The sequence below is a fragment of the Spea bombifrons genome, chromosome 1 (genome assembly GCF_027358695.1).
Source record: "Spea bombifrons isolate aSpeBom1 chromosome 1, aSpeBom1.2.pri, whole genome shotgun sequence".
In the NCBI taxonomy this organism is placed as follows: domain Eukaryota; kingdom Metazoa; phylum Chordata; class Amphibia; order Anura; family Pelobatidae; genus Spea; species Spea bombifrons.
In genome coordinates this window covers 26,096,162-26,240,340 of record NC_071087.1, presented here as the reverse complement: position 1 = coordinate 26,240,340, position 144,179 = coordinate 26,096,162, and the positions used below count along the sequence as shown (strand labels likewise).

At 38.2% G+C, this 144,179-nt stretch overlaps 4 protein-coding genes across 6 annotated transcripts; all 4 read left to right on the top strand.

The window, feature by feature from the left end:
• The first annotated feature begins 13,781 nt into the window (after positions 1 to 13,781).
• On the top strand, positions 13,782 to 25,341 carry TLR3 (toll like receptor 3). 2 transcript variants are annotated; one of them, XM_053459167.1, is made up of 5 exons: positions 13,782 to 13,889; positions 16,972 to 17,422; positions 19,355 to 19,543; positions 22,194 to 24,046; positions 25,003 to 25,341. In XM_053459167.1, the coding sequence occupies exons 2-5, from the start codon at positions 16,979 to 16,981 to the stop codon at positions 25,229 to 25,231; spliced, it is 2,715 nt and encodes a 904-aa protein (XP_053315142.1). In that variant the 5' UTR covers positions 13,782 to 13,889; positions 16,972 to 16,978; the 3' UTR covers positions 25,232 to 25,341. The 2 variants fall into 2 exon arrangements, with proteins under 2 accessions (XP_053315142.1, XP_053315151.1); XM_053459176.1 differs by lacking the exon at positions 13,782 to 13,889 and having other exon boundaries at positions 17,063 to 17,199.
• Positions 25,342 to 31,628: 6,287 nt separating this feature from the next.
• Positions 31,629 to 78,868, top strand: FAM149A (family with sequence similarity 149 member A). The gene is made up of 14 exons (XM_053459187.1): positions 31,629 to 32,600; positions 55,399 to 55,509; positions 56,097 to 56,229; positions 59,178 to 59,320; positions 60,217 to 60,342; positions 60,468 to 60,641; positions 61,137 to 61,324; positions 61,740 to 61,888; positions 62,214 to 62,308; positions 62,859 to 63,083; positions 64,480 to 64,600; positions 68,678 to 68,806; positions 68,918 to 68,996; positions 78,282 to 78,868. Exons 1-14 carry the CDS (start codon positions 31,990 to 31,992, stop codon positions 78,350 to 78,352), a joined length of 2,355 nt encoding a protein of 784 aa, XP_053315162.1. The 5' UTR covers positions 31,629 to 31,989; the 3' UTR covers positions 78,353 to 78,868.
• A 3,751-nt stretch (positions 78,869 to 82,619) lies between these two features.
• On the top strand, positions 82,620 to 102,625 carry LOC128483039 (cytochrome P450 4V2). Its single transcript, XM_053459080.1, has 11 exons — positions 82,620 to 82,906; positions 87,730 to 87,842; positions 92,734 to 92,819; positions 93,650 to 93,840; positions 94,566 to 94,635; positions 95,129 to 95,255; positions 96,476 to 96,661; positions 97,955 to 98,057; positions 99,806 to 99,940; positions 100,149 to 100,328; positions 101,632 to 102,625. Exons 1-11 carry the CDS (start codon positions 82,711 to 82,713, stop codon positions 101,787 to 101,789), a joined length of 1,545 nt encoding a protein of 514 aa, XP_053315055.1. The 5' UTR covers positions 82,620 to 82,710; the 3' UTR covers positions 101,790 to 102,625.
• Positions 102,626 to 106,054: 3,429 nt separating this feature from the next.
• KLKB1 (kallikrein B1) lies at positions 106,055 to 119,978 on the top strand. 2 transcript variants are annotated; one of them, XM_053455199.1, is made up of 16 exons: positions 106,055 to 106,252; positions 106,505 to 106,566; positions 108,280 to 108,469; positions 109,150 to 109,256; positions 109,819 to 109,978; positions 110,491 to 110,600; positions 110,727 to 110,886; positions 111,437 to 111,546; positions 111,804 to 111,957; positions 112,128 to 112,240; positions 112,464 to 112,644; positions 117,552 to 117,727; positions 118,008 to 118,103; positions 118,595 to 118,734; positions 119,195 to 119,349; positions 119,807 to 119,978. In XM_053455199.1, the coding sequence occupies exons 2-16, from the start codon at positions 106,506 to 106,508 to the stop codon at positions 119,814 to 119,816; spliced, it is 1,923 nt and encodes a 640-aa protein (XP_053311174.1). In that variant the 5' UTR covers positions 106,055 to 106,252; position 106,505; the 3' UTR covers positions 119,817 to 119,978. The 2 variants fall into 2 exon arrangements, with proteins under 2 accessions (XP_053311174.1, XP_053311182.1); XM_053455207.1 differs by having other exon boundaries at positions 106,056 to 106,252; positions 108,310 to 108,469.
• The last annotated feature ends 24,201 nt before the right edge of the window (positions 119,979 to 144,179 follow it).

Sequence of the window (144,179 nt, the reverse complement as noted above, 5' to 3'; positions counted from 1 at the left end):
CTTTTGTTGGCTACTGTCAACCTAACGTGTACTTTTGTTTGTTATGGACTATCCCATTCTGACTTGTGGGTTGTGGGTTTTTTGGCACACTGGTGGAAAGTGAATATTGTTTAATTAACTTGTTAAGTTACTTATGTCTACTTTAGAAGATGAAGATTGTCAGGCAATTCCATTGCTCTTGTATGCACTGTTATTGATTGGTATATTGGAATGTTAGTCACTTCTATAATTTAGGTCGTTTATGTCACAATTTTCTTTGAGGGTCCCAGGGTACCGCAAGTTTGTGGGTGTTTAATGTGACACACTGGGGTTTCTTACTCTTCTGCTCCAGCTGATGCCAAGGTATGACACCAAGTCCCATCCAGTAAGCATCTACACCTCCGGTATCCTGGCCTGGCTTTTTCATGATTATGCTACTCACTGGTAGCCTGGTTTAACTTGTTCTGGATTACATTGCTCTTCATAACCCTGACTTGGTCTGTCCCTACTCACACTGATACCCGTATTCACCAATTTACCTCCCAGATTGTGTTATCAGCAAACTGAGTAGAAACTGTTTAGAATAAATGCTAATTTTATTCACTTCAGTCTACAAAGATTTTCAGTGAGGTCCACACTTTTTATTGACCAAATTGTTGCCAAGATTATTGCTATTATAATTTGTCAGAGTCTATAGCATGGACCTGGAAACCCAGAGATTTGTGCCCATCTTTGTGAACGCCAAAGCTCAGACATTGCTGGTAACATTTTAAATACTGGTTTTAAGAAAAAGCTATTCAAAAGAAAAAGCTATTCAAAAGAAAGTCACCAGATAACGATGATTTGTCTTATCAGTTCTTCATATGTCTATTTTTTTCTTTATGTTTTCTGTAAAGTTGGACCATGTAATCTTGAAGCCATAGCGTAAATAACGCACCTCTTTGCTGCTAAAAGAGTTATGTAAGGGACGTGCTCATTGGACTAAAACGGTAATGTCCTTTTCATATATTTCCATGAAATGGCAGCATTTCAGCAGCACTGGAATATAGTACAATTTCTTATTAGCTTTATAAACAGAGAGCTTTTAGTGTGAGGTAAAACTGTGGTGAAGAATTACAAAGTGATTTGAGAAATCACCCATTTAGGCCACACACAGTGGTACAAAGAGATGCTATTGTACTGTTTAAAAAAAAAACCAGTAGTCCTTGAGGAATAAGCTCCAGCTTTACCGACTCAAAGAAGTCTTATTTTGTTGAAAATAAAGAAACACAACTATTCCCACATTCTTTGGTCCTTGTTAATATTTAGTGTAGATAAACGGATCAAGGGGAAGCAGTGTACTTCTGTATATATATAAAAACTTTTTGAGCAGCATTTTGACATTTGTTTCTAAATGTGTCCAGAAATACCAAGAGTACATGTAAAGATGTATTAAAATACTTATTCACTACAATTACTAAAATCATGGGGAAAATTATACAGCTATAATTCTCCTTAACTGACCTTCTCCTAAGGTTTTAGCAGCTGTGCGATAAAACTACTAACCAAATCTCATTAGCTTACATGGAGTTTGATACATATTTGAAACACTAATGAGACCTTGGTTCATTATGATAGCACTGGAAAAATCCACAGTATTGTAGGAACTAGACATGTGCAAATGGGCCAAAAAGAATTCGAACAAATCCAAATCAAATTCAGTTCACTTTTAGCCCATTCATTTTCAGACAACAAATTACGTTCCTTGTCAATTCGGTTCAGGTGAAAATTGGGGGGTATTTTTAATTAGGAAAAAAATGTGCTGCTTGGTGCCCATATTCACTCATTCATGCTCACACTCTCATTCTTGTTCACTCACACTCTCTAAATGCTTTCCTACCTTCTCTGCTTACCATGGGGGACAGAAAGTCGCTAAAAGCACCGTCATTTTAGCGGAAGCTCCCTCCACGGTATGAACACAGTGATTCGGACGAAAGGTAGAAGAGAAAAGATAAAAGAGAGAAAATGAAAGAGAAGATATAAGATGCGGAAGCAGTAGTAGAAGATATCAGAGAAGAAACATTTAGAGAGTGTGAGAGAGCGAACAAGAATGAGAGTGTGTGAGAGTATTGTATGTGTGAGAGAGTGTAAGGGTCCATGAGTTATGGACAAAAAATCTGAGCTTCTTGCTTCGTTTTCACCTGCTTCGTGGGTGGTCTGGCCTTGTTTTCGTGGCTACGTACGAACCACTAAATTTGCCAAAATCTGATAAATTTGCAATTCGTAGGAATCTTAATGCACAAGTTTAGTCGGAACCCTCTTGAAAAATATACTAACTTATGCAGCTCATTTATTGTGCTGTATAATAATTTGCTTAAATGTTATGCTCAGCGTGTCAAAGCAGAATTTCTGAGTGGAGATTAATGTATACCAAGAGAAGAAAGGCCACCAAAGTGGAGTTTTTCACCCTCCAACCAGTCCCCCCTCATGGTAAGCCCTTGGGTTTAAACTCAATTTAAATCAGAGATTTTTGGATTTGTTTAAAAAAAAGTGTAATTTCTTTAATGCATGCTTCTTATTCTGAAGCCTGATGGTCCCCATGAAAAATATCAAAATAATGCTTAATCCATTTTTTACTCAGAAGGTTAATTAGAAAAGTGATTTAATAAAAATAAAATCAGAAAGTCAAAGTTGTACTTTTTATTTTAGGTGTCTTCTTGTTTCATTTCTTTTACTTTATTTCTTACTTTGATTTATTCTTATTAGGCATCTATACACTGCCAAGGCAAAGAATGACATGCCCAGAGCTCACACTTTGTCTGAACCAATAACGAGTGGAAAGCTGCCAGTGTTTGTCCTTGTACAGACATATGTCTGTGAATATGACTACATTTTTGGTTCTGGAGTATAAAATATATGTGTTTATATTTGTAATATTAATCCTTTAAAAATATATCTGCATTTATTTCCTTTACATATAAACACCTGAGTTTACCTTTGATCTACTGTTATACCAAGGTGTTAAATGAGCATACCTTGGAACTCTCAGGGTTTGGTCCTGAGTCTCAGGGTTTTTGCCTCAATCTAAAGGTGAAGGGCCAGATTCTCAGGTTCACAAAGCCTAGAGCTGACTCCTTATTCTACTCTGCTGTGATTGTTTATAAGACTCCCAGTTGGTACTAGTATGTTATGGTTGACATCCCTGCTTGAATTCAGGTGACTTAAATATGTGTATCTTTAAATATGACAAGGGAAGGTTTTCTTGAGGACCCTTATTAGAGCCATTTAGTTGGAGAATCACTGCATGAAATCGTCACAATGGGCTCATTTAGAAAGTTCCCAGATATGTACATGAGATATATGTTTTTTAGTGTAGATGGTTACGAACATATCTCGGTTAATAAGGAGTGGGGCAGGCCCGGACTGGCCATCGGGCACACCGGGCATTTGCCGCATTGACTTAGGGGCTGATGGAGCTGCAGCTCCTGGCCCCTACCCTACCTACCGGGTCCGCCACTCTAAGGGGCCGGGAAATCCCCACCAAGGCCGGCCTTACGGGTCTGCGGCCGCACAGGGTATAAATTAAAACATCGGGTTTTTTTTTACTTTATTTAACATCCTCCATGTTAAATAAAGTTTTTTTTTAACTTTATTTAACATGGAGGATGTTAAATAAAGTTGAAAAAAAACCCCGATGTTTTAATTTAAACCCTGTGCGGCCGCAGACCCCTAAGGCCGGCCCTGGTGGGGGCTTCCCGGCCCCTTAGAGCAGGACCGGCCTTTGGGGTGTGCGACCGCACAGGGCGTCACACTCTAGGGGGCGTCACACTCTAGGGGGCGGGGGGCGGTCCGCACCGGGTGCCGCTCATCAGGGGGTGCCACCTTGCGGCACCCGGCACCCCTCCAGAGACGGACAGTAATGTCAGCCGCTGGAGGAGCAGGTTCGCAAGGGAGCGGTATCGGAGGTCTTTAACAGACCTCCGGTTCCCTTGAGTGATTTTAAGCCGGGTTCAACCCGGCTTAAAATCACTCAAGGGAGCCGGAGGTCTGTTAAAGACCTCCGATACCGCTCCCTTGTGATCTGCACGGCAACAGCTGCTGTGCGCCGGGATCTGACAACAAACCCCGGCGCACAGCAGCTGTTGCCCTCTGAACCGGAAGAAGACAGAGAAGACAGAAGAACTGAAGAAGAGGAGCGAAGAGGAGGAAAAGGAGCTGTAAGGAGAAAAGAGGAAAGGCAGGAAAATATTCAGTGAGAGTGGATTAGTATATATGTGTGGATTGGTATATATGTGTGGATTGGTGTATGTGTGGATTGGTGTATGTGTGGATTGGTATATATGTGTGGATTGGTGTATGTGTGGATTGGTATATATGTGTGGATTGGTATATATGTGTGGATTGGTATACGTGTGGATTGGTATACGTGTGGATTGGTATACGTGTGGATTGGCATACGTGTGGATTGGCATACGTGTGGATTGGTATACGTGTGGATTGGTATACGTGTGGATTGGTATGTGTGTGGATTGGTATGTGTGTGGATTGGTATGTGTGTGGATTGGTATACGTGTGGATTGGTATATATGTGTGGATTGGTATATATGTGTGGATTGGTATAGGTGTGGATTGGTATATATGTGTGGATTGGTAAGTGTGTGAGAGTGATGGGTGTTATGCTGCACCATTTCCAATGTCTTTTTCATGATCTAATTATGCTCTAAAAGTACATCATAACTCCCATCACTCTATACTGTTCCATACAGTGGCAGAGCTGGGAGGCAGAGGCCTTGCACCCCCACCGCAGGACTCCTGAAAGGTAAGTGAACTTCAAAGAGGGAGAGGGTAGATAGTTAGGAGGGGGTAGATAGGGAAAAGGGCGTGAGACGGGGGAAAGAGGGTAGATAGGGAGAAGGGAGTGAGAAGGGGTAGATAGGGGAGAAGGGAGTGAGAAGGGGTAGATGGGCAGAAGGGAGTGAGAAGGGGTAGATAGGGCAATCATACTCCTATCATGCCAAGTCTGCGAGTACATCCTGGAATCTGGGTATGCCTGGGCATGATAGGAATGTGATTGCTGTTAACAATCATATATATATACATATAATATTGTTTTTTAATTGTTTTGTCCTATTTTGGTGTGTTACTTACTTTAAATAAAAGTGTTAGATTTTTTTATGGTGTGGGGAGGTCATATTCGGTTTCGGACAGGTAAATGCTGCATTTTCGGTTTCAGTCCAGAATTCGTTTCGGTGCATCCCTACTACTAAGCCAGACAATGAAGTGGTAGGCCTACACCACATCAATGTTTGGCGTAGTATATAGTGATTGGTGTTATGCTGCACTATTGTCAATGTCTGGCTCAATGTATAGTGATAGGGATTACGCTGTACCACTGTCAATGTGTGCCTCAGAATATAGTGATAGGTGTTATGCTGTACCACCGTCATTGTCTGCCTCAGTATATAGTGGTAGGTGTTATGCTGTACCACCGTCAATTTCTGCCTCAGTATATAGTGATAAGTATTATGCTGTACCACCGTCAATGTCTGCCTCAGTATATAACGATAACAGTGAGAAGAGGCAGAGGTGGTAGATAGTGATACAGATATAGATAGTGAGAAAGGGGAGTTTTGTTACAAGTTTTTATTCCTTTCTTTTTTTGGGATGGGGGGCACCAGAGGAGTAGTCCGCACAGGGAGCCAGAACACCTAAGGCCGGCTCTGCCTTAGAGTGGCGGACCCGGTTGCAGTTGCGGCGGGCTTAAGGGGCTCTGCCTTAATGCGGCCATATTTTAAGGTACTAGCCTGGAGCTGCAGCTCCATCAGCCCCTAAGTCAATCCTGCCCTGCCACAGGCGCGGTGGCAGTTGCTGCTTCCTCTGGCAACAAGGTAAGTAGGGTGAGGGAGGGGGCTGCAGTGAGAAGGGGCAGAGGGGGGTTAGGTAGTGAGAAAGGGGGAGAGGGGATAGATAGAGGCGGTACATATTGATAAGTGGGGAAGGGGGTTACATAGTGAAAAGGGGGAACATAGTGAGAAGGGGCAGATAAGATGATGAGAGGGGGTAGTGTGAATGCGTATGAGAATGAATGAATAAATGTGTGGATGAATTGTGTGAATGCGTATGACAATTAATGAATTCATGTGTGGATGAATTGCTTGAATGATTTGTGAGACTGCATTAATGAATGTGTTAATGATTTGTGTGAATGATTAAATGCAAAGATGGTACATGAAGGATGGGCTTTAACAATAAATAAATAAATAAATAAATATGGGCTGCTCAGGCTTAAATGCCCGGGCCTATTTTTTGTCCCAGTCCGGGCCTGGAGTGGGGTGCCTATTTTCGCTTATAACCAAATCATGTGACATGAAAACATTTTAGTTGATAAAATTCTCTGTTTAAGTGCACCTGTCATTGTAAAATGACAAAGCGTCATTTTGTAAGGGTAACATTTCACCTATATATATTGTGCTAGCCAGTTGCCAAGGAAATGTATAGGATGAAGGGTATCTTAAATGTTAACCCTCATTATCTCTAGGTTGGCACCAGCATAATGATAAAAAACTACAAATCTGGTGGACAGTTGGACTGCCCACACATACATGCGCATTGTAGAGCACATATTATTGGATACATTCTTACATTCTACCTCAGTAGAGATGATAAGTAGAGTTGGACTAGTCATGTCCTCCTTAATGCACATTTTGCATTTTATTAAAAAACAAATAACAAAGTCTTCATAGGAACCAATGTATATATATAAAAACATTTTAAATTAAACCAAAATATAACTTAAATTCCAGCCAGGCTTTTACCATGACAACTGAGTGCTTCTTTTTCTGTCTGATTAAAATAAATATAAAAAATAGATTATGTTTCCTGGCAAGATTCACCTCAACATCTACTCAGTAGGAACATGCATGCTTTAAAAAAAATTTATAATAATAATAATAGTAATAATAATATATATATATATACTGTATATTTATTTGGTATTAGCAGGTATTTAAGGTTTATAGTATACTATAGAGAAGATACAAAAATACAGACATTATGAATGCAGTACAAAAGAAATGAATACATTAGAAAAGAAGGCCCCAGTCCTGAACTGTCTGTAATATAAGTAATAGTTATTAATGCAAATACATATCTTATATTTACGTAAAACTTCAATAAGAATTTCAAGCATTAGTTCTGAGAGTACCATATGGATCTTACTTAAGTACTACAGAATCATAGATCTGACAGTAGTAGTTAAAACATTTTATACTAAATACAGAGAGTTAAGTAATTCAAAGTAAATTACAAAATGTATGTCAAACACAAATTTTAAATTGAATTTTTTTGAATTTTTTTTCCGTAATTTAAACCTTTGCCCAATACAAGCTTTTAAAGGTACTCATTAACAAATAGTTTTTGTTTAAGGTTTGGCAGTATGTGTGAACCCAGAAAACCACAAATATCAACCTCTACATTTTCCAAAGGCACATTCCTGAAATAGAACATTCCTACACAGTCGGGTGTAAATGGTACTTTTTTATATTAATTAGATTGGCTTGTTATTGCTGGAAGCATTTAATGAAGGCAATAATTATATTGTTTATTTAATTTGCTTGTAACTGACAGAATTAATGGGACTGTAATATTAGATAAACATCAGATAATATATTTTCTTTTAACAGTGGCAAACCATATTATTTTTTATTTCTGGAGTTATCACCCTGTACTTTTACTTATTCAGTATTTTGTCTTTTTTTTATTTTGTCTTTTTGTCTGATGTTGATGGTAGCCTTGAGTTAAACGTAATCTACAGTATGCTAAGACATACAACTGTGAGCCACCAGTGAATATGTAGTCTAATGCAGTGTATTTATTCTGACCTATGGCTGTAGGCCCAGAGTAAAGCCCCTCTGCCATAAAACATTGGGGTGATTGCCCTATTGGGTTATCAGGCTCCCCAGTGGGCTGCTGCTCAATGGGCCAGTTAGGCAGATCACAGACCTCCCTTTATAAAAATATGGAGGTCTATGCCTAGCCAACATACCTTCCATATTATTTATTATAATTCTTATTACAGAAAGGCAGACAGAAAGGCAGACAGAAAGGCAGACGTGGAAGTAAGTTACAGGGGAAACTTGAGTACTGTTATCGGACAGTCCTAACGATCTGCCTAGCCAAAATACCCTTCTGGTAAGAGCATGCCAAACATATGTTAGATTCATGAATGTTTGTTAAGTCTCAGACATCATACCTAATTTAATTAAATTAGACTAGTTTACACTAGATCAAACCCACTGGAACATTATACTTGACATTAACTAAAAGTAAACTAGAGCCCTTCGCCCTTGGTGTTTATTCATGAAAAGATGCCAAGAACATCTCACTTGTAAGAATTGGCGATGGTCAATACCAGCTTGGTGTAATTTGTACCTGATTTTTTGAAGGAGTTCTTTTAACATCTCAGCTGAATGTATGGAATGTCAGCTAGTTTAAGTCATAGGAAATTAAATGACACTAAGTTGTACATATTAGCATTAGCCAATCCTTCTGATGTTTGATGAAACAAAACATGTTGAAAATAGATGTTATTTACTCTTGTGAGTTTTCTACTTTATAATAAAATCATAATAGGGACCATTTTATGAGATATTTCAGGTTTGAGTAAACCTGAAATATGGAAAACCATCTTCAAGCTAAGATTAATTTACGTTGATAAATATGTATCACCATACAGTATACAAATTAGGTTTCAAGGTGCCTCCAAAATATTATACTTTTATTAATAATATCAATCTTGTGCATTTTTGGGATCTTTGGAAATATGGAAAACCAACAGATTGTTACTGTAGAAGAAGGGGAGAATGCTAATCTCTATCCCAGAAGGTTGCGTTCTACATCTAGACTTTGCATAATCAGCTCTAATTCTAAGCAGATGGGTATAGCTGGATATATTATAAGATTAATAAAAACACTAGACTGCACCATTTCCTAATCCACTTAAGACGGCATTATGTTTTTTCTTTAATTTAACTAAAGTGGCTATGCTGAAGCAGGTTAATTTTTATGATGTGTCTTCCATGTGTGAAGCCTGGATTCTTAATACAGAAGTATTGCTGAAATCCAATTCTACAATATTCTTTTTTCGATTGAGGAAAACACAATTTTTGTCTAGTGGAATCTAGAAGTAACATATCAAGTTGAAAAATGCCCAAATTGAGTTTAATGGGTATTGGGTATTTGAAAATATTTAATTAATTACATTTTTACAATATAGAAATAATGTTGGGTGAAATTTGTATTTCTTTTGCCGCTCTATAAACAATAAAAATAACTAAGAACGAAGGTACGTGCAAAGAATGCATATTAAAATACTTGCCGATAACTTTAATATGTATTCTTCATTGGTAGGGCTTTATGGGGCTTTGGAGGGTCTTCCTTTAACTCTTCAATCCCAGCAACTTTCAGAAGGGCTGGGATGGCCCTGCATGGATATATCTGATTTTCCCCCTCAGATTTAAGGATATATTACACATACTGTATGCATTGTATCAGAGAAAGCAGCTAGTTATTGATCATAAATAGTTAAGTCTGACCTAAAAATGCTTCATTGCAGTTTATCAAAAAGGTGCTGTTTAGTATAAAACTAAAGGGCACTGGCTGGTTTTGTAGCCATACCAATAGAAAAGTATTCTTATTAGTATCCATGTTTGTTTTATGTGTTAACTGAAGAAAAACAAAAGCCTAAAAGAGTAAATGTTTCATGAAAGGGGAAGCACCTTTATTAGACCCTCCTGCACTCATAGTGATGATTCCACAGACAGACAGGCATTTTAACATTTATTAGGCAATATGTTTAAGGATAGTGGATAGAATAGACTTATCAGGATATTTTCACATCTAACATAATAGGCAAAAAGTAAGCAACCTAAAACAAGTTGAAATTCTTAAAAACAATAAAATTATTTCCCTAAAAGTATTAAAATGGAAATGTTACATACAGGTAATGGAATACATTGTACAGTATGTGCTTTAATGCTACATACGTAATAGCAGCAGGGGCTTTCTATCAGTAACACAATAACATTTTAATACAAGTGTTTTGATACAATCTGGTAAGTTACACTACCAGTTCAATTTACATGAAAATCAATTTACGGCCAACCACGACAACCTAGAATTGGATAAAATTATTGGCACTACTAATCTGAAAATATTTCGTTATAACATATTTTCTGTATGTTGTTTTATTCACATTTTTTACATACTGGCTAAATATGTTATAGTTTTGGAAAGTTTTGGAAAGTCTTCTTTGTTTCCTTGTTTAGGTTTGAGATAAATCCAAAGATTTGTAATAGTTGGTATTTGAAATAGTCTAGTCTAGTTTTTTTATGAGCCTGCCCTGCCATCTAGTGTTTTATTTTAAAATTACAAATAGTTTATCGATGTACTTTCCCGCCACATTGCATGATCATATTTCCCAGCTAACTACATAATTTGCCAGAATCAGCTGGGACAGACGTAGTATTTTGTTATATTAAGAAATACAAAAGTGAGTTGAGGAAACAATTTTACAAATGTACAAAACATTTCGATGCCCTCAGCCTCAGATAATTCTACAGAATTTTTTCAGGCTTGATCTATGGGTCAGTGAAATTTGAAAACTTATTAGAAACAGTTATTTTTATTCACATTTGCAAAAAGTGTCTTTGTGTCATTTGTGATGGGGAAGAATCATTATTATTACAAATATTTTGCAGCCGCGGTTTTCTGTCTTCTCCAGATATTCTGTTGTTTAAAATAAAGCCCACTCACTCTTCCCTCAGGGTTTGCCATGTTAATGAAGTACAGACTTTCATGTATCACTGAAAGGTATAAAAATAAGCAGTTTCATTGCTGATTATTATGCATGTATCTTGACTTGGTTGATAAACTATATAGGTGGAAAATGAAAAGTCACTGCAGCTATTTCTAGAATAGCAATAGAGACACTATATATATATATATATATATATATATATATATATATATATACACAAGGTGTATTTTTGGATGATGTAAATATTTTGCAAGCCTTCAGTGCCCTTTCTTTAACCCCTTGATGACAATTGCCAATCCGGGCACGTCGCGGAAAATCAAGGACTTAACGACAAATGACGTGCCAGGACCGGCACGTCTTTAAACGGGTGCAGAAAGCGATCTATTTTCGCTTTCTGCACCAAAACGACGTTGCTGTAATGCCTCGACCTCGAGGCATTCAGCAACGCCATGATCGGCACAAAGGGGCCATCTTTGGCCCCTCCCCGGGGCGTCAACACATATTGTTGCTGAACACATATTGGGGTGTTTTGTGATAGTGACATATACGAGAACCTTTTAATTCATACCTGAAGTAAAATGTGTGTGGAAAAACAAATGCAAAATAAGTGCTTGGAAAGGGTTAAAATACTAGCATTTGGAATACCCTGGGCTGTCTAGTTTTCAAAAATATATGACTTGATGGGGTAAATTGCATTGGCCGGCTTCAAATATACCCGAAATGGCACATGAGGGGAAGAATTACCAGATTCGGAAAAAATGGCTTTGAAATAGCAAAACGCTACCTGTACTTATTGCCCCATAATGGGTAGAAAAAAGCAAAAAAACATAAAAACATTGGGTATTTCTAAACTCAGGACAAATAGTAGAATCTATTTAGCAGGTTTTTTCATTACCTTTTATAGATGAGTAAAAGATTTTTCAACTAAAAGTTAGAAACAGTCATTTTTTTCTAAATTTTTCACCATATTTTATACTTTTTTTTAATAGTAAATAATACGATACAATCAAAACAATGTCATCTAAAGAAAGCCCTTCTTGTCCTGAAAAAAACAATATCTAATGTGTGTGGGTTCAGTAAACGGGAAAGAAGAAAATTACAGCTAAACACGAGCAGCGCAAAAATGTTAAAAAGGCCATTGTCACGAAGGGTACAAAAAGTAAAATCAGCCTTTGTCACGAAGGGGTTAAAAATGATCATGTATACTCAGCCTGGATTTTATGTATTTGAATTTGCATGTCCTCAAATTGTTTTGTGGAAAGCACTTAATCTGTTGCACACATTGAATATGTTGAGTGCATTCCAAATTAATATGATTAATGAGCATAATGAAGTTATACCATTAGGGTGCAAGGCATACACAAGAAGGTGCTTTGCGTTGATCACTTTTGTTTACAAGGCACTTTTAATAATAATTTTCCTTCAGAAGGTGCATTTATACATCACCAGGGAATATGGGATGCTCTCGACCCTAATGGACAACCTTACTTCATTCCAGCGACAATGATTTCATTGTACAAATGTTCTTTCAAAAACCCTGTGGTTCCCCAGTGAAGGAATTTAAAGTATGTTAGACTCCACTGTGAATATTGACAATGCTTCAGGAATGGATACTACATGTTATTCCTTGTAACGAGTCTACTTCTGGAGAAATGAACAACAATTAGCCAAAATAAACATTTCCTATGTTTATATAATTTTTTCAAAAATTTTATATTTTACACTCATTTTTAACAAGCAAATAACTTGTGGTATGTTTAACCAAGCGGGCCATTCTCTTTATCCGTTAAAAACAATATAATATATATTTTCTTGAAGTAAGCAATAAAAGGTATCCGGAACTGCCAAGTGGTGCACTGCACAGTAAATAAAATAGTAGAAATACGTTTTGGTAAAAATGTTAAATTTAAATGTGACTTTTTATCTCACATACTTTTACATTAATGCTGACAAAATTAGAAAAGGCACAAAATAAAGGTGTGTAAGGTAGATGGACCTTAGGACTGCTATAATCCAAAGTCTAAAATACATCTGCTAAAGATGTTATTGGAGAAAATGTGTTCCTGTATATACAGATGACAGGGTCACACAGTGGCACCTGGTGGGTAGTTCCACTGGGGGTTCACATGCAGCTGTTCCCTCTCCACGAACACACAGAATATTGCGCACTAACGGCATTGACACGCTGATTTCGGCACACACCCACCCACTTCAGATTGGTGAGTTCTCTTGCTATTTTATTATAAATATGTGTTTGTTTTATTTCAAATGTATGTCCTGATGAAAGTCAGCAATGAGTGAAACGTCGACTTGACTTTGTTTGAATAAAGAACAGTAGTATTTTCATTCATATGGATCGGTAGGGGGGCTACTGGGGTTGAGGCCCTAAATCTCAACTTCATTGCCCCGAATGGAGACTCTGGGGCTAAAGCATACTTTGACCCCAGAGTCTCTATTAGGGGCTATGGGCTGACTGGGGAGATCATAGATCTCCCTCTAAATGGATCCAAAGAGAGAGCTCAGACAAAGAGAAATGGAAGGGATCGTGAGAAAGGGGCGGATGAAGAGGAAACCTAAGACCACTGTGGGTGCAATTCCTGTGGGTGCAATCTGGGTGCTGGGGCAAGTCCATATGTACATATTATATAGTTAAAAGTGGGTGTCTAAAGCAGATAGACTTGGTTGCATATTTCACAGAGGTTGCTGGAAATTAAGAAATCCGAATGTTGTTCATTTTTAAATGTTTTGGAAATATTTGTGTGTGTATTCGGTATCTGTGCAGTGTGCACAGCGACCACTCCCAAAGCACACTCTGCTGCCATCCATTGTGCTACGGGCACTAGCCGTGGATCTTTTGGAGGCCTATCAACACCCCTGCATATGGATGTAAGCCATGGCATTAAACTATTTCCCCACAGCTGTCGCTATAGGTGGCTGTGTATCATACAGAACGCAGCCAGCTCGGGCACACATGGAGGGAAAGCCCCTCCCATTTTAGGAGGGGTGACTCACGTACATTCTATCTACAGCTCATAACACGGCTTGTGGTTATGACCTCGTTTTAAAACATACAGAAACAACAAGAAATATCGCCCTTGAAAACCCAGAGTGATCTGTAAGTTTTAGAACAATGTTGCCTGATTTAAAGTTTATGATCTGGGAAGCAATGGTCTTGCTTTGGGTAGAAAACGCCAATGTTTTTTCTTATGTATCGGAGATTAGGCATGCAATGGGTGTTAATTTTGCATTGCAGTCACGGCTTTGTCAGCCTGACATGTAAGTTTTAATGTTATTCTTAACACTTTAACTGCCAGAGTTTATTTTGATTACTTTTAGGCTAGCTGCACTGTGAACCTGGATAAGATGTGCTTGAAATGAATGCATGTAGGTATAGTAGTGTAGGTTAAAATTATCAGGAAAGACGAAGGGAACTCAATATGTTGGAGGAAAAAACAGAAGGGAGGTTTATTTCAAATAAGAAAAAATGTTAGAACAAAAGATTATATTCTTATACTAGCGGGTCATAGTCTGATATGCAATCGAAGAGAATTTTCCTTTATGTGATAGATAAATGGTACAGCTTCCCAGCAGAAGTGGTAAAGACCAAGGACTAATTACAGTCGTTACATCAAGGAAAATGGGTAGACTAGATCGGCCAAATTACAGCAAAAGGGTAATTTGGGTATTTTTAGGTATTTGTTTTTGCAAATTGCGGTCCTTATTTTGTGAATTAGAATACCAAATGCTGAGATATTTTGGGCATTCTCTGTTTTGTTGATTTACAATGGCTAGTATTGTTTTTGCAGATCAGCAGAGGTCTGTGTGTTTGCAGAACAGATTCCCGTTGCAGATCCCACATGGCCACCTTTCCATGCTCTTAAGCTGAGAACAGCAAGGTGGCTCTTTGGGTATAGTGGGCCAGTGGTTCCGGTCTCTGAACACACCACCCCCAGACCCATCCCAATTTGAACACTGCTTACAATTTATGCAGTGTAACGTGCAATTCATATTTTCAAGGGAAAGACAAAACTAGAATTGGCAGACAGAAACAAACTGATACATTAGGTAACCCTTACGAAAAAATTACAGTGAAGTACAAATGCAGTAAAAGTGCAATAAATGTGCAGTAATACTGCAGTAAAAGCAGGGCCGGCCTTTGGGGTGTGCGACCTGTGCGACCGCACAGGGCGCCACACTCCAGGGGGCGCCGCCGCGGGGTCCGACGCCGCCGCAGCGCGGTCCGACGCCACTGCCGCCGCGGGGTCCGCCGCAGCGCGGTCCGACGCCCCTGCCGCCGCGGGGTCCGCTGCCGCCAGTATGGGGGCACCCGGCACCCCTCCAGAGACGGACAGTAATGTCCGCCGCTGGAGGAGCAGGCTCGCAAGGGAGCAGTATCGGAGGTCTTTAACAGACCTCCGATACCGCTCCCTTGTGATCCCCGCGGCAACAGCTGCTGTGCGCCGGGGTTTGCTGTCAGATCCCGGCGCACAGCACTGAAGCCGCGCCCACCGGTCTCCGTGCCCTCTGACCCGGAAGAAGAGAAGACAGAAGAACTAAGAAGAAGAGCGAAGGCAAAGAAACTGAAAGAGGAAAGGTAGGAAAGCATAGAGTGACAGTGAGAGTGGATTGGTGTATATGTGTGGATTAGTATATATGTGTGGTTTGGTATATATGTGTGTGGTTTGGTATATATGTGTGGTTTGGTGTATATGTGTGGATTGGTGTATATGTGTGGATTGGTGTATATGTGTGGATTGGTATATATGTGTGGATTGGTGTATATGTGTGGATTGGTATGCGTGTGGATTGGTATATATGTGTGGATTGGTGTATACGTGTGTGGATTGGTATGCGTGTGGATTGGTGTATATGTGTGGATTGGTGTATATGTGTGGATTGGTATATGTGTGGATTAGTGTATATGTGTGGATTGGTGTATATGTGTGGATTGGTATATGTGTGGATTGGTGTATGTGTGGATTGGTGTATATGTGTGGAGTGGATTGGTGTATATGTGTGGATTGGTGTATATGTGTGGATTGGTGTATGTGTGTGGATTGGTGTATATGTGTGGAGTGGATTGGTGTATATGTGTGGATTGGTGTATGTGTGTGGATTGGTGTATGTGTGTGTGGATTGGTATATATGTGTGGATTGGTGTATATGTGTGGATTGGTGTATGTGTGTGGATTGGTAAGGGTGTGAGAGTGATGGGTGTTATGCTGTACCATTTCCAATGTATTTTTCATTATATAATTATGCTCTAAAGTACATCATAACTCCCATCACTCTATACTGTTCCATACAGTGGCAGAGCTGGGAGGCAGAGGCCTTGCACCCTCACCGCAGGACTTCTGAAAGTTAAGTGAACTTCAAAGAGGGAGAGGGTAGATAGTTAGGAGGGAGTAGATAGGGAGAATGGAGTGAGACGGGGTACATAGGGCAATCATACTCCTATCATGCCAAGTAGTCTACGAGTACATCCTGGAATCTGCGGGCATGATAAGAATGTGATTGCTGTTAATCATATATATATATATATATATAAATATTGTTATTTAATTGTTTTGTAATGTGTTATGGTGTGTGTGTGGGGGGGTCATATTCGGTTTCGGCCAGGTAAATGCTGCACTTTTGGTTTCAGTCCAGAATTCGTTTCGGTGCATCCCTACTACTAAGCCAGACAATGAAGTGGTAGGCCTACACCACATCAATGTTTGGCGTAGTATATAGTGATTGGGGTTTTGTTACAAGTTTTGATTCCTTTCTTTTTTTGGGATGGGGGGGCGCCAGACGAGTAGTCCGCACAGGGCGCCAGAACACCTAAGGCCGGCTCTGAGTAAAAGTGCAGTATTGCAGTTTTTTCATGTCCAAAAAACTGCAGTATTACTTCAGAAAAACTGCAGTAATTTTTTGTAAGGGGAGGGCCCGGCTCGCATGCTTACCCTCTCCTTCCATCTCTCTCTCTTTGTTCTACCCATTGATGAAACATTGACCGGTGTTACATTCCTCTTTGTGAAGGCAATAGTCAGTGGATTGCATTCTAGAAATAATTGGTAGGAATAATCTATGCTGTAAATATTGATACCCCATCTCTTCCCTACCAGCAGCCACTGCAGTGTTAACAGTGAATTAATGATTTGGTTGTAATTAAATTATTTTTTTTAAAAAAGCCTCATGATTTTTTTCCAATACAGACACATCATGGGGCGTGTACAACTGTTCCCAAAAAGTGCGTTTTACAGTGTCTTCACACTTTGTGTGTTGTCAGTCTTAGCTGAAAACCCGTGCAAGGTCACACAAGAAAAGGCTGACTGCAGCCACCTCAAACTGTCTGTAATACCCTCTGACCTTCCTTCTACCATCAAAGAGTTGGACCTTTCTCACAACCAGCTCAAGAAGCTGCCTGCTGCCAATCTCTCCAGGTATGATCAACTGGAGCATCTGGATGTTGGTTTTAATACCCTCCATATATTTGAACCAGAACTGTGTGAGAAGCTGCCTCTGCTAAGAACCTTAAACCTGCAACACAATGAGTTTTCTAAGATTTCAGAAAGATACTTTGTTTCATGTAAAAATCTACTTGAACTATATCTGAATTACAATGTGATAACTGCCATCACTGGAAACCCCTTTGAAAAACCAGAGGTAAGATGCTCTTATAAAATATTTTTTGCACTTGAATCTCATGTATTGCATAAATAAATGAAAATGGGTTTGTTGGTCAACATCTTTGTGGCCAGAGTAGAAGAACAGGAGGAGACTATTTTGGTTGTCTCGCTTAAGACAACAAAATAGTAGTGGATAATTATAAATGTTATTAAGGAGCCCATTGGAAAATACTGGTTGCGTAATGTCATTGAGTTGTTGGTTGTGAAGATCTGCAAAAGCTAGATTAAATTTCCCAGGCATCCTTCAGGTTGTGGTTCACCCGGGCTTATCATGGTCGTGGGAATTTAACTCATTCATTTTGAATCATCCACATTTAGAGAAAAGATAGGAGGATATTAAGGAAATACTTTAAAATAAAGACATTATGCCCTCTGTATTCTTGCTGAAGGTGAAAAGAAAACAATTCAGTATATAATCCTCTTGTTAGACCTACCTGTACTGGGATCAGAGTCCTTTTGTAGTGAAGTTGCTGCCCTGCAATACCTCCTGACAGAAGGTAGGACGAGGTCAAGGCAAACAGAAGATAAGCACTCAAATCAGAATCAGGGTCAAGAACGATCCAAACATGTGCTACTTCCTTAAATTGAGGGTATTTTCATGCATAACTCTAAACCTACTGTTTTTCAACCTATATGTCAGACATACACTATATGGACAAAAGTATTCTCCATCTGACCATTACACTAACAGAGACTTTTATGACATTGCATTTTAAATGCACAGACATTAATATTTAGATGCCCCCTTCCTTTGCAGCTATAACATCTTAAAAATCTTTACAAGATTTTGGAGAGTTTCTGTGGGAATTTTTACCCATTCATCCAGCAGAGCATTTGTGAGGTCAGGCAATGGTGTTGGATAAGGCCTGGCTCGCAATCTCCGTTCCAGTTCATCCCAAAGGTGTTCGATGGAGTTGAGGTCAGGGCTCTGTGCGGTCACACCAAACTCATCCAACCCTGTCTTTATGGACCATGTTTTGTGCACTGCGGCACAGTCATACTGGAATAGAAAATGACCAAAATGTCTTGATCTCTCCCAATTTAAACACCTATTACTAAGAACTTTGGGTCCTTTGGGAAAAAGCTACAATCCATCTTTTTAAACAGTTACTTATTATACCAAATAGGACTGGTTTGGGAAATAAAACCAAATCCCTGTTCATAGCACCATTTCCCTAGCCATATATTAAAATCTGTAAGTCACAGCATCTTATTGTTCTGTCTCCAAAACGTCAGTAAAACCTCTGAAAAATGAAACAGAAGATGTTACAGAGCTTTACCTAGTTCACTAAAAACACTTGTACATGATATATTATTCGTTCATAAATGTTTAAGATTCAGTTGAAAGAAAAAAAAGGTTTTGATAGCATGGTATCTAACCCCTCACCAGCTAGCTAGAATTTATAACCTTTCAACAAACTTTTGCCGTCATTAAAAAAAAAAAAGAAAGATGTCATGTCAGCATGGCATTTTGGGGCAGGAATACATTAACAAAGGTTTTAGTGGACTTGGGGCTGTATACTGTATGATAGATATTTGTGATGGTCACTGCCACATTTCAAACTTGCTGATTGGGAAAGGAGCCACAGCATATTGAATGCACCTCAAAAAGCACTGGTGAGACCTTAATTGGGGTATTGTGTACAGTACCGGAGACCATATCTCCAGAAGGATATAAATACTTTGGAGAAAGTGATATTCTTACTAGACATGGTGAACAGTTTGTTTCCATGTATATCCCGCTGCACAGCGGTCTATAGCATGGATATGGTTCCAGAACAACACAACCGCTATTAGTAGGGTTGTAGGGTTTGGGAAAAGACCATGCAGAATATGAAGGAGGATACAATGACAGCTCTGGTTTATTAAGTCTTTTGTTTTAACAAATAACTATATTTTTTTTCCACAGAATTTATCTATTCTGGACATGTCACACAACAAACTGACCTCTACCCATTTAGGTGACAGACAACTCCATAATCTAAAGGAACTTAAATTGTCTAGTAATAAGATTGTGGAACTCAAGAAGGAGGGTCTTGAATTTCTAGCGAACACCTCCCTCAAAAAGCTTGACCTGTCATCGAATCCCCTTAAAGCGGTAAGTGTTTATATGCTAGATCCTGAGCAGGGCCGGACTGGGACTGAAAAGCAGCCCTGGAAACATTTGGAGAGCAGCCCCATATAGTTTATCTCGCGATTGAGCTCTTATACCCACACGCACCCCTTACACCCGAGTCACACTATGTGCCATACAAATAACTATAAAACATTCTTTTTATCATATTATTTGTATTAAAATACCAGAAAGCAAAACTGTTAAAAGGCCCTAATAAATGAAATATATTACACATAATGGAATCAAAACATTTACTACTGCAAACATTTTTAGATTGAGACATTTTTTGTTTTTGTTTTTATTTCCTTTTATTTGCCAACCTGCCCCCCCCAGTTATGCACATCTGCCCCAGACTTGCCACTATGCCTACTTTTAACCACCTATATGCCCCTCTGCCTCCAGAAATGCCTTATACCCCCTATATGCCACTCTGCCATATAGGGGGTTAAAAGGCATATCACGCGAGTCGCTGTTGCCCAGAACCTGATGCAATCTTTCCCTTCCTCTAATAGGGTTACCAACAGCCCCTTCTACCCCCTTTTTATTTTCTTTTGCACAGAGCCCCATGTCAAGGAGCTTTCAATTACTTAAGTTAATAGAACCTGATTAAGTTAGTAGAATCTGATGTCTTTTCGTATTGCAGGGTATATCCAGAAAACAAACACAGATCAATTCTGGTGGAGTGCCAGACATCTGCCCCAGGCTTGCCACTCTGCCCCCTTTTAACTCCCTATATACCCCTCTGCCTCCAGAAATGCCTTATACCCCCTATATGCCACTCTGCCATATAGGGGGTTAAAAGGCATTTATAGAGGCAGAGTGGCATATAGGGGGTTAAAAGGCATTTATAGAGGCAGAGTGGCATATAGGGGGTTAAAAGGTATACCATGGGGCACTCCAGAAAAGCCTTATGCCCCCCATATGCCACTCTGCCTCCCTGATATGCCTTATACCCTCCTATATGCCACTCTGCCCCATGATATGCATTTTAACCTCATATATGCCACTTTGCCTCCAGAAATGCCTTGTAGCCCCTATATGCCACTCTGACTCCAGAAATGCCTTATACCCCTATATGCCACTCTGGCATTTAGGGGGTCAGAAGGCATATCATGGAACAGAGTGGCATATAGGGGTATAAGGCATTTCTGGAAGGAGAGTGACATATAAGGGGCATAAGGCATATCAGGGAGGCAGAGGGGCATATGGGGGGCATAAGGCTTTTATATAAAAAAAATATTATACAGTTTGTTAAAAAAAAAAAATGTTTATTTACCTTCTACTTCTTCCACAGGACATCCGGTGCTCCAGCAGTCTGAGTGTGAGGGGGCGGAGCTCTCACCCCTCACGCTCCTCCCATCACTATGCGGCCACTATGCGGCCATCAGATTAATGGAAATTTAATCGAAACGGCCGATGCGTGCTGACACCGCCGGCCGGAGCTACTTTAATTCTTTTTTTTTTTAAATTGAATATGCCGGATCGGCTTGCCATATAAAGTAAAATAAAAAAGTATTAAAGTAGCTCCGGCCGGCGGTGTCAGCACGCATCGGCCGTTTCGATTAAATTTCCATTAATCTGATGGCCGCATAGTGATTGGAGCAACATGAGGGGTGAAAGGTCCGTGCGAGGGGGCGGGGCTTTCACCCCTCACGCTGCTCCCATCAGCAGGCGGCCATCGCACACGGCCGCTGAGCGCTGATGCCGGCGGCCGGCGCTGCTTTAATACTTTAATAAAAAAAGAATTGAAGTAGCGCCGGCCGTTTAGATAAGATTTCGGGCAGTCGCCCGGCCTACGAATCTGCCGGCCCACCGGGAAATTTCCCGGTATCCCGGTGGGCCAGTCCGGCCCTGATCCTGAGTGCACTTGACACAAATGAAAGCAACCATCAAAATACATCATTTGATTCTTTCCATCCTTCATTAACCTCCAAACCTGAACTCACTGTGAACGATTCTATCATTATTCCTACACACTGTTGTCTTGGCATAACACTTCATTCTGCACTTTTTACACTCACCTACCAAAATATGTGCTCCAAGGCAGGTGGGCAAATTACTGGGTGGGTTTTCTAACCTACCTATAATCACCCTGAACCCCCTCCTATGCCAACCCAGCTCTCATACAACCCCTCCAGCCCCCACATTAATTAATTTACCCCTTTAGTGCCTTTGGTCACACTTGAACTGTCATGCAGCCCTTGCGTCTCCCCTAAGCTCAATCTTCAGTGCTTACTTTAATGAGTTTGCCTATGGCCAATATTGGAAGAACATAGTTGAGATTGCATGAGCTACCATCGAGGTATTCACATTATGTAGTTTCTGTACTTCTCTAGGCAAGTGTGTGATCTACTTGGTGATTAATCTAACCATGCTCATTGTTTTCTGTCCCAGCAGGTTGCATCCATGCAAAAAAGTACTACAGATCAAATATACTTAATGCATTCCTTAACTGTAATACTTACAAAAGGACACATTTGCATGGTGTGGTTCTTTTATGAGCATATAATACATTTTGTGGTTCTGATATTTTTCATATTTCCAACACTGATATGTCATAGTGAAACAAAATCATCCAATTTCTTTATTTATGTTGTAGTAACACTCAAAATCTCAAAACTTTCATTTTTAGGTAACTCCAGACTGTTTTAGAGCTCTATGGAGTCTTCATACTTTTGTAATGGCTAATACAACTCTTGGACCTACTCTCGTGGAGGACCTTTGTTCAGCATTAGGTGGCACAGGAATCCAGTTCATTTTATTAGCAAACGTACAACTGTTAAGAATACATAACAAAACTTTCAGTGGATTAGCAAACACGGATCTTGTATTGCTGGATATCTCTAAAAATGGCTTGATCGAGATAGAAAATGATTCGTTTGTTTATCTATCACACTTACAAAATCTAAATCTGGAATATAATCAAGTTAGTCAACTAAATCCCAACACATTTCGTGGCTTGACAGAAGTGAAGACTTTGAATTTAAAAAAGTTTTTTACTTCCAAAGTTACTTCCAAAGTATCAAAAATTAATGACCTATCATTCCACTGGCTGAAGAACCTTGAATATCTCAACATGGATGGCAACAAAATTTCCAGCCTTACAGAAAAAACCTTTAGTGGTCTTACGAGTCTGAAAACATTAAGTATGACAGAATGCTCCGCAAACTTACAGACCATTACAAATGCAACATTTTCCTCTCTTTCAATGTCACCTTTGCTTACGCTAAATCTGAGTAAAACTGGGATAGCAATATTGGAATATGGAGCATTTTCCTCCCTGGGAAGCCTACAGTTTCTTGATCTGGGTCTAAATAGAATTGACCAGGACATTATAGGTCATGAATTTTTAGGTCTTCACAGTATTGAACTGATATATCTTTCTTATAACAACCGCCTGACACTCACCAGCAATTCTTTTAATTTGGTTCCAAGTCTTAAGAAGTTAAACCTCAGAAAGACAAAACTAACCTTTAGAGACCTTGAACTTTCTCCATTTAGAGTTCTAGAAAATCTTACCCTTTTAGACATCAGCAACAATAACATCGCTAATATACAGGAAAACATATTTGAAGGTCTATCCAATCTTAGAATTCTCAATCTTCAGCACAACAACTTGGCTCGATTATGGAAGAAAGCTAATCCTGGAGGACCATTTATGTTCCTTAAAGGGTTACATAATTTGGAAATACTTAACTTGTTATCTAATGGCTTCGATGAAATTCCTGCTTCAGCTTTCCAAGGGCTGTCAAAATTAAGGATTTTGGGAATGGGAGAAAATAATGTATGCATTCTTCCTCCATCAATATTTGAAGATCAACTATCACTTTATGAATTAGATCTTCATAAAAATCTCATAACATCAGTTGAGAAAGTGCTGTTTGTGAATGTTTTAAAAAACCTTAAGATATTAAACATGGGTGGAAATCCTTTTGATTGCACTTGTGAGAGCATAGCTTGGTTTGCAAATTGGATTAATACAACCAATGCTACTATTCAGGGCTTGGACACTCAATACATTTGTAATACACCAAGCAGATACCATGGAATTCCTGTGAAATTCTTTGACAACTCCCCCTGTAAGGATAACGCACCATTTAAAACACTTTTTACACTTACTTTTACCCTGGTGGTTAGTTTCATATGTTTTGTATTTCTGATACAGTTCCAAGGGTGGAGAATACAATTTTACTGGAATGTTTCTGTGAACAGAATTCTTGGCTTCAAAGAAGTAGATTCTAGAGGAGAGAACTTTGCTTATGATGCCTACATTATTCATGCTGTAAAGGATATGTCATGGGTTGAAAGAAATTTAATTCCTCTCGAAGAAGAAGATGATGTGTGCCATTTTCAGTTCTGCTTTGAAGAAAGAGATTTTGAAGGTGGAACATCACAGCTTACAGCCGTCGTTAACAGCATAAACAATAGCAGAAAGATAATTTTTGTTATAACTCAACATTTTTTGAATGATAATTGGTGCAAGAGGTAAGCTTAATGGGCAAGAGTAAATGTTTCATAGGCAAATACAGAATAAGACACAGAAAAACATCTTTCTGGTACCACGCATGCTTATGTGAGGTTAAAAGAGTGTGTGAAAGTTCTGAGAAGATACAAGTATGAATACATTATTTTGTGTTGTGGCCTAGGGTGACTAAGTTGTTGGGAGGGCAACCACTTCTGTCACCAAATCGAGGGCAGATCAGGTTCAGGCCTCTCAGGGCAGCATCACTCAATTGCTGATCTTGCTCAAAGCCTGCATTGCATTGCTCTGTTTAAGAGGTTACTACATCCGAGACTAAGGTATTAATTCTGACTACGCAAAAAAATACAGAAAGGAATGCACACCCTAAAGAGGATATAACTTCAGAATGAAGTTCTGAAGTTGTTGAAATGATAGATATGTACATACACCAATGCAAGGAATCAGTGCATACCCAGCAAATACTATTTACCAATACCAATAAATATTGGGGATTCCGTCACACCAAATGGCCATGTATTGCTTAACTCACCTCTACGTCAAGGTACCCCAAGTAAGACACTTGTGTCATAGGTGTGTCATATATAACAGTTTATAACTGATCAGAGCATCAGAAGTAAGTAGCCAAGTTGAATGCAAATCATGCCCAGAAATAACCCTTTTGTTAGCTGTAGGGTAATTTAGATTTTTATAGGAATGTTGAATTTTCACTTGTAGCCATGCGATACAAAAGACGGGTTTTGATAAGCTGAAAGTCTTTGTTATCATGGTACCAGATACATTATCTCTTTTTTGTGTTGTTTTATGATCTTTTGGTTAAAAACAATAATGTGCTAAAGCACTTGGATAATGCTTCACCTGTAAGAGTTTTAAGATTCTAACCATTGTTAATTTTGTTTTAAAATTTATTTTTTTTAATTTCTAGGTGAACTTCTTAACCTTATACACTTTTGCTTGTCAGGTTCAAGATTCACCATGCTGTTCAGCAAGCCATAGAGCAAAGCCGGGACTCCATTATATTGATCTTCCTTGAGGATATTCCAGATTACAAATTGAATTACACCATACATCTAAGACGGGGAATGTTCAAATCTTCCTGCATCTTATACTGGCCAGCTCATAAAGAGCGGGTGGATGCTTTCCATCAAAAATTAAAAATTGCTCTGGGATCCTCCAATCTAGTAAAATAGCATTCATTGAATGCAATAAATTTGTACAAAACATGACTGTGCTTTCATATACATTTTTATTTTTTGTGTTTAAGTAGCAAAAATAAACAAGCAGCATATTTTAACATCGATATTACTGTTTATTCACTAACCTCATTCTACATTTTGAAGGAGTGAGTAGACCCTGTGTAATGCATATTATTTTTATTTATTGTTTTATATAGCACCATCATATTCCATAGCGCTGTACAATGGGTAGACAGGATATAACAAGTAGTGTATAACATATATAATACCGTGGATTTGGTTGGTGACAGAGTGCTATTGCTATTATGTCTTCTTTTCATCAACTCCTTGTTCCTTGGATTATTATCACCTTCTGGACACCAAAAACCTCTTTAAATGCTGATGTATCACGGTGCAGATGATTAATCATTGTACTTTACTATATTTACTGAATATCTTTGCTAATTTGCTTAATCCAATGCCAAATTATTGAAGTTGAAAGCTGTGTTTGGTTTCATGCGCCAAACTTAATTTTAGAGAACAGAAAAACGGAAGGAGAGTCCCAAACGAAAATTCACTAAACCACAAATTTTTTTCTCAAAGCAGTTAATGAATTTGAGCATAAAAACATCTGCATGGATTAAAGTCTACATAATCTAGATGCAATTACAGAAGGAAAATCATTTCTCGAAGCGGACCTTTTACCTTGCACAACCTCATTTATTACGAAATATTTCCTATTAAATAGTTGTTTTTTAATAACATCATTACATATGGGTCAGAAAACGGCTCTTCCATATAAGCACTTTAAATGGGTTACTTAACTGCCCTTCTCTTTCAGATGTACCTACCCCAGGATTAACTTTGTGCTTCCAAAGGTGTCACCTATACAACCCATTGTATTGCTTTCTCCTCCTTGCATCAACTTGTACCATCAATAGAACTTTATATTATGTCTGTGTTCAAAAGAAATGTTCAAACTTTTGTGTATTGTGTATGTTGCCCCCCCCCCCTATTTTGCAGCTATTGCAGCTTTTGCTCTTCTGAGAAGGCTTTCCACAAGGTTTTGGAGTGTGTCTGTGGGAACTTGTGCCCATTCAGCCATTTTTCGGACCATTTGTGGGATGTTTAATTTAAATATACTTGGAATAGTCATCTCAAAATAAATACATTAACACATACATTAATAATTACATCAATTACATTAAAAGTAAAGAATATTCGTAAAGAAGTACTTGCCCTATATCTATATATCACCAAAATCTAGTGCATTTTCATATAAATATATGAAGAATTGTTACAATTGTGTATAATAATGTATATAATAAATCAGTAATAACCATGTGCAGATGTCCTCTCGTATATACTGTCACAGTTTAACTATGCTTTCCTACTAATTGCTTATCACCAGCTCAGAATAGGCCTTCTGTCGTCAGCCTGCTTATGTATTTGATTACAGATAATCTGCGATGACACTGATAGGTTTTAATTACTGATGTCTTAATAGATGATGATTTTCCAATTAGTTTGATTGGATTAACCCATATGTGATACCCTCATATCATATTTCTTTTAGATCTTGGTGGTGTTATTTAGGGAAGGGGATCTGAGTTTAACACTTGGGATGCCAGGGAACTCTGAAAGGTTTAATAGTGAATTGTGTAAATGTATAAATAACACTAACTAAAACATCAGGGATGAGTCCTATTCAGGTGTGGGCTAACTAGAGGTCTCACCCTTTAAAAGAGGTGGAAACGGGATTGTCTATGTATTTTATTTAAGGTTGCTTAGCCAGATGCAGTATAACCGTCTTTTGTGCTTTAGATGCTCTCACTCGGTTAGTGTTACATACATAGTTACATAGTATGATTGAAGAAAAGACATTGAGTTCAACGTATCCCAGATAACCTTAATCCAAAACTGAATGCAAAACAAAAACCCTTTTAGGTATCTGACAACTTTGCCCAGAAGAGGGGAACTCATTTAAGACTCTATGGGCAGTCAGAATAATCTCTGGATAAACATTAGGTAGTACATTCCAGGGATGTTTTTATAGCATTGTTTGAAGTCATAGCTACAGTTATTTGAACAATGGTGGTACAACTAGTGGCATATTTACCTTTGGGGTTGTCCTTGTCCTGACCTAAGGCAGTGCCCCAAGTCCCCTCAACCTCCATGGTCAGCGTCTCCAGTACAACGGGCCCCTGGGCCTAGTCAGCCTAGGCCTGTATATATCACTGCCTACAACATCCCTCTAACACTAGGTGAAATGTCAATATCCAAGCTTTTGGTATAACTATATTGATTTACTTAAAATATCATTAGCTTACACCTTTACTTTTGCAACCAGTATAACTGTTTTGGCGAAATCTGCTTTAACATTACTGGATTATTTAACTTTAAGTTGCTGAGATCTGTTTGCAAAGATGGAAGAACCAGCATTTTAAACAATACACCACTGTTTCCTCTCCCCACGCTTACACTGAATATGTGGAAGATAAATGTAAAAGACACCCAGCACAAGTGGTAGAGGCTAATACAGTAAGGGAATTGAATTATGCATGGGATAGTCATAAAGCTATCCTGAATCTAAAACAAGACCAAAGGCTGCTTAAGGTCTGAGCCTTATATAGGTGAACTAGATGGGTAAAATGGTTTTAAATCTGCTGTCAAATTCTAGGTTTCTGTAAAGACTAAAAAGGGACGGAAGAGGGAATAATCATCCAGACTGTGCGAATAGGTAGTTAAGATGGCTGTTCCCAGTAACATATACATAAGGTTGTTTTTTAATATTTTGATCAAAAAGATCTAGGTGATTGTCTGTCGGATACCCTGCCGGGCTCTGTAGAGAACTGTTTTTGGAAGGAGGTATCTGCTCTCCCCTTTGAAAGTAAGAACCAGGCATAGTGAGCCCCTCACTGAGAGACCAACATATACCGTATTGGCTCGGATATAGGCCGCCCCCGTATATAGGCCGCACCCTAAAAGTTTGGTGCTTTTTTAAAGAAATTTTTTTTTCTTTAAAAAAGCACCAAAAAACATGCTGCCACTCTGTCCCCCCCGAGATATGCTGCCACTCCCCCCCGAGATATGCTGCCACTGTCCTCCCACCCCGAGATATGCTGCCACTCTCCTCCTTCTCCCCCCCGAGTTTTGCTGCCGCTCTGCCCCCCCCCCGACTTACCAGAGCAGACTCCCGGGTGTCTTGCGGGGCCGGCGGGGGACATCTACGCAATACGCGTATACAACTTCCGGTGCCGGCACTCAGCGGATGTGCCGGCACCGGAAGTTGTATACGCGTATTGCGTAGCTGTCCCCCGCCGGCCCCGCAAGACACCCGGGAGTCTGCTCTGGTAAGTTTTGGGGGCAGAGGTAAAATGCATCGTGCGGACGGTCACCGGCTGCGGCGATGCAGGTTAACAACCTCCGCTGCCGAGACATCTGCACAATGTGCTTTAACAATCTCCCTTGCCGGGACTCCCCCCATGGGAATTCCCGGCAAGGGAGATTGTTAAAGCACATCGTGCAGACGTGCCGGCAGCGGAGGCTGTTTACCTGCATCGCCGCAGCCGGTGACCGTCCGCACTTTGCGCTTAGACAACCTCCCGTGCCGGCACCCCCCCGTGGAAAGTGCTGGCAGGGGAGGCTGTCTGAGCGTATCGGAGAGTAGGATACGGGTCCCCTGCACCGCTGTGGGGGATCTGTATCCTAACCCTGCTGCCTGCCCGGCCGGGAAAAAATGCAGCCTATATTCGAGCCAATACGGTATATCGTTGCATGTAGTTAACCCCTTAAATGCTGGAGCACACAATGTCTAGGTACATTTTGTGTAGTTGGCCTAATCAATTTAGTACTGAAAAACTGTGTCTAACTTCTTAAATACTGAAGTGCAAACCTTTGTGAAAGCATAATGTAAATAAGGTGGCAAATGAATGAGTACAGGACACCATGTTTGTGATGCAGATGCAGGGAGGCTGTTACTGTTATGTTTTGTCCAAGACAGTTTTTCTTTGTTTGAATTTGGTAACCCCCCCCCCCCGTGTGGTAATGAAAGATGGCTTCTTGTTCAGGAAAAGTTTACTATGTAGTGAATAATGGGTGATTAATCTACAGTACACTACTTTGTCTATTTATTACCTAAACCTGGAAATGACACACAAGCTTCAAAATTAAATAAAAAATTATATCAAAGCCTATCAAACTACTTTATTAGCTAAAATACATGATTTTATGTATTGCTTTTTATAATGCATTTAGTATATCATTAAATTATATACTTTCTATCCTATTTTCTGTTTTGTCTCTCTTTTGGTAGGCTTGACTACAACATTTGCAAGTATTACATACAGTCGTGTGAAAAAAGAACACCTTCTATTCTATGGTTTTACATATCAAGACATAATAATAATCTGTTCCTTAGAAGGTCTAAAAATTAGGTAAATACAACCTCAGATGGAGAACAAAACATTATACGTCTGTATATGGTAAGCTCAATATTACTGGCTTTCAAGTATGTGGAAGCAGATAAAAGGAAGTGGGATATCTACGTTGCTTACTTTGGTATTTTAAGTTCCATTAGCAGAAGGGCAGTGGTTTTGGGTATGCATTTAAAGCTCATGACATAACTATCATTACACAATACTCAAACACCATCATACATAGAAGAGAAGAGAGAAATACAAAGTGTGGCCTAAAAAGTTCTACCAATGTTGCAGACTGTATAATGGGTAAGCAGGACGGAATAAATAGTGTATCACATAAGGATTTGAACTAACAGAAACAAAAGGTGATTAGATCCTTAGTCAAAAGAGCTTACAATCTAGTATTGCACTATATGAAGTTTATATAGTATTATCGCTTTGCTGCAATCCCTTGTAGGCTGTCCAGATTTACACCCTACCTGGCCATTTACAGAAATTATTATTCTATGCCTTTGGGGTTAAAAATAGAAAGGGCACAGGATGTAGTTGAATGAATAAAACCTATGTGGGACAGCACATGCTATTCAAACAAAGAGGTGGCAATAAGATTTAGCAAGATAAAACCCAGGAATGGTTATCTAAACATCCAGAAGGAATATGAAAGAACAACTCCTCTCAAAGCTGCTGCTCGTCATACACAATAAATAAAACTCCACTCATATTATGGTTTCTCCCTCAATAAAAATGTCATTGTTGAAGTAAGACTTTTTCGTAATAATGATATATAGAACATAATGCCTTAAACGTTTAATTTTGTCTCCCTGAATGTAAAATTGCAGAAAAAAATATACTGCGCATTGAGTATGTGTGGATAGTGAAGATTGACAGTAGCAAGTTTGCTTTTGGGTAAAGTTCTCCACGGGCTAGGTGTAACTGGGGTTTCCAGAGTCTGGCGTAGCTGGGTCTGGCTGGGAGGTTGAGGTAGTGGGTGATTAGGCTGGTCAGTCTGGACCAGCATAGTTCAGTTAGAGAGGGCTCCAATTGGGAGCTAGGTTTTCTTTTTATGATTTGGTTTTTGGGGTTTCAGCAGTTAAAAATAAAGATCTGTTTTTGTTACAAGCTGGTGTTTCCGAGACTGATTGCCTTAGAGGACTGTGCTTAGGACCCCTAAAAGTGACATGTATGGCCCTCCTGCTATAGGGTTTGTCACAATATATATATATATATATATATATATATATATATACACACACATATACATACACATATACATACAGGTTGAGTATCCCTTATCTGAAATGCTTGGGATCAGAAGTATTTCTGATAAGGGATAATTTTGTATAAGAAATCTGATGTGCTATATGTGTGTATAAATGCACACACATATATATATATATACTCTCTCTCTATATATATATATATATATACTGGTTATTGAATATACAATTGGTTATTTACTAATATTTAAATAATAACAAGAATAATACAAATTGTATAAACTGTGTATCACACTATATCAATAGCATTGTCCAAATACGCAAAAAATGTAAGGTGTAAAAATACTATAAAAAGAACACATAAATGCTACATTGTAAACGATGCTGGGAACCCTTATCATTTCGCCCTTTGCCAAGCCTTTGATGAATTACAGTGCAGAATGTTTTGCCAGTTGATGTTGCTGAGAGTCAGGGCTAGGAGAATGTCTGGTAGTCCCTCCCTCGGTATTAAGTGGTTGGATTTTTCTACTGTGTCAGTACAATGCTGTGAGTCTGTGACTTAATCTGTTTTCTTTCCCTGTCTCTCAGGGTGAAAGCTTTGCCTTTCAGGCCCTAGAGCTGGAATTGCCCAATAACCAGTCTCTCTTTTTTTGTTTATCTTAGCAACCACCCGCCCCTCTACTCCCACGTCTGCTGCTCCAAGCCACTGAATCAAGACATAAACAGACTGCTCTTTCACTCTAACAGGGGCAAACATATTACACCTTTTCCCTGACAAGCCTCCGTGTTTGCAATCTATGGATTTTGAAAGCCCATGGACATGCGCCATACATACCGAAGATAATAATTGCAAAATATCTAGGAGAAGCAGAGGCTGAACAGAACCCAACCCCCAAAAAACTGGCATTTATTTCTTATTTTTTTACAGATATTTCCACTTTTTCAGGTAACTCCAAAAGGCCTCGGTGAATAACATTAAACGACTACAGTTTTGCTGTGCGAAGTTAACCAGAACGCTTTCTTGCAGAATTGGTAAGAGATGCACACCTATTGGTACTATCCTAACAGTGCTGATTTATATTTGATTCAAAGATTTTTTGGTTTATACTCAGACTGATCACTTTACTGCCGGAACATGAAGGTTGCAGTTTTGGACTTGGGCACAATTTTTGCTAAGATTTTCAAATCTTCAGTATCCCCTATTAATCCTGTTCCAGCTCCTGGAAATTCTTTTTCTGGTCCAGTGTCTTCTACAGGACCCACAAATATACCAGTGGTCCATAAAACACCTTTTCTCCTACTTCCTGCCCCTCCATCTCCTTTGAACATTATTCATTCAGCCACTTCTTCAACTTCTTCCTTGCCACGGGTTTCCTCAGGGAAAAGTATAACTCATCTTGGTGGCCTTTCTGCACCCGGTAGCCCATCTCAATCTAGTAAACCCCAGGCTTCTAATTCGGCTGCCAATACACTTGAGACTCATTTTCAGCAGCCTTACGAGGAATCATGGACTGGTCCAGATTCTACAGCTGTAGCTCCAGTGCAACCTACCACAATTTTTGTACGACCAGCTCTGTCAAACACCAGCCTTATAATGCCTATTTTGCCACCTGGACATTCCACACGTTCACCAAGGCTTCTTCAGGATAGCTTAACATCTGGATGGAACACCAAGTCCATGCTTCTTACCCTTCCAGATATTGGAGAGGAAAGCACGGACTATGAAGATAGCCACCACAGCCAAGGGTAAGTTAGCCAATTCTGTGTGTCACTGTGCAATACACCATGTGTTATCCTGAAAATGTGCTCCAGGAGCAAAATGATCTCTCCATGCTTGGAAATGTCTGTCCACAACCTAAGATATGTTATGGCAGACCCTAAACAAATTTTACTTTAATGCTCTGAATACCTTAGAATATGTCGCTCTAGTCTCTGCCACAAAAAGCCATATTTAAAAAACATCCTCACATTTACTCACCTAGAAGGAAACGATTTGTAATGGCTTTCCCCTTTGTGGAATCCATATATGAAAAAACTAAACAATAAAATGATACTGAATGAAAGAGTTTCAGCAGGGACTTCTAATTCATGACTAATCTCTGCTCCATCCATTGTGAACCAATGTTTTAACTTCAAGTTAAAGTCTGAGGTCAATAAGGTAAAATACTGGACAATTACTACTACAACTAGCCAGTGGTTTAAAAGAGCAAAAAAAAAGCTTAATGAATATATAATTTATATTTATAATATAAATTATAAATATAAATTATAATATAAAATTAGATCCACCGTGTCATGTATGAGGCATTTTGGTTGCTGGTCACTAGGTTCCTATGTTTCTTAGGTTCCTACAGAGTTCAGCAGAAGTTGCCAAATTCAAAAAGGAAAAAATTGCCTCAACATAGGATTAGTAATAATCCTCAAACATCTTAAGCCAGTTTTGAACTCCTACATTTAAAACATTAACTACCCCAAAAAACATAGAATTTGATGGCGGATAAGAATCATTCGACCCATCTGGTTTTCCAGTTTTTCCTGATGTAATGACTCAGTCCTTGGCCTTGTCTTAGACTTAGCTTTATGAATATCCCATGCATGTTTAAATCTCCTTAATGTATTAAACTCTACCACTTCTGCTGGGAGGCTGTCCCATTCATCTATCACCTTCTCAGTAAAGTAAAACGTCCGCACACTTCATCTAAGCTTTTGACCCTCTACTGTTAGATTCCCTCCTATACTAAAACCTTTTAAGTATTTTTACACACACACATATAAAAGCTGCACTAAAGAGGTTAACTGCAAACAAATGCAGGTTTTGCACTATAGCACTGAAGAGGTTAACAACACGCTGAGGTTTTGCACTCCAACATCAGGTTAATCACACACAGTAACCGTCTGAAAAGGCAGAGAGGTTATTGCTTAGCTGTGCTGGCAACCTCAGGTACAATATATACATTTACTATGCTACATTGTATCGGGCCCGCTGGGATGGGAGGCTGGCCGCTCCTTGTGGACGGTTACACTGTGTCTGGCAGCAAGGAGCTATATGGCTTCCAGTCCCAAAAATGAGAACTGGCTGTTTGAAGACGTGAGCCAGTCATTTAAAAATGGTGGTTGGTCAAATGCTATGTTCAGCCCACTGACTGAATTGTTTATCCAGAGAAATTAGGGCTGCATGAATTCCCAGTATGTAGGATCCAACTCAAAAATGTAGGAGCCAGAAGCTGCTGCGCCACTGCTAAGGGAGGCCCATAATGTCCCATCACATGACCCGTTCTGAACTCCTGCGTCCCAGAAGCAGACAGGTAGGAAAAGCTGACTTTGTATAGAGTCTGCTGCTGGAAACGCTAATTCACTATCTATAGAGCCAGACTGCATCTCCAGCAGGTAAAACCTTAGGCTCCAGGATGCAATTCCTATTTATCATTGCGACCTTGCCCTGAGCTAGAATTATTACCTTCATTTGAGCTAGATGAATGCTACAGAGTAGCATGAAAAGCTGCTTGCCTTATTATTTATCATATCTGCATACATTCCAATATTTCAAAGGGACAGAGATGTACATTTTTGCTTTAGTGAGTGTGGTTAAATGCCACGCTAGAGAGTGGGGCTCTATCAATGCTTTTATGCTACATTTTAACCTATTGGAAGTTGTTTATGTAACTATTAGCACATGTAAAGGATCAATAATGAGTTTTATTTACATTTTGTGACACAATAGCCCCATGGAGATGTTTCTTGAAGATTTTATGCATGTATAATGTGTGAGTATGGGTCCCTAGGGGTGTACATTTGGAGAGCAGGTCGGGCCATCTCAACTATTGCAACAGAAGCTGGATATGCACAATAAAGTCCAAGATTTCATTGCTAAAGCCTAGCAATTGAGGAGACTGTTGCGGGATGAGGTAATTTGTCTGTGCTCCTAGGGCAAGGAGAGACCCTGAAGGGTAATTCCTGAGCCAAGTGTGTTTGGAAAGGTTTTTCCAAAGCCAGAGTTAACTGGGCCTGGTAGAAAGGATTAAGTTCTAGAGCATTAAGTCAGCCTGGGCCAGCAAAGTTGGGCTCAAATTAGGAGCTAGGCTTTTTATTACATGATTTTGTTTTATGGAGACTGGTTTTGTGCACTTGTAAAAAAAAAAAGTTACAGTTTGCTGGTCTTATTTCTCTGGATGACCATGCTTAAGATCCTTTGAAGTGACATTTATGGCCTTCAGCTAAGGGGTTTTGTCACAATAAGTTAACACCTAAACATATTTTGTTGTCTCTACACATCCCATTGTGACTACTAAGACTGCAGAGCACTCTACTACACTTATACCCACCAAACATATTGAGCTCCTAGAAGAGGGGGACATCAGAAGCGGTTAAAGAGACAGAGGGACATGGGCACCAAACAACGACTGTCCTTCCTAAATAGGGACACCTGCGATGTATGCCTCTGGCAGTCTTAACAATACTACTGGGCACCTGAGCATGTCCTTACACCATTATGCACATATGCAAATATACTAGAAGTGTGTGATTATGCGCTCCTTTGTTTATCACAAAAGCCCTTCATTTACCTATATGGTACTTTATGCACTGCTCTAATACACTTTTCCCTAGTTAGTCGTGCTTAGTAACCTGAAAAACAATGTTCAGCATTTACCAAAACATATTCTTGCTAATCTGCTTATAAAAATGCATCATGGAGGCCGCAGTTATTCGAATTAATTATATATTGTGTTGACACAATCACAAGCTTCAGGGAAAAGCTCTTCATTCTATTTTGTGGGAAAGTCATGAGCCTATGCAATTGGTCAAATCAGCAGTAGGTAACTTATCAAAGACTGAATGCAGAGTATTGGTACTGAGTTAGGTAGCTAAATATTTATTGCAATTATCATGCATTAGGGTAAGCTTTCTTTTCATCTTGAAGACAGAGATGTCTGACCCTCTTGTCTTATGTAACACTTCTAAAAATTGTATTATACAGGGCAGCAATCAAAGCCGTAGCTAGCTTCTTTTGCGACTAAGGCAAGAAGGGAAAATTGTGCCCCCCCTGCTATATATTTTAAAGGTTATTTATTTATACTACCCTTACACATGCCTACCCATACACATTGCCTTTACACACACCTGTCCATAAACACACATATACAAATACACTGCCCTTACAATCTGCCTTTACACACACCTGCCCATAAACACACACATACACTACCCTTACACACGAATGCCCATAGACACATATGCATTTCCCATATAAACACGCCTGCCCATACACACACATACACATACAATGCCCTTACACACGCTTGCCCACACACACATACACTACCCATGTACACACATACTGGCTGGCCCCTAACAGCACCCCTTTCTCCCCATCATGTACCCCCTTTCTCTACTACACCCCCCGTTTCTTACCTTTTTCCTCTTCCTTTATACTTTCTCTTCTTCCTCTACTTTTTATTTCTTGTCATGGAAGTGTAAGGTCTTTGTCTGTCACTTCAGACCTCTCCTTTGCCGCTCTGTGGCAGTGCACATCGCTATTGATGCTGAGCACCAGGATATGACATTATATCCCGGCGCTCGGCATCAAGTGCTGGTGCACAGTGATAGGGAGTACAGCAGCCTAGGTCTGACGTGACATACCTCACACTCCTTTAATGTTGTGCCGGTTATAGGTCCCTGATCTCCCCAATCTATGCCCCCCAACTGTCCTGCTTTGCGTGGGAACGCCCCGATTTTTCAAGATCGCATCCCTGATAGCATTCTCCAGTGTGTGGGACACAGGGGCCCAGCACTTACTGATAGCTAGTGACAAGTTTTCATCAGAAGGGAACATGACCACCTACGGCTGGGAAGAAGGTTTTAGAAGGTTACAGTGGAGATGGGTGAACCTTATTTGAAAATAGAAATCTCACACTGAGATGTTTAGGCTCCAAATCCAAACATAAATGTTTTATAAACTATGCCATTTTGCAGGAGCCAGGATCCCATAATATATGAATCCTTCTATATATGTGTCCTTCCAGCATATTATGGTGCTATAGTCTAGTATCACTTACCTCCACAACTACTTTTGTGCCATAGAAATAGAAAAGGTACGTTCTTAGGGAAAGGATCGCTATGCGATTTCCTGTTACACGCTTTGTAGAAAAACAAATGAGTAATGGCTCATAATATACTTTCACAGTAATTTGGTTCTAGTAAAAAGCTAATCAAATGCATGACCTTTTGATCTGAGCTTCACATACAATGAATTTGAAGAGTGAAATAGATATCATCTTGGGATACACTTAAGACCGGGCGAAGGCCAAGACAATGGCTTTCAATATTTAATTATTTTGCTTCTTCAAAATGGAAACAGCTAATTAAAAAAATGTTAAAGAAATGGTGTAGGTTTTCTTTCAGCTGTGTCAGATCGTATTGCTTCTTCAGTGTCTTTTACACATGGCATGTATTTTCGGTACAAATAAAATAACTAGTTTGCAGGCAACGTTAAAAAAAGAAAATTAGTACACACTAATGAGCTGGAAAATGTGACAATAGAACAAAAACAATGACAGCTGAATGTAGTGCTCTAAGGGTTTGTATTTCAAATCAAAATGCACCACAAGTTACAGGTGTATAGAGGGAAGAGCTGGCCCTGGGGGTAAGTGGGCAATTACTGCCCGCACTGGTCCAAAATTCGTCAGCTTGGACCAGCCCACACACAGAAGTGGGAACATGGCATGATAACGTAACATAATGTTAAGTGCCCTGCGGTAAAAAATAGGCTGTTTTTAAAAATAATTTTTTGGACTGCTCTGGGGCCAGGGGGCCGTTATGTGACCCCACGGTAAAAGCAAAGCTGCTGGCTAGAAGAAGTAAAGGGAGTTAGGGAACCAGTGAGAGAGTCCACTTGGCTTTACCTGTCTCCTGGGCCAGATGATACCTGCCACCTTTGGTGGTAAGGTGTAGGAAATGGTGGCATACCAGCTATACAATACTGTACAATACAGAAGAAGCAACGCACACCCTAAAAAAGCATTTAAATTAAGATTTTGGGGTGCTGAAATGAGAAATGTGTGCATACAACAAAGCAAGCAATCAGTGCACACCCAATAACTATTATTTGAAAATCAGCTGTACACTACCACAATTCTTATCCAGCCTAGCTTTCAACTAAAAGGTCAGACATAGCCATGATATTGAACAGGTACAGGCAGCAAGTAATACACTCCCAGGATTTTGACGTAGAATTTAGCTAATCACAAGATTCTGCACCACATAAAAGTAACCAGTTTAACAAGGCTGTTTTAGATAAGAAGCCCAAAGGTGCTGGCATACTAGTGTACTAGTGTGCCAGTGTATCGCACTGCAGAAAATGATGGCACTATATAATGTGGTACACCAGTGGCAAGAGATAATAACGCTAGAAGAGAGACACAAGTCATTGCAGGAATGAAGATGGCAGTTAGGAGAGTATTTTTAGGACAACGTAGAGTTGTTAGGGACTCTGTAGGCCAGGATTAAAAGTTTAAAATTCTGGAAGGTAGATGGAGCTAATTGAGTGGCTGACACAGAAGGGAAGCAGATGAAAACTGGTGTGGTAAAAGGTGGAATTGGGGAGACTAGTTAGTAGGTAGTTACAATACTCCAGACGGGATATCACAAGAGAATGGATTAGTATTTTGGCTTTTTGTTGTATTAGGAAAAGCTGGATTCAAGAGATGTCTCTTAGGTGAAGTGGGCAGGATCTAATGACTGAATAGATATGAGGGGTGAGCCGCTGGAATATTAGGGCTAGTTGGGGAGAACATAGATCTCTCTCTAACAGGCCCAAAACATATGAATAGTGAAGTGTGTTCATACAGATCTCCGTTTCCCTGCTTCCTCGCAAAGCATGCTGGTTATTGATCTGAGCACCGGGATATGATGTCATATCCTGGCACTCAGCACTGAAGCCATGTGTAGACCTTGCACTCCCACCAGAGTACCTGAAAAGGTATTTTATGAGGATAAAGACATATGTGTGTCTATGTGTGTATGTATGTATGAATATGTGTATACCATTTTATAATTGCCCCTACTTTTATCCCTGTTCCCTCATGTTCCCAAACTAAAATTGCTGGAGGCGCAACTGACTTAACATCTGACTGACAGGTAGCCCCACTAGACCGCAAAAATGTGATTTTTGGGGAACGCTCAGTACAGGGCTAACTTTGCACACTTTGCCCTCTATGTAGCTGGCACTCTAAAAGTTAAACAAGTCCAGAATGTTTTTCCACTGTTGTGAAGACCTAAAGTCTGGCATGAAGGGATTTGCTGGAGATAATTGCATAGTGATTACGGTAAAAATACATAGTAACATTGTTTTGTGCTCAAGCTTATCTCAAGTGAAGAATCAACTTGCATTTTTTATCCAGGTATAGTATAGCACCTAGGGACCTTTGAACTGCAAATGCAAGAACTCATTACCTTATCGCACAACAGGATACACCGGTGCTCCAGAAAGAATAGGGTAGAATGCAGTAAACTTTGCAGGTAGAACGTAGTAAGGTTTAGTGTGGTGTCTGCAAGAAATATGGGTGTTCTGATGTCATATTTACCTCACAATTTGGGCCTACACGGTGTCGCAAGAAATGTAAAACAACAGTAATATTGAAACATACATTACTTTAGAATATCCTTTACTTTGGAACAACATAACAATGAAAATGCAATTTGGACATGAATTATATAAAGGCTCTACTTAAAAATCGAAGGCATAGCATATCTTACACAATTAGTTTGAAATACCTGTCTTTGATTCCTGAGCACCGTTTGATCTTCCCACATGCTTGGTTTGTATTGTTCATGTAATACATAACATACTCTGAACTCTGCTGCATTATACTACTCTGCATGCGCTAGAGGACTGCATTGGGATGCAAAAACACTTGCGGGCGCGGGCAGTTTTTCGGTCGTTGCAGGCAGGAACCCGCAAGGCTGCATTTGCGTTGGTCCCTCACAGCGTCTCTTCTCTTGTTCCCGCCCAGGAACCCAGCTTTGTCACGTGAATTTACAATGATGTTTTTTAAATGTTATGCTGGTTTACAGTTCTCCAAGGAACTTCCTGGAAATTGCGGGGGGTAATTATTTGAATGACAATGCACAACATCTACAGGACCCTTTCTCTTTTGGGGGGCAGCAAAGGCTTTCATAAGGAGATAAAAAGTTTCCTACGTGGAAAAACTCAATAAGGATTGACAGTAAAAATCTGAATTCTTGCATTTACGGGTATCAGAGACGTTTCATACTATTATTAACGACACTTCCGAATAGTACAATTTAGAATACACTCGGGCTAAGCAACTCTTAGGGGCTCAATTATTGGAGTGAGCCTGAAAGCAATTAGATTACATAAAGAATACATTTTTGTAGCTGGGGTAATAGAGCCGTCATTGGATAAACGTAGACAGGGAAAACACAATATTTGTTATCTGCATTCCCCTGAGGGTACCACTATCTCAGGATCACAGGATATGGGGGAGATCTTCCACACTCCTTTTCAGGAATTGTATCAGGCTACCCCAGATGGTAGATTGGAGGAGATCGCTTTGTTACAGTTGGCCAGGTTGAGTAATTCCCAAAGAGATCATTTGAATGCCTCAATGAATGATACTTAAATAATCAATACCATGAAACAACTCGAGAATGAGAAGACATCGGGCCTAGATGGTTTTTAGGGGGAATTTTATTAAATACTCCGCCTGCATATAATTGGCACTTTGAGGGAATTATTTAATGGAATCTTCCTGGGGGGAGATCCTGGCAAACGCCTTGAGAGGGGTGAGAACAGTGCTTATTCCCAAAATAGGGAAATAGCCAACTATCCCAATCTCTTACAGACCAAGTACATTGTTAAATCGCGATATTTAGATTTTAACTGAAAGTATAGCGGACAGACTTCAACTAATCCTACCCCATATCCTATTTGTGGCTCAAATGGTCTTTGTTAAGGGGAGACCCTCTGTTGCAGGAGTATGGACAATGGTAGCTTCTATACTGCTCGCAAACTCTGTGCCTACATTGGGGCCCAATTTCTCCAGGTGTTTAGGAAAATATATGCAGATTCATTATAGAACATAAATGTTAATGTCCTGTACTCTGAAAGGGTCCCCTGTTATTTAATATCGCCCTCTGATTCAGATTCTGACACGAGTGAGTTTGAGGGGGTGATTGCGGGGGACAGGAGCATTAGGGTTTTTTTCCTGAAAGTGCTGGTCTGATAAAAATGAATAGTTTTCCCAGATGCTCCCAATCCTTACCAGTTTATTTGGTAAGGAAAAAGGGGTAGATTAAGCCTTTCTTGGCTACAACGATTTAAATCTTCTACAGGCCTTAATGTGTCTTTCCCAAGACTACAAAATAGCAGTGCTTATGAGATTAACTAGATAGGCAGAGGGGAATCTATACGGACGCATCATAGAACATAGAACGTGAATTTCATCTTATAGCTGCACTACACACCCCATTCTCCCAGATCCCGGACACTGTCTGTACCAATCCTCTCCTTATGATGATAATAAAAGCTTGGTGGTCAGGCTTTGCCTCTACCTCCAATAGCAACACACGCCATTATATGGTTAGACGGTAATATGTAGTAGATGGTATTTTACCCTGAGACAGTTACAGATATGTGGAATAGCTTTCCATCAAAAATGTAACCATTGTTTGGATATGCCTGAACATCCTGAATATAGGTAGTTTTAGGTATGAAGTTGTATAATAGGTTAAAAATATGGTCAACCAGATGGGCCAAAGTGCACATGGATGCCAGATCTAAAATCAAATTGAGATAGGGGTGTGATTTCATTTTTTCTGGCAGTAGAATGTCAGGAATTCCCCAAATTCTCTTTAAAATAATCACTAAATTATTTTCTTATTACTCATAAGGAAAATATATGAAAAAAACAACATACATTTGTACACCGTTATGTAAAGTAGCGCTGTCCAACTTCATTGGTGTGGAGGCCTGGATTTTGTTGGACCAACTAGCCAGGGGGACCAGGCCCACAAATACTAGCACACATACACACTTGCACTAGCACACTCGTACACTTAGACACACCCACACTAATGCACACACCAATGCACCCTAATACTTACACACTCGCACCTACAGATACACACTCACACCCACCACTGTAATGGACACTCACATGAATACTTACATGTCTTATGCCTATCCCTTGCATGTTTAAATCCCCCCATTGCATTAACCTTTATTGCTTCTGCAGGAAGGCTGTTCCACTTATTTACTACCCATTCACTGAACTAAAACTATGTTTTGTCACTGTCACTGTACATCACTCAATTACTACAATAGTTTTAGAAATTTTAGAATTGGGTTGTATGAGCCTGTTTAGAATATGTGAGATATAGATATCACTATTATGTACACCTTAGATCTTATTACTGACCATACATTCTGAGTTACATTCCTCAGTACAACGCCTCTTTGTAATGCCATAGTATGATGTTTGCCGAGTGTCTTGATGCAATCCTCCTATCAATAGGAAGAAGCCAAACAATCTTGTTAAACAAAGCTTTGATAAACAGTATTATCTCGTTCCCTTGGAGTGAATGTAACAAAAAAATTAATGATACCATTAGAACACTCATTTGATAATTCTGAATATGCTTAATAGTTTTACTACATCAGGTTTGGATTTCCTTGTTTGAAAATGTCATGTAATCTACATTTCTGTTGGTAGCAGAACATAGTAATTTGAGTTCATACATGTTTCTGGAACAGATTAAAGGGACGGTTTACTGTCACAGACAGTTCCACTAAAGAATAATGCATATTAACCACTTAACGACAAAGCTGATTTTTTTGTTTTTGTACGACAAAGGCTGTTTTAACATTTCGGTGGGGCTCATGTTTAGCTGCAATTTTCTTCTCATTCTCATTTATATTTGAAAAATGGTTTACTGGCAATAAGTACAAGTAGCGTTTTTCAAATCTGGTAATCCTGTCCCCATGTCCTCTTTGGGACTTCTTTGAAGCCCCTTCCAAAGATTATATGGTATAGTCATATGGATAGATCACACTTGTTGCATGCCTTGTTCATGAACTAGTGTGATGCTTGAGGCTCAATGCCATCCTGGCGAGTTGAATGTCATCAACTAGCAATTCCATTCATCTATAATCCAATAGAGCAGCACTTTTTTATGGCTTCTGTTTTTTTTTACTTTTAAAAGTATCTATTCCGAAAACCTTCTTCTTCTTAAAAACCCACATTTTCTATGCGACGCTTGCGGCAAGATTAATGTGCTTCAGTGGTCACATTTCAGTTTTTAGCTTTACTTGTATTCACCAGAAGCTATGCTACTTCAATGTCAGCAATTCAGTGTGAACTATTGTTTAAGGAAGCAGGTATAGCAGGTTTTATGTATCTGTTGCCTGTTGTACGCATATGTACTTCTATGAGTGTGTTCTGTCTGTATATATGTGTGTTTAGGGTGTGAACTTCCTTGTTAACTTGTGCATGAGACACTTCCCCTCATTTTTATACTTTTTTGTCTTGATGGTCGGAATCACCATGTTTAAACCATGTTTAGTGCTACCAACAAGCAAATAAATTGCATTCAAAATAATCCTTGTGATAAAAATCTGCCTGGTGGCAGTATGTATAATATGAGACCAAAACTATTAAACAGGAAAAAAATAAATACAATATCTTACAATAAATTATTTTAAAAACATATATTTTTAAGTGTAACATATGGGGATTATTTTAAAATTTTATTTTGAAAATGATGTTTATTGTATTATTATTATTGTGCATTCGTATTCAGGAGAACATGAAAACAAACACAAATGTTAACAAACAAACAAATATGGAGGCAGATAAACGCACACAAAGAATCTTCATTTCTTTGTGTTCGTCTGCGTGTTTACTAGACCATTAGTTAAGACAAAATCCCTAAATATCTCCTACAAGCCACTGCCTATCTTAAGTCTTCTGTAGTATATCAGAAGTTAATCTGTAGGATCGTGCCAGGATTTATAGGTCCGTTAAAGTCTGAGACAACTGCTCTGAGCAACCTGGCCTGGCAGGTACACCTCTGAGCAACTTGGCCTGCGGAGACCAATGGCTTTGACGCCACGATTTAAAGGTCCATAAGGTTGCCCTTTATTGGTTGATGCCAGACGAGTCCCCTGCCAGCGACCAACAGAGTCACTCTCATGGACCTTTAAATCCTGGCACGATCCTGTGGACTTCCGTTAGCCCTGCTATACTACGGAAGACTACTATTAGAAAGCTGCATGAAAATCAACAGAGAAACAAATACGGAGAACGTATATGAATATTCGCCAGAAATGGGCGTATATTTGTAGCATACGAAGATTTTTTTTTCCAAAGACAAACACAAGACTTCGCCCAAGTCTAATTATTATAATAGCCCGAATAGGAACCCAGCTACCAGCCATTTTAACAGTATTAAAATTATTTTATGTATAATGGAAAAAGGAAGTCTGATGTGCTGAATATATCTAGGCTGGTTGGTGTGCAAACTATTTAAAACATTGGTCATCGTGATTGATGCTGTTGTACCCTCACCTGTACAGTACACAGACAGACACGCTTGTCTATTTTTTATTCCTCCCCGGGCACTTCTCCTCGGGGATCTCCTGGAGAGGGATATGTTTGGTAATGCAGTGCGGCGACCTTATTTTACGTCTAGACACACACGTTACGGCTCCTCTCTGATATTCTGCTGAATTGCGATCATGCATTTGGTGACAACCTGGTGTGTAAATGAAACTGGAGGCATGACAGCTTGAAAGAGATTTATCCATAATTGTGCAGGTTGTCCAGAACTATCCTTGCTTGGTAGGATAAATTCAATAATTCAAAATCCTTTTTCAGAAAAATGTAAGTCAAAAAAATGTTCAAGTGGGGGGGCAAGTGCCCCGTCCCCGGCGGATGCCCATGTGCGTTACATTTGTTTATTATTGCCAGAGTGAGTAAGCTTTTTTATTAAGTTTCAATAAAAGAAACACGTTTTACATTGTGAGGGTATGGTTACTTTTGAATAATGATATACTTGAAGCTCTTTGTAACAATATGCAGAGGTTCCTCCTTGGATGTAGATCGCATGCTGTATCCAATATTTCTTTTATAGGATCTAAAGATCTAGAACATAAAGGTGAATTCATTTACAAGCTGTATTCAGAAATATTTTTTAAAAGACACAGAGCGGGGGCGGTAACATGTCCGGACAGAAATAAACTCCATTCCTCAATTCTATTAAAAAAATGTCATCAGCCCTGCCTGTCAAAAGTGAGAAATGTTATCCATGTGTACACGAGGCAACAGCGACATTCACTGTCTGTAAGGGAGAAGTGAATTATTTTGCAATTCCATAGGCTTATGAGTTGTGATAACATTCTCATCTTGCCTTATTAAATATACAGTATGAAGGGCCAACTCAGCCCCTCAGATCTCCCCTATGCTGGGATTTGTTGCATTGTAAGTTTGCATCTATGGAGCACATGAATTTCAGCATATAATACAAACTGACTTCTTGTTATTTGGGGGCAGGTGCGGCACACATTTCACTAACTAATAGCTTATTAATTAACAAACTGTTGTTCACTATGGTGTAAAATTGAAAATGTGCCTGTTTTTCATCTGGAAAAAATCATGATTTATTTTGACCCTAATCCCTGATAAATTGACATCAACAGGGGGCTTCCCATATTGTAAATAAGCTAATATTGAGTAAATATTGGGCAAATGTGAATATATGCCCCGTTTGATTACCTATAAATTCTGACCTTGACTCATGGGCATCATATATATATATATATATATATATATATATATATATATATATATATATATATAGATAGATAGATAGATAGATATATGTATATATATATATATATATATATATATATAGATATAGCTATCTATATATATATATATTTTATTTTTTCTGAAATATTCTAATTTTTAAAAAAGCAAAATAATAATTGTAACTTTTTAAAAAATATGTTAATAGTAAAATGCTACTCTGATTATATAAAAAGTACTCAGAGCTATATTGTATATATTATATAAGTAGGTAATAGCCAAACATTAAGTACTGATGTCATTATATTAATAAGGCAGTAGGCGAGATGTTTTGTGAACAAAAGCCGCACTTGGGAAGGTAATGGGCAATCTCTATAGAATTTTCTTCCTGTACAACACAACATTAGTGTAATAATATCTCCAGAGGCTTAGTGATAATCAGTGGCTATGCTTGGTAAGTTTCCCTTTCAAGGGAAATTTATAAAAACACAGCTTAGCTGTAACTGCTTAATAATAATTTTATATGAAAGATCCAAATATCACCAATTAACAAGAACATCATTGATACTTTTGCTTAATGTTGAAATATACCCCTTCACTCACTTTTTTTATTAATAAACTCAAGTGACGTATTTGCATTTTCATTGCAATTTTAAATTGCTAAAACTGAAATATATGCTTAATAAAAACTTTGTGCCTTTGCCTTAGTTTGTTTTTTAAATTATTTTTTCATGGTAACAAGAAATCCATCTTTAATAGAAGTTCTTTGACCTTGGTGGTTTATTCTATAATTGTAATACCAGCAGGTTTGATTTCACTCTGTATTTCCAATAATGTGCCTATAATGTCATGTAAAGACATGGTAATGTAAACAAAGTCCAAGGCAAGCTAATAGCAAGTAGGTTCCATGACTGTTCAGTTGGAAAATCAGAGTTAAATGAGGCATCCAGATAATTCATTCTCAAAAGACTGAGCTCAGCAGTGGCCTCTAGCGGTTATAATCTATGCCTTTAGAAGGCTCCATTAGGCAAAGAACCAAAACACAGGCTCTTGGAGCTAATATCACTAATATCAGGTCTGCTTCGGAAGGAAGGATCCACAGAATTGCACCTCTCACCTTCCAGCGGCTGCAGCAGATGATCATCCTGCCTCATGGGAGTTATTGCCCTACTTATGAGCATACCTGGGACATTTTAGGCTGCTACCCAGAGCCCTCCTTGCGCGATGCGGGTGGGAGGCCCAGTTGACGTTGTTTCCGCTGAGATTGTGGGAAACACGCCATTGTTGGAGTGGATATGGGTCGTGCCAGAAGACCGTTCCAGCAAACCGTTTCCTTGTAGTTACCCGGAGAAGTGGAGCTTTACCCAAAGTCTCAAGTTCAATATCCGGAGATTTCCTAGTTTTGCTTACATGTTGATATGGGTCAAAAGTAAAATTCTATCCAATTAGAAATACTGTAAAATTGCCACAATTTGTCTACAATTACAAAAACTCCAGTTGAAGCGCCGACTTCTGCTGAGCAACAACTGCTAATTTAAAGGAGCACATGTACGTATTATGGCTTTAGTGTAACTTTAATGTATGTTAGAGTCCACTCTGTATAGATTCCAAAGCATGTTAACTGCATCCAAATTGTAGCATGCACTAGGGACTTCTCCTAGGCCAATCTTTAACACTAGCCAGCATCACTCTGAGCTGGCCCAGTGCAAGTCCCATTACACTTAGAGTGTTTGAATGTGCAAAGAGAATAGAGATCCTTCAGGGTCCAACTTGGCATCCCCTGCTCTGAATCCACATACAGTTGCTTACAGATCGTATCAGCGAGAAAAGAGACCGGGGAAACCTGGTTTGGAGAACACCACCTTATAATACCAAGTATTTTTGCCTGGAAACGTCACGAAGTACTTACTGTGTACATCTCGTCATGCATCGCTTTGTTGATGTTAGAAAAATTGAGTTGCGATAACAAGGACGAGGAAAAATCAATGTTTTACGTATGCATCAGTCCTATTTCCCCTAAGGGCAGAACAGTGCATTACAGCAATTAAATTGTTCCAGAAATATTCTCTCATGAGACCATAAGAGTTATCGCTGACCATGTTCTAATTAAGGCTGGTGTAGCTTTTCAAGAAAGCCTGAAGTCCCAGCAACCTGCGGCTAGATGCTAATGTTGAGACGTAGTTCCGGTTTTAAATGTATGTGAATAATAGGCCACTGGTTTAGGACTGGCAATGAACAATAAGTAACACGGCACTAAATTTTACAAACAAGATAAAAGCCGTCAGCTTATTTGATATGTGCTGAACAACATCAGCTCTCTTGAGCGGACTTGCATACCCAACTAAAGTATATGTTATTGAGAAGTCCCAAGTTTCCCTGGAATTTAGGATCTTTAGGAAGTTGTCATTACTATTTCCATTTGCCAGGCCCAAATTTACATTGCAGAAACCCCTAGGTGGAAAGATGTATTGGAACCTCTATCATCCTAAAAAAAACTTTGTAGGTGGGGGCAGTAACAAACATGGAAAGCAATAGATAGGGCTATTGTTAAAGGGGTACTTCAGCCATCATATACACTTTAATGCATATGATACCCAAATGCCCCCCTTAAGTTAACACTTTTATACCCTTGCAAATGCATGGAGGGATTCAGCAGAAACCCCTACCAACTAGGCATAGGGCAGCAGCTACAGATGGGCAGAAGACCCTCTGCTAAATAACAGGCAGCCTGATCACCATTATTATCTGCATCTACTGTTTAAGATGTTCTGAGTCAGCTGTGTCTTTGACAGTGAGATGTACAATTCCAATAAAAGGTAACAAGGGCCACTCGTTATGTGTTACGTGTCTTCTAACTGTCGGATGTCCTCACTCTAAAGAACCAAGCGCAGCTGTCTCAAATAAACCTTGTGGAAATGTGACAGTGACATCTCGTCCAAAATTAAAGGTCAGGAAATAAAATTAATTGTCTGAAATTGTCAAAAATGAAATGAAAAATGTGTCTAAATCCATTTTGCTTGCAGTGTCTAGTCCAAAATCCCTCTGCCCCCTAATGTCCCTTTCCAGGAGTTCAGAAGATGCTGCAGCTCTAAAAGTCACAATAATGTGTATCGAAGCCACCGACAATTTGTTTATAAATTGAATTGTGTAAATAATTTGCCTAAAATAGAAAAAGAAAATCACATAAAAAGTCTTGGTAACGTAACATAATTACCCTCACCAGACATAAAGGTGTCCCCATCAGTCACCAAAAATGTTATTATATTATGTAGTGTTTCATATAGCGACATCATATTCCATAGCACTGTACAACCCTTAATGTAATAATGCCTATTAGGGTATTCATTTCAGATCAACCTGTGCACCGAATGTATCCTATCCTCACTATATATATATATTGCGAGATATAGATATATATATATATAGGGATATATATAGGGATATATATATAAATATATGTAGATGTGTATATCGAGTCGTCCCCCCCCCCGCTGCACACGCTGCATTCAATCCCCCCTCCCTCACATCTGCACCGGACTCGTGCCAGTTTCTGTAAGGGTGGGGCATCTATCGGAGAACGATTTCATTAACCGCATCGCCGCCGGAAACATTTACCTTTCCACCATATTCCCTGCTGACCAAAACGACGCCTTGTAGGCAGGCGACGCCTTTTGCAGAGCAGAGCCGGTGTGCAGCGGGTGCCTGCCTGTGATCACAGAGCTTCATGCGGTTCAGCACAATAAGGCTGGCGTGTTATGTGCCCCCCCATCAATGCCTACAGCTGCCATCACGTCATCATCATGCAGAATAACGCAATCCGTCGGGCGGCAGCGGCGGGGTTCTAAGCTGCAGCCGCTCACTGACCTTGTGATCATTGGGTGAGTGCGGACAGATGTTTTATCTGCAGGTGTGTTATCGGCGTGTTATCATCGTGACTGGTGCACTTAGGACTTTAGTGTAATGGTTGGTGATTTGTCGCTGTAATGCAGGGATCATCAGTATGACGGGGGCTCCATAACATGCCTGGAGCTTTATAGCTCTGTGTGTGGACTTTATTAGTGGGACTGTTTTAATATTTATAGTGCAATATGTCATCATCTTATCACTTGTCACAGCTTGGGGTTTTATAACCAGATATTTGTAACTCAATAGGGTTATGTTCTTATATTTCATAAGGCACTATTACATTTTTCTGTCTAATTATTATTATTATTATTATTATCTTTTATTTATAGCGCATCAACAATTTACACAACACTTCTTACTATAAATACATTCATGGGAATAAGAAAGCTAGAACTAAGACAAACCAATACATTAGTTAAAGAGGGCCCTGTACATCTAGAGGTTGAAGCTTTAGCTTCAGTTTACATGTTTTATGTGTTTGTATCATGTTATTATATAGGTTGTAACATGTAAAATATTTTACATATGTCTGCTAAATCATGTTTTGTGCTACTTTAAGTTACATATCATGTATTTTATCTAGGTGTAGTTAACAAACTGGTTAATTAATTTATTTCACATTGCATATGGTGAAGCTTATCATGCAAAAAGATGGCCCTGTATAATGGACAGTTAATGTGGAGAGATTGCTTCAATGTTAGTTTGGGGATTCGGGTATATATTATGGTGGTCAGCTCAGTACCTGTTGTAGGGAAAGAAAAAACTTGGGTTGGTGATCTGAAATGTTCAGATTATTTTTAGTCTCAAGGATCTATTCACTAAAGAGAGGTAGCATGAGATTTGTGGATTTAACACCCGCATTTTATTATTCATTATGGAGAGCCAATGCTGGCAGGTTCCTCCAGCTCAATGGATTGAACATGTCCTGCATACTGTATAATTGAATGGGTGAGGAAACTTTGGAGAAATCTCACTAGTTGAACAATGCATTATACAGGACCAGCTGTAATGTTCCTGCTACAGAAGCTCACTGGTCTGGGACCTTCATAATGTATAGCGGATAGTGGTATATGTTGGCTGTGAGCTTCTCTAGGCCTGAGTGAGGAGAGAATCCAAGCCACCCCTCATCAGTTACCTCAGTGGCTGCCATACTTTATGCTGAGTACTTGATTATGATGGCTGTATCTTAAGGCCATACAGTGCCATGTGAGTTTTCAATAGCTGTGTCGGCCAGGCACAGAGTCCTTAATAGCAGATATGGGATGGTTACAAGGGAGGTCTCAGATCTCCCCAACAAGCCCATGGAGCAGCAGTGTGCTGGGGAGCCTGATCACCCAATATGCATACCTGGGAACTTCTGAGCTCCAGCTACCCTGAGCTGTCCCTTGCGGGACACGGCCAGGACTGCCCACTGTTATCACCTGCGGTCCCAATGATGTTGGGGGCGTTCCCGCTGATGTTGGGGGCATTCCCGCTGATGACAATGGGCGTTCCTGCTGATATTGTGGAAGACACCCCCACTTAAATGAATGAGGGGAAATGCTCCTGCTACGCGGAGGATTCGGGTGTTGACCCAGAGAACCTGAGAAGCTGTGCTTCACCCAGAGTTCTCTAGGTACGCCAATAGGGCAATCTACCCATAGTTATGTTGCAGAAGGGCTTCCACCCACCTCCATCTACCACATTTTCCTATGCCAGAATAATCTCTTTAAGTGAAGTCAATGAGCTAAGAACCACATCTCTCCTGGAAACGCTCTTACCTGCTCTCCAGTTATTGAATAAAAACCCTGCATGTGACCTTCATAGAAGCATTTGAAATATTGTATGCAAGTTGGAAATTGTGTGAAGCATCATAACACTGCTAATGCATGTAAATCCTTGCATGTAAATCTTGCATTGGGCATTGAAGTTTTAGGTTATTTGAGAACCCACCCAAACAGCATGTAAAACTGAGATATTCAAGACTTTGGAAAAGAAACAAAAAAGGTTATTTGATGCCTGATTGAAATGATGTCAAGAAGGTGTGGTGAAAACAGCTGTTCAAAGAACTATATCAAGACACATATTCTTCATATGCGCTCATTAATCTTTAATCGCAATGGAATATTACATTTCATTCTTTACAGTGTCACTGAATACGACTTTAGTGTAAAAACCAAAGCAAAATATTTGGACAGCTTAAGCCCCTGCCAATTCTCACCTTTATTAATACTTGGATTTTCACACACCCTTACGGTAATAGCTTAATATTAAAATATATAATTAAAATATATCATTGCCTTAGTCCCCACTTCCACTTCATATCATCCACATAAATATTAAAATATATAATTATACTATATAATTTCCTCAGCCTCCCACCTTCACTTCATGCCATCCACGTAAATATAATATTAAAATATATAATTAAAATATATAATGATATATTTCAAAACATGGAGGGGGCTGCTGGAGTGCTGGGGTGAGGAAATTATATATATATATATATATATATATATATATATGTATATATATTGTAATATATTTATGTGGGGGAGGGTTGGGCTGAGGCAATTATACACTATATTGACCAAAGTATTGGGACACCTGACCATTACACCAACAGGGACTTTTATGATATCGGACTCTAAATACACAGATATTAATATGTAGTTGGTCCCCCTATACAGCTTCCATTTTTCTGGGAATGCTTTTCACAAGATTTTCTATGGGAATGTTTGGCCCATTTTTCCAGTAGTAAGAACAAACAAAGGCTCAGCACTGCTTTTTTGTTATTACGGGTCTTGGTGGAGCCAGGCTTGTGCACCTGTTAATTTTATGTGCTGCTGACTATTGTTACTATTGTTTCATTCATCCAGTAGAGCATTTGTGAGATCAGGCTCTGATGTTGGAGGAGAAGGCCTGTCTCGCAATCTCCATTCCAGTTCATCCCAAAGGTGTTGAATGGGGTTGAGGTCAGGGCTCCGTGCGGCCGGTCAAGTTCTTCTAAACCAAACTCATCCAACCATGTCTTTATGGACCTTCTTTTGTTCACTGGGGCAAAGGCTTTCCCCAAACTGTTCCCACAAAGTTGGAAGCATAGCGTTTTCCAAAATGTCTTGGTATGCTGAAGCATTAAGATTTCCCTTCACTGGAATTTACAGTTGGCACAATGCATTCTGGCAGGTAACGTTCTCCTGACATCCAAACCCAGACTGCCAAACAGAGGAATGTGTTCCACAGAACATGCTTCCAGTGTTCAGTGTTGGCGTGCTTTACACCACTCGACCTAAAGGTTGGCATTGACCTTGGTGATATGAGGCTTGCATGCTGCTGCTCAGCCATGGAAACTCATTCCATAAAGCTCCCGCCGCACAGCATTTGTGCTGATATTAATGCCAGTGGAAGTTTGAAACTCTTCAGCTATGGAATCAGCAGAGCACTGGCGACTCAGCACTCAGTAACCCTGCTCTGTGACTTTATGCGGTCTTCCGCTTTATGGCGAGTTGCTGCTGTTCCGAAATGCTTCCACTTTCCAATAATACCACTTACAGTTGGCTGTGGAATATTTAGCAGGGATGAAATTTTACGACCTGGCTTATTGCAAAGGTGGCCTTCTATCACAGTACCATGCCTGAATTGACTGAGCTCTTCGGAACGACCCATTTTTTTCAGAAATGTTTCTAAATGCAGGCTGCATGGCTAGGTTTTGATTTTATACACCTGTGGCAATGGGTTTGATTAAAACACCCGAATTCAATAATTCTGTCCCAACACTTTGTCCATATAGTGTATATTGTAATATATTTATGGAGGTAGAAACAAAACTGTAGGTGGGGAGAAGGCTAGGATGAGGTTATTATTTATTGTAATATATATTTGTGTTAGTGGGTTATGGTGGGGGTAGAAACTGTAAGTGGAGCAAAATGATGGTTGGATTATTTGAGTATAAAGTTAACTGGCCTTTGTAACACCTGTGGCTGGTAGACCGTGTGTTTATAATCGGACTTTGTCCCGCCTGTGGCTGATAGACTGTATGTTGATAACTGTCTGTGGTTTTACTAGTTGGGTTTTGCCACACAATGGGGGTTGTACATGAAGAGTAGATGTACAGTCAATATACAGTCGATTGTTCCACTTTTCTCTAGAATTTGCTCTTTATATAGAAAACCCTATGGCATTTATGGCTATGTTTATAAGTTAATTATCCAAATAAATGTATGGAATCACAATGAATCCCATGTTTATTTACAAACTAATATTGCACCTCAAGTACATTGCAGCAGAAGAGCTCAGTCATTCTGAAAACAACTGCCCCTATGAGTCAATCATTTAGTGGGACAGAAGAAGAAGAAAAAAAAACACATTCACCTGGTAACGTAATAATTTAGGTTGAAAAAAGATAGAAGTCCATCAAGTTCAACCTCTGTGTTGATCCACGAGGTGGCAGAAACCCTACATTGAAGCAAATTCACATTGTCTTTCAAAAAGGGGAAAAATCCTTCTTGACTCCAAAATCAGATTTCTCAATAAGCTATAACTAATCATGTGCTTACAGGTGATTTGTAATTTAGAGTAGATTTTTTTTGGGGGGGGGGCATTTTATTTAAAAGTGGTCTAATTCACAAAGTGCAATACCCAAGAGGAACATGGGATCTAGATTCTAGTGGATATGAAAGGTTTTAACCTCTAAATATTTCACATTGCTAAGTAGGTATGGTGCTGCAGCTAGAACACAAATACATAGATGCAAGAGTCCGAAAAAAATGTTGGTTACTGCTTGGTTCTTCCACATCTGGACCTTTACTTTCCTCCTTGCCAGCACATGGAAAAGTTCTGCTGAAAGAACACGATTTATTATATTGTGTAGGTGTACTGGACCTATGGATGTATGATACTACATGATGCGACAAAATGTGCTTCCATTTGATAAACTGCAGAGCTTGACAATTTCTAATAAAAGAAAACAGAGTCTCTAAAAGGTATTTCTAAAGAAAAGCTTTGGAACTCTCCGATAATTATCTGGCTGTTATGTTGTAGAAGGACTTTGTGCAGCACTGTTAATAATTTAATCACGTAAAGGGGTCACTGTAAAAGAAAACATTTTGTTAATCATTGAGCCATAATGGTCAGTTGTGCTGGCTTTAAGCAAACAGTTGTAATTTTGACCACTAGAGCAACGATTTAACCTTTTGTGCACCCTGCAAGAATCCAGAGAATGCACACCTGTCTGACCTGCCATAAACATTCTGCATGAGACCTTTCAATGCTGGACATTGTTTGGGTCTTAAATTTTATTTTTTTGTAAAGCTCTTAAAGTAAATCTGTCTCTTTTCTCAACCTTAAATTTTATAATTCAGAGCATTCAGTAAATCAGATTAAAATAAGCATTGTATATATATTGGAAACTATGTAAACATGTGGGGGAAACAGGCCAATCAAATGCTGGTTGTGCTGGTGGCTGACAGGGCTACATACCAATACCAAGGGTCAGGTCCTGTAGTATGTGGTCACCATCTTGATACGCGCAAGAGCCACGTGACCCATCTGGGAGCCTAATAGAACACTCTATGTCGCACCCGGAAAGAATAGGGTGCCAGATTCATGGTGGCGGCCCTGTAAAACCCTAGGTGCCAGGCGACCTGGCCCTTTGTTTCTTTTTTTTATTTTTTTTTTTTACATAACTCCTGCTGAAATCAATTGAATTATAGTAAATATATTTTCACAAACCAAATGGTTACAACATTTATTGCATTATTGAATTTCAGTGCTAACTTGCTTTGGAGCTTATTGTAAATGTTTTTAATGTGTTATGTTTTATTTTTGCTGTATTTTAGGAAGGGCATTTCTCGAGTCAACACTGATGCCTGCATTTCTGAAGATGATGGAGACCCTCTTCCTGCACATTTTACCAGACCGGTACAGGAAGCGATATGTAATTACACATGGTATGGCCTTTTGTCACACAGACCTTCAGTTAGGTTAATTTATAATGAAATATCCTATGGGATACATACGCCCCATCGCTTTGGGCCTATACCACCAACTTTTTTGAGATTTATTTTTTAATATTTATATTTGGGTTGGGGGCTTTAATTGTATTTTGGTACATTTTATGAGTTTCAGACAAAGGCATGCTTGTCAAGTCACTTAACCTTAGTCAAGTCACTTAACTAACATATTGACTTGAATAAACTCAATCGTGTTATTATGTATCCATATAGTTGCTCTTTATGTTCCTCATTTGGTAACACATGCAGTAGGGAATTTGATCCTCCTATGCATTCATGTTTGCCCTTGTTAATAATAATGAGAAATCAAAAGGATGTGTATACATACATACTTTATGAATTTTGAGTTGCTTTGCCATTGGTCATTGATTCCAGTTTACCACTCAGAATTATTAAAAATGCACAATTTATTTTACCAAATGTAGTAGAGAAAACAGGCCTTGTATTCAGATGATAATACGTACTTGATGAGTCTACATGAAAGATTTTAAGTATGTAGGATTAATGCTTCTTTGTATTTATAGTGAGTCCATCTCATCTCTATCATCTAGTGGACAAACCACTCCAACAGACCTAAACCAATCCTGGTCAGGAATTCAGAGCTATACCACGGGCCTGTCCACAGAAAGGAGTTCAGTATACTCCTGGAGAGATGATGTAAGTAATGCTTCTCCTTTACTGAGGAAGATTTACCAAGCAGAAAAGACTTGGAGAGTAGAGGACTGCATTGGGAGGCAGGTCCCGTGGGACCCGCCAAAAACCTTGCGGGTGCGGCCGGTCTTGCTGGTGCTGCGGGCGGGAGCGGGCGGTCAAGCACTGTACCTGTGGGTCCCGGTAATCCCGCGCAGTCCCGCAAGGCTGCCTTCTCGCTGCTCCCTTACAGTGTCTCCTCTCTTGCTCCGCACAGGAACAAAACGGAGTCACGTGATGTGACGTCACTTCCCGTGACTCTGCCTTGTTCCTGGGCGGAGCAAGAGAAGAGACGCTGTGAGGGAGCAGTGAGAAGGCAGCCTTGCGGAACTGCGCGGGAACTCTGCAGTTCAGGTAAGGAGGTAGGCGTGATTGGCCACAAATGTGGCGGGAGCGGGGCGGGATTTGCCACAAATGTGGCGGGAGCGGGCGGGAGTGGAACACCCACATTGCGGGAGCGGGCAAAAAATCAACAAGAGTGGGCGGGAGCGGGATTAAAAAAGCCTCCCAGCGCAGGGCTCTATTGGAGAGATTAATACTTATTGGAAAACTCCAGTGTTATTCTGTGACCTCTCATACAATGACTATATTGTTAAAGATAACTGAAGATACACGTATACCTCACACTTTTCACTGTTTCTCACACATTTCATTTTTATTTATGTACATTTAGAGCCAGCTGTGATTTCCATATTTTATGGTTCATCTTTTCCTAGTCCCTGTGTTTAATTTTTTTAATTCATTTAAAGTGGAGTAAAAGTGTTATGGCATTGGGCATAGTCTCATTGTGGTGGTCTGAGACAACACAGCCCTCTTGGAAGCTGCTGACACAGTGGCAACAGCCTAGACAGGAGGATGTGCGAACTTTGGAAGGGCAGCCATGTAGCAACACACGTGTGATGGACTTGACGTGTGTGGGCAGCAGAGGTGACTGTTATCCTTTTGCTAAAGTACAGCCCGATGGACCCCTGCGTCCATAACTAACATATGTATTTTCACACACACTTACCATACCTGGAGCCTGTCTGTGAGCTGATGTACTATTACTGTGGGGTCAGGCAAAGTTGCTTTACTTGACTCCACTATGCTCCTACCCAAATCAAACTGTCCCTGTCTGAATAATTAAGACCAGTCCACCCGTGGTAGGCAAGATTACTTAAAACAAACTTGTGCAGAATTTGGGTGGATGAATAGCACAGGAGAACAGGAGTCATACAGGCATAGACACACTCAGTCAGGAATGCCAGAGCCCTGTGCTGCATGAAGAGAGCAGAACTTAAGCCATGAAGTTTAGGGATAAAGAAACAAGAAGTACTCAGGGGATGGAGGACCTGTATATATCAGAAGTGGGTGACTCAGAACAGTTCATGGCCAGGTCAAGGCCCAAACCAGAATTTCAGTCCAAACTGAAGGATAGCAAGTCAGAGTCTAAAATAACTCTCCAGGAGTCCAGAGACAGGCATTTGTGTCCATGAACATGTGTTTTCAGTCATCTTCTGTGTGGATTTAGGTAATACCGTATTTGCTCGATTATAATACGACCCCGATTATAAGACGACCCCCCAAAATCAAAATATTAATTTAGGAAAAAAACAAAAAGCCTGAATATAAGACGACCCTATAGGATTATAGGTTATGCCACCAGTTATGCCACTCTGCCCCCAGAAATGCTTTATACCCCCCTATTTGCCACTCTGCCCCATGATATGCCTTATACCCCTATATGCCACTCTGGCATATAGGGGGTTAAAAGGCATATCATGGGGCTGAGTGGCATATAGGGGGTTAAAATGCATTTCTGGAGGTATATAGGCATATCATGGGGCTGAGTGGCATATAGGGGGTTAAAATGCATTTCTGGAGGTCCAGAAATGCATTTTAACCCCCTATATGCCACTCAGCCCCATGATATGCCTTTTAACCCAGCATGTACTGGCTGCCTTGGCTTGATAGGAGTGTGATTGCTGTTAGCAGTTTGATATATATATATATATATATATATATATCAAACTGCTAACAGCAATCACACTCCTATCAAGCCAAGGCAGCCAGTACATGCTGGAACCTGGGGATGATAGTAGTGGGATTACAGCCTCCCTATGCCATGCTACAACCCCCACCCCCCTTACACATCCATGCTATCACACACAAACACATTTAAATACTCATTCATTCCATTAATCACACATACTTCACACATTAAACACACATTAATCACACATACTTACCCAAAAACCCTCCCCCACCCCCTTACCTGAACTGCAGATCTCTCACTCGAAGACTTCTGCAGGGGACCGGCTGTAGAGCAACTTCTCTGGCCCCGCCCCCAGAGGAGGGAGGGGGAGATAGAGCTCTGTGAGGACGCTGCAAGCTTCCTGTCCTCCTGCTTCTAACAGAAGAGACGCTGCTCGCGACCGGTAAGCAGCATGGCCCCAGCAGACATTTTTTGGGGGGTCTGAGAAGACGACCCCGATTATAAGACGAGGGGTATTTTTCAGAGCATTTGCTCTGGAAAAAACCTCGTCTTATAATCGAGCAAATACGGTATTCTTTTTGAAAATATATCTGGTTGCTGAGTTAAATCCACTCATCCTCCTGCTTCAGAAGACCTGAGTTGTGATACTGTATGACTCTTGCATTGGCTATTCATCAACTGTATCAGTTCTTTTTTTTGCGGTTGAATTATAACGGTGTAACAATTTAAATACAGCAGTATATTTATATCAATTTTAATATGTCTTGAGTAGCTTCAAATTGTATAAATTATTTTATCACAATGTGCTACAAACAAAACTCATGATGGCAGGTGTATTGCCAGCCCCTGTAATCGGCAAGCGGGATAACAAAAACAGATTATTATCATCCTCACAGAGTTGTATTTAAACATGATAATTATTTTTCCTGTAACTCACTAGGAATTTGATAAAGCCAACACTCTAAGAGTGCATCAGTTATTCTGGGATGTGGATGAGATGATGTTTGAAGGCAATGTGACATCTCAAACCAAGAATCTACAAGCTGAATGCAAGGAGTGGACCAAACGATCTCTGCATCTAAGGTAACTCAGCCTGGACCAATCCTCTAAACTAGACCACTGTGGCGAAGACTGTACATTTCTGTGAGTCCACTGGCATCTAGAGGCAATTAAAAAAATTGATCAAGAAAGAAGCTGGATCTGCCTGTCCCACAAATCTGCCCTTTTTATGTAACAATGCACCATTTTTCTTGGTTTGCTTTTTAACAATTTTGTTTCTAACAGTGGTAAATATGAATATTAATAAAATTTGAGCATGAGCATTATTCACATATGTACAAACTACTTTTTGGGGCTATACCTTTTACAAATGTGTGAATCTTTTTACAAAATATATAAATAAAGGGTTACACACAAACAAATGAAAAACAAACAGGCAAACAAAAAACCCCCCATATGTTTAATGTTCAAAGACATGGGAAGCTCTCATGGAGCAGTAGGGAAGATTAACATATTAGGTAGTCTGAAAAAAGATTACTTGTATCATAGGGCATTAATGACAGATTATTGTAATTATTAATTACAGATGCGTAGGCAAATTTACAGGCAAATCATATCCTACAGTTAATTAGGTAAAAGTTCAAGGGTAATTTGTTTTGTTCCACTGAACTTAATTCTGCTGTGACAAAATAGTCCCTTAAATATCTCTAGCACACATACACTGATTAAAGAAGAAATAGCACAGTTTATTAATTCTAGTCATGTTTATGTGTTGAAAAGTTATGGTATCCAGAATTGGAAAATATTAACAATTCTTGCAAAATTCTTGCATTGTGTTTTTAGAGTACATAAATATTAATTAATTATGTGGACTGGTTTGATTGACAGGTTTCTGCAATCGGGTTCTTATTAGATAAAGTTTCTCATTTTGAAAATTCTGTCTAATTATATATATATATATTTTTATTTGCATCATTTAGAATATTAGGAAAACAACTTATTTTCCCCATGGATGATGGTTTCCAGCACTTTCAAAGTAGGACTCCTAGTTCTGTATACACAAGTTCTTTCCCTAGCCTGGTGGAGAGCAGCAGTGACCTGGGACAGTAAGTAATACACTATACATTCATGACTGTTATGTCTCTCTCTCTTAATAATTCTATCATGTTACTTTTATTACTTAAAAAAATAATAATAAAAAAACCCCTGTTTTGTTGCAATTCATTTTTAGGCTCTGCATTTCAGGATCAAAACTGGTTCCCACAGTATCTCCTTTACAAAAGGAGTATACTTACAGTGGAAGCTCCTTGACTTCTGACTCATCTGTATACTCATTCCTCGAGGAAGAGATCTATGATGTGGATGGTAACATTGAGGAGTACCTCGCTTATGACAGCAAAGACTAGTAAGACTTCTTGCTGTACTTTATCAGTCCACATTACCGTGTATAACATTATTAAAATGGAAATTATGCCTACATTATATGTTACTTATATGTTAAAACAATAGTTTCATGCATCTGCTTGTTTTCCCATTAACTTTACAAATGTGAGAGAAGGAAAGAGGAGAAATGCAAGAAAAGCATAATAAATCATTGAATATAGAAACAGGTTTAGTTTAGTCCAAGGAGGAGAATTTTTGGTTGAGGTGTTATGTGCAACAGTGATTTGTAGTAGTAGTAATAGCGTTATACTAGTAGTAGTAGAAAAACAATCATAGTTACTAACAAAATAAAAATGAAATAGAATGCTATTGTTACATATACTGTAAGAGCGAAAAACATCTGGTTCTTATCTCGTTTCACAATATACCGTACTTTATATATTTCGTTATTTTCTGTTATGTTATTTACAATGCTATGTTCTTAGCATAGTGAACTTGAATGTGCTTTACCCAATAGTGAGGATGAGGGCTTGGATCAAAAGAAAGCCCACCTTCATCGGAAGAGGAACAAACGTGGCATTCCTCCTGTCTCCCCTAATGCATGTATCAAAGACACAGTGGCTGCAGAGGTGTTTGATGATGCCTGGAGAAACATTGTGGAGTTGATGCAGGATGTGGTTCTTAGATCCTGGGAATCCGCCTCAGGTACATGTACAGAGAATAACTAGATGGATGTTTTGTGGTTAGTATTTTGTTGAGGAACAGGTTTTTTTTGGGAACAGGTCTATTCTATTCTAGATAACCACATAAAAACATACATATATATACTGCCGGGGCATATTATAGGTAAAGACTGTCTCTTTCTTTTTAGCATTCTGTAGAATGTTGTCTGAGTATTCAATTCCAGCACATATTGGGGACAGCAACATTTGTAAACCTGAAATAATATTATTCATCAGACAAATGCATATTTTGCAGTTACTGAGATGCTTTCATATCTGTTTTGTTGTGTTTGTTTTATAGTGTGAATATCCTGGATTTTGGGATAAAAATTATGATATACATTTTTTGCAGACAGAGAATTTAAATTCTCTTCATATTTATTTATATTTGGGTGCAGATGAAATTAAGCAAGGTGGAAAGTTACAGCCCTCCAGGAATGTTCAAATTCCAGTTCCAAGGATGGTTTCAGAAGTACCCAGTGTTCCTCCTTCTAGGGGCTCAGAAACCCGAAGCATGTCATTTGGCACATACGCTTTACCATCTCAGGTATCATAATTCTACATACCATATGTTAAAATTAAGCCCATAAAGGATCACTTAAAAAAAGTTATCCTTTTCTATAAGAGAATACTTAGTAGTATTTTTTAGATTGGAGTAAAACATTTTGCATAAATTAATCTTGTTTATTTACTAAAATTTAACTTTAGTTAACTTTAGTTTCAACTACCCAACTTCACTATGTATTACAAATGACAAACCATGGCAAGTTGAGGGGGTGAACTGGCCCTGTATAATGCATATTTTAATCAACTAGGCATCTTAAGAGTCATCATAGAATTAAATTTTTCTTCTTCTTTTTCACGTCTTACAGGGCAGCCGTAATTTCTACAGTGACTTGAATGGAGTAATGACCATTCAAGCAAAGCCGCTACAACATCGACACGGGGGTTTAGCTGAAAAGACACAGTATGTATTTTCTTTAGAAAATATTCTTATATACTAATATCGGCTTAAAATAGATCAAAGCTCTTCAATGCACTTCTATTAAGTCTCTTTTGGTGCTATACAGAAAGAAGTAATCGTTAAGGGGAAGACACATGTCTCTAAAGGTCTATGAACCATTTTTGCATGGGTTAGGAAGGGGGCAACTGATGAAATGGAGGCAGGATTATGTCCAGTAAAAAATGAATAAGGCAACTGAGCCCTCTCCTACATGTTCCCACCCTGATGTTTGATTTAATGTAGTGTCAACATCAGCTTCTTGTAGGGATTAGATCCTGAGCTTTGATGTCACATTCTGTATAATTACACTGATGGACAGGTTAATGCATCACCATAGAAGAGGTTATGGCTGTAGACTAGCAGTAAGCTTTGGCATGGGATGCATTTGTACCACATACCACTGCATACAACTTAGTGTGATAAGAAAGCATCCTTTTAGCTTGGTCCTAGTCAACAGTTAATTCTTCTAAATAGTAAAAAGTCATCACACTTTATGTTATTTTCATTTTCAAAGTGAACAAGAGGACAAAACTTTAAATGTTGTACCTAGCATCTTAACCTCTGCAAGGAACCGACTTGGCAGACTGACCGATAACAGTGTTCTCTCGGCCTCTCGGATGCTGCAAACGCCTTCTAGAAAGACGCCAACACAACGCAGACTGCCCTCACTTTCCTTGGATCCTTTGAGATCTAAAACACCAAATGTTTACAGCGATGAGGTCCTAAGGGGCACAAAACTGTGAGTATGTTCAAAAGTTACTACATTTTCCTCATATAATTTGTAGTTTAACTGATTCTGTTTCTCAAGCAATTTACCGTATTTGCTCGATTATAAGACGAGGTTTTTTCCAGAGCAAATGCTCTGAAAAATACCCCTCGTCTTATAATCGGGGTCGTCTTCTAATCAGACCCCAAAAAAATGCTGGCGCCATGCTGCTTACCGGTCGCGAGCAGCGTCTCTTCTGTTAGAAGCAGGGCAGGAAGCTTGCAGCGTCCTCACAGAACTCTATCTCCCCCCTCCCTCCTCTGAGGGCGGGGCCAGAGAAGTTGCTACAGCCGGTCCCCTGCAGAAGTCTGCGAGTGGGAGATCTGCAGTTCAGGTGAGGGGGTGGGGGAGGGTTTTTGAGTATGTGTGAAGTGTGTGTGATTAAGGGAATGAATGAGTATTTAAATGTTTGTGAATGAGTGTGAGTGTGTGTGTGATAGCATGGATGTGTAAGGGGGGTGGGGGTTGTAGCATGGCATATGGAGGCTGTAATCCCACTGCTATCATCCCCAGGTTCCAGCATGTACTGGCTGCCTTGGCTTGATAGGAGTGTGATTGCTGTTAGCAGTTTGATATATATATATATATCAAACTGCTAACAGCAATCACACTCCTATCAAGCCAAGGCAGCCAGTACATGCTGGGTTAAAAGGCATATCATGGGGCTGAGTGGCATATAGGGGGTTAAAATGCATTTCTGGACCTCCAGAAATGCATTTTAACCCCCTATATGCCACTCAGCCCCATGATATGCCTATATACCTCCAGAAATGCTTTATACCCCCCTATATGCCACTCAGCCCCATGATATGCCTTTTAACCCCCTATATGCCAGAGTGGCATACAGGGGTATAAGGCATATCATGGGGCAGAGTGGCAAATAGGGGGGTATAAAGCATTTCTGGGGGCAGAGTGGCATAACTGGGGGGGGCAGGTTGGCAAATAAAAGGAAATTTAAAAAATATATTTTTCTCAATCATAGCTTTTATTAAACATGAAAATAATTTACATTAATTAATATTTACTGGTAAAACTTTTTCCCTATAGGGTAGTCTTATATTCAGGCTTTTTGTTTTTTTCCTAAATTAATATTTTGATTTTGGGGGGTCGTCTTATAATCGGGGTCGTCTTATAATCGAGCAAATACGGTAAATGTACACTCTAAAAAGACACTCCTAAGATGTTCCCATTTAGCGATGGAGTTGGTGTAGGTTAGTACAGTAATTGGCCAGGACCGCTTGAGTTGTTTCAACTCATTAAATATATTGATGATAATTGTTATTAACAACAAAGACAACAGTAGTGTTTCAAAGGCTGCTTTTTATATTCTGTCATTTTCCTTGCCATGTAATTTGCAATTACTTTTCAGATACACTGGTTTGGAACGATTGTGCTCTCCATCCATACAAGCAAACAGAAATAAATTGCCACCAATTAACTCTGAAGCCGTTGAGCAACATCTGTCAGTGCCTGGATCACGTCATTCAGCTGTAAGATAATTTAATAATTAAGATAATATTTTATTAATGAAATGACCAAGTAATCCAATTCTATCAAACACAAGTTTATTTTCAGAAGAAATAACTGTACTAGTAGGGCTGCAACTAACGATTATTTTAATAATCGATTAGTTGGCCGATTATTTTTTCGATTAATCGATTAATCGGATAAAAAAAAACAATATGCAAATTTTTCGTTTATTTAAAATAATTTAATGAACTGGATGTTAAAAAACAACTTAAAATTTACATTAACATTCTTATTTTGTTATGATGTAATAAAAAACAATATTTTCAAAGTACAAGAACCCAAACACAATATTTATGAAACAAAATAACCCCAAACATTCTGAAAAGAGGTGGACTATTACTGTTCAAGAAACTTTGCCCCAGCCCTGGCACTTTGCACCCAGCACTTTGCCCCAGAACTTTGCACCCAGCACTTTGCACCCAGCACTTTGCCCCAGCCCTGGCACTTTGCACCCAGCAAGCACTTTGCACCCAGCACTCAGCACTTTGCACCCAGCCCTGGCACTTTGCACCCAGCACTTTGTACCCAGCACTCAGCACTTTGCACCCAGCACTTTGCCCCAGCCCTGGCACTTTGCACCCAGCACTTTGCCCCAGCCCTGGCACTTTGCACCCAGCAAGCACTTTGCACCCAGCACTCAGCACTTTGCACCCAGCCCTGGCACTTTGCAGCCAGCCCTGGCACTTTGCAGCCAGCCCTGGCACTTTGTACCCAGCACTGGCACTTTGCACCCAGCACTTTGCACTGTGCCCCTGCACCCAGTCTCCAACTCTGCCCTGCACCCAGCCCTGCCCCCACATTCTGCCCTGCCCCCACACTTACACTCTGCCCTGCACCCACTCTGCCCTGCACCCACACTCACACCCTGCCCTGCATCCCCACCCCCACTCTGCCCTGCACCCAGTCTCCCACTCTGCCCTGCACCCACACTCACACCCTGCATCCCCACCCCCACTCTGCCCTGCACCCAGTCTCCTGCCCTGCACCCCCCACCCCCACTCTTCCCTGCACCCCCCACCCCCACTCTTCCCTGCACCCCCACCCCCACTCTGCCCTGCACCCACACTCTGCATCCCCTGAAACCCCACCCCCACCCCACCGTGGACCCCCACCCCCGCGAATCGCTCTGTGCGAATGGAGCCACTCGCACAGAGCGAACCGCTCTGTGCGAATGGAGCCACTCGCACAGAGCGAACCGCTCTGTGCGAATGGAGCCACTCGCACAGAGCGAACCGCTCTGTGCGAATGGAGCCACTCGCACAGAGCGAACCGCTCTGTGCGAATGGAGCCACTCGCACAGAGCGAACCGCTCTGTGCGAATGGAGCCACTCGCACAGAGCGAACCGCTCTGTGCGAATGGAGCCACTCGCACAGAGCGAACCGCTCTGTGCGAATGGAGCCACTCGCACAGAGCGAACCGCTCTGTGCGAATGGAGCCACTCGCACAGAGCGAACCGCTCTGTGCGAATGGAGCCACTCGCACAGAGCGAACCGCTCTGTGCGAATGGAGCCACTCGCACAGAGCGAACCGCTCTGTGCGAGTGGCTCCATTCGCACAGAGCGATTCGCTCTGTGCGAGTGGCTCTGTGCGATCTGTGCACATAGACATGAAGAATACTTACCTCCGGAACGCGTCACATCCGTCACGTAGCTAGAAGGCGGAGACTGCAGAGCGTGTAGCAGAAGCGGGGAACGCTCGCGGAGGTAAGTAAAAGGAGCCGAGTGCTCCAACAACGAATCGATCACTCGATTAATCGATAACGGAAATCGTCGACAACGATTTCCGTTATCGATTATTATCGATTTTATCGATTCGTTGTTTCAGCCCTATGTACTAGATAAGAAAAATGCTTACAAGGAAAAGCGTTTAACCGGAGACAGGGTCATGGACGGCCAAGGCTCATTGGTGCACGCAGGAGGTGAAGGCTGGCCCGTGTGGCCAAATGCAACTCCAGCTACTGTAGCTGAAATAACTGAAAAAGTTAATGCTGGTTTTGATAGAAATGTGCAACACAGTGTATTACGTATGGAACCACTGCCAAAAGCACCTACAGTGGGCACATGAGCATAAGAATTAGACCGCGGTGCAATGGAAGAAGGTGGCCTGATCTAATAAATCACATTTTCTTTAATATCCAGATATATATCCATCCCGTTGACTTTGATGACATCATATTATAAATAGACATAGACATAGACACTGATATGTAGTTGGTCCCACCTATGTTTCTGTGGGAATTATTGCCCATTTGTTCAGTAGAGCATTTGTGAGGTCAGGCATTGATGTTGGATGAGAAGGCCTGGTTCGCAATCTCGGTTCCAGTTCATCCAAAGGTGTTCGATGGGTTTGAGGTCAGAACTCTGTTCGGCCCAGTCAAGTTTTTCCACTACAAACTCATCCAACCATGTCTTAATGGACCTTGCTTTGTGGACCACTATATGGAGAAAATTTTTGAGACACACCTCTTAATTATTGGAATCAGTGTCAGGGCTTGGGTAAGCAGGTCAGGTAGGAGCCCAGTTGCAGGGGATATCAGAGGCTCAGTTTGTACCCCACGATGCATCATTACTAAAAGGAAGGTACAGACCGGCAAAATGAACCAGCAGGCAGGATCTTAATAAGAGATGGTCTGTATTGAAGAAGCCAGCAAGTACAGCTGTAGACACGACCAAACAGGGCACAGGCACGAAAGCAGATGTATAGCCCCCTAGTCGGGCACAAGATAGTACTCGGATGCTGTAGCTGGACTGGCGGGCCCGCTCTCTGGAGCACGGCTGAAAGCCCTCAGACAAGGCTCTCAGCTGGGAGCCCTCAGACAGGACACTCGGCTGGAAGCCCTCAGACAGGGCACTCGGCTGGGAGCCCTCAGACAGGACACACAGCACTGGACACACGGCAGAGTACTGGACTCACGGCAGGGAGCCCTCAGACAGGACACACGTAGTCAGGCAGGCCCGGTCAGAACCATAAGGACCAAAACAATGCCAAATCAGAATCCATTAGGAGTGTCAGAACTAGCCAGATCAACACAGGCAATAGAAGAGCCAAATCAGGAACCAAGGAACAAAGTCAGAAGCAAGTCGGGTTAATCCAAATCAGAACACTGCTACCAGTAGAACATGACCAGATAAAGCACAATGCAATAAGCAGGTATTAATGGGCAGAGCTAACTTCCAGATAATGTGGCTCAGCTGTCCCAAATAATGAAACTGGTGCTCCTGAGATGAAAGGGTGGCCACTAGTGGCTGCAGGAAGGCATTACAAAGTAAAACATAGGCAGGGTGAAAACCTCACACCCAGCCCTTACGAAAAAATTACTGCAGTTTTTCTGAAGTAATACTGCAGTTTTTTGGACATGAAAAAACTGCAATACTGCACTTTTACTGCAGTATTACTGCACATTTACTGCAGTTTTACTGCATTTGTACTTTGCTGTACTGCAGTTTTACTGCAGTTATTTTTGTACCGAAGTACAAATGCAATAAAGCTGCAGTACATTGAAGTACAACTGTAGGTTTGCAATATAAAAAGTGCAGTAAATGTGCAGTAAAACTGCAGTACAGTGAAGTACAAATGCAGTAAAACTGCAGTAAATGTGCAGTATTGCAGTTTTTTCATGTCCAAAAAACTGCAGTATTACTTTAGAAAAACTGCAGTAACTTTTTCATAAGGGAAGGAAAATCGTAATGCTTCAGCGTATTAAACCATTTGGGACAATGCTATGCTTCCAACTTTGTGGGAACAGTATGGGGGAGACCCTTTCTATTCCAGCATGACTGTGCCCCAGTGCACAAAGCAACAAAAAATATTAAAAAAATATAATTTTTTCCAAGAAATATAACTTTTTATATGGTAAATTAAATGCTCTACTGGTTAAGTGGGCAAATATTCCCACAGAAACACTCCAAAATAGTGTGGAAAGCCTTCCAGAAGAGGGGAACTGCAAAGTGTGTGTGTGGGGGGCCATCATAATTATGTATTTAGAATGCAGAATAACAATCTTAAATAACAATAGTAATTTCCATCTCTCTCACAGCACAGGGGCCGATACTTGCATAGCCGGGTATCAAGTGCCGTCCCTGATACCACTGGGAGACGACCTTTGCGAGAGCGAACTGTAGTTGTAGAACAATTCTCAAGACCCAATACAACTCATACATTCAGAGTGAGTTACGTTTATCTGGGCTAATTTACAGATATTTGATCTATAAATTATTAGGCAAAGAAAAATATAAAATAAAGGACAGTAAATGTTTTTTGTTTTATTTTATTTTAGTCAGAAGCATCATACAGAAGGTCATTTACTCCTTTGGATTTTGCCAATAATACATGGACTGGTCAGACATTCCTAACAAGTAAGAAAAGATTTATTTTTGTTCTACAAAGGTTTTTACATTTTGGTAAAAGCACTTACGAAGCCTATTATAAAAGAGGTGATCTTAGACAATACCTTGTCAATACTTTGACAACAGATACACAGGCTAATTTGGTGGGGATGAGGCTTTTACTTCACAATTTTCTGGGGTTACCAATAGGAACCCTCTGGAATTATGCGATTCCACGTGAGGACTTAGAACACCTACAGTAACTAACTCTGCTAACTCTCTGGTGTGATTCTAATAACATTCCTGAACACCCTAATAAGACATCTCCTTAGAGTATCTGGGAAATGGGTGAGATGAGGGGCGTGACGCACGTGAGGACGTGACGCTACACGCGCCAGGAGGAGGAGGAGGATGGGATCCACGCGGCGATGCCGCGAGGCTGAGTTAACCTGAGGCAAGCTAAGTTGAGCCGGGGAATGTGCCTGCTCTCCACGGCCCCCACAGCAGTCGTGTTTACACCATTACTGCCGGGAATTCGCGGTATGTTATATTCGTCATACGATACTTACAGTATCTGCGGAGGTGCCGTGGGAGACTGTTTGGAGTTGTCCGCTGTGCTGTGTTTGGCCGCCGAGCCGTTACCTTGTAGCAGTTGTTATTCTGCTGTCAACGCTACCGAGACCCTGGCAGTATACATCTCGCGTGGTAGTGCTGGATTACGGTCTGCCTAAAAGCGGTTGCTAGTTGCCTAAAGTTGATTACAGTTCGGTAAAGAACTTAAATGCACTCAAAGGAGATATTTGACTACTGAATACTGAATCAAGACAGCAGAAGACATAGAAAAGAGCCTTATTAACCAAAGGAACCGGACGATAAACTCACGACAATCTTGATAAATCCTTTTTTTTTTTTTTTTTTTTTTTTTTTTTTCTTTTTTTTTTTTTTTTTAAACATACACTTATTGTGTTTTGGCTGCTGAGCCGTCGAGCCGCCGAGCAGTTATTGTGCAGAAACTGTTATTCTGCCGACGACGCTACCGTGACCTGGCAAGTATATACTTGTCGCTGCAGTGCTGGACTACGGTCTGTTCAAGAGCGGTCACTAGTCGGCAAAAGCCGGTTATAGCTTGGTAAAAAACTCAAATGAACTCAAATGAGATAACTGATAGCTGTATACTGATAGTTGAGACTCACTGAAGACGTAGGAAAGAGCTCGATTAACTAAATGAATGGGACAACAAATTCACGATAAACCTGAAAACCTGATTTTTTTTTTTTTTTTTTTTTTTTTTTTTCCTTAATTTCATTATATATATACAATTGGCTGTTAGTAGCATAAATTTTTAACTATGCCTCCCAAACAGCAGCCTATTAAAAATAGAGAAAAAGATAAGAAAGAATCCAAATCAAATAAAGGACCATCATCTTTTTTTTCTCCGAGACATACAAAGGAATCGCTGGAGTATTCACATGCTGAGTCATCGGCTTCAATGGAAGACACTCTGTCTAGTCCTATTAGACCGGAGGTTTCTTATGTAACACAAGAAATACTACGAAATGCTCTAGAAGATTTATTGAAAAATATAAAACAAGAAATTGCCTCCAGCTCTATAGAAATTAGGGAGGATATTGCGAATTTGACAACGAAAGCTAAATATCAACTTCTAGAAGATCAACAGAACCTAACTTCAACAATGCTTAAATCTTTAGAAAATAAGTATGATGATCTGCAAATTAAAATTTCAGAGCTGGAAGATCGTTCGCGTAGTTCCAACTTACGCTTTAGGAATATTTCAGAATCCTATACAATTGACAAACTACAAACATTTGTAGTAGAACTCATTCAGGATATGCAAATAGAAGAGCCATTGCCTCATAATTTAATAGATAAATGCCATCGCTTGAAGAAACCTAAAGATTTGCCGGACACCATTCCTAGAGACGTTATTGTTTCCTTTGCTTCGGTCCATTGGAAAGAGAATATTCTAAGAGCACGCAGACAAAAGATCTCTAAAGATAAAAAATTTTCAGAAATCCAAATATACGCGGATCTCTCTTTGGGAACCAGGAATTGGAGACGAACCTTTTTACAAGATTTAAAATATCTGCGTGGAAAAAGCATCAAATATATGTGGGCTTTTCCGCGAGCCCTAAGAGTGTATTGGAATAACTCCGCAGAGACTTTCATGAATGCAAATGCTCTAAATGATTGGATAAAACAGAAGAATATTTGATTGTGTTCTTCTCTCCCTTTTTTTTTTTTTTCTCTCTTCTCTCTTCTTTGTTTTCATAAGTTATATCCTAAATATTTGTGCTGCCTTGGATTTACATAGGCAAGCTCTATACTGAGATCAATCGTTAGGCGCCCAGTAGATTCTAAAATAAGATTGAACCTTATACAAGATTAACACTACACTCTATGAATATTCGATCTTTATTTTTTTTTTTTTTTTTTTTTTTTTTTTTTTTTGTGGAAGTTCACAGTAGATCTCTAATAATATGATTGTTTTTACAAGAACAACACGTTTACACGGCTGATCACTCTTGTTTTTTTTTTTTTTTTTCTTTTTTTTTTTTTTTTTTTTTTTCTTCTTTCACTACTGATTATTATAATCAGTTTGCACTAAATAATTTAATTAATATACATTTTTTATACAAAAGCGCTTTATGAAGTAGAATAATATCGGACAATATATGTAGTCCGCACAGTAATTTTTTTTTTTTCACTATAAATATTCTAATTTTACTTTAATTAACATATTTAACATAGATTTTATGCATAATCTATACACTTATGCACTTTATTTAAGAATTGATTGTTGTACATAGTACTCGTTATGACTCCTCTTAGGATATTGATGCAAACTTTCTATGCATACTTGTTAATTTTTTTTTGGGTCTGGTCAATCATAGATTTACGCCAATGTATTTTAAAGACTCTATATTTTTTATTGCATTTTCATTAAGATCTGAATCTATTTGAGATGTACTTTACAGATGAGATTTCTATTATATCAATCTCTCTATATTAATATTTGAATGTTTTATTCATGGTTATATTGAATGTATCGAGTCCAAGAATGTAAATTTGGAAAAGACCTGGGAGCTAACTAGTAATAATTAAGGGATAAAAATCCAATTCAATTTTAACCTTTATGGTACCGTTGTAAATTGTCATATTTGCTTTAAAAATTATCGACAATTTGAGGGTAAAGATTTCATCCAATATACATCTCTGATATCATATATATTTCACATTTTATTCTTTCTACATAATGTTTATTTTTTTTTTTTTTTTTTTTTTTTTTTTCCTTCACTGCTGATTATTATAATCAGTTTGCACAATAAATATAACAAATAATTTAATTAATATAAATTTTTTATATAAAAGCACTTTATGAAGTAGAATAATACTAGATAATATATGTAGTTCGCACAGTAATTCCTTTCACTATAAATATTTTAATTTTATTCTAAATAACATATTTAATATAGATTTTATGCATAATCTATACACTTAAGCACTTTATTTAAGAATTGATTGCTGCACATAGCACTCGTTATGACTCCTTTTAGGATATTGACGCAAACTTCCTATGCATACTTGTTAATTTTCTATGGGTCTGGTCAATCATAGATTTATGTCAATGTATTTTAAAGAATTTACTTTTTTTAGTGCATCTTCATTAAGACCTGAATCTATTTGAGAGGTACTTTACAGATGAGATCTCTATTATATTAATCTCTCTATACTAATATTTGAATGTTCTATTCATGGTCATATTGAATGTATTGAGTCCAAGAATGCAAATTCGGAAAAGACCTGGGAGCTAACTAGAAATAATTAAGGGATAAAAATTCAACTCAATTTTAACCTTTATGGTACTGTTGTAAATTGTGTCATATTTGCTTTAAAAATCATTGACAATCTGAGTGTAAAGATTCCACTCAATATACATCTTTGATATTCTATATATTTTATATATTGCCTTTTCTATATAATGTTACTATAATGTTATTTTTTTTTTTTTTTTTTTTTTTTTTTGTCATAACATATGATTTATCCACCGTTCTCAACGCCTGCCATTATTTCTAACAAGGTTTCCCATCTCTTCTCCTCCTTTCGGTTCATTTGAACCTAAGTATGTATCTTGATAATTTTGTTATCACCGGGATGCATTTGTTTAGTCTACTTATGTTATGTCGCACTTGCGGGTGCATTTTTGTCTCGCCTTTTTGCCCCTGCGATGGAGTATATTGGTTGAGTACTCTTTGTCAATTTGGTTTTTATGTATGTTCTAATATGATTTGTATTTTTGTAAATGTTTTTTATGGTTTGCGAGATGGAGCTGGGGCTTTAGGCGGAAAAACAGAGGGGCTATATAGATTTTGCAGGTGGGCTAGGGCCGTTGTGACAGACCAGAAAAGTCCTTTTCTCTATTATCATTTAAATGGGTCTTAAATGTGTATCGGTCAACACTCAAGGTCTAAACTCGCCTGAAAAACGTAGTAGAGTCTATTCGTGTCTAAAGAAAGAAAGGATTGACGTAGCGTTTTTTCAAGAAACGCACTGGAGGACTATTGATAAATTAAGATGGGGGGGGAGACTCTTTCCACATACCTTTCATGCTTCATTGCAAGATAAAAAAAAAAGAGGGGTAGCGATTTCCTTTTCAAATAATATTAGTATAGAAACAACATATATAGAAGAAGATGTAAATGCTTGTTACCTGATATGGGTGGGTACATTAAATAACATAAAATATACATTAGTTAATATTTATTTTCCTAATAAGGAGCCCCTTACACATCTTAAAATTATTTTGGATAAAGTTGAACAAATAAAAACAGGAATTCTTATTATTGCAGGGGATTTTAACTGCATATTAGACATAACAATGGATAAAGAAACTGGTAAGCATAAACAAATTAATAAAAATTTAAAAAAGAGAACTAATTCCTTTCGTAATATTATAGATAAAGCTAACCTTTATGATTTATGGAGAGTTAAGCATCCCTCACTAAGAGACTATTCTCATTATTCAAATGTACACAAGTCATTCTCTAGAATTGATATGGTCCTCGGTGACCTTAGAGCAATTAACCAAGTTGAACGGATTTTACTGAGGGAGAACATTTGGTCTGACCATAGTTTAATTTTTTTCGATCTTAAAGATATCTGGGGTCCAACTTCGTGTACGACATGGCGGTTGGATGATTCGCTTTTGTTTTCAGCAATAAATAGAGAACTTATTTCAAATATGACTAAAAATTTTTTTCAAGAAAACAAAGCAGGTCAAACATCCCAAGGGATACGATGGTGTACTTATAAGGCGGTCGCCAGGGGCTTCTTTATTAAGATCAAAAAAAATATGATAGCAAAACGGGAGAACTTGTTAAATGAGCTTTATGTGTCTTATTATAATTTGATGAAAGATTTTAAATCGGACCCTACACATATCTGTATAAAAGATATTGCAAGTCTTAGAGATAAAATAAACCAGAAAGAACTGGAAAAGACTAGATATTGCATGGAAAAATTAAAATTAAAATTTTATCATAAAAGCAATAGACCAGATAAATTAATGACAAATCTACTTAAAAAACAAAGGGCCAAAGAAAGAATTACGAAGATTGTAACACAAGGAAACATACGAATGTCTCCTGAAGATGTTGCAGAGGGGTTCAGATTATATTATAATTCATTATATAATATACCATCAGAAACTAATGAGTCAGAGGTAGAGACATATTTAAATTCGATAAATTTTCCAGCTTTAAATCAAGAACAGAGAGAAACATTACTTAAACCGCTGCAAAGGGAAGAACTAAGTTCACTAATTGATAAATTACAAAGAGCTAAAACACCTGGGCCGGATGGATTTACGAATCTGTTTTATAAGACCTTTAAAAAAGATATTATAGATCGAATGTTAGATATGTTTCATGAAATCACGATCACAGGCTCCTGTCCAAAAGAATTTTTACAGGCCAATATCCTACCAATATTAAAAAAAGATAAAAACTCTGAAGACATAAAAAATTACCGCCCCATATCATTAATAAATGTCGATACAAAATTATTTTCGTCACTACTTGCGGAACGATTAAAACCAATCTTGCAAACTCTGATCCATCCAGACCAGGTGGGTTTTGTGTCGGGCAGAGATTCGGCAAATAACATTAGATGTCTGGTGGATATATTGGACTATGTAGAAAAACATAGGTGCCCCCTTCTGTCCCTGTCATTAGATGCAGAGAAAGCATTTGACAGGGTCAGTTGGGGGTACCTTAAAGTAACTTTAAAACATTTCGGTCTTTCTGGTTGGATGTACACAGCTATTAATGCTTTATATTCTAATCCTAGCGCCCGGGTAGTGGGTTCTGGTTTTTGTTCTGACTGGTTCGACCTTCAGAATGGCACCCGTCAGGGGTGTCCACTATCCCCTATCCTATACATTCTGTCTCTTGAGCCCCTTGCTATTCAGATAAGAAATAATTATAAAATCAAGGGCATTGAGATAGGTAATAACATATATAAACTTCTTCTTTATGCGGACGATGTGATTATTTTTTTGTCTGATCCACTGTCCTCACTTCCCATCTTTCTTTCCGAAATAGAAAAATATAGTAAGGTTTCGAACTATAAGTTAAATATGAATAAGTCCATCGCGCAAGTTAAAAATATGAAACCCCATCACGTTTACAGACTTTCAATGAGTTACTCATTGAATACAAAGGCGAGTGATTTTGATTATTTAGGGATTTGTATTCCAGATAAATTGGAAGATCTAGTATCTAAAAATTATCTACGTACTTTAAAAACTTCTACTGAATTGATTAGAGAATGGCGGAAAACAGATCTCTCATGGTGGGGACGGGTCAACGCGTTAAAAGCCTACTTAACTCCGAAATGGACTTATTTGTTTCGGATGCTTCCTGCAAAAATCCCAAAGAATTGGCTGGAAATAATTCATACTTCTTTTATAAACTTTGTTTGGAAAGGGAAAATTCCTAGGATAAATTCTAAATTACTGGGTGCTAAACCCAAAAATAGGGGAATGGGATTCCCTTTGATCCAACAGATATATGATGCAAGCATTTTGTTACATATAACTAAAATATATCAACAGACCATTAAAAAAGAAAGATGGTATATAATAGAACAAAATGCCTTGGGAAACACTCATCTTAATAAATTAGTATGGTCTATAAAGGATAGAGACACATTAATTCAAATCCAAGGGAAAAACAGGGTTCTAGAGGGAATTATCCCAGAATGGTTACGTATTAAAAAAAGATTAGGTATTAAAGGGAAATTGATAGATTCATTAAGTATAGACGTGTTAGAAAAAACGATCGATAACATCTCTCTTGCTCAATGGACAGATGCTGGTATACAATCAATAGCTGAAATTATGATACAGGGACAACTGATTCCCTTTCCAGATCTAGTAGAAAAACTGAAACCTTTTTCTCCATCCATATTTAATTATTTAAGGATTAAACATTGTATCAATAAACATGTAGTTTGCACACAGAGTGAAATCCATAGGAGAATTACATCTATTTTTAGCCTTACTAAACCTATAAAATTATTATCAAAATGTATAGAACTGATGAGAGTAATTGAGGGAGACTTACCCACTATTTCGGTAAAAGAAAGATGGGAAAAAGATCTAAACATTATAATTTCAAATGACCAATGGTTAAATATGTATAAACAACTCCTTCCGAGAGTCCATGATCTCTCATTATTAGAGACTCATTATAAAGTCGTCAACAAATGGTATAGAGTCCCCACCAAGATTGCTCTTATGTTTACAACGTGTCCAAATACTTGTTGGCGTTGCGGGCAGGGGGAGGGAACTTACCTACATATTTGGTGGTCCTGCCCAATAGTGTTTAAATTTTGGGCAGACATTCTAGTTTTTTTGAAAACGGTTGACGATATAAATTTGCCGAATTCACCCTTATCTCTTTTATTACACCAAGGTTGGCCCTTATTGTCTCCGACTCAGTTAAACCTAACGATACACACATGCTTGGCAGTCAAGAAATGTATCGCTAGGGAATGGAAACAAGCTAGACATTTCGTTTGGTCTCATTTTGAGAAACAACTGCTGTATCAAATTACCATGGAAAGGGAAATTTCTCGAACTCTTTATATATCTTTAAAAAAATTCCGTTATTGGGATTTATGCTTTCAAAAAATCAATAGATCTCGATCTCAATTGGATTAGAAGTCCCTCTGAAGTTTCGGAAATATCTCGCCCTCGCCCCAGCTCCATCTCTTTGTTTAATATTTTGTGTATTTTTCTTTTTTTTTTTTTTTTATTTTTTTTCTTTTCTCTATGGTCTGCTGGTTACACAACTGAACGGGGATGACCAATTGATTGTCTGTCTCTTTATTTACAAATGCTTTCCCCTATTTAGCTTGGGATCCCGACAGACAGTATATATTATTGTCTATTTTTTTTTGTTTATCATAGAGATTGTTTTTTCGTGGTGTTCTATGTCATTTCTTCTATTTTCGTAAATAAAATAAAAAAAAAAAAAAAAAAAAAAAAAAAAAAAATAATAAGACATCAGATAGAAATTTCCTGCCTGGCCTGATAAAGGATGGCAAGAGTCTTAAACCAGTAGATTCAGCTGTGAAAGCGGTCAAGTAAATTTTAGTCCATGTGTGGCTCCCTATGTCTTCATTTACCTAAACACTTCAGCAGTGTTTATGGTTTACATCAGGCATGTCCAAACTTTTTTCGAAGCGTGCCAGATTTGAAGTGAACATGTGCGAGGGCCGACCATTTTGCCTGACATTCTTTGAACCATTAAAATTAAAAGCAAATTAACTATTTTATGCAAAGTTTATTGAAAACGGCATACTTTTCATTTTGTGACTTGGATGACAAATCTAAACGAGGTGTTAAATCACTCTGCCTTTAATATAAAAAATCCAGATCTATATTTGGGCAACTTATGTGGGGGGCCTTATCAGTCTGGAACGTGGGCCGCAATTGGCCCTCGGGCCGGACTTTGGACATGCCTGGTTTACATGGACCATAAGAAACTTTGCAGACGAATTTACAAAAATCTCCTTGAAGTTTTTTATAGGGCCACTCCTTTTGTGACATTACCATGCAGGCCAATACACTGATTCATTATTGTCCATTGTGTCAAAGTGGCACAATATAAGAGCTAGGAATATGTTTCCTAGAATAAAGATAATTTCAGAGATCATTACTGGACTACTGTTTGTCTTGCAGTGAAACAAATGGAACTTGTTATCCTTATTAAATTATCTTCTCTTTTTAAGGTTCACAGTATCAACCCAAGTCTCTCCAGAGGAACCCACCAAACGCAAGAAGAAAATTTCAAGTGCCATAATAAACAGACTTGGACAGTAATCCTTGTATTAGGCACATGGGACCTCAAGAGCACCCCCCCCAACAAGTATTTTCATGATAGCTTTACATTCAGTATGGTGCTTTTTAATATATGGAAAGGGGGCTCATTGAAACCAATTTCTTCAAATCCAGGCTACTGAGTTTATTTTGTATTTGCACCACAGGGTACCGGTATTTGGACATTGCAGGATTAGCCGGGCATTGTACACATTTTGATCTTCCATGAATTGTTCATAATATAAGATGTACATATGTTATGCAGGATTTTGCATAATATTAAAAAAATATATTTTTTTCCAAGAAATATAACTTTTTATATGGTAAATTAAATAGAGCTGGATTTCCGGTTTGGCAAATGAAGGGTTTGCGTATAGAGCCTGTTCCTTTGGGGCTTAATGCAGAAGAGCAATGGGTGTGGCTTAATTTTAATGCCACTTCCTACCTTTACTACAAAGATTCTTAGTGGCTGAGCCACTATGAGTAATCTTAAGGCCCAGCAAAATCAATAGACTGCCCTTCCCCAAGTTTGTAATAGGGCCATCTGGGCCTCAAAGCCTGCAAAGGCCCAGACATGGGAAGTTGGCCGCAAGAGCCCAGTTCTAGGTAGGGGCTACAAAGGCCCAGTCTCATATAGAGGGTTATGGGGTCTCAGTCCTGGGTAGAGAACCGTGAGGACCAATGAAAGATCAATGCTTGCCTGGGCTTCATACTTGGGTACTGGTTGTACCCTGCTGATGGCATCTCTTGTGTGAGGAAGTGCCAACTTTTTGCCTAATCTGTAAATCCAGGCCTAAAATGAAGCACTTTCTATCAAAACAATGTAATGTTTTCCAGAATATTAAACTAAGACAATTCGCCCACCTTCAACATGATTGCATATGGCCAGTAAATAACTTATACCAAAATGTTCTTGGATTCACATAGTAAGAACTACTGTGATAAATCTTGGGCAATTTTCTATTGAATTAATTCTCCTAAGGAGCACATCCTCATGTAATCCCTTTAAAATAATTTGTTAGAAGCACAGTGAGCTTCAGATCTTCCTTTTTTGGAAAAATGAATGTAGTACGCTCAATTTCAAAAAATATTTTTAAGCTTTAAGTGCTTTCTTAAAATTACGTCATATAATTTAACAGCATATTTGAGCTGTGTGATTTGTTTATATGGCTGCTTATATTAGGGGTAGTATTTTTTGCTAAGAAAGCTAAGTGAGCAGTCAAAGGCATGTTTAAAATGTCTAAAGAGTAAAGTATAGCATTCCAACATCATTGCTGTCCCTTTAAAACTGGAATGAATGACACAAATGCATTTTAACCTCACAAATCCAACAGTTAGATTACAACTGAAATATACCAGGACCTTCACGATACATTCTGTAGAAATGGGAGTTTGACTATGGCTTCATGCACGAGATTCAGTTGGAGTCATACCCTTTAACTCCACTTACTACGGAATTAGATTTTATTTGAATTTTCATTAGAGTTGTGCACACACAGTACTCTTGTCTCGAGTGTCACTTTAAAACATATCTGCTATATGTATCTGTTACAATCCTCATGCCAAAGTGACAGATGGGACAACCCAGAACATCTTCATTTAAACTGTTTTATTTATTTATTTTTTTTAAAGTTAGCACTTAATACATTTTAGATTAAAAAAAACTAACTTTCTGTAGGAAACTCTTCACTTGTATAAAACCTTCATTTTGCAGTTCAGTATATTAATAAATCTATGCAATGGTGTTATACAGCTTAAATAACAAATATACATATACATCAAGTCTTACATTTATTTATGTCAGAGCAGCAATTTTATAATAGGATTTTATATTAAATTTAATGGCATAGAGTGATCAAATGCAATGCTCATTTTATGTTCCCTATTAATCTGTATATTGAAAATACAGCCTGATGTGTAATTATAAAGCTGTCTCTCTCCATCCTAAATTACCTTTAATGGCAAATATTTTAGAATTCTGAGTTTTACATTTCATATGTGTGAAAATACAGATAACTCCATAACATATATACTGGTAATTCCTCTTAATAACTCAATACTTAGTATTAAAGGAAAAACTCAGCAGACGTCCAACCCTCATGTACTAAAATTACTGTATACATATTCTGGTGCTAAGACCACTCTTGGAAAGAGTGGAACTATATAGCTTTGTAGAACACAACCAATACACATTTAAGAAACATCTTTCTCTATCTTAGATATCAAGTAAAACATAGAATACTATGTAGTTAAGCTGTATTAGCCACACAACATTAATAAGTCTATTCTCATCTTCAATGGATTTACAAAAATAAATATTTTCTGTTTACCTGTATATATTAAAAAGATCCACTTGAGTATTAACCCAACTTAATTGTGTTCCAATTCAATATATTAATTTTAAGTGGAGCATTCTAAGGCAATGCTTGTTACATAAGCAAGGGTTTATTTGCTAGAACGTAGTTAATGCACTCATGATTCATTAATGTTGGATCAGGCTTGTGGTCATCCTTTCCTTGTTTAGTCTGATTTGAAAATGAAAGAGAATTTTGTTTGCTGACCCTAATGTTTTGTGTTGTCAGAAAGCACATGTCCTGTAAAGTGAATATAAGAAGGCTGTACATGACGATATCTTGAATCATTCTGTGTTCCTCCTCTTGTAAATCAGTTGTTATCTCTACAGTATGTAACTTTTGAAAATCTATTTGTATTTTATTTAATTGCCAAATCCATATGTAATATGTATACACATACATACATATATGTATATATACCATGCACATCTTTTTGGGGAGATTTGATACATTTTGTAAAGTTTATGAAAATGTACTGAATGTATATTTGTTTACTCAAAGTATATACAATAAACAGTTTGCTGTGTGTTTCTTTGTATTTTTGCCTGACAACATTTTTTCTTTTACAATTTTCCATTATTTTTATATTTTTTTTCATGATAATCTTGGATCTCATACATTCGCTATTTGGGATAATGATGTAGCATGATTGTTTTATATATATCAAGGCATTGTCACTTTTGTACCACATTTTTTTGCTCTGTTAAATATGTGTTATATAGGGTGTATTCATTATATGGAGATTTGGTATGTTTATTCTTTCTTCTTAATGCCGTATGGGGCCAACAATTGTTAGTTGCTCATGACCCTTCTGCCCTGGCACACCATGGATAGAGATACATATGAAAGGGCACCAGTAAGGTAATGTTGTGTGCCATCGAACTGGTTCTAAAGGACAGTGATGTACTTTTTAAGTTCTTCTCTCTCGGTGTGTTTCTGGGCATGTTAGTGTCAGTGTGTGTCTGGGTATGTTAGTGTGTGTAGGTGTGTGCAAGGGAAGGTGTGTGTAAGGGCAGTGTATGTGTATATATGTGTGTACAAACAGGTGTGTATAAGGGGAGTGTACATGTAAATGCGTGTGTGTAAGGACAGTTCACGTGTATATGTATGTGTAAAGGCAGGTGTGTGCAAAGGCAGTGTATGTGTATATGTGTGTGTGTAAGTGCAGTGTATATGTGTGTAAGGGCAGTGTACGTGTATATGTGTGTGTAACGGCAGTGTATGTGTATATGTGTGTTAATGGGCAGGTGTGTGTAAAGGCAGTATGTAAGGGTCCTGTTGACTACACTTCCAATGATGCTCAGCCATCATTATGGTGGACACCTGGCTGGCTGAGCATCATGAGAATTGTAATTCACAGCTAACATCTGCAGCTTTATCTACTGTTAACTGCACTTCCCATGATGCTCAGCCAGCATCATGGAAGTAATATGTCTGACTGAGCCTCATGGGAATTCAATTCAATGTGTTGGCTATTTTTAATATGCATGACTGTGCTGACAAAAATAAAGCGTGTTTTAAGTGGCGATGCAGGTACATTTGCTTGTATTGGTGAGTTCCGTGAGAGCGATTAAAATAAATAAATAAATAAAAAAGTTTCCCTCTTTCCCATTTTGATGTGTTGGGAGGTATGTGAGTCTATAACAGTGAGTGTGTGTTAGGGGTGGGCTTTTATGTTTGTATGTTAGTTACCTGAAGGGAAGGAGGGGCACAATAGGTCAGGTGCCAGCCCTCCTTTGTGGTCCAACTCTCAGACTTTGCACCAGAATCACTATCTATTCATGCCTCACTATTGAAAACCCGGGGCTGTTCTGTGAATGCAGGCTGCACTGAGTGTACAGTTATCGGGGGATGACCCCGCCTCCATACCGTTACTGTTATTGAGCTGCGGTTACATCCATGTGACAGAAGGGCAGAGACAGCCACAGAGGAAGTGTAACCTCTCGCTGTGTCAACAAACAGCAGCGCGGCTCTCCCGGCCATCCCCATGGATCTGAGGGGGGATACTTCTCTGCTACTATGGACGGCTGCCGCCGTCATCCTGTTAACCCTGCTGGCGTTATCCGCCCTTCCTTTACTGACCGACTACATTCGGAAATGGAAGGTCATGGCACCGATTCCAGGTGTTGGCATCAACGTCCCTTTCATTGGAAACGCTCTCCTGCTGAAGCCTAACGGTGGAGGTAAATATAGTCCTGTTTATGCACTTATATCGTGCTATCTATAGCATGAGGCTGACAACGAAGGGTTAATACAAAAGAAGTCTACTTTCTAGAGCCGGGAGGGTTTTGCTGAACCCTTCGCTGTCCGAGAGGAATGCAAAGCACGGCATCCAAAGTGCTTCTGGCAATGAAAGGGTGAGCTGTACTGTATATAATGTAACAACTTAAAGGTGCAGTGCCAGGTAAACACAGCAAGGAACTGCACGTTCTGCATTAGAGGCTGTAGGGAATAGATCCAGCCAAGTGAGATAGATTCATTATATATATATATATATATTCTTAAATGTAACCCTTTCTCCATTGTAAGTGCCAAATACTCTTGCATGTAAATGTTTACATGTTTCAAAGAAAAGATGATTCTAAACTTTAAAAGTTAATTGTAAACAAAGTAGAAAATCCATCTTGGTTCAGTTAGAAAAGTTTGATCTTACCCTGGAAAGTTTTGCAAACATTCATCTGGTTGCTATGGTGAAAATAATTATTTTAACATTGTACCAGGATCCTCCTCTTGTTGACAAACTCTAGAACCCATGCACTACATGTAGATATTCTAGAAAATGACCAGACCCCCCCCCCAAAGGGGCTGTTGTACTAAGCAAACCTATAGAAGCAATAAAAAATATACAGATCGTGGGTGTTTTCCCTGCTTAGACAAAACATTACTTATTTATGTTTATGTTATTTATCATACGATCCAAATAAGCTGCAGCAGATCTGTCATCTTATTTGTCTTCTGGAGGATTAATCACATAAACCACAAAAACATCTAAGAAGTTTTTCCAGTTTTAATGGCAGCATTGGCTGATTTGTGTCATGTCATAGTTAAGAGTTCCTTGCAAAAATTATGACAATGTTTTACATGTTTAATTATTTTTGGGAAAAGTCGGGCCACCTAACAGAACTAAGTTGTTTTTTTAGAGAAAAATGAAATGTTGTTGTTTATCCAATGCATCCTTCAAAGTAGAACCCTGATAATCAGTCAGGTAATGTTATAGAATCTCAATAATGTTCAAGCTGGCGCATGACCAGGTTGCCAACTGACCAGTTCATTTTTGAAGACCTGTCCCAAATAAATAAAGAGCGAGATTTATAGAGATCTCTTTTTTCACTGCTGCCTCACAAAGCGTTGATCCCGAGTGCGGACATATGAGGTCATATCCCAGCGCTCAGAACTAAACCCTTGCGCACTGCGATGGAACATCGAAACAAAGTCTGTAGGAACAGATCTCCCGCGACCACCACAGGGAAATCAGGAAGGTTAGACATGGGGCAAAAGGGGAGCGATAGTGAGAAAATGGAGAGATAAATAGATATTTGATAAATAATGAGAAGGGAGAAAGAGAAGATAATGAGAAAGAGGAGAGATGGTGAGAAGGGGGAGGGTAGTGGTAGCAGCACATGGGTTCCATCTGAGATACCACTAAATGCCTTGCACCCATCCTGTTTAACCTAAATATGTTTATATATATATATATTTACATTAAATGGGATGGGTGCAAGTTGTTTGCTGGCTTTTCATATGGAACCCATGTACTGCTACCACTGCCTTTTCTTCCTTAAGAAAATAGGGGTTAAACATACTGCAGATTATTCTTCAAAATGCTGCATTTATCCTCAAATTGAATCATAAATATTGCACATTAAAGCAATTAATTAAGCACTGAGGCTAGTTGTTTACTTGGTGGTAAGTTAACCTAAGGGACCTCAGAATTCATCTGGGAATGGGCTGTGGTAGGTCTTGGAGACAGTCTACATTTTCAGTTGCTTTGGAGTGTATGATAGGATTTTTTTTGCAGAGAAGAACTTGTTCCTCTTTGTACCACATCAGCTTAATGAGCTTGAGTTCCAGGAATCAAAGGGGACACTGTGATACAGAGCCATCAACTTGTGACATGTTGATGTTGCTATAAATTGATGCACCTGCTTAGTATTGAAGTTCAGGTATGTTGTGAAACTGCATCATTGTTCCGAAAATACTTACTACACAGCTTGTTGCGATTGCTATACCCTGGTTCTGCTGGCACCACACATACAGAAAGTATGATTTGTTGGGGGTTAAACATTTTAACTCAAATCAGTTGTTTGGTGTGGATGCTGTAAAGCTTCTTCTTGTTTGACATACTGTATATGTTTTAGGCTTCTGCTGTTGTACTCAATACGCTGAAAGATCTCCTAGGTTGCTGCCCCGTATCTCAGAACCGATTTTCAGCCAACCTTGAGTATTCCACATCTAAAGTGTTCTTCCCTTATCTTTCAAGTAGTATTTCAAGACAATTATGGGATTATTTTATTGGAACAAAAACTTATTTTAAACAACTGTTTAATCTCATGCCTTGGAGGCCTCTTCCTTCTCCTTGTCCACCCTTACTGTAAGGTTTATGAATAGAGCTAGTAGATGGGTAGGCCAACTTTCAAACACCACTGACCCAAATGAGATAAGCAGAAATGGAGACACTTGGGTAGGAGTGATGGCATGAGAACCCAGGTATAGAGTGACAGGTTAGTAAAACAGAGATGGAAGAGTAGGCAGTGGGGACCCCCATCGGTACAGTGCGAAGCTGAATCAGGGTGCAGGACCTTGAGGTAAATTCTAACGCAACGGCTGACTGCACAAGAGTCTGTGACTTTTAAATGGGTTTTTACATGGAATATACAGAAGCTTGGTTTTAAATACAGAAATATATTGCTTATTCTGATCTGTAAATACTGTAAAACAGGTTTATTTAGTGTATAGACCTCTCAAACATAAGATTTTGCAGAGGTATAAAATCCACTTTAACGTGTTATTCCTGTAATATGGTGTTATTTTCTGGGCCAGTGCTGGTTGTTTACTTGGTGGCAAGTAAGTTGTGTATTTACGTGGTTGTAAGTTCATGGCTGTCACTGTGATTATCTTTTACTGATGGAATGCAAATGCTTGTAAAACGTATTATCTCTATTAGATAGAAATGCTAAAGGTAACATTTAAGACCATTCAGCGGCTAAAAATAGGAGTTTATTGATCCATTATCCGAACTGTGTGCTGCATGTTAATGGGGCATTGCCACCTTTGCAGCTCTGAGCAATCCATGTAATTGCTTCGTAGATTGTTTGAAAGTAAGAGTCAATTGCAATTGTCCTCAGTGTAAACTGCGAAAAGTGATACCAAGTGGTTACAAGCTGGGAAGGTGACATTGTAACAAAATGTCACGTCAATGGGAAAAAAATATATAGCTGGGTGGCAGGCTGCAAAGTTAAGTGACAGATATGACATAGCCAAGAATACTGGGTAACAAGCTGGAGAGCCCATCCTAACAACGTACTACTTACTGTAGAAATTCTAGCCCAATACCTAATAGGGGGCACATAAGTATATACACTAAATCATCTAAATGGTTAGATTGAAGATGAAAGAGACATACTGAAATACATAAAGGTGTTACATACACTCCAGTAGAGATGAATATTTGAACAATGCATATACGCTAGGGCAAGTGATCATAGTCTACACCTAGAGGGTTAGAAGCTTAGATGTAACACAAGCAAGTATTGTCAAAGTGTAATGGTGGTGAATAAATGACATAGGCTTCCGAATAAGTGGAAAAAGATAATACAGGGAGGGAATTTAAACATTGCTGGGGAAGGTATAGTAAGGTTTTACAGCAGGCAAAGCATGGTTAAACTGGAAAATTTCGTATTTGTCATCATAATTGTAACAGGGTCACAAATGTCATGGAAAACATATGTGAAGATATGCTATCTACGTTTTAATACTAGCAGCAAAACGTACAACAAAGCTGTCAGTGCCAAAGGAAATATCTGGGGAAGGTACATTAATTCATTACACATATTTCCTCTCTTATAACCAATAAATCTTCCCACACATAACCATACAGGTATCAGAAACACCTTCTTATATGGTGCTGGCAATGCTGGTTACAATAAACTGGCTAATTTACAGCAATTGTCCATTAGACATACAAACTACATACCGGTAATTCCAACATATAGAATATGTGATTCCATGGTTGGATACAGTCAGGCAAAGGAGAAGGATATATAAAAAATAAATACTTATCAAACAATATGGACCCAATAAGGTCCAAATCAACATGGAAACATGAAAAATAAAATACACCAAGGAAATGTGTATATCTGTTGTCAGAACCTATATAATGAAATGCAAATCTGTATGATGTTACACTCACCCACCATAATCGAACTAATAAGAACGTTGTGTATCTCTGTCTCTGTCCTCTTTGAACGGACCCTACATGCAAGTCTACCATTTCTTACGCTTTTAAAGATTGTTTTTAAAATACGCTGTATTATTGGGGCCATTAATTTTTTTTCTAAATGGAATTACGCTATGTTTGCTCTTTCTGGAATTTTGACAGTTTCTCTAATACCCTCTACAACGCAATAAGAACCCCTTGTTTGCCGAAGGGGAGGTTAGAGATACACAGCGCCTTTATATACTAGAGCCAGAATTTCGCTCGCTCGAGTAAACGAAAAATCATACAGATTTTTATTTCATTGTATAAATTATAATAGATTTGCACTTTACTTATGTATTTTATTTTTTGTGTTTCCATGTTGATTTGAACCTGTTTGGGACATTGTTTGATAAGTGTATTTTTATATATATTTTCTTTTCTTTGCATAACTCTTTATTGCACAACACTTGAAAAAAATGCTCGGAAGTTATTTTAGTTTTTGTACCTTGTGCTGTTAAAATAAAAAAAAACGCTAATATCTAAAGAATAACACTTTTGACTTATATATTTAACTTTTTTATGTTCCAGATTTCTTTCTCCAAATTATCGAATACTCCGAGATATTTAGACCCCTTCCACTGTTTAAACTATGGATTGGGCCCATTCCTTTTATAATACTCTATCACGCAGAAAATGTGGAGGTGAGTCATTTTAAATAAACATCATTTTTTAAATGTAATGTCACAACAGCGAACGTGCAAGGCCTTGATAATAAAATAAATTGACTCATTATGGAAGATTTAATATTTTTCAGGAGACTAATCTGTGGGGATAGCACCGTTGTCTTCATTAGATGCCATTTTTGTTACAGGATACCTCAAATTCATATCAGGAAAAAAAATGATGTTTAACCCCTTATTTTTCGCACTATTTGTGACAGTGGCTGTTTTGACTTTTCTGCTGTGTTTCTCTTCTTTCACCTTTCCTGTACCCAAAGCACTTGTGAAGAGCTTTCAGGAGCGATCACACGGGGTCCCTGACTGTTTTTTTGTTGTGTTGCTGAATGCCTCAATATCAGGGTTGTTCATGCATCAATAAATTAGCACACAATAATGATATAGCAAGTGAGTTTATTAAGAGTGCACAAGGAGAAATAAAGCACAGTTCTTTGAAGTGGGGCAGTCCCACAACAGGCATTTATATGTTTGTTCTCTAGGTGGATTATAACTTTTGGCAAGTATCCTAAACAATAAGTGTAAAGGTCCCTTAGGCAACGTATTTGATTTAAATGTGGTTAATACGTTTCTTAAAAGAATATCGCAATATTCCTGACAAACTGCCAAATTACACAAGGCCAAAAGATGAGGCTATATCCATTTTTGGGTGCAGCTGGATTTCCTAAAAACTCAGAGTAAAATGTAAAGATATTAGCATACATATATATCTTTCATAAGACATTCAGCAACACCGGCTAAACTTAGTAGGCGATCGTTGACTGCTTCCTAGACTAGTTACTGCAAACGGGCACCGGTAACTGCTCCTGACGGCGATCATGTGGGGGCCCACGTTTTTGGGGGGTTTTGCTGAATGCCTGAATGTGTGGGCATTGCAGCAACACCGCCTGAGTAAATTAAGCAATTGTTGATCGCTCTCTAAGTTAATTTTACCCCATGACATGCCAGGTACATAAATTGAGTTTAAGGGGAAGCATTTCCATGATGTGCCTGGCACTTCGATTGTCATCAAGGGATTAATCATTTTATGCTGGCTCTGAAGATATTATAGGTATTAAGGAGATGATTAAGAATGCTGAGAAGCCTTGAGTAACACTATGACAAGGGCCAGCCCAAAAAATCTGGGTATATGAAAAGTGAACATCTGACGTGTTTTCTGGTGTTGCCTATCACAGGGGTGCCCAGGTTTTTTCAGCAATGCGGTACTTCATCAGAAATGAATGTGCGAGTGGGCTGCACATAATTTTTCATTGAGAGAGAATAAGCAGCACGACTCCTATCATTATATATTGAGCCAGACACAAATGGCGGTACAGCTTGGCTTCTCTCATTATAAAGTGAGCCATGCACAGAGGGTGGTACAGCATAAATTCCAGCACTATATATATTGACATTAATGGTTCTACAGCATAACTTTCATCTCCCATAATTTTTTTATTAGTATTTTGTTGCTTTTTCACTCTTACTCGCTCTAACTCACACTCTTTCACTCACTCATACATTCTCTCACACTTTAACCTACTCAAACTCTCACTCTCTTTCAATGTCTCTCTACCTTCTCCGCCAACTGCTTCCGGATAACTGTCTCCTTTTTATGTAGCTCCGCTTCTTCTCCGCTTCTTCTCCTGCCTCCTTTTGTTCTTCTGTTTTTTTTCATCCACTTCTTTTTGTATCTTTTTTCTTCATCCGCTTCTCTGAGAAACAAGGGCTACCGGAGCATTTCCGCAAAAAAGTGGAGTTTACGGGCACACCCTATCCCCCAATTGGAAGAACAGGGGAGAGACTGTCCCTGTGGCTCCGCCCTTTTGCAGGAGTACCCTAAATGGCCAGAATAATGCAGATGGAATCACAGAGAAAGAGAGTCGCAGAAACGCTTTTCTCGCCATATTAAGCTAAGGAGTTAACTTGTGATCCTATTTTGTCCACATGTGAATATCCACCATATTCAAATATTCATATCCAAATATTCATTTCATTTGTTTAATAGATCTAACATTCTAAATTTTGCTATTTTCTGTTCATAACAAATTCATTCGCCCCTAAAAAAATATTTACATAGAGGTTGAAAGATAAGAAGCACAGCCTCCGCTTCGCGTTAGGTATAGGCTAATAGAGTGAGGTAATTTAAACATGCATCCGATAAGCATACGCCTGTTCTGACTCTGTTCTGACTCTGCTCTGACTCTATTCTGACTCTAACATGAGACCAAGTACTAATTAAAGATCGAGTCTTTACATCAGGAAAAGAGAAAGGGTGGGAAAAGAAAAAACATTGAATTTCAGGACAGAGATTTGTCAGGTAATCCTGGCCCTGCCTCTCTAAGATAACAAATCTAGTCGTTCTTAAGTTGAACTAGCTAAATATCTCCAAACAAATTATCCTGATTGTCAAACAAAATGCACAGGCTATAGTTAGTTTTAATAAACATAAAACTTCCAAGAGTTAAAGAACCCTTCCTACCTTTGTGATATGTTTTTAATAATTTTCTCTGGAGGTCATGTAAGTTGCATAAAAATGCAAGAATTTTTGAAACACTTTAAGGAACTTTGAGTAGCACTTCAGACAAAATGTAAACAGGTGACATTTCAGAAACTGCAAGAGGATTATTATGCAACATTAAATTGAGAAGTTGATATCTATTGATATGAAACATGTATGAAAACTTACACAAGGCTAGCCGTACATGTGTATATATATATACCGTATTTGCTCGATTATAAGACAAGGTTTTTTTCAGAGCAAATGCTCTGAAAAATACCCCTCGTCTTATAATCGGGGTCGTCTTATAATCAGACCTCAAATAGGTCTGACTATGGGACGACTAAGATCCAGATCCCCCGCAGCTGCAGGGGAGCTGGATCCTCCAGTCTCCCCCCCCACCGCCCCTCTTACCGGTACTTCTGAGTCCCCGGTGTGTAGCTGGGGCAGCGTGTAGATGTCTACGCGATTCGCGTAGACAACTTCCGCTGCAGCAGGAAGGAGGCGTGGCTAGCAGCGGGGGTTGTCTGCGTCCATCGCGCAGACCTTCCCCGGCTGTCAGAGATCAGAGTTCCCCGCACCGGTGCCAGTGCCGGCTTTTTTAATCCCGCTCCCGCTGATTTTTTGACCGCTCCCGCAATATGGGTGTTCAGCTCTAGATCAGGGCACCCTCTGCACCAGGGGTGTCCAAGTTTTTTCTGCAGTGGGCCACTTCATCAGAAATGCATGTGTGCGTGGGCCGCACTCATTTTTCACTGAGAGAAAATGTGGCCTTTTAGCTTTAGAATGTATACTAATACAGGGTTAATTTGGCAAAATGCCGAAACAAAAAAGAAAAAACCGAAAATAATCATCCACAGGGGCCCTGCTACTTCCCTCTGTGTTGCTCAGCAGCTCAGCAGCTCTTGCTCCGCCGAGGGGAAGCAGGAACCCAGCAGAGTCACATGAATGCGCATCACCTCACGTGACTCCGCTCCATTCCTGTTCCGCTGGGCAGGTCAAGAGAAGTTCAAACAGACTGCGTGCAACGCAGATGGAGACAGCACCCCTGCGTAAGTCTGCGAGCGGCACCGGAAGATCTGCAGTTCAGGTAAGGGTGGGGAAGGTTGTATGAATGAGTGTACGTGAATGAGGGAATGAATGTTTGTGATGAATGAATATGCATGTGATAGCATGGATGTGTAAGTAGGGGGGCAGGGCACAGGGAGGCTGCAGGTTATGTGCATGTATGGCTGCTCGTGCATGATAGGAGTGTGATTGCTATGTTAAATATATATGATTACTAACAGCAATCACACTCCTATCATGCCCAGGCATACCCAGATTCCAGCATGAACTGGCTGACTGGGCATGATAGGAGTGTGTTTGCTAACAGCAATCAAACTTCTATGATGCCCAGGATCCAGCATGTACTGGCTGCCTGTGCATGATAGAAGTGTGATTGCTAACAGCAATCACACTTCTATGATGCCCAGGATCCAGCATGTACTGGCTGCCTGTACAGAATAATATTACCATATGGTTATACATGTTTCTTACACATTGCATTCAGCAAAGATGAGTGCAAAATTTTATACATAGATACCTTAAGCAGAACCAGGGTTTGTGTTAACCCCCCCCCAATAATTATATGATCCCAGTTACTGTACAGTATGTCACTATGATTAGAACAGAAAAAATGTAGAGTGAAAAAAGTTTCCATACACCACAATAGAACCAAGCCAAACGTTCTGAAAACAATTAAAAGTGGTTTAGTGAATTAGGGTGTGTTTTGGCCCTACAGGACCTAAAAAAATGTATGTAGGGTTTTGCTGAACCTTTTTCTTCAGAAGTGACTCTTGTGGAAGTAAAGTGCAAATTTTACCTCGTTTTAATATTATATATATTTTATATGATAGATTATCTAGTATTCATAAAACTACTTATCCTTAAAAAAGCTATTGCATCACAGAGGAAACAAACACATGGTTAAAATAGCAAGAAAATCCTCTTGTTTTTAAGGCATGAAATAGCCTTGTCAAGAAATGGTTAAGAAAATAATTTCATAAATATTATTCATGCTTTCCAAACTTTTTGAATAAACTTTTGAATAAAAATATATTAAGTTTAATCACAATGTGCAATAACTAGAAGGATTGAAACATAGAAGATGTTTCTAACTTATATTAATTAGTTTGGTTAACAAATAGTTTTTGGAATATTTTAAAAAGACTTAGTCCTGCGAAAATATTTCATCATATTTTTGTTTATTTTTAATATTGGCATCTATAAGGGAAATAGCATTTGATTTTAGTTTTAATCAGCCATGCAGCACACAGTGGGTGATGATACAAAAAGTAAATATATTTTATTTTTACAACACTTTTTCCCCTTATTTAGCCCATTTTGAGCACTTCAAAACATATGGACAAATCATTTGCATATAAATTCCTCCATCCATGGCTCGGAAAAGGACTTCTTACGAGGTAAAACATACCCACTGCTTGTTGTATTTGTAGTTATTAAAACAAACAATGGGCCATTTTTTAAAGCAAAACTACAGAAATCCTTGGTTAATGTTTGAAGAAATCAACAGAAACATTGTTTTCTTTTTGTTTTATTTCATACATTGCTAATTATTAAATTTATGAATTTTCCAACCAGGATAGGTCTCTGCTGTTGTCATTAATTACAATTTCACTAATCTGAATTTTGACTAAACTCGAACAGAATAGCCAACCAGTCTCAGCATGGCCCCTTATGTCTTGCACAATCCTGAATATAGAGGCAAAAGCCTGAAAAGCTGCACCTGTTCTTATCTGGAGGAACATGATGCCAACTAGGCTGTGGTGAAAACATCCAACTGTGCTTAGGGAGTAGGTCCTGATGGTTACCCTAGGTTGTAACTGAAGCAACTGTGCATTTCAGCTTTGAGGATTAATGAAAAAAACATAATCTCTTTTGGTAGTTTGGTTCATGAACTTTACTGCCTCTTTTACTATAGCTGAAATGGCTTGTGTCTGATGTGTGTTTATATATCGCTAACTTCATTGGATGAAGAGTTACCACCGAAAAAGCTGTTAGCCGATGAGATGTTTAGACACACTGGAAGAAAAACGAGCAAGGGTCCTCCTCTTTAGAATAAATACAATATATTTCTGCATAAATGGGGCTTTCATTATTCACTGAATATAAAATTCATACTACATGATTTACCAAATTCCCAAATGGCAGCTTTAGAAAGGCGATAGACACATTAACATTTTATAACTGTACTTATTGTCGGAAAATATAATAATAAAATGTAACTCTACAGCACAGGGGAAAAATGGCGTTCCAGAAGAAAGATGATAACCCCAACCTTCCACTTCTCCATTCTCTCGGAATTCCTGGAAGTAATGAATGAACAGTCCAAAGTACTAGTTGAGAAGCTCAGAAAACATGCAGACAAAGAGTCTTTCAATTGCTTCATGAACATAACACTATGTGCTTTAGACATAATATGTGGTAAGTATGATGTGCTCCTTGATCAAATTCTAAAGATGTTAATGGCACATAAAACACATTTAGCTTCTCCTAACTATTTATCTTGTACTGGGAGTATCTCACGTAAACATCGTCCTTTCAGGTGCATGTTTTAATACATATATGTCTGTGTGCAAGAGATACATGTAATGTATATCACATAAATACAGACTATATACCTGTGTGGAAGGTAACTGTATGTCACATACATATAATTCCCCCGTAATATCTGTATGCAACAAGAACGCTTCCAGCTTTGCACTCTACAACTTTATATTTAAATTACTTGACACCATGTTAGTCATTCTAGGTGGAGGTCTAATCACAGTACAGTTGGGAGAGTATGACTAGACTATTGCGTTGATCCCACGAAATGTGAATGACAGTTGCCAAAGTGAAACGCCATTCATAGTTGCTAGAAGGGTAGGTTCTGCTGGGTTTGTAGTAGTAGTAAGGAAGTAGTAAGTAACAGTGCTTTGAGGGCTGGAGGTTAGGCTGGTTTATGTATATGGGGCAATCCATTGTTCTATTTAGGAAGATGCGTTTATATGGGGGTGAGAAATAGTAAAAGTAGTGGTAATGAGAGAGAGAGAGAGAAAAAAATATAAAATGCAAAAATGTTTTTTAATGTTTAATTAAGGCCACATATTTAAGTGATTATATACTGCTGAAGTTTCCTTTGTAATGATTTTTAAATTAAATTCTAGAGACTGCAATGGGAACAAAGATTCACGCACAGAGCAACCAAGATTCTGACTATGTTCGGGCTATCTATGAGTAAGTGTCTTTAAGTAACAGAAGACAAGATTTTACATATTATTTTTTTCAAGCATAGAGATCATACAAAAAAGATCATACAACATTTGAAAGCCAAAAGTTCTGTAAAACCACCATTGATTAAAGGATTCTGATAATAGTTGTTACCCAGCGCTCCAAGTCACCAGTGTCTTGTCTTCTGCTTGCACATATTAAACTGAGCTGTTGGGAAGATTTAAACAATTAATTGAATCAATTAAAACTGTGTCATTGTCCATATAAGACTACATATTTATTTTTCAATGTATTCCAAAATGAATACCAGATATTTGCTTCATATTTGTGAAATGGTATGACATTCTAATAAAGAAGCATTGTGTAATGCGAGGTTTGGGACAAATTATCTCAGATGTACTCACATTCAGGACAGGCTACTCAACAAAGTAATATTAAAGTACTTTGAGCTATGACCTTGGTTAAATAATTAAATATTGTAACATCTCTGTTAATATAGAATGAGTGATATGGTTCATCGTCGTCAGAAAATGCCATGGTTATGGCCAGATTTTGTGTTTTCTAACTTAAGGATTGGAAAGAGACATGATGCAAACCTGAAAATCCTTCATTCATTTACTGATAAGGTAACGTATAACATTAAATGTTCTCTTCTTTTTTTTTTTTTTTTTAAAAAAACAACTACATGAAAGGCTGCATATAAAGAGGCAAACAGGTAAGTAAGTAAACAGTGAACACACTTATTAAGCCATACTTGTTTTGCTGTGGTTGTGGCATCTAGGAGTTCATAGTTTTAAATATTTTTCAATAATGAATCCTTTATTGAAAATAGCTTTTTTTACTGTATTGATTAATATAAAAATATTTGTCTTCCTTTCAACAGCACTGGCAAAATACAACACATACAGGTGTAATATAGGATACAATATTTTAAGCACCATTAATTAAATAAAGCCGGGATGGACCAGTCATTAGGCATATGCCACTGGTTGCAATGGTCTTAAAACCAATTTCCAAATTTTCCCCTGATTTTCTTTTTTTTTTTTTTTTTTTTTAATATTTTCATGTTTCATGTAAAAGTATACGGAACACAACCACGTAGATAATATCTAATTGTGCTTCAGCTCTGTTTTCTTTCTCAAAAGTATATTACCTATTCTAATATTTCAACTGTGTGTTTTCAACAGATGGAAATAAAATACACAAAAAAATCCAAATGAAACCTGAAATCTATGCAAACAATAATGTTTTTATAGCTAAAAGGCAATCGTAGTCTTGAAAAGTAGCCCTAGGTTATTAAATATAATGGAACCAATCTTTCAAAGTACAAAACTGCTACAAAACTGCTTTGGTTGCTCAGCAGAGGATGGTAGCAGGTGATAAATGCAGACAGAATAGGGTTGCTGTTTTAGTAATAAAACATTGAAAATTAGCACAACCATTAAAAGAACTGTATATATATATATATATATATATATATATATATATATAATCAGATGCACATTGAAATATGTTTTTATGCATCTATCCTGTGTTTAAAGGGAGTTAGATTAGTAATTTGTGAACCTTAAATTAAGATAACATTGACCTCAGTGTGGGCTTAGCTTTTTAAGCTTGTGTGTTAAAAAGTGCTACAGAATCTGCTGGTGCTATATAAAGAAATGTAATATAATGATATGTAGCTAGTGTGAATTCAGGCATTGGATGAAGAATTTGCAAAAAATATTAAAAACTATTTAAAATATTTTAGTGAGAATATCCAAATATTTAGGGTAGTCACAGTAGCACATGCAGTAGTTTGTGGTTTGCAACATAAATCGTTGTTCACAATTATTTGTATCAAAAGACAATTTTAGAAAGAGCTGAAGAAATGAAGAACTCAAATTGTAGCCCAAGTACCACTGATTCAGAAACAGAGAAACCAAAGAAAAGAAGTGCCTTTTTAGACATGCTTCTACAAGCAAGAGACGATGCTGGAAATGCCATGAGCCACATGGATATTCGGGAAGAGGTGGATACGTTTATGTTTGAGGTAAAATGATATTTCTGGTATTAATCCATAAAGAACCATTGCGTGGTTCTGTCACCATTTTCTACAAATCTCGGCTCCCATGAGATAAAATAATCCTTCACTTTTATACCAAATATCCCTAAAATGAATCAAATGGATTGACACAAGTTAGGGGCAGCTTTTAGTTACATTTAGTTATGCTAAAAGCAGCAAAATTCAACAATTTCAGTTGAAATGGTAAACACTCCACCTATGTTGGCTGTCTTTCTAAAAAGGAGCGGTCAATTACACAGATTTCAGCACTTCTACTGCTAACAGGATGAAAGGTCTGAACGCCCTAATGTGGAAATATCACACCTGAACTAAAGTCATTACAGAATACAAAGAACCATCTGTAAAATCCATACTGAGACAGCAACATTTTTATATTTACTGGTTTTACAAATAATTGCTGTTTTATTTAAAATCGCTGAAAAACGTCTGTAACAGAGATTGACTAATGAATCTATAGGTTTTTTAGTAAAACCTGTCACATGGACAACGTCAAAACCATCGTATTTACCCTTTTAACAGCTGAGTAATCTAATTGCGCTAATATGTTTTTGCTGTTTCGTGATCTCTTGTTTACTGTCCAAAATAGATCTAAGTCTCTCTGAAGCTCAGTCCAGAACCAATCTTTAACTTTAATACTAAAACAAATCCCTGTATAACAAAAGCCCCAGTATAACACCACTACCTATCACATGGCTGCGGCAGTGGACAAACTCCTGACTTCTACTGACTCAATAGAACATGAAAAGCAGGCATTTGGAAGCAGGAAAGACATTTCATCTGAGATTGTGACTTTTAGTCACTGTCGGCTGTTGTAAGGAACCAGTGACCTTTACTGCATACTCCACCACCAGTAATGTGGACGGTTATAGGGTATGCAGGACTGGGGTTGTAGCATATATTTTAGAAGAAAATATTTTCATACAGGTTTTCAAGGTCTTGTCAATGGCTCTGGTTGGTTCTGATTTGTGAGTTACAGCCGGATACCATTTTGATGCGGTCAGGTATTATTAAATTGATATAATATCTTTGGGCGTTCATGATTGAGTCATACCATTTTATGTAATATACTATCAGATATTTCTTATATTTCCATAATACAAGTCATTAAAAGTAGTATACACACATTAACAACTGAAGTAGTGGTTAACGAACAGAAATCATTCAGTTGAATTCTGTAACAGTTATAATAAATGATAATGATTATGTATACCCTCCTCCTTACTGTGGTTACTGACCTAACATATGCATTTTAATACTTAGGGTCATGATACTACGGCTGCTGCCCTTAATTGGTCTTTATTTTTACTGGGATCGCACCCCGAAGCACAAAGAAAAGTTCATAAAGAACTGGACGATACTTTCGGTGAGGCTCATAGATAACAATTTTGCAAATGTAAAATACTAGATGTCAGTAGCCATGAATAACATTATGACATTTGTACAATCATTAGTTGAACTAGGTGCAGACTAGCAAATTTTCATTTTAACTTTCAGCACTAGCCCAAATAATCCCTTCTAATTCTCCCAGAAATCTGGTGACCGAAACACAAATTTACCGTATAGAATTCTCCAATACACACTGACCAGTTTTGAGACAAAAGCACCAGTTAATTGTTATTCTGGTGTCTCCCTGGCCTAATTAGATATATATTAAAAACCAAAAATATCAGTTCACTCACTGCCTTAGTTTCTAGCATAGGCAGCTCTGATAGAATATGGGCATAAGAAATGTATTATGTATTATTTTATGCATAAAGATTGATGTTTAACTCCAAATATATAAAATAAAATACTGTTTTTAAGAAATGGATGAAATAAAAAGTTTACTGTTCTCAAAAAGTCTATTAATACATTAAACATGATTTTATATATTTTATTTATATCAGCTACAGAAGAACCTTGTAAGATCTCAGTTTGCACTCTAAATTTGTTCTATGAGGGATATTGCTAAATACATTATTATTATTATCTTTTATTTATATGGCACCAACAATTTACGCAGCGCTTAATACAATAAATATATTCAAGGGGTCTGACAAGATGAGAATTGACAGACTAAGACAAACCGATACATTAGGTGGAGAGAGCCCTGCTCACAAGCTTACAATCTTGAGATTTAGATTTTGCACCAGACTAGCTTTTTAGGAATTACTCCCATTGTATTGTACACGAGAAACAAATAATGTTTGAATATTTGATCATAGCAGATTGAAATTTAAAATATAGTATTTAAAAAAATATAGTTCCAATTTTTTTTTATTATTAATTTTTAATGCATGTGCAGGGCCCTGATAAGCCCACCATTCCTGACGGGAACTTTGTGTAAAAGTACTATAAGGCTAGATGTCAAGCTCACGTGCAGGGTTCTCAACTCTCGATGTACATTACATTTATTTCTATACCGCCAGCAGATTCTGTGGCACTTTAAAATCAGATATATTAATGTATATTTGTTATGTACAGGGATGTGTCTAGTGCCCCAGTTAAATTGCACAGCGCTGAGTAATTTGTTGGTGCTTAATTGATAACAGGTAATAATAATACATATGGATGTCCGTATTATATGGACTTGAATACATTTTTTCTGCATGCAGGTCAGCACATATATTCTATACACATTCAACTTACAAAGTGAGACTTCTTGATTACCCTCCCCCTCCTTCCTTGCTGCCTGGCTGCCTTTACTGACATGAGTTGTTAGCAGGAAGCATACTTCAGTACACTTCCTGTGCAGGCTATGTAGCAGGGCAGTAAGACAGCCAATCACACATATGCTAGTTGAATGTTCATGTAGGTCACATGCGGTTGGCTGCCTTTACTTTCATTGATTTCAGTGGGAGCTCAAGGTATGTCCCAGGAGTATACTTACGTATGCCTTTCTGTTTTCAATAGAAGCAGCCATGATGGGAAAAATTGCATGCACCAATTTGGACCCCAGTGTGCATTTTAAGTTAAAATAGGCCTGGAATGGTCCTTCAGTGTTCCTACATTAAAATAAGGCCTGCTAGTTAATACAACGTTTTAATGAAAATTAGTGTGATTATAAAATTATTGTAAATACAGATGTGTTGGCACAAATATGATGATGGGTTCTGATAATGTCCACAACAGGTAAATCTGACCGCCCAGTCACAACCGATGATCTGAAGAAACTTCGCTATCTTGAAGCAGTTATTAAGGAAGCGCTGAGATTGTACCCTTCGGTTCCATTTTTTGCACGCACTATTACTGAAGACTGTACTATCCGTAAGAGCATTATATTTGAAACGTGATACTTTGTGAATATAGGAAGCATTGCTTAATAACAAGAAATATTAGCTATTGGGAGAACTTTTTTCTTTCATGCTTTAAAAAAATGATTAGAATTCCCTTAACATTCAGCTGCAGGAGTATAGCAATGCATACATGCACCTTAATTTTGCACCATAATGTTTATTTCCCATATATTTTGCAGGTGATTTCAAGGTACCAAAAGGTGTGAATGTAGTAATTGTTCCGTATGCTTTGCATCGGGATCCAGAATGGTTTCCTGAACCAGAAGAATTTAAGCCGGAGAGATTTCTTCCAGAGAATGCAAGTGGACGAAATCCATATGCATATATACCTTTCTCTGCTGGGCTTAGAAACTGCATTGGTGGGTATATTATTAAGAATCAATCACTTTTAGAAATATGAGGAACATGGAAAAAAAAAGATAAGCAGCGTATGGCATATGAACATTGAACAATAACGGACATAACAAGACATTTGCTGTACTTATGAACAATGTGGAAGTAGCAGCGGGGACATTCCACTGGTATTCATGGTGATTACTCCATGTGTAGAACTTTCCCCATATCTTTGTTAGTCTATCAAAGAAACAAACAAAGTCCCTGGGTGTGAACATTTACACCCTTCTCCTTATATGTTGCTGGCGTTGCAGATTAATTATTCTTTGTTTAGCTGGATGCAGTCTGTACTTCCAACGGCACAGAATTTCAACCCCTCCCGGATGTGGCTCCATGTAGTAGACACTATGGGTGTTGGTGTATGATTATGCATCATGGACCGTCATTTGTAGCATGTCTATTACATGGAGCTTGTCTAACATGGTCATGGAGTACATCATTTTGCAGGAAACAGATGTATTATGTTATGTCTAAGTTATTATTGAGATACTTAGTTTATAATTTGTGTTATGTAGTTGGTAAAAAAAAAACATTCTAAAACATTAAGCTAGATGAACAAAATACAGACTAGGGTTTGTAACATATAGTTACATAGTACATAAGGTTGAGAAAAGACCTAAGTCCATCAAGTTAAACCCTTCTACCTAACCTTTCTACTCTTGATCCAAAAGAAGGCACCCCCCCCCTAATTAAGCTACTTCGAATTCTGCCATCAGGAGGGAAAAAAATCCTTCTTGACTCCAAAAGGCAATCATTTCTCCTTGGATCAAGAACCTCTAAAATATTAATTATATGTCATGCCTTTCTAAAAAAAAATATCCAGACCCCTTTTGAAGGCATCTAATGTATTTGATAAAACCACCTCCCTTGGCAGTGAATTCCTTACCTTTATTGTCGTTACTGTAAAGAATCCCTTCGCTTGTCGTCAGTGAAATCTCCGCTCTTCCAGTCTCAGAGGGTGACCTCTTGTTCTTTGTACATTTCTGTTAATGAACAGGTCACTGAAGAGCTCTTTATATTGACCCTGCATATATTTATATAATGTTATCATATCCCCTCCAAGACGCCGTTTCTCCAGTGCATATAACTAATATCTTCCAATCCCCTTATTCATTTTGTAGCCCTCATTTGCATTGTTTTTATGTACTGATGACAGTAAGCTTGCAGTACCTATACTGCATGCTATACTGACCACTAACCTAAATTATGAAAAAAAAGTCATTATTTTGCAGTTATAAAATGCCCCCTGTGTCTTTATTATTTGTTTAGGTCAGCGCTTTGCATTGATGGAGGAAAAGGTCGTCTTGTCAAGCATCCTAAGGAATTTTTCAGTTAAAGCAACTCAGAAACGTGAAGAACTTTGTCTAGTAGGAGAGCTAATTCTACGACCAGAAAACGGCATCTGGATTGAACTGAAAAGCAGATAAAATGCATTTCATGCCTTATTTCATCAGTGTATGAGCTTTGTGCTGGTCTTATAATAAATACGTGACTTTAATTGTCAAAGATAGTATTTAGTTCATGCATAGCTCATGTCTGTGGACTCTACCTGCTGCTCTAGCAGGTTATATGTCATTTTATTATTTCTTCAGTAGATTTCAATAATAATAAACAACAAACAATGCAAACACTTGTAAAGCTTTCCATTATTTTTATACATTAGCTATGCAAATTAATCTTTTCCAACCAAAAAATGACCTATACGATTGTGGCATACATAAGACATTTTTAAGCTTTTATTTGGTTTATAATTTACTGCCCAATGGAAGTGTGGCACCATCATCAGGCATTACCAAGAGTATTCTTCATGGAAACATTGTGAGGTCTGTTTAATAAATTGTGGGTTTTGCAAGTTAATTTTAACTTGATATTACCAATATTGGGTATCCACTAAAGTGCAGCTAGATCACAGCTTTTGGTGATTAGAACCAATGTTTGGTAATCAGGCTATCTTGAGAGAATCCCAAAGAATTGTTAAAAGTACCTTGTGTTTAGAACAGTCAACTCAAAATTACTGTCAAATGAGCATGTATGGGTTTAATTAATTTACCATAACATGTAAACTCTATAAAGTACTTTGTTGAAGAACATTCTCTAATGCCAAACTCCAACCCTTTGTCTATTGTAGTTGGCTGAGCTGGCTTCAGGGACAGGCCATGATCATTGGGCAGAGAAATGCTTTAGGATTGTACGCTTGCAAGCATGTTGATTAATGTATTGTTCATTTAAATGAATGTTTATTAAACTTATTTTGCACTCCAAACCTAATGGTTATCATTTTTTTTTATTTCATGGACTGTGATAGTCCATCAAAATATGTACATTTCCAGGTACTCTGAAAGGAGGTGGGCATTCAAATAAACTGCTTAAACGTGAATTTAATAGACTCATTTTGTAGCAGTTTTTACTTTTCTGTGTTATGAAAGAAGAAAAAGTGCTGCTCAATCACGTTAACACAAAAATACACAGTAATCGTTGCAAGGTTACACATATATATAATATATATAATATATATTATTATATATAATATATATAATATATTATATTATATTGTGTAACTGTGAAATATCACATTTAACAGGACTTTCTACATGTTTGTCTTTGTTTCAATACTTTTGCTTTCACCACCATGTTGTATAGCATTTTGCAAGATAAAATAGTGGTGACTGCAATATAAATTATGAGGAAGAAATAGATCAGTGCCTGTAGGTCACATAATGATAAAAAGGGTATTGCTGTGAAAACATATATAGTTTAATATCACCAAGGATTATGGTTTGGATGTTTGGAGAGAGAAAGTGGGACTTCCAGGCAGCAAAGTTATCCAGGAACTGTGAGGTAGATCCAGGAAGGCGATGAGAGAGAGAGAACAGGTGTATGGAGTGAACTTCAAAGGAGGAGAATGACAGAGAGGGGAGGCAGGTGTTGATAGGAGCAGGAGGGGGAGAGCAGGATTCCAACGCCGCTTCCATGTGTCTTGCCTGGCCTAGGAGTGTGGCTAAAGTGGAGGCCATCATATGTGAGAGCAGCAATGGAAGCGGTGTCAGAAGAGGAAAGCCAGGTTTCAGTTATGGCTAGGAGGTTGAAAGAGTTTGCGACAAATACCACCCCAAGTCCATCCCATTGTCCCATTCATTGCTCCACCTATCACACAATAAGCACACCATATGAGAGCAGAGACAAACCTAGGGCTAGTGGCGTGTGGGTGTGGTATTTCTTCAGGGCCCTCTATAACTAACACACATACATACTAACACGCAAACTTGCTCTAGCACTGTACACTTACATACAGACACATTCTTTCTACTGTTCCTCTTCTACCTCTCCAGTGCACCAAAAACCCTAGCCTCACACCTGACACTCTAATATGTTGACACACACTCAAGATAATATGTTTTAACATCCACACACAGATTAACACACACATGTGCTCATGCTGACAACATGAACTAACAAACCATAGAGTAACAGGTACACACATGCTAGTATCATATGCCCACAGACACAAATGCATGCCAACATGATCCACTAATACAGAGGCATGATAACACCATAAACCGCACACTCTAAAACAACACAATAATATACACGCTCAGACTAATGCCATATAGTAACACACACACAACACCATATACTCACACACGCTAACACCACACTCATATACATATTGAGGCATTTCCGAGTTTAAGCTTAGAAGGCTATTGATCGCCTCCTATCTTCTTTTAAACAGGCAGCGGGTGGCATATTTAATATGGAGGACGTTGATGCTCCATGGAGCAATCAGACGGGGCCCCTGCTTCAGATTTCTGTGTTGCTGATTGCATCGAAATCGAAATCGAGGCATTACAGCAACATTGTTTAGGAGAAGATTGCAGATTGCTTTCTATACCCGTTTAAAACCATCAAATGGCCCTTTAGAGCTTTAAGACCTTCAGAAAATGTAATAATAAAAATAAAAACAATAAAATTAATATACTTAAAAATGTAAAAGTAGATGCCCAAACACCGCGTGCCCCTCCCACTAGAAATATACATTACAAAACCCCTTTCTTGCCCCCAAGCCAAAGTACAAAAATAAGAAGAAAATAGTGTCGAATGTAAGGGGGGATTTGTGGAAGAAGTTCTATGTAAAAATGTTGGTTTTTTTTTTTTAAAATGTAAATGGTTTTTTACATACTATTTATGATAATGACAGACTATACAAAAAGGGAGTCATGGGTGAACAAAGATATGCAAAAAAAACTGGTCGCTTAGGTAAACCCTTGTGTCATGATAGGGTTAACAAACACCTTGAGTATGCTGGGTAATAGAATTTTACAGATCATTAACAGATTATGTGCAACTTCAAAAGGCTCAGTTCCTCACTAATAACCCTTGGAGGCAATCTGTGTTGTGCCCATAGTACCATTGCTAATGTCCCAGAGTCACCTATCTGATCCAGACTGTTCACTTGGTGGTCATGAAGGAATAGAGGACTCTGTACCCAGCTGGCATCTGCATCATTATTATTACTACTATCTTTTAATTAATAAGCACCAACATATTACGCTGCCCTGTACAATTCAAGTGAGGCACTTAACATACATAACAAATATACATTAATACATACACATCAGGAGTTGAGAACCCTGTCTATGAGCTTGCCATGTAGCGTTATGGTACTTTTATACAAAGTTCCGGTCAGGAATGGTGGGCTTTTGAGGGCCCTGCTCGAGAGCTTACAATGTAAAGGAATAGTATGGGTAATTGCAACAAAAAGAGGGGTAAAAAAGAGGGAGTAATAGCTCTCTTGTAGAAGTAGCTAGGGCTAAGTGGGTTCAGCATGCGAACGTGGATGTATAAACAAAATGTATAGAGAGGAGGATAAAGTTAAAAAGGGGAGGGGTTATGGCTGTAGGGGGCCAGAGGGAGGAGATCAGGACAACGGAATGTGCAAACAGGTAAATACCAAACTTTGGCCAAAAAAGAAACAAACTCCCCAAAAAATATATTTGGTACAGAAAAACAGGCATAATTAGACAAAATATGAATTAAGAAACTTGCGTGCAGATCTGGCATAGTTGTCCGAATGTAAATTGTAATACATTTTCTATCTTGCAAGAGCTTGGCTGGAGATGGTAGTGAGCAGGCTGTTTGTTGTGGTACAAGAAAGCTACAAGAGGAGAGAGTCATCCACTGGACAGCTTTGGAGATTTGTGAAATTTAGTAGGTGACCACACAGAGGCTATTTGTATGCCCATCCTAATTAATAACTGTTTTTCGATTATTATTAGACGTGGTAAAGATGAACACAATGAGGGTATTTAAGTTAAGGTATTGCATGTTAAACAGTCTATAGCAGATTGGTCCTTTCATTGCCTCTTCTAAAGGTTTAATTATAAAAAAATATAATCACATAAAATTATCAAATTACATGCCAAAAATCGACCAGTGAAATTATTAAATGTTCCTGACAAAGATTTAAGTTAAAATGTAACGTGATTAAATAATTATTTATTGAGTGTTTGGCCCGTTCAACAGTACGGGGAGCAAAGTTTCTGATGACAAATTGAAATACAATTGTATACGAGAAACAGCAACTTTGAGTTATGAAACTACTTAGCGTCTTATAAATCTGCTTTAGGATTTTTTATGTGTTTAGGGGATTTTCTTTCACGTAATCATTTTACTTCCAATTACAATCTCATTTATGGAGGAAGACTTTGAGGCAACTTTATTGATTTGAGAGAAATGTTGAACTTTACTATAGTCTGTTTAACTTCCAAATTGTGCAACGCAGTGTAAATACGCTTTCCTTTTTGTTAGAAAAAAAAAAAAAAAGTACAAATGTAGAAAAAAACAAAGTTAACTCCGACAAACCTTTGGAGAAAAAGGAGAGCAAGTAATACAGGTAAATTTTTCCCTAATTTATGAACTATTACATTTATGCTAGATTACATTAAGCAACATTTAACTTTAATACACCAATAACATGGCATAATTCATTGGAATTATCATAACAATGTTAAATCACAGATGTTTGTGGCAGGTACTTAGCTCTGAATTCAGTTATTAAATTATTACACGACTAATAGGTGGGATTTTGATAATACATTGTGCATTATGGCTTTTGTACATAGTTTGCAGTATTTTTTCCTTGTAGGATGAATTGGCATTATACGGTACTCTTTTGCTGCTTTACCTTATTTTCTTTTGTACGTGGAGGTAAGTACTATTTTTCATTATTTTTTAGAGGGATGTTATAAGGCATATGAATAAAATTTTGAAAAAAAAGGTAATAAGGCAATAATAAGCTTTAATTACAAAAAAATATAACATGCACTATGAAATAGGGGCAAAAAGGCAAATAATTAAAAACAAACGGAGGAATAAAGCACTGAAATTAATGAAAAAAAATATTAAAATACGATTGGCAACATGTAAACTACAAACTTGGAGATGGAAAAATGTTGCATATATATCTATATTTATAGATCAGATTAACCCAGGAATGCAATTTAACTAATATAGGATAGTATTGCTAATATGTATAATAAAAAAAAAGTTGTGTGTTGTGAGGTGGAAAATACTGCAAATAGTACAATAGGAAAGATTTATAAAATATATAAAAATGTATACTTTTGTTTTGTGATACTTATGGATTTATTCTCCCTTTGGTATTATGCTTTGTTTTAAAAATTGTAATGAAAAAAAACAGTATTTGGACTGCTTATTTTTGTATAAAACTCCTCTTTTTTGTAAACTGATAATTTAAGGTTAAATTCACTAATGCAGTTTGTCAGCAGAATGTGTATGACAGTTATGTGGTCAACCATTATAAAGAGCCATCTCTGGCAGTTTTTTCTTCAAGATGGGCAGAGCTTGCCCTGTATAATGCATAATTCAATCTGTACGGTGACTTCAAAATCTTACTGACTAAAAAAGTACTTTCTAGAGGATCACTCAAGCTACATCCCCTCCCAACAATGCAGACAACCAAGGACAGACATATTTGTTATATGGGTCCAGGTTACAGGTGTGATAAGCATGATTAGCGATGGAGCTTTACAAGGACTTTTTATGTGACAGTTTGACCCATGGATGGCTACATAATGCATTTAGGAAAACCATAATGGATTTTATTTAGACAATACCATTTTTTAAACACTTTTTGTGATGTTTCTATACTTATAACTGCGTCTTTGAAAACACTTTTTAATATGTTGGGGCAGAGGGACTTGTAGTCCAAAGAATTATTGTCCTTCCCAGAAAACCCATTGGGAGGTGTAAAACTATTCTTGGATATAAATATCCTATATAGCTATCCAGAATATTAGACCAAGGGCCAATTAAGTTCCCTAAGTCTAATTGCATCTTGCTAAATAACAGAACATAGTACAGCTGTAGGTCCACCAAATTCCTAACATCAAGCAAATGTAATTATTTATTCTGGTTTTGGCAGTAAACCACTGGCTATACACCTTAGAGTACACTTAGGTAATAGCACTGAGTGTACAATAATCACACAACACTCAGGTAATAGCACTAAGAGTACAATAATAACACAAACAGCAAATTGTTAAGGATACTGTTAAAAAAAAACAGATTGCATGAGCTCTTCCTTATCTTCATACTTTGAACTTTCTAGGGTAGGTTACACAGAGCACTCTCTCTCTTCTGGCGGAGTGACTTTGTGCAGGGGCTAGGCATGTGTAAGGTGAGGCTAGACCCAAAAGTATTTAGGAGGAGGAAACTGGGCATGGAGCAGGAGAGTGAGGGCAGGGAGAAGGCAGAACACAGTGACCCGGAAGACTCTTCCTGGCTCGGAGACCTGGGGAAACAGGACTTTACCTGGCAGGTTCCCAGGTATGCTTATTTGTGTTGGTAAAGGGAAAAACCTAAGAAAATATAATAAACAAACAATTTCTCCTTTGCAAGCATATTTAGCGGTGACCGTTCTCTTGTTAGAATGCAGATCTACACTAGAAAACAATGTGTACTTTCAAGGAGGAGACCATGCTTCACTTTTTACACCTGATGCTGAATATTGTCAGCTAGCATGTACATTCCATCCTCGTTGCTTGATGTTTTCATATCTCCCGGGAACCTGGACGAGACAAAAGGAAAGGTAAACAAATGCAATTATGCAATTTTAATATTGGTTCTGGTAGCTAAGTGAAGAAATCATTTTGGTGTTAAAATAATAGGCACAAAAGTAATAAGCCTATTTTCCTTCCTTCAGTTTGTGTTATACTTGTTGATGTTGTTGTTAATTTTGTTACCGTCCTCTCATTGTGACAAGAGTAATAATGGTTGAGCAAAATACTAGATATCCATGATGCCTTGAAATGATAAAATTACAGCCGGGAAGGGAACAAAACAGGTCCTGATGAAGAAGGCATGGATATCAGCCAAGTTGTTGCAAAGTAAGCTAACTGGTTTTGAACATTGCAAGGAGTTTCTGGTTTCCTACAATACTGATTAAAGGTTTATACAGTGATCATGGGCTTCTTCAGGGTCATTGCAATCTAAAGACACAGGGAAGCAATCAGGGAAAATTGTGAAAAATACTACAGTACCATCCGATGGGAAAAAAAGTGGCAGCATGTCTATTAAAAAAACTTTTTCTTTTAAAAAGCACCAAACTATTAGGGTGCGGCCTATATACGGGGGCGGCCTATATCCGAGCCAATACGGTAATATTATACCACTCTCTTTAACCCTATGCTTTAATATGACTTTTAATTCATGTCACTGGTATTTGGTTTTCTTGTTTTTTTTTTCTTATTTTTATTATTCAAATTATAGGTTTGCCTGTTTTTTAAAGGATAGTGCCACGGGTACACTGCCCAATGCCACATTGCAAGGGTCAATTTCAGGATATTCATTAAAAAACTGTAACAATCAAATAGATGGTGAGTAGTTTTATTAAGTTTTTAGTAAATTCAGTATGGTTTGTAAATGGCCATTAAAAAAAAAAAGAATGGGACAAATTATGTGCTTTTGTATAGCGCATAAGGTGTCTAGGGTATATCTGAATTTAACATAAAGGAACAGTCATTAAAAAAAAAACCTTAATGAGGAAGAAAAGACACTAACATATGGATGAGCATTTATATTTGTACCCATCTATTCCCAGTCATAACTGACTAGTTAATACTCACTGACTAAAGAAGAAATTATGTTTGCTGTTTGCTTTGAAAATGTGTCATATAGATTACTGCATTGGTATGTAGGAACCAATACTCAAGTTGTAAATAATTGTATTTATAATAAAGAGCCAGAGAGCAGTATTTTGAGGTTGCTATATATATATACCACAACTACCTAGCTGAATTATTATGGACTCAAGGAAGGGCCCCTGTCCCTTACATTATTGTCTTAGATGATTTATTTAAAAAAAAACTAAAGTGGAATAAATAGACGATCCCAGTCATTCAAAGAGGTAAATTATTGTGCATTTTCCTTGTTCTTTAGCTTGTAGAGACAAGGTGTTTTCTGGAATTGATATGATAGGAACCAACTACAACATCACTAATGTAAAAAATGTGGAGCGATGTAAGGAACTCTGCACCAACGACGTACACTGTCAGTTCTTCACATATGTCACAGAGGCATTCCACAGTATACAACTTCGGTGAGTAGACTATATGGTAAGTACTGATAAAATTAGAGTGCTTAAGGATCTGAGATTTCTTTCACTTCGCTTTTTGAGATTTTTTTAAAAAATATCAATCATACTACTAGACTAAAGTTATCACAACCATAATATTTCCCTTGACTAAAATATGTGCAAGCTTCATTTGATATTTTAGTATATGTTTTCTATATATTCTATGCTATTTCTCCCCATCACTTACCTTTCTCCTTTCTGAAGTCCTTCTTCTTGCAGGGCTCCATCTTTGTGGCCTGACCTCATATCAACACTAGCATTTTAGTACATATATGTGTGATCCATCCTCTGGCTGTTACTGCTTTTGGTCTGCCCTACACCCTTGCCTTACGCTCCCAGCCTCGCCCCTATTCAAGTAGTTCAAAAAGCACTGAGAACATATTTTTTATTTTATTTTTAAATCTTTGATACTACTATGTCATGCTTTAATTTATCAAGTAATGTGATCTGCAATGTGCCCTGTGCTATTTTTACAGAAATGTGTGCTATTTCAAGTACTCCAGTAAAGGAATGCCAACAAGAATACGACAGCTAGACAATGTTATATCAGGTTTTTCCCTGAAATTTTGTGGAAAATCTACTCTAGGTATGTCCTTTTCTGTTTTTCTCATTTTTTTTACCTAATTTTGTTTTTAGTATCCTTGCTCCTCTTGTCTCTGTTCCTTCTTTTTTTTTTATTCCTTTTTTATTTTTCCATTATTTCATTTTCTAGGTTGCCGAAGAGATTTATTCCAAAATGCACATTTTTCCGGTAGCAATCTAACAAGTGTTCTAACCCCAGATGTACACACGTGTCAGAAGATTTGTACATTCTATCCAAACTGTTTGTTTTTTACATTCTTAAAAAAAGAATGGTCTGATCCACTACAAAGGTTAGTTCCAGTTCCAGTTCCAGTCACACTAATCATGATGCTAATAAATATACAACTTGTAATGATAAACAAGAAATAAGTTAACAAACTAAGTATAAATGTTGTTCTAAGCCCATTAGTCCATAGCAACAGTAATTCCAGGATAACGTTTTGTGCCATTGATTGGAGACACAATGTTGATAAATTCATTAATGAATTATTTAATTATTTAAACACTAAAGTTCTGCTGCTGTGGTTTCACAAGAATTAACCTGACATTTAGTAATGGTCATTTAACATCATGAAAAATGAATATGTTAATAAGGGGCATATATTGGCAAGCTAAATAATACATTGTCCATCACTCTGAATGTCTGCTATGGAAGTATAAATTGCTTGTTAGTATAGCTAAATGGGAGTTACAGTATGCCACAGTATATATATATATATGCTTACAGATAATATATGCCTCTAATGTCTATTTAACAACCTCTGTTGATTTATGCTTTTATACGGCAATTTAAATTGGTTTATTTCTATCTATACATTTCATTTTTTTCTTTCCATTTAGGAATCATTGCTACTTAAGGACTTCAAAAACTGGACTGCCAGATGAAGCCATAGAGAAAGAACATGCCATATCTGGCTTTAGTCTTTTAACATGTAAATTTAGCCCTTCAGGTAAATATATATTTATTTGTGGACAGCGTCGGACAAAGTAAGAAAATGTCTGCGAGTGGGATTGGTATCTGATGTATATCATGTGGTGTGGCATATTGGAGATTTGTAAGCCTAGGAAATGGCTTAACATTACAATAGATACAAGGCCTACCAAACAGGTGTAAGCATGCTGCAAATACAGTGTCTTGGCTTTACAGTGTATACAAAAAAGGTGCAATTAAACTTATTGTGTCTATTCTTTTATCGTTGGCCTATAGCCTGTCCAATGCCAGTTCTCACTGATATGGAATTTCATGGGACTGACTTGATTGAACAAGATGTGGATGGGGAGCAAAACTGTCAGCAACTTTGCTCAAAGACACTTCGTTGCCAGTTTTATACCTACAAACCATCAGTCTGCATGCAAGACAAGTGAGTCTCCTTTGTGATTTGAATCTAATTCCTCTTTATTACAGCTAAAAAGGGGACATAGTCAATGTGCTAGTATTATATCGATTACATAACACATTGGTATATTTTATTGCGTTTATGTGAAAATTAGCAGCATTCTTTTAATGTGCATTTCTGTGTGTTTATTTGAGGTGTAAATGCCATCTGAAGATGTCTTCTAATGGATTACCAACAAGCATACTACATGGAAAAGGGGGCATCTCTGGATTTTCGTTAAGGATGTGTAGAAACAGAACAATTACAGGTAAAAATCCTTATTTTATGTAAATGCAAAGTTAAAACTATTATGTAGCACAATTATAGTACACAGTTAAGCATTTAGAGGGTACAAAAACTATGGTGCTGAAAAGTTATTAAATAATAATTTTCAGCCTTTCTGGAAGCTTATTTCCAGTTTCCTTTAACTGCAGCAGCACTGGTGTTTACTTTCAGAAAACAAATGATGAGTGTTTTCCTTTCTCCCGAAGGATGCGGACAGCCTGTTGAATCAGAAAACAGGATTGTAGGGGGGAAAGACAGCTCTCTTGGAGAATGGCCATGGCAAGTAAGCTTGCAGCTTAAGCTATCCACCACTTTTAAGCAGCATGCATGTGGTGGATCCATTATCAGCAAACAGTGGATAATAACAGCTGCCCATTGTGTCACTCAGTAAGTACCCTTTGATAAAACGTGCTTTAGTTAAAATAAAAATGCCATACTATGTAAGATCAATTACCGAAATCACGTCATAGGGAGACAGATAGACAGCTCTCCTCTCCATTACCTTTTTATTAATCATCTTATTTCCTACTGCAATTTCTCTGACCTTACTGGTGTTTGGCCTTGACTTAAGTTCAGGATAGCCATTTGCCTATTTTGTGGATCCTTAAGGACTCATTAAGTCCTCTTCATTGTATTAACCTTCTGCTCACTTCTAACTTCCAGCTTCTCTAGTATGTAAATAAGCAAAAACATAAAGGAAGAGAGTGTGGCCTCAGACTTTGTTTGCCAAGGGAGTTAGAAACCTTAGAGATGGGCTTGCTTCTGAGTTAACCGTAACCCTTCTCCGTAAATAAATACTATTACAAGTAAGCTTTTGACGTTATATTTCTAGGTCATGGCTTCCTATCTTAGCATTTGTCCCCTTTAGAAATATACTTTCTCTTTTTTAACCCCATTATGTATTTAAATATTTCCATCAGCGGTGCTTTTATGAGTAATAGTTGCGAGTGCTAACTAGTACAGATATGAACAGTATCTGATTAAAACAATACATTTTTATATAGAATGATAAAAAATATATAATGTTAAAAAGACTGATATAATATACAAACATACAGAGCTATCATATCAAAGTTTTCAAAATAATGGAGAAACCTGATACATTTTGGCAATATAGGCTTCTTCAGAGGTAAATAATAGAGAATAATGATAAATAGTCCTATAAATAATATTAATAAAGAAGGATAGTAAGAAAAGAAAACAGAAGGATCAAAGCTCAGGCAGACGTTATTGAAAGGTTCATACCGATATGAAACATGTCAGTTTAGGGACTGAGGAAATTAAGGACATTCTGCTATATAAATGTTCTTGTTAGGAGAACAATAGATTGGTAAAACATGTTAAAAAAGAATGCATATAAGGTGCAGATTATGACTAGATAAATACAAACAAATATTCATGAATAACATAGTACATACCGTATATATTAATACAATGCATAACAATATAACAACGGTATAATGGTTGTATGAATATACACAAATTGCTAAAGATGACAGAGAGAAATAAATAGGGGAACTAACTTTGGGCGTAACTGTATAAATAAACAGTATTTTACTTACGGGTATTATTCTTAATATATACGCAAATCAGAATGGTTTAGGATAGTCATGGACCTCCTGCAGCCAATATAACTACAGAGTGTTCTATATCCTGTGTATAAACAAATGAAAACAAGCAAGGATTGATATAGTTGATATGATATTTAACCAAGTGAAATGTGAAAAATAAAAAGATGGACTTTTATTAGCTGTTTAAAACAATGAGTGATAAGGCTATAAACTTATAATGTCCAAAGATCTTAGTGTAATCAGTGCAGTGATGGTGCCTAAACCTTGTTAAGGACTTTCTCAGTAAAATAGGAATGTAAATATACACTTCTTAAAATAGAGAGAGGAGCAATAGCATTTGCCGCGTTGAAGAACATATATGTGATTCATGGCATTTGTGCGCAGATTTTTTTAAAATGAGGGAAGGGGTGGGCCAAAAGTGGACCTGTCGCCTATTTGAGATAGAGAGCAGCTGAAGTCAAATAAACTCTTAAAAAGAATAGCAAGTAGAATAAAAGTCAAGTCTTTCTAATGGTTAAGTTGCTTTTCATTAGTTGTAAAAGACCTATGTATGCCGTTAGACTGAATGGAGTTATAGGGGAGGGGTCAACCATGTCAGGAGCGAGATAGAATCTGGATATTGAAACATATTATTAAGATAACACTGTAAAGTACTGAGTGAATAAGGAGCGCAGAAATAGTATAACATTTTTGCAAATACTATTTGCTGAACTATTATGAGGATCTTGAGGACAACTGACAGCTTGCAGATCTATTTTACCTATGTAAGAAAAAAGGGAGAAAGACTGATAGGGCTGCGTACATTTTAATACGAGTATAAATAAATGAAGTGTCTGCTGTGTAAATAAAATACAAGTAAAGTTGAGAATTAATAGTGAGATATATAAAAAAGGGCTTTATCTTAGGAATATGAGTAAGTATTACACTTTGATCCAAAATCTTGCTAATATTGGTATCCAAACAAGTTCTGTTTATGTGGAATGCCAGCTGCTGTATAAAATGTATACAGTAAGGGGATGTAAACATGCAAGGAAACATAGAAAAGAGCAGATAAGAACCATTCAACCTATTTGGTCTGCCTGTATTTTCCTGCTGGAAAGACTCAAACCTTAATTAGTCCTTGGTCTGGTTTTAGATTTAGGATAGCTTTATGACTATCCCATGTATTAACCTCTACCACTGTGTGTGAGGATATGATGTTAGTATGTGTGTATGCAGGGGCGGGCTGGGCCGGGGGGCAATTGCCCCCCAGGCCGCCCTGAATCTACATTAAACGGCCGCGCGACCGCCCATTTAAGTGGCCGATTCGGCCACGCCAGGGCCGTCTTTAATGCCCGCAGCATCCGCGTTGGGCCGGCCGAATTGGCCGGCACACGAGATGCCATTGCAGCCGATGTGGCTGCGAGTCTTAAAGCGCCCGTAAGACACGCTGGCCGCTTTAAAATCATTAAGCGGCCAGCGTGTCTGCCCAGTGCCGCACAGTGTCCTATTCGATGTGACTCCACCCCCTTGAGAGACACGTCACATTGTCAATGTGATGGGCCGCTCAAGGGGGCGGAGTCACATGGAACAGCTCCTCGTGACAGCTAGAGGAGCATGCTGGAGGACAGCAGCAGTGAAGGATGACAGCAAAAACGTAAGTATTAAAAAGAATAAAAAAATAGTTGGAGTAATAGGCAGAAGGGGAGCCATATTCAAAGGGGGGTCTGCATGGGTCAACAATGGGGGTGGGTGGCTGGGTTCAATATACATGGGTCATTAACAATGCAAAAGGGGGGCATCAATACACAAGGGAGGGGGGCTGACTGGGGACATCACATAAATCAATACACAAGGGTGTTGGGACATAATGTACAAAGGGGGCTGGCTGAGGGGGCAAATCCACATGGGGCAATACACAAAGGGCATAATGTAAAAAGTGGGGCTGGCTGGGTGCACATATCCACATGGGGCAATACACAAGGGGGGGCTGGCTGGGGCATTAATACACAAGGGGCAAAAACAAACAAACAGCAAACCAGTGTGGAAAGCATTTTGGACGTGGGTGTCAGTGTGGCAGAGCCTGTCCTGGTGTGTGTGTGTTTGGATATCGGTGTGGCAGAGCCTGTCCTGGTGTCTGTGTGTTTGGCTGTCTGTGTGGCAGGGCCTGTTCTGGTGTCTGTGTGTTTGGCTGTCTGTGTGGCAGGGCCTGTTCTGGTGTGTGTGTGTGTGTCTGGGTTTTGGTGTGGCAGAGCCTGTCCTGGTATCTGTGTGGCAGAGCCTGTCCTGGTGCGTGTGTTTGGGTATCTGTGTGGCAGAGCCTGTCCTGGTGTGTGTGTTTGGGTGTCGGAGTGGCAGAGCCTGTCCTGATGTGTGTGTTTGGGTGTCGGTGTGGCAGAGCCTGTACTGGTGTCAGGGCGGGCTGTTTGGGGACAAAATTGGCTCACGCTGGGCTGTTTGGGGACAAAGTTGGCTCACTCTGGACTGTAATTTGTTAATGTTATCTTGATGCTTATCTTTTTTGTTACAAAGATTAGCTGTTTTTTAATGTATTAAACATAATTTTTTTTACTCCCAGTCCCATCACATTACATCAATATGCGTTAGAAAATCAGGAAAAGATGGGCATGGATGGTGTGCTGATTCGGTGGCACAACGGGCCACTTGACTAGACTTTCCCCCCAGGCCTTAGGCTGCCAGCCCTCCCCTGTGTGTATGTTACTGCATGGTCTTAGTGTGTGATTGTCTATTACTTTATGGTTTTAATGTGTGTATGTTAGTGTGTGGTGTTAGTATGATTGTGCGTGTTAGTATTTATACGAATATGTGTGTGGGTGTATGATGTTACAGTGCCAAGTACACTGCTTGGTGTTAGGATGAGATAGAGTTACAGAGAGTTTTGGTTTTCATGTGTGTGTTAGCACCCAGGGGTCATTAACCATAGTCTCTCCCCTGCTGCCATTCCATGTTTCAATTAAAATAATCAGAATAAAATGCTGCCACCTCCCCTTCATTGTATAACTCTCTTGGTGATCTAGTTTTAGGTGTGTTTTTGTACTTACTTTGGAATAACTGAGAAAAAAACATTTGCTTCATTCATTTTTTGGTCTATTTTTGCCTGGGGAATTGGTCTGTGAATTTATCTTTCATATACTTTTTATTTCAATTTCCGCTAAGCAGTAATCCACGGCAGGAATCTAAAAATGTACATTGTGGGTTCAGCCTTCTTTCTTCTTCTATACCCTCTGTAACCTGTAAAGTGTAGCCCTTCTAAAATAATCCAACTAACATAAATGTAATACCATGCTGTTTCCCTTGATCCAATGTTTTTTCTAGTTTCTTTATGACTCAAGGTCAATCTTTATAGCTCCAAAGACACTCTCACTTTAACCCAGTAGGAAATCTTTGTATCACAATCTTTTTATTTCAGTGTATTTACCCTTTGAAGGCTAGGAATGTTTTACTCATTAGAACAAGAAATATTACCTACCTTTGTAATTCTCTTTTATTTCTCTTTTAGTTCAGATACTTAAACACAAACAGGGCTTTTTTAACTTAAATTAAAGCTATATATTTTTATAATAAGGAATATACCATCAATGTAGTTAAAGAAAAAGAATCTCAAATAAATTCATTTACGGGGGAAATATTAGAAATGTATAGCTTTTTTCCAAAATTTCTTGTCCGATAAAGGAGTTGGGGTGGTTTTCATTTGCATCTAAATTTTTTATTTTCTTTACCTAGCTTTAACCTGCCTCGAGCATGGAATATTTATGGTGGGATAATAAAGTTATCAGACATAACCCAATCAACACCAGTTTTTGAAATTGAAAAAATTATTATTCATCCTTCATACAACGGAGCAGAAACTGGCAGTGATATTGCTTTGTTGAAGCTAAAAACACCCATCTCATATGATGGTAAGTACTCCTATAAGCTACATTGTACTTTAAATAGAATGAGAAATAATATTTCCCAATTTAGTCTTTTCACAAAAAAAATCCTCTTTGATACATAAAAAACAGCTACAATAATAAAAAAAGAATTTTAAAAAACATTAACAAGAACTCAAATTCTCCCCCAACCCACACGATGGTGGATGGGACAATAAAAGTTTATTATTTCCTGGCTTTCTATGTTTTCTATTGCATTTCTGGGAACCTACATAACTGGCCCTTGCTTCATTCTGTATCATTTCAGATGACCTGCAGGCAATTTGTCTCCCTTCAAAACAAAAAGCATTAACACTTCCTAATTCTTGCTGGATAACTGGATGGGGTTACACCGAAGAAAACGGTACACTTGTTTTGTTCACACATTTTCATTCAAGTTTTAATCATTTAATTGTGCTAAAGCTTTTTTTTTTAAACCTGGTCTATCTTTTTAGAAGTTTAACAACTTGATTTAGGGATTGGGAAGAGTGATATTTCTAAAAATATAATACAAAAAGAGTTACAATTGTTTTTTTTTTGGTAAGCAAGATTGTACACACAAGACAGGGAAACACCCAAGTAGCTGGAAACTTTAAAAGTTTTGCATGTTTACATTGCTAACTCATCTAAGTCTGAAGATATATTTCATAAGGTTATGTTGTAAACTTAGTGCTCAGTGCGCCACTTTAATAGAATTCCAGATTTTTGGTATGTGGAGAAAATCTAATCCTGTGACATTTCACATTTGAAAATGTCAAACTGCCTCCAGCAATATTATTTTATTTCTGAAACCTGTATTTTCATTGTGTGTGTGTATATATATATATATTTATATATTAATATGCATATATATAGGTAATCCTGAAGATGTCCTCCAAAAAGCTGAAGTCCCTATGTTGGCAAATGAGGAATGTCAGACAAAGTACTCCCCACAAAAGATAAATCACAAGGTGTTGTGTGCAGGATACAAACAAGGCAAAATAGATGCCTGTAAAGTAAGTTATTTAATAAATACTGCATATGTGGGTAGAGCTATGTGATATATAAAAACTGTTTGAAGTGAGGAGAATACATATTCCTGTAATCCTAGGAGATGAGAGGGTGGGGGGAGGAAATAAAATGCATGGGGAGATAATAAAAAAAAAAAAGAAAAGGGACACAGCTATTATATACATTATAGTGCATGTGATGGCTGGAGTGATACTTTACCCCAGGTATATTGTGCTTGTATAGTCAATACTGCTTGTGCATGTACAATACTTTCTGGCTGCCACTGTCAGAACCTTTTGCAGTCATTTGTGCTAGTCATATTTACTGTATATACCTGCAATAAAAAATAGCCATAATGACAAAAGTTACTATAAAAAGAATTATACTTTCTTTCTTGCTTTCCTCATACGTACCATACCTATTAAAAAAAGAAAACTTTAAATCAGCTTTTTTCTTATGTTATAGGGTGATTCTGGTGGTCCACTGGCATGCCAAATTGATAAAACATGGTACTTAATTGGCATTACAAGTTGGGGAGAAGGCTGTGCTCGTGCTGGAAAACCAGGCGTTTACACAAGAGTAGCAGAATATACAGACTGGATTCACGAGCAAATACAAAAGTAAGATAATGTGTGTAAGATAATAGAAGATATTGGGTCAAATACTTTTTCACAGTATATATATATGTATATATATATATATATATATATATATACATATATATATACTGTGAAAAAGTATTTGACCCAATATCTTCTATTTTTGGTTATTTAAATGTTTCAAATCCTCCAACTTATTTTAATATAAGACAAAGACAACATAAGTAAACACAAAATGCATGTCTATTTATTGAAGGTTAATAGTTCATCAAAATTATCTCCCTTTTGAAAAAAGTAATTGCCCCCTAAACCTTTAAATCCCCCTGGAGGAATTTTAGCCCTCACTTCTTGGCGGAATTGTTTTAATTCAGCTACATTGGAGAGTTTTTTAAGCATGAACTGTCTTTTTAAGTCTAGCTACAACATCTAAATTGGATTTTAATTTTATTTACAATGTACATATAATTTTATTTTTCAGAAACCAATGATCCAAATATCCTTCAGAAAATCGTTTGACTATATGGAAATGTTGGGAATTTCCAAGAATTGAATTACGCAAACTTGATTTTCCCATTGAGTCTGAATTGCTTGTACTATGTATAATATTACTAAAGAAAATAAAATAAACATGTCAACATGTTTTCACTGAATTAAGATCTGATTCCATTACAATTTTGAAAATGCTTGTTCACCTGAAAGAGCAAGGCCCACTCAGAAGCCTGGATCCTCATATTGAGCAATAATCCCCTAGTTAGCAGTCACATTCCTAGTGGATCATTAAAACAAATAAAAATCCAAACAGAGCAGAAGATTAATAAATGTAAATTGAGTATATCTGTAATACTTTAAATGAGGGACCAGGGTGTGGGTCTTATTGAAACCTCAGCTTCTTGTAAGTGTTGGTGTTAAGTTGTTTGTCTTTTCTTGAGTTTTCTCAAAGGAAGCTGTTCTCATGCCATGTACATTTGTATTACCGTATTGAGGTGATGTAAATAAGGTGATGGTTCAATCTTTTCTGCTCAGAAATTGCCTACACGTTTTCAGCCACTGGAATCAGTGTGAAAAACACTTAGTAGGAAGTCAACATTTATCATAGAAGAGTCCTGGACCTAGATTTCTGGACCGGTGGGGATATTACATCTCATCCTACATATGATCAAACTGTGCAAAATGTAGGATGGGCTTGCTGATTTTGGTTTATCTTGTTTGAATGTTCCAGACAAATTACCTTTTTTTTGTCTTTGGGCAACATTTTTCCAAAAAACAATTTACCCAATAGCTAAACACATCATAAACATACTAGGCTTGCTGTGCCTGTGCTATTATTGACAGTTTCCTCTCCTTACCTTGTTTATCTGGGAAACATGTCCACAAATTGCCTTTTTATCTTTATCTATCTGTTCTTGGCAATTTGCTACTCTGCTAACTCAGACGTGCAACCACCTCTCAAGGATAAAAGCTAAACTCATTCAGAGAATTCAGCCAAATGCAGCAGTACAATATTAACTTTAGGGATAAAGCTATACATTTATTTAAGTTTCAAAGTGCAACGTTGGATCTCTTATATGTATGGTCATGATTTATTTGGTAAGAATATCAAAATATTTTCGTTTTATGTTACATACTTTTAAATTGGAAATCTCTTCCAATTGCAGTTTGCAATTATTGTTTGTCAGTGATATATACCAGGAGCTATAATTTCTATACTTGATATACAATTTGTGTAGAAAAAAACCCACAAAAACATTGCTACCACAAATTTTGTCACAGCTGGTAGTAAAATGAATGCGTGGAAAGTGTTAAAATACCAGCATTTGAAATACCTTGGGATGTCTAGTTTTCAAAAATATATGGTTTGTTTGGGTAAATTGAATTGGCCAGGTTTAATGATGTCCAGAATAGAACATGGAAGCAGAAGGACCAGATGTCAAAACTCATAATTGTGCATATCCCAAATGTGGCTTTTGAGCCTCCGAATAACCTGACAAACCAATGCATGGGGGTATCACTGTACTCAGGAGATATTGCTGAACGCATATTAAGGTGTTGTTTTGAAGTGACATTTACCAGGAGCTGTATATTTACAAAATAAATTACCACAGAGTTTGACTAAGGCTGGTAGTAGAATTAGTGCATGGAAAATATGAGCATTTGAAATACCTTGGAGTGTCTAGTTTTCAAAATATCTGATGAAAAACTAGATGGTTTGATGGGGCAAATTAAATTGACCAGCTTCAAAGATGTCCCAAAATAGGACAAGGGGACAGGATTAATAGATTTGAAAAAATGGCTTTGAAATAGCAGAACACTACTTGAACCTATTGCCCTACACCTTGCAAAAAATGAAAAATGTACACCATATTTTTTTTTTTATAAGAAATTAGATGATATGATCCCAAAAATGGTCTGAACAAAGCCCTTCTTGTTTTTACTTGTATGGGGACTACATGTATGGGGACATGTATGGGGACTAAACAAGAGAGAAGAAAATTACAGCTTAACATGAGTGCTGCAAAAATGAGCCACGAAGGGTACAAAAAATAAAAAAAAGGGGTTACAGTATTTGTGGGTTTAAATAAATTCAATATTACACCACATTGGCCAGCTAATACAATACATTCCCCTGCACTGTCAAAGTTACAAATGATTAAACATGTGAAATAATTGCACTGTACCAAAGACTTAAATGTACATCTTTCTCAGTAGAAAAAGTAGAGCATGTGTAAACAATATTAAGATTGAACAATATTTCTATACAATTTTTAAAAAATATGTTTTATATTGATTAGTATTCTACAGTGTGCTTGCCATTGCTTAGACCACTAGATGGCTGTATTGTATCAATTACTGAAATGTGCAATGAGGATAAAAGCTTTTTTATCATCATTTTTATGATTAGCCATTTTCAATTAAATACCATAACAGTGGTTTGTACAATTCATCCATAAAAGATAACTTTAGGTACATGTATTACTGCTCCAGGCCCACTGTCATTTTGCCAGTATACTGGAGATTTTTTTAAGTGTAAGTAGGATTTATTACTTTTAATGTTGGCTTCAATCTGTTACTCATCTTACATGACAATCTGCAAATTATTTCATGCCAGACAAGATCATATCAAATAATTCAGATCAGATACAGATTTTTTTTTTCCATTCCAGGTACCTGTTATACTTGGTGTATGCTTACAATGTAAATGAAATAATTTACATACCTACCATTGCTAACCCTGATACTAATGATTGAGCTACCCGTTATACAATACCATTAATTTATTTTCAGGCAAGTAAAGTGAAGCTCAGTTCTCTCTTTATAGTACTATTAAAGCACTATTCCTTAACTACACCCCAAGAGCATGAGTTTACAGGATCTCCTTAAATAAGCGGATGCACGTTAATTAGCATTGGTTTTTTCTGGACTGAGCTAATTATGGGAAGGAAGAGTTGAGAAACCAAACCAGGTGCATAAGTATTGCTAGTAATTCATTGTCCTGTTAATAACTCTACAGAGACAAGTTAATTAACAGTTAATATATGAAATGGTTTTTATTAAGACTGATGTTTAATACCAACAGCATCTCTGTCATGTCATGGCAGTTATATAGGTATTACACATACCCATGAGATAACTGAATTAAAAATAAACCCATTTTAAGCTTGGGGAGTGCAATGTGGCAGACGAAGTGGCAATTAAAGTCTTTCTCTATACCAGTCTTCCAATTTGAAAACAAATTAATGTTTTATTAAAAAATTCAAACGTTTTAATTAACTGGCCCAACAGCGAGACTCGGGGCCAATGGGTGGATGATGAGGTGGTTAAGGCACTGTAAGGCCGGCTAATGATGCAGCTGCCGGTTGGATGTGTGCAGCCGTACATTATATTTTCATGCCCATGTAATGTCGGCCCAAGCATATCCATGCTGTTATATATTTATACAGTGTAAATACTTTAACAAAGTCATGATGCTTTATTTTAATGGTTACTACTACTTACAGTAGCTGTTCATTTAATATATTTACTCACTATGCTATACTCCTGTAATTTTAATCTTAAACGTGTTTATATTTGTGTCCACTTCTATTGAATTAATTATTCCCCTAAATTATTTTTCGATTATTAACAGTTGTTGCCAACATTTTGTAACCTAGCCATGAGTTCTGATCTCAATCCGAATGAAAACCTTTGGGAAGAGCTGAAATCTGTCTTTGGGAAAATAAATCCTGCAAACATTAAAGAACTTGAACAAATTTCAATTGAAGAGCGGGAGAAACTGCCAGCAGACAGCTATAAGAAGCTTATAGATGGCTACAAAAAACATTGGCGGCTGTCATTGCTGCCAAGGGTTATGCAACCAAATATTAGGGAAGGATGCCTTTAACATATTGTATGCTCCCTCTATGAAATCACTACATGTAAATTGAAAATACAACTTTTTTAAAAAAAATATTAAAATATTTTGCTCATACAAAGTAGGTATACTTACAATAACTTCTGAAGATATACATGATTTATCACCACAGCTGTATAACAATTTGTAATTATTCCCAGGATGCAATATGAACTTTAAAACAAGAACAAGAATAATTATGTTAGACCTCATATAATCCCCGTATAATGCTCTGGAGAATGAGATTTAATGAAACGTATTCAGTCACAATTAATCTGTTTGTTTTTTTAACTTAAAATAACAAAGCTTAATTCGGTATTGGCAAATTTATTAATTATTTATATGTATTTGCTCAATTATAAGACTATTTTTTTTTTTCAGAAAAAAATAATCTGAAAAATCCCTGTTTTATAATCAAAGTCGTCTTTTATTCAGACCTCCGATTCGTGCTGCCGATCCCCTGATAAACCACTTCCGCTGATCCACCAAAATGCAGAAAGGAGTTACACAGCACTCACTTAGGGACGATCTTCACAAAGTGATCTCTTACAGTCCTGCCTTTCACTCTGATAAGATATCTACCACGTTTGCTGTAATGAGCTTCTGCTGTGTAAAATAACATGTGCTTACATTAAGTTAGACCTGCAGGCAGGGGCGTAACTAGACGCCTCAGGGCCCGGGTGCGAGAATCTGTTAAGGGCCCCCCCACCCCCTCACCCCCCCACCCCCTCACCCCCCCAAAAAAAACATGATTTTTACCCAACAATTTTTTTTCAACAAATTCAACAAATTCAATTTACATATTGAATCATATCTGTAAAAAAAAATCAAAGAAAAAGGGGCGCATGTACAAAGGGCATAATCAAAGAAAAAGGGGCGCATGTACATAGGGCCCCTTTTGTACATGCGCCCCTTTTTCTTTGAATACATAAATAATGTATGGAAGCATAGCATAGCGGATATAGATCAACAGAATAACACACAAACCCAGCATTGAAGAAATAGATCAAATAGAATTCACATAAAAACTCTGCATTAAAGGTATAGATAAAACCCCCTAAATTATAGGCATAGATCACAGGTTGCACACCCCAAAACCAGCCCTGACCAGCACCCAGATAACACATGTAGGGTTTGCCATCTTTGTCCCCAAACAGCCCATACTGTGCCTGGCTGGATGGGGACAAAGGTGACACTGGGGAGCTGAACTTGTGTGTCTAATCTATATATAAGTGTTATATATGTGTCTAGACAATTATATCTATATAAAAATAAATCTAGGAATCTCCATTTTTTTAAAGAATTTTTTTAAAAAAAAACTTATGCGTTTTGTCCCCCTCCACAGACACACACATATATTTATTTTTATGTTTATAATTGACACCTGAGATTTTTTTTAACATTTTATTATAGTTTTTTTTACATACTAGCAGTAAAGATAATTATTTATTGCATGTTTCAAAAGAAAGCCCTACTTTTTCCTGACAAAAGAAACATATATAATTTGTGTAGGTATATCAAACATGGAAAAGGGGGGTCTTAATTAAACCAATATATAGTAAAAATGGCAAAAACATACATTATATGGGGTATTAAAAAAACCCAGTAGTGAAGGGGTTAAACAAAGTGTTTAATAATAAACATGTCTTGCCCTTTGGTGTTAATTTTTATTTTTTTCTAAAAAAAAACAGTGACTCATTCCCTTAAAATTCATAATTAGGGCAGTTGCATGTTTACATAAATACAGGATGTTTGTGTTTTTTAACCCTTATATCTTATTTTTTAATATGATTACTACACACTATTTCACTTTGAGCAGCCATCACAAAAAATCAAAACATAAGATCTAATTTTCAGAACCATCAAATACCTTATCAACCTTTGATGCCATCCGGTGCTCCTGCACTCTGAGCGTGAGGGGGCGGAGCTTTCGCCCCTCATGCTGCATCAATGACTAGGCGGCCGTCGCCAGCTCCGTGGCCCGGCTTGCTTTATTAAAAAAAAAAAAAAAAAACCCGGAACAAAGATCTTGGGCCCCCCTGCCGCCGGGTCCCGATTTCGGGCGGCCCCTTGGCTTGGGCCCCCCTGCCGCCGGGGCCCGATTTCGGGTGGCCCCTCGGCTTGGGCCCCCCTGCCCCCGGGGCCCGGTCGCAGTCGCGACCCCTGCGACCCCGGTAGTTCCGCCACTGCCTGCAGGTTCTTAGACACAAACATTTTAATCCATTACAACAACATGTCTTTTTTCTTTCATAAGTGTCTTAAAGTTGTCATACCTTTGGACTTCTGCTGACATTCTAGAAATACTGTTCTTTAAATGGTTGTAGGTTGTTGGCGATCATCAGTTACATTGCTAGCTGTGATCCATCGACATGATGTTTAGGGCTGGAAACAAAAATAACATGGAGATGTTTATTCACTAAAGGTAGAGTTCACAGAAGTGTTCGTAATAGAATTGTGTTTAAGCTCCTTGACATAACTATACATTATGAGACAATAAGAGACAGCCACTGTGTGTTTTTGCTCAGCCCTAAACACTGGATAAAATGTGCTAGTGTTAACCCTTCATAATGAATAGTAAAGTGAAATAATTCTCCTGCAAACTCTTATTCCACCATTCATTTTAGTGAATAAACCAATAATAAAATCTACAGTTTCAGTATAAGCTGCTGTATGACATTGTATGTTCAATCTACGCTATTTTTCACCATGCTAAATTTAGCTTTCTTTAAAGAATTGCCACATCAGGTAAAAATGTTAAAAAAAATATTACAATTATTAAAAATACTGAAGTGTTCACTTATAGCCTCCAGTTGTTAAAAGGTTAAAAATATATTGGATTAAACATTCTCAGCCCCCCATCCCAGTTTGCTACAATGGATTTCCTTGTCTTACGGCAAATTGATTTTAAACCTAAAGAAAACTAGCCGAAGCAACACCCCCCCCGAAAACTAGCTGTAGCAAAAGCTGTAGTTAAGGGGTTAATTACACTGAGTATTCTGTTTTCATTGACTTTCCTTGCTAAGGAATGATAAATGATGCTGATTGTTCCTTTTCTCTCACTCTTTTCTGTTAGCAGACTACTTGTAACTAAGATCAGCAGTTCATTTTACTTCTAATTTATCTTACTAATGAATCTACCAATTAAATAACTTACTTTAACTCTTCTCTTTCTACAATGTTTCCTTTGTTTTCATTTTTGTTCTTATTTGTGAAAGAAATTGGTGATGAGACCATTACTAAATGTATTATAACAAATAATGTAGATAGCACAAACAGCCTTTTGATGTATAACTGTTTCAAATATTATTGACATTATAATATTGTTTCTCAAAGAGAAAACTACTAAACATGTGTCCACATATTAAGATTTCCCAAGATTTTGTGGTACAGCTGGATCCTCATATTTTGCTATTGTACCCTGCCAACCTTCCCATAGCAATTATCAAGATTACCCTTGAATAAAATACTAAGCTTGCGACTAGCTCTCTATATAAATATGAACATTAACATCTGTGCTGTACATACGCGCTCTGCAAACACAGTGAAAAGCGCCAGTTATGATATATCAGCTGTGTTATCAGTGATAAGCTGCCAAAAGAGAAATTAGTGAACTAATTTATCCATTATAGAGGATTTTTAACATATTCAGAAAAAAGATCGAGATATTTGATCTAAGAAAGAGAAATTCAAGAGAGATCTGATCCCAAAATACCAACATATTCAGGCCTGGACAAGAGGACATCTTCAACCCAAAGATAGAGCGGATAACATTCTTCATAGTGAGGGCAGTACAATTATTATACTTTCTATATGACTGATGACCAAAGGTAGAGCCAATGCTTTTAAAAATATGTTTTACTGGGAATAATATGAATCAGAAGATTTGTCTGGATCACAAAATTAAACATATCTCAAAAAATCACGCTTTTGACTTTTTGCAACCTTTCTACACACAAAATGTTATTTTATACAACAATTCAGCCTCACGTTATGCCTCTTTTCTTCCTGATCTTAAGTCATATCACAGCAGACTTGGGGGTTTATTCACTCAAGGGGGAGATGCAAGGACAGTTTCCGGAAGAGTTGTTTCAAATCCCTACTTTCACTGTTTATTATGAAGGACCAACACACATAATAGTAACGTATAGTTGACTACTAACCAGGGCCAGCCAAGCCCTTCCTTCATTATTGGGAATGGTCCTTTAAAATGTATAGTGAAGTCCAGGAGGCTAAACCACAACTCTCTTTAAAACTCTCCCTTTAGTTAATACACCCCTTGGACTTACATGAAAAGTTCCCCACACTAGGTTATTATAGATGCTTTCTGTAATATATGTATGCCTTTCATGCTTTACAGTTTTATTTAAAGAAGAACACTTACACAATACTTGTCAGTGTCAGACATATATTTTTTATTGTTAACATTATATAGCTTAATAAATAGTGTATGCATGATCATTGCTGTAAGAAAGTTGGCTTACAACCAACTTGTCTTTGTGATGTAACATAAGTATGAGAATTATTTGTAACAATATTAACTTCCCCGACATAAGTAATATGGAATTCCAGTGGCATTAATGGATCGGCCCATACAGATGACTGCACTTAACCAACAAAGTAATAGAAATGTTCTTAGACGAACAATATGTTCTAAGGTCATTGCCAAACCATTCAGTTGGTTTCTGATACAATATGCTTATGTGATTGAGGAGGTAAATATGAATAAAGCAGCATCCATTTATTACGCACGAATTGGGAATGGCTTTGTACCACCTCTTGTGCTTGATGGCTTATAAAAGTATGCACTTGTCAACACTTGGCGTCCAAACACTGCAAGGTGTTTAGTTCATGGGCTGAACCATATGGATAATTTAGCTAAACACTTCAGTAATTAAAAGTTAAATAAATGTCGGTGAAGATAATCCCAAATGGAAAGAGTTTAAAAAGTAACATAGAAATCATTACAGAAAGGGCCCCTTAATACACAAATTCTGTTAAGTCTAATGTTTTAGCTGTCCAAATCTTTATGACTGCAGCAGTCAGAGAATAGCTACTTAACTTTCCAGAGATTGATAAGTCTATTATTGATAATAATCATATAGAACAATGTAAAGCAACCCTCTGTATCTTGATATCTCTGTGTGGGCCTAACGGGTAGGTTTCTTGTTACCTGTTAAAACCAGTTATGAGTCTACTTAAAATGCTATTTTTAAGATGCTATTTTAAAATGCAATGATAATGGCTTTTGGTGACATGTGTGGTATTTTGCTTTATACAACCTAAAGGTCAAAGCTGTGTTTTGCTTTCTTATGGGGATAATTGCTACACTAATCAGTTTGGTAATTAGTACAGGCACTTAAGTGACCCAGTTAAAGTCTTTATCCATTTAACAATTGTCATAATAGTTTAGAGGAACCAAAGTAGACACTAACATTAACCCCCTGACTACCAGCTACAGATGTTCACTCTGGCTCCTCTTATCTGCCTTTGACATTTTCATTAAGAGATGCAAAATGCCTGTCAAGAGTTAATAATCCCAATAACTGTATGTAGTATAGTCCCGGTGAGAGCTTTATCTATACAACTTGGTGTGCAGGCAGTCCGTGACATCAAATTCTGCATCAAACCTTCCACAGTGGATGCTGTTCACTCTAAAGGACCAGCCTCCACTTATTTCTAAGCTAAGATTGTTATCTATGCATAACGCAATTACTTACCTGTGATTTATAACAACCTCTGAAAAAGCCCTCGGGTGAAAGGCTTCAGGTTATCTGTTATATGGTTCCACGTTAATAGTTTATTTTTTATTATTTAACAAAATACAAAGTAAGTGAACAGAAGAAAAATATAAATCAAATTATTTACCTCTAAAACAGCATCAATTCTTTTAGGTATACTTGCACACAGTCTTTAAAGGAACTCGGGAGGTAGGTTGCTCTAAACATCTTGGAGAACTAACCACAGTTATTCTGTGGATTTAGGTAGCCTCAGCTGCTTCTCTCTCTTCATATAATAACATACGGACTCGATAATGTTGAGATCAGGGCTCTTTAGGGGCCATACCATCACTTCCAGGGCTCCTTGTTCTTATTTATACTAACAATTGTCCAAGCTGACATTCTGTGTATCTAGGGGAGTTGACGCAGTTTTGAAGGCTGGTCACACCAAATATTGATTTGATTTAGATTTTTCTTCTGTTCACTCACTTTGCAACTTGTTAAATGATAAAAATAAACTATTAACATTTCTATCTTTAAAAGTATTTTTACTAGACTTGGGAGCCGGCCAACTCTTCGTGTTAGTCTTCGTGGGGGAAAAAATTCGTATTCCGCGAATATTCGCCTGTTCCTGTGTTCGATTCGGGTGAATATTCGTGTACATTCCTCATGTTCATTTTTTTCTTTGTTTTTTTGTAGAAGGAGTTAATACATACTTAACGCGGCACGGACTACGCAGCAGCTTTGGCGCCAGGATTTTAAATATCCGTACAAGCAACTCTATTGGTCGCCTGAAGGGGCCTCCTCTGCCATCAATTAATGAAGTACACCTGTACGTCATTGGTTGATGGCAGACGAGCCCCCTGCTGGCGACCAGTAGAGTCGCTTGTACAGACTTTTAAAATCAAGGTCCAGCAATTTGGCCGGCAGAGACCACTGGTCTCCCTGCTCCAACAGTTAAAGTTCCGTACAAGCGACTTTATTGATCTTTTGTACAGACTTTTAACTGTTGGAGCAGGGAGACCAGTGGTCTCTGCCGGCCAAGTTGCACCAAGTTAACCCCTGACAGCGACCATACGGATTTCCGCTACCGTTATAAGGCAGGCTAGATGGGGAAGGGACCAGGGAGATTAGTAGGCGAAGATGAACACAAAGATTATTCAACATACGCACACATAATAGACTATAAAAAGATCACCGCTGTAGCACATTGCTTAACATGCAGAAAGTATCAGAGGAATCGCTTTTACCACTTGAGATTTGTATTTAATCTATAACCACAAGTGTTAAATGCTTGAGCTGCAGTATTATATGCGTTGTGCATTATATGAATGTATGGATTTTATTTGAATTTCTAAGTGGAGCTTTTCTCAGAATTAGTGAGTAATATGTTGTTATGGATGATGCTATAATTCTTTTTCATCTAAAGGTAACCTGTTCTCTTACCCCATAAGAAATAGTTTACAAATTCCATGTAACACATTATAATATATTCAATTAAATAGAGGTTCTACTAGTGTTGTAATATAATTGGATTTGAGTGATCGTAATTGAATTTGATAATGGGATGATTTGTACTAGGCTAGAAACACTGCCCTAAGCTGCATACTTCAGAATTTTGATTCAGGATTTTGATTGAATGCTCAAGGTTTTTTCCCCTTCTATGGAGGAATTATTATACGTTGCTTTGATGTATATACCACTTTTCCCCTTTGGAAATAGATGAATACATTAAAACGCAGCTATACATAAAGAATCCCATGTGTGCGGTTTTTATCTGACCTATTTCAATTGTTGAAATATTGATGACGATTAGGATTCATACAAAATATATCATACAATACTAAGCATGGGATGCAAAACTTACATTTTAAATACAATGTTTTTTGTAACCTGGTAAGTCTTCAGGTTGCATTGTATTTAAGGCTAGAGATTAAATGTTTCTAATAGTCTCAATTTACAGGTTTACACTATAATGGGACTGAAACTCTCACCTTACCATTTTACAAAGTAAAATTTGGCAGCACTTTAGTAAGCAGTTTAACATCTTGTCATCCAATTTTTAACCGCCTTTTATTGGTACATCCACCCCTATAGAAAAGACGGAGCTACAGTTAAGTCCTGTGCCTTTGCCTGCAATACCAAATGGGAAATCAGGGTCTAAGAACAACATCCATATCAAAAGTAAAACAAACTTTTACAAAAAGTAATCACAGTAAGTAAAAACAGTACTCCACAGAGTAACAATATTCTGAATGATAACTATACATCTCTGCTTTTTATTTTTATATTAATTTCTAAATTGGCAAATAATTAACTAAAACTGATGATTGAATACACATCGTGCTGCTGGTAGATTCATTACAGATTACGTTTTTAAGGTGGACTTAAATGTCATCCAGTGCGAGAGATGACAGAGATCTTATCTGTAGCGGACTATTCAACTTCAGCAGGTGCCAGTAAGGTGCTACACTCTCCTGTAGCTAGTGTCCTCGGCACGGAAAAACTTGGGCTGGTGTATTAACGTGCTGGAAGTCGTTTTCTTTGTATCCCTCTTACATAACAACTCCGCTTTCCTTGCTTGGTTTGCAGGGTCAGGGCCATTGAGCTTATGTGCAACATGGTCATTAGTTTTTCTGCTACTCACAAATCCACTCTATTATGGCAGTAAACACTGTCCTCAACATCTACAGAACAAGGGCGAAGTGCAACTCTCTGTACACAGGTACCCAGCTCGTAGTCCTATCACCAGGAAGTGACTTGATACAGATTTGCTCACCTATACTAAATTTAGGGCTTAGATACTACGCAAGGTTCCCTCAGGCAGGGCCGGCCCTACAATGGAGCTGACCGGGGCAATTGCCCCAGGCGGCACTTTAGAAGGGGCGGCACTTTGCCGCCCCAAGCGTTTTTTTGTTGTTTGTTTTGAAGTGGAGGAGAGAGAGAGGGGCGCCGAGTGGTTTTCGCTTACCTGCTCGGCGCCCCTCTCTCCTCTGCGGCACGTCTCCCTGTACGGTCTCGGTGCCGGCTTGTAATGATGAGCGCCGGAAGTGGCGTCAATTTCCGGCGCTCAGCATTACAAACCGGCACCGTGGCAGAGCAGGGAGACTCGCCGCAGGACTCTTTAAAGGTAAGTACCGGGGGGGTAAATAATGGCGTCAGCGAAGTTTAAAATGCCGCCCCCCCCGCGGCGGCGGCGGCATTTTAAACTTCGCCCCAGGCGGCATTAAGTCTTCGGCCGGCCCTGCCCTCAGGGGAAGGAATGGTATTGCCAGTATACATAATGCAGGAAACGTTGGCCTCCCTTACATTTAATGCTTAATCAGCAGAACTTCAAAATCCAAAATGAATAGCCATAGACAACTATTTACAAACTCATGCAGTGACTCTGTCCTGGAGCTTCTGTGCTGCAAACAAGTAGGTTTTATTCTGGTTCTAACTACTTCTGACACTATGTTTCATGTAGAGAAGAAAAGACACTACAAGCTTTAATCTAAGTAAGGAACCATGTTAGAAACTAAGAACAGCATCCAAGTCAAAAGAAAACAGGGTGTAGCATGAACAGCCACAAGGTAACGATATTTTGAATAATAACTGTACAGCAAACATCTCAAACTGGCTCAAACGCCTCCTATTGTTAGGTAATCTGGACCAAACGCATATCTTTACAGACCTCTCCGGGGACTTACAGTAGTCACCTAAACTGAGCATAGTTTGCTCCTGTTTGGTACACAGTTAATGGTTAATGGAAATAACACAACTTTTAAAGACAATATATATATATTATGTATCATCATTAAATAACTGATTGTTGATTGCTGATTGTTGGCAGCACTTGTAAAGGTGGGATAAAAAGAAGGGAGAGAATACAAGGAAAGGAAATATATTGACTAGTTTTACCATAGGCAGACAAGGATGGTTGTCTTATTTTTAAACTAGATATCTCTGAATGTCTACAGGTGTTACAGGGAAAGGAAAGATTAACTAACTAGAGGAGAGTAAGTTAGAAGAATTAAAAGAAAACTTTTTATTTGTTGAATCTCACTGATAACAAAAGTATTAACTACTAAACATTTGAAGCAAATTACCTATTTTCTGTTCTCTATGATGAATTACCAGTTGGAATGGAAATAAATAAACCCTAAGTTCTTAACAATGACTAAGCTGAGTTTTATGTTTTCAGTTTTTACAAAGCTACATAACAGCAAGTAGGGATACTGCAGGGTACTAATGGTAATTTGCACAATAGTTTGCAGTAGATAATGAAGTCTTAGGGTTCGCAGATCTATTTAATATGTATAATGTTTACTTTTAAAGTAATTGCAACCTTTAAGTAAACCCAATTTGGAAAGCCCAGACTCTATTTAGCAGTCTGGGCGGCATGTGGTTGTGGGAATAGTGGGGTCAAGTTAAGGTCAGGCTAGTTTCTAGCTTAGGTAGGGCTAGAAAGTTCTGGATGCGCTCGAGCCGCTTAGTTGGCCGCGCCCCTTTGTGTTCAAGGGTGTCGCGTGCCACTTAGTTTAACCGCGCTTTTGCGTTTCTGAGGTGAAAGTGGGTCTCGCGCTGCGCTCGCGCTGCGCTAAGGGCGGGATTTTGCCCTATAAATAGGGCGTCTGAGGTGAGGTGTTCAGACCTGCGGCGAACCGCTAAGCTGACTGCACTGACCTCTCGGAGCGTCTGGTGAGCGGCGGCATAGCGGGAGAGCCAAGGGTTGAAGAATGGAAGAACTTCTGCTGAGGCGCCCGCCCTCCCACCCTATGTTTATAAAAGAAAAAAAATAATAATATAATAATCTATGTCGTGGCTTTTATTGGGGTTAAGGTTGCCCCCCCTTTTTTTTTGTGGGCGAACCAGTGGTATTTTGTGACTGTCCTGGCTTTAGGGCGGATGGTCTTTAAGTATTTGTTATGGTGGCACTCTGGGGCTTGGGCCAAGAGTGTATCATGGTTATAAGGTTTATGTTATTAAGTATTTGGTTTATGTTACAATGTAAGCTAAATAAAAGACCACGGCCCGTTTTCTCCAGTTCTTGTTGTCAGTGTCTTTATTTATTACGGAGCGTTTGAGTAACGTATTTGTTTTACACATATCCCTTACAATCACATGTACTGTAGCATTCTGTTTTAATTCAGATTTATGTACATGTTTATAAGATCAGCTATTGAAATGAACTATTGTTAAATAATAATTTCACCATGTATTAAACTGTTTCTGCTTCTTTATATTTTTTGAATTGGTATGTTGAATCAATTGCTACTCCTTTCATACTTCTTTGTTGTTTTTTTTATAAATATATAGGTCAGACACCAAGATCTTTATTTGAAAGAATAGATGAGCATATGAGCATAATTGCAGGTGTTCACATTAATTCTCATTTACTCTCATTTACTCTCACTCACTCTCTCACATTCTCATTCTCATTCACTCTCTTGCTCTCTAAAGGTTTCCCTACCCTCTTCCCATTCTGCTTCCACTTCTGCATTGTCTTGTTCATCTTCTCTTGTCCTCTCCCCCGAAGTGCCAGGATTTTGGAATTTTTATGGATAGCTCTCTTAGGGTCTCTCCATAGCATTTAAATTGGTTTGAGGTCTGGACTTTGACTGGGTCATTGCAACACCTCGATTCTTTTCAGCAATTCTGTTGTGATTTGCTGGTGTGCTTGGGATAATTGTCCTGTTGCATGACCCAATTTCGGCCAAGCTTTAGCTGTTTGACAGATGGGCTCACATTTGGCTCTAGAATACTTTATTATACAGAGGAATTCATGGTTGACTCAATGACTACAAGGATCCCTGTTACTGTGGCTGCAAAACAAGCCCAAATCATCGCTCCTCCACCACCGTGCCACTCTGTGGCTGCTCCCGCGCTGCTTCCTCCTCAGGCGGCTTCCCGGGCAACGAGTGCCACCGCTACCCGGGCGGTGTCTTCATCGCGTGGCCGACCACGCGGCAAACTTAATATTGCACGTTACATCTGTAACGTGCTCTTATAACCTCACGTGACCTCTTCATGCAGGACACGCCTCCACCTCTCCCTATTTAAACCTGGACTTCCTATTCCCTTGGTTGGTGTATTCTGCCTGTGCGAGTTACTACGACAGATTTATTCATTTGACCCAGCTTGCTGACTTCACTCCTGTTTACTAACTTGGCTCCTGTTCTCTGATCGTTTGGTATAGATTCAGCTTGTTTGACTACTCTTCTGGATTTGTTTTGGCTTCCCGCTTTGCTGGTTTTACCAGACCTGATTCTCGGTTCCTGCTCTCCTGACGACTCCTGGTTCCTGTTTGCCTGGCTCACTCCGCCATCCGGGGTCCTCTTCACCCAATCATTACAGTATGACGTGTTTGTGCTTATATGCTGTTTCTTTCTCTACTCTCTCTCTGCCCCACCATTTATGTTTCCCCTGTATCTGTATTCAGCTGTGTATGCGAATAGTTATACAATATGCTGGTAAACACAAGAGATTTCTTGTGCCCCGGGACAAATAGTTTTGTTGAGAATGGCACTATTCATCTGGGCATAAGTGTGGTCCAGGAAGTTTTCCTCTTTAAGAAGAAAAATATTTTCAGTGATATTAAATTAACATGGCTCTAAGCAACAATTATTGAAGATTTAAAAACCCTTGCAGAAAAGCGGAAGACATTTATGTGCATTCTGTTTTCAACTCACATACACATTTCTTATGTACAATGTTTACATTTCAAAATGTGTTGCGAACTCGCTTCCAGTAGAAACATTTCTGCAGGATATAAAATACACTTTTAATTAAAATACTACGTAATCTAAAATTAATGTGAAAATTCAATTAATATATTCTGCAAACAATTAGAGGAATTTAAATGAATATGACACAGTGGCAAAGTGAATTTTCTAAGTAGGAAATTAGAGCATGAACAGAAGAAATAATGATCAAACGGTTCTAAAGAAGGATTGTCAGACAGGCTGAGATGCTGAAAGAGATCTTCCAATGTTTTTTTTGTGATTGTATTGAAACAATAGCATTATGTCAGGAGCAACTTCCATGTGGCTTACACATGGAAGAGAAAACATAATAAAGGTGACTCTACAAATCTATCATTGTGTAAAAAACATTAGATGATTATTGGTAACCATAATGAATCAATCCCTGGTCAAGGTAATAAATGTATTGTTTCAATTTGTATGTGCCACAAAAAATACTACTGTACAATGGCAATATAAATAAAAACATTGACTATTGTAGTGACTAGTACACATTTAGGTTCAAGGTTCACCAGTGAAAGTGTAGAGCATTTATACATTAGGAAATACTTCATGTTGTGTAAAATGTAGCACAATAACCATACTTAGCCGTACACACAACAAACCAGATACATTATAAGGACTGGTTCTAGAGTACCAGTGCCATGCCCCTTATATATATATAGAAATGGGCAACAGCCTTCCCCTGTACTGTGTACAAATTATGTTATATATAAATATATTAGATATATATTTAGTCCCAGTAAATATTAACCTATGTCTTTTAATATAGTTCAAAATTTTGGACTTGACTTTCAAAAAAGGAACTGTTATGTTCCCACCAGTGGCATGTTTCCAGTGTAATTGGTTATTCTTTGTGATACAAGCCACAAGTGTAAAAAAAAATAAACATGGAAGAATCATGTGGCAGAAATAAGAAAGTGAAAAACGTGAGATAAAGGTAAAACTGTATAATATCAAACACAGATATTACATGTTCAATTATTACATTTTCAATTATTTTATTCATTAGGGCTGCATCTGTTCAAGTGATCTCTGAGATAAGCCCAGGGGAGCTTTGCCCTCAGGCCGCCCTGAGGGATAGGTGTTATGCTTTACCCCCGTCAATGTCTGCTTCAGTATATAATGATATGACTAAAAAGAGCAAACGAAAAAAAAGAGCCATCCCACATTTGCCAAAAAAAAACATCCTGATGACCCTCGGGACTTCTGGTATAATGTTCTTTGAACTGATGAGTCAAACATTGGAACTTTTTGGAAGACATGGGTCCCGTTATATCTGGCGTAAAGCTGACACAGCATTCCACAAAAAGAACATCATACCAACAGTACAAACGATGTTGAAGACTCATTGGCAAATATCCGACTTTAGTTGTTGCTTACAGGGGTGGCACAACCAGTTTTAAGATTTAGGGAGGTCAATTACTTTTTCACATGGGTGATAAAGGTTTTGATTAACTCTTGACTGTCAATAAATTAAATGATCATTTAAAAGCTGCATTTTGTGTTTACTTACCTTGTCTTATACTAAAATTCGTTGAACGATCTGTAACATTTAAATGTGACAAATAAGCAAAAATAGAAGAAATTGGGAAAGGGCAAAAACTCTTTTACAGCAATTTTCATGATTATAATAACTTCTTTAAGTGGATATTGATTGGTTTTTTGATGATGAGTAATTATGGTGAATAAAATAAACAATTGGCTTACATCTCTGAAAAATGTTGTATGGGGACACTATGCTGGATGCAGTGCAGTCAAGAGTATATTTTAAGTGATCAAAAAAAATGTTGAAAAATGCAATGTAGTGATACAGGACTTCTACGTTGTTTATATTATATGTTGTTAAAAGCATACTCCTCGTGTAAATGCAAAAGCACATAAAAATGTACATTGTATTGACAGGTTTTCCAATATAAGCTGTCAATTTACCTTTTCTAACACTATTGCAGCATGGAAAATTACTTGACTTTCATGTGATGTTTCAAAAGCAAAACATCAATTGACACAGTTTTCAGCAAATATAATGAAATTTTAGCATTCATATTTCCTTTTCATTTTTCCATGATGTATACATCAAGAACTTTCATACCCTATAGCATATACGTAAGAAGCATAATTTCAAGGACATCATATAATATGAAGAATGTGAGAACTCTGACATCCCTACATTACATTCATAATAAATATTCTGCTAATGACTGGAAAACACGCTTGAGGGATAGATTATTTTTTTGCATAGAAATATAGAGCATAGAGGAGGCATTTACTTGCTTAAAAGAAAAACTAAATGGTAAAAGTATGAGTAATATTCAGTGAGTAATATTACACCAACACAGAATTTTTATTTAGTATACTCGTATCTATTTGGTTGTAACGTTGAACTCAGGAAAGGAACCCAGTATGCAGGGACTAGTGTAGAAACAGGTTTATTGAACCAAATGAGGAACAGGATAAGGCAACAGCGATGCAGAACACACAAACGCTATGTATACTGCTGTGAAACAGTTAATAACACAGTCCACAAGTATAGCATGACCCATGCACCTCACATTATCATTACGGCACTGTGTATTAACTGTTCAAACACCGAAAGAAATGACACGGAGGCACATTGGATTTAGAATTGGCCACGACATTCATTTACTAAATGCCGCGACATTGTTTATTACTCCAAATTTAACGGTATTAAAGAAATGTACACATCCTAAAATTCTGAATTTAAAACTGAACCGATCATAACTTAATCATCCTATTGACGACACCAGCCCCGCCAGATACCACCGGTCGTTGTAAAACTCAGGACACGATGGGTCGGGGCAATAAACACCTTGAATGTAGAAAAACCTGTATGGGCATCACTATAACATCTATCATCTAACCTACAACATGAATGTATGCCCATACCACAAACTAGATCAAGGTCTAAAAACCTCTGGATCACTCCGCAAGATCCCAACATCCAATGCAGCATTCCTCCGCTGAACTCCTAGACTCGGGGAGGGAGGGCGGGAATCTTCTCTCCTCTGTATATAAGTTGAAATAATAAATTTATACAGTATATTTTCCCTCCAAAATAAGTCCCACCCAGGTGATACTGAGTAGCTGACCGATGTTTGACCCCAAATCCTCCCCCAGTTCCTTCCTGAGTGCATGGCTGGGTCATGTAACCCCTTCTGCCTATACATCTCCAGGGGTCTCTAGATGTCAATGAGCTCCGTGGAGTTATGGTTGCAGGTTGCAGCTGGTTGCAGCTGGTTGCCTACAGAACAACCAAGCACTGAATGGATGCCCCGCCCCCAGCCCATGACGTCACTGAGTAGGTGTCCCTCCGTCACGATGGATAAGAAGGCGGCGTGTTGAGCGCGTGCGTCTCTTGCCCACCTCCTGGTGACAGAAGAAGGCCAGCACAGGGGGAGGGATTGTCGTGAGCACCCGTGCCGGTAGAATGCCGAGGCGCTCCGTTGTGGGGCATGACATTGGTAGAATAGATTTTCAGGGCTTTTCTAACATAATTCATGGCATTTGCAAACTGAACAAATATTGATTCAAACATACAGGCTAAAACATGGCTTACTATTCACATTAAAAAATAATTAACTCATTTATAAACAGTACCAAGCTCCAATATTTTTCTGCCACTCACATCATGCCAAACGTGATGCTTTCTAAAATAGAATGCCCCCCCCACAAGAAGTCCCTTGGGGGCTGAAGATGTTTGTTTTTCATTCAGTTCTATATACAAGAAAACCAAGTAAATATGGAAAACCAAAAGAAGTAAGCACTCAAGGTCAGATTATCAGTAGAGCACACTGGAAAATTGACCCAGGGCCCGGCGTTCTTAAGGGCCCATGCCTCTCATTGAAGGTTCTGAAATGTCTCCTTCGAAGCAGGACTGGCAGTAAGGAAAAAGGTGTTAGCAAGAGAAGAGCAAAAAAAGAGATAGAATAAAAGAAATTGCCAAAGAAAGAAGAAAGAATAGAACAGAAGGAAAAAGACAGCAACAGGTATGCAGAAAGGAGAGAAATAAAGTGGAGAAAAATAACTTGTTAAAGGCAAGAAGATCAGAAAAGCAGAAAACAAGGAATGTTAGCTTTTGTTTTCTCTATGCTAGAGTACATGGTTTGCAATGAACAAAAGTATACATTTTCTATAACTGCACAATACGTATTGTGATATCTTGTATTGCAGTAAACTAATGTTTCTTTTTCATTAAGTTCTAGTTAGCTGTCCATAAGCTAAGTGAGACCTTGCCTGTTATTCCTTAAGGGCCCAAAGCTCATTAGTCTGGCCTTGTAAGCACTACTGGTCTGGTGCTACAGATATCTGGTGAGAATGTTAGTGCTAATAAAGCCATATGGTAAATATCTGCGTCTATATAGATACTGTTGTTGTTTAAAATGGAACTGAAGACAAGAGGTCTGGATTTCTGTTTGTCAAAGTAAAACACCAAGACTACACCCAAAATGGTTTAAAAATATACACATTTTTTCTAATTCTTAAATGAAAGAATTGTTTTTACCTCATGTAATTTAAGAATAAGAAAGATGTTCATCAAAGGTAAAATATTCATGATCAAAGCATATTAAACCCTTTTCAACAAATGTACTGTAAAATACTGACGTAGTAAATACGATGAATATATTTCCATTTAATTGGTCCAGGGAATCTAGTAGCAGATTACATGTCCTTCAGCTTTTTCATATTAGAAGAATAATGCCAAGGCCTTCAAAGGGCTCAAGAACATTCAAAGCCTTGAATTATTTTGTAAATTGTACATTTTTGTCTGCAATCTTATAATTTTCAGAAATAACGCCAAGGAAACATTTTAAACACAACAATATAAGCCATTAAAGAACTGTATTTACTCTAAAACCTCATTCAGTATACATACATTAGCACAGGCATATTATAATCTACCATTGTGTGTGTATTACATTAAAACACATCTTTAACGTATGCGTAATAAACCCCTATACAGATACTGCTGAGCAAGTTCTCTCCTTAAGAGTGGTTATATGACCAGGGTTACCTTGCTGTCACATTTTTTGTTTTTTGTGTTATGCAGAAACATATGTGTGACTTCACTATGTCAATGCAAGGCAAAATGTTAAATTTGAGCAGAGTGCTCCATCTTTTGTTGAAATATGTTTAATAAATATGTAACAATTGGTATTAGATAATTACACATTTTTCTCTTTAGTAAAAGTATTTACCATGAACTATAAACTCATGAAGTACATTTTGACAAGAATAAGACGCTGTAAACCTGTCCAAACCTGGTGCGGTAGTTCCGATGCAGGAAGGGCTATGCTGTAAACATATACAGTTTGTGAAGGTAAAATAGAGGACAGATAAACATAACAAAGATGTGTTGAATATTGACACAGTCCTACTTCAAATAAGTTTACCTCTTGGATCTAGCCCATATCTAAATAATCCATATCCAAACAATGATGTTCTTTAAAAGAGTAGATGAAGTGTAGGACAGGTTTTCTTCTCTTGATTGATTTTTGGGAGACGATGCAGATTTCACAAAGATGTATTTTATGTATTTTATGTTTCGATTGTGTCGATTTCCTAAACATTTATAATAGGCTGTTCAAAGTGTCAGTCCCAGGTCCATTATTAAGATGTCAAAATTGCTGGCAAATCTAAATAAACTGAACTGGAATCATTATGATTCAATGTGCAACCTCAGTTAATTAATCCTTATACCACTACCCAGTTCCTAGAATACACTAGATGAGTGCTTCCACAGCATAAGACTGTTGTATATTAACCCTAAAAATCAACTGGTCCTAATATAAGAGGTTGGTGGAATGCCTGTTTAGTGCATATGTGGTCTGTCCTGTATACAGTAGTCCCAAGTATCATGGGTTGCTGGCAATGATGATCCAGCTGCACTGATCTAAGAGGTTTCACTCAAACAGGTGAGGAGGGCCCTGCTCAAAGAGCTTACAATCTGGAGAAACATTGATAAATCAGAGAGGTGACCTTCATAAATATTTACAGCATAATATGAATTATACTGTACTAATCAATCTCTTTTTGGTCTTTTTGAACTCAATGGACTAGAATACGCTTAGAGTTGCAAAACAATTCTCAGATCAATATGCAAGCTGCTTGCGTGGGAATGCAACTTTTCATTTTTGCAAGTTACAGGTGAGGACATATGAATTCAATGCATAAAATGATGTTTCCTTTTAAATAGGTACATCAATTAATAATTTTAAAACAGAAATGTGGGACCAGAGTGGCAATGAGTGGCCCTGTCTTCTTCTACCATGTTTGCGGATAATTAAAGAAATCTGGGAAATATATTAAGTTATATACCCCCGTTCCCAATCTTCTGCTCCTTATAATTGGCACATAATACACTATGGAGCACTGAGTCTACAAATTTATATGCTGGCACTCAGCAATGAGCATATCTGGGAACTTCTGGGGTCCGGCTAACAAGAGACTTCCCTTGCGGGCTGCGGCCAGGACTGCCCACTGATGTCAGTGGGCGGTCCCATGATATCGGTGGGCGGGACCGCCCACTGACATCAGGGGAACTCCCACTGACATCAGTCGGAGGTCCTGCTAACGTCAGTCGGAAACACCCCATTTAAAGGGAAAATGGACGGGGAGCGGGGCGTGTCAAGAGCCCACTCCCACGACCAGGTGGATTCGGGTATTGAACCGGAGAAGCGGTGCTTTACCCGAAGAATTACCAGGTATGGTAATGAGGACAGCAGCCATAAAGGTAAGTGGCAGGGAATGCTTAAGGGGCTACCTCAATATTGTGAAATTACCATACATAACAATGTGCCTAAAGCTTAAAAAGAGGTTATTTACTTTTCCAAATTTATAGGTGGTTGAGGTTTGTATGCCTTTCCAACAAGGATACAGTTTTATGAGAATAGAGAGACAGATTGTTGATGCAAGGAGAAATCTCCTGTCTAGACATATTTTGTTTCCTAGTAAGAAGCACAATGTGTAACTTTATGGATCTACAGCAACAACAAATACCGTATTGGCTCGAATATAGGCCGCACCCGAATATAGGATGCACCCTTAAAGTTTGAAAGTTTTATGCTATTTAAAAAAAAAAAAATTAATAAAAAATATACATTAGTGGAATAGTAAAACAGTATTTTATCTAATGAACAGGAATACATGTATTTTAACATTTTTGGTATCTATTATACAGTTTGTCAGCATATGTTATATATAAACAGAAAACCAATAGCCATTTTAAGGTCCCCCTCATAATGCACCTTACTTATAGATATGCCCCTCTGCCCCCTGATATGCCACTCTGACCTCCCCAGATATGCTTTATGCCCCTAGAAATGCCCACTTGCCCCCCAGATATGCTTTATTCCCCCTAGAAGTGCCACTCTGCCCCCTAAAATGCCACTCTGCTTCCTAGAAGTGCCACCCCCCAACTTACGAATGCACCCCCAGAGTCCCTGGTGTCTAGCAAGGCCGGCCGGTGATGCGCGCAGACAACCTCCACTGCTGGCACTTCCACCGGGGATTCTATGACGGAGAAGCAACGGTGGAGGTGCTGGCAGCGGAGGTTGTCTATGTGCATCGCCACAGCCGGTGAACGTGTGCGCGATACGCATAGACAACCTCCGCTGCTGCCACTTCCGCTGGGGCTTCTATGGTGGAGCACCAGAAGGTTATGTCATGCGGTGCTCCACCATAGAAGTCCTGTGGAAGTGCCGGCAACGGAGGTTGTCTACGCGCATCGCACAGACGTCCATGGCTGCCGGAGAGGAGGATCCAGGTCCCCTGCAGCACTGCGGGGGATCTGGATCCTAACCCTGCTGCTTACCCGCAGTAGGGATAAATGAAAAAGAAAAAAAACTGAATGTCCCGGGCGTTGGGCGACATGAACTGTGCATCCCTGCGCTAAACCCCGAATATAGGCCGCACCCCCACTTTAAAGACCTGTGCGGCTTATATTCGGGCCAATACAGTATATGTGATATACTGTACTATTTCAGA

Excerpts from the sequence above, each read along its gene's own strand:
- TLR3 (XM_053459167.1), top strand. The coding sequence starts at position 16,979 with ATGGGGCGTGTACAACTGTTCCCAAAAAGTGCGTTTTACAGTGTCTTC. Across the intron at positions 17,423-19,354 it reads ACCCCTTTGAAAAACCAGAG|AATTTATCTATTCTGGACAT; the intron begins GTAAGATGCTCT and ends TTTTTTCCACAG. Across the intron at positions 19,544-22,193 it reads CATCGAATCCCCTTAAAGCG|GTAACTCCAGACTGTTTTAG; the intron begins GTAAGTGTTTAT and ends TTTCATTTTTAG.
- FAM149A (XM_053459187.1), top strand. The coding sequence starts at position 31,990 with ATGAAGGTTGCAGTTTTGGACTTGGGCACAATTTTTGCTAAGATTTTC. Across the intron at positions 61,325-61,739 it reads ATCCTGGGAATCCGCCTCAG|ATGAAATTAAGCAAGGTGGA; the intron begins GTACATGTACAG and ends ATTTGGGTGCAG. Across the intron at positions 68,997-78,281 it reads TGGTCAGACATTCCTAACAA|GTTCACAGTATCAACCCAAG; the intron begins GTAAGAAAAGAT and ends TCTCTTTTTAAG.
- LOC128483039 (XM_053459080.1), top strand. The coding sequence starts at position 82,711 with ATGGATCTGAGGGGGGATACTTCTCTGCTACTATGGACGGCTGCCGCC. Across the intron at positions 82,907-87,729 it reads GCTGAAGCCTAACGGTGGAG|ATTTCTTTCTCCAAATTATC; the intron begins GTAAATATAGTC and ends TTTATGTTCCAG. Across the intron at positions 99,941-100,148 it reads TACTGAAGACTGTACTATCC|GTGATTTCAAGGTACCAAAA; the intron begins GTAAGAGCATTA and ends TATATTTTGCAG.
- KLKB1 (XM_053455199.1), top strand. The coding sequence starts at position 106,506 with ATGAATTGGCATTATACGGTACTCTTTTGCTGCTTTACCTTATTTTCT. Across the intron at positions 106,567-108,279 it reads ATTTTCTTTTGTACGTGGAG|CATATTTAGCGGTGACCGTT; the intron begins GTAAGTACTATT and ends CTCCTTTGCAAG. Across the intron at positions 110,887-111,436 it reads TGGTCTGATCCACTACAAAG|GAATCATTGCTACTTAAGGA; the intron begins GTTAGTTCCAGT and ends CTTTCCATTTAG.